Source organism: Pelodiscus sinensis, chromosome 30 (genome assembly GCF_049634645.1).
Source record: "Pelodiscus sinensis isolate JC-2024 chromosome 30, ASM4963464v1, whole genome shotgun sequence".
In the NCBI taxonomy this organism is placed as follows: domain Eukaryota; kingdom Metazoa; phylum Chordata; order Testudines; family Trionychidae; genus Pelodiscus; species Pelodiscus sinensis.
The window spans coordinates 8,296,127-8,437,970 of NC_134740.1; the positions used below are offsets into that span (position 1 = coordinate 8,296,127).

Genomic DNA, 141,844 nt, shown 5'->3' on the forward strand with positions numbered 1-141,844 from the left:
GAACTAGGAGGGTAGTGTAGACATACCCTGAGTAATCATCACTCCCATGCTCACCCCTCTCATGTCCCTGGACTCAGGCTGGGTTAACAGCAATGCCACACGGCACCCTCCTGTGCCTTTGGACTCAGTGGGCTGGATTAAACAGCACTTTTAACCTGCCATCCTCATATGTCCCCCAGTTCAACACCTCCCTATCCCCACTCTCACACCACAGTCATTTTCTGGTAAACCGCACAATGAGCAAACCCCACATGATTTTGGGCACTACAGGGATCTTTAGCTTGGGTAAAAGAAGCATTGTTACAGAATCAATGGGGAAGCCTAAACAACACCCCTTGAGGAAGAGTAAGTGAAAGAGAAAGAAAAAGAGAGAGAAGCAACCATCTTAGCAATTAAAGTTATTCATTTCTGGATAGTGAATATATATATATGGAGCCAAACACACAAAGCAGTTACAATATGAAATCTAACAGTTACAATATGAAATCTAAATTGAAACTGATTACAAATGTTAGGGCTAGCTAACCATATAACGCTTTACATAAGGCAAGGACAGGAGGCTATGCTAAAAGAGAGGTAGTTGGTAGGGGGCAGGAGAGAGAGAAAGAGAGAGAGTGAGCTCACCACTCTGTGGAGCTTGCACTGATCGGGGTTCCCAGATGGTGATGGGAGCCGGGGGGTCCAGAGGGCAGGAGACAAGCAGAGCACAGCCCCCAGCACGATCAGACAGGAGATGAAGAAGTCTCAATGGAACTGATGCAGTTTAGATCCAGGTATCAGAACAGTTTTTCTTGGGCAAGGGTAGGAGTTTTTACAGGGGTAGGACAATAGTTGGAGGAGGACACTGGATTTGTTTATAGGTAAACAGAAGCAAGACAATAGACTGATCACCCCTGGTTATGAGGGATGTTCCTTGAATGAGCTCACAGTGTAACTAGGCAGTTTCAGTATTTTGGATGTCAATAGGATCCATTACTAGAACTGGTCTGATCATGACTAATTTGGGGGTGAGCAGGTCTGGGTTCATCAGCATCTGGAGAGGAGGTTTCCTATCAGGCCGTGCTTCTCTGCTTTCAGTATCCTCTAGTTCAGTGCAGTTCCTGCTTTCAAAGAGTTGTTCTCCATTGTGTATGCTAATGGAGATGTCTCTCTGTTCTATCTTCAACGCAGATGAGGTTTCTTTATTTCTATCACCCTTGTCTGGAGGAGTTCAGGTGGGTCTTCTCCAGCCTTTTCATTGTTTTGTTTTGATTTAAGCAGAGGCCTGGGGGAGGGGGATGGTTTTCCATGAGTGTTACTCCCTGGCTCCCCAAGAGCACAGGGCTGGCAGATGCCCATGCTCTGGTTCCCCAAGAACACAGAGCTGGTAGGAAACATGGCGTTTTCAGGAAGATCACTGATGTTCTGTAGTTTCCTCAAGAAATCAGTGATGTCTCGATAACACAAAAAACATGCTTTGATAGAGGAGGTATCGATTTCCTTTGGAGTCAATTCACCACATCCCCATCTGTTATAAATCAGCTATAGCTCCACTAGTGTCAAAGGGTCAAATCTCCAGTTGACCTGTTTGATTCATATTCAAACAGCAACAGGTAGCTAGGACAGCTGGTAGCATATGGTCTTAGGAAAGAGTCAATATAACAGATAAACCTGCTGTAAGTGTGCCAATCCTTGAGATGATGGGTCATTTGGGATTTCCAGGTTTGTGTATCTGGGGTAGCAGATAGAAAACTCCTGGTCAGGGATTTGGGTGTCTTTGTGTCGATTTGGCCCTGAGTTGTAGCAGGAGTTTCATGAGCAGATGATTTAGGGGTCTTTTTTTGGTATTCTTTAGCGAGATCAGAGGAAAGAAGCCTGTAGAATCCAGTGTTGGTGAGATGTCTGGCAGCCTCCTGTTCGTAATCTGTTCTGTTCATGGCAACTACAGCGCCCTTTTGTCAGCCTCTTGGATGATGATGTTAGAATTGTTTTTGAGGCCGTGGATCGCATTGTGCTCCGCATGGCTGAGGTTATAGGTCATGTTATTGTTTGCTGACAATGGCAGCTCAGGTACGCTAGAGGAAGTAGTTGATGTAGAAGTCAAGGCTCTAATTACGACCATCAGAAGGGCTCCATATACATGCCATCCTCTTGTGGGATTGTTTTCAAGATTCATCATGCATCTCATTCCTCAGAGGCTTCAAACAACTTGGGCTCAGCAGCATCAGTTTCCTAATGTGAGCAGCCCTCACTTTTGTGTGTGGTAACTACAATGGGACACTGGCATTAGTGTAACTGTTCTTCTGCTTAAGATTGTATAATGTCTTTATCAATGCCCTGGATGAGGAGATGGATTGCACCCTCAGCAAGTTTGCAGATGACACTTAGCTAGAGGGAGAGGGAGATCTGTGGGAGGGCAGGGATAGGGTCCAGAGTGACCTAGACAGATTACAGGATTTGGCCAAAAGAGGTTCAACAAGGAGAAGTGCAGAGTCCTGCACTTGGGATGGTAGAATCCCAAGCATTGCTACAGGCTGGGAACTGAAGTTCGTCAGAAAAAGACCTGGGGATTCCAATGGATGAGAGAGGTTGGATATTAGGAAAAACTATTTCACTAGGAGGATGGTGAAGCACTGGGATGGGTTACCTAGGGAGGAGGTTAAATCTCCATCCCTAGAGGTTTTTAAGTCTCAGATTGACAAAGCCCTGGTTGGGATGATTGAGTTGGGGTTGGTCCAGTTTTGGGCAAGGGCTGGACTCAATGACTCCTGAGGTCTCTTCCAGACCTAGGGTTCTATAATTCTATGATTCTATGATACAAATGAAAGCAGAATTTGCCTTCTTTTGAGAAATCACATTTGATGACATGACATTAGAGTAACATTCTCAAAGGGAAATAAACCAAGGAGTCCAGATGCATCCTAAAGACAAACAGATTAATTATGACAAAAGCTTTTCTGAGTGGCACCTAATTTCATCATACACATGAAGTGAGAGAAAAGGAAACCGATAGTAGGATCGAGAGACGGGCATCTTACATCATCTAAAGCAGTGACACCATCATAGGACCAAACCACACCAGCCATGCCATCCAAGGCTCGTTCTCCTGCACATCTATGAATGTGATATATCCATCACATGATGATGAGGTTTAGAGAACAAGGGTATGTCTACACTACCCCGCTAGTTCGAACTAGCGGGGTAATGTATGCATACCGCACTTGCTAATGAAGCCCGGGATTTGAATTTCCCGGGCTTCATTAGCATAAGCGGGGAGCCGCCATTTTTAAATCCCCGCTGCTTCGAACCCCGTGTAGCGCGGCTACACGGGGCTCGAACTAGGTAGTTCGGACTAGGGTCCTATTCCGAACTACCGTTACTCCTCGTGAAACGAGGTGTACCGGTAGTTCGGAATAGGCACCCTAGTCCGAACTACCTAGTTCGAGCCCCGTGTAGCCGCCCTACACAGGGTTCGAAGCAGCGGGGATTTAAAAATGGCGGCTCCCCACTTATGCTAATGAAGCCCGGGAAATTCAAATCCCGGGCTTCATTAGCAAGTGCGGTATGCATACATTACCCTCCTAGTTCGAACTAGGATGGTAGTGTAGACATACCCTCTGGGAGTAAATAAAACAGAAGGGAGAAACCAGAAACAACTCTGATATCAAGAATGGTAACGCACAAGAGGCAGTGGGAGAACATTTTAACCTCCCTGGGCACACAGTTACCCAGTTGAAAGTTGCTATCCTCAACCAAAAAAAACAAAAAACAAAGAAACCCTCCAGAAACAGGCTACGACATGAAACAGATAAGCTAGAAATCCTATTGAAATTTGATACCGTCAAAATGGGTCTGAATAGGGACTGGGAATGGCTTGCTCATTAATATATGTAATTTTGCACTTTAGGTATTCTGACCTTCTTATCCACAGCTACACTGACTAAATTGACCCTGATGTACCACTGCCATCTCTGCCCCACTGCTCTCTGTTTCTTTTTCTTTCATTTCACGTATCTGATGAAGCAAGTTGCAACTCACAAAACCTGACACGGTTACCTCTGAAACCTGAAGAAAGAAAGAAAGAAAGAAAGAAAGAAAGAAAGAAAGAAAGAAAGAAAGAAAGAAAGAAAGAAAGAAAGATTCCTGTTAGAATGTTCATGGAGACAGAAAGAACATGTGCTGTTAGAGGAGAGATAGATTTCCTGACACTGGACCTGATCTGGCTCCTTTAGAGTCAATTTGCCACATCCCCATTTCTTACAGATCACTTGTAGCTCTACTGGTCTCAAAGAGTCATATCTGCAGCTGAGCTGCTTGATTCACATATAAGCAGAGACACCAGCTGCTGCCTGATGATAATTGGGCCCTGATGGTACGGAAATCGGTTCGCATTCTTTGATTCACACACATTTTTGGTTTGCCTCCCGTTCAGTGTCTCTTTTTGTCACCCCTATAGATGATCAATTCTGAGAGCCATTCTGCAGAGAACCAGACCATCTCTGATGTCTTCTTCCTGGATGGGTTTTCGCACCTTAACAAGCTGCAAAGCCTTCTGTTTGCAGTGGTTCTTATCACCTACCTGCTCACCCTGTTTGGGAACCTGCTCATTATCCTGCTGATAAAGCTAAGCCCCTCCCTCCACACCCCCATGTATTTCTTCCTGGTGAACCTGTCTGTCTTGGAAATCTGCTGCACCACCAGCGTGACCCCTCAGCTGCTGGTTCACCTCCTGGTGGAAGAAAAGACCATCTCCCTCTTGGGATGTGCTGCCCAGATGTACGTCTTCATTATTACGGGCCTGGCAACATGCTGTCTTCTAGGAGGCATGGCCTATGACCGCTATGTGGCCATATGTCACCCTTTGCACTACACCACCATCATGAGCAACCGGGTGTGTGTGCTGCTCGCAGGTGGTTCATGGGGCATCGGCATCTTGGTGGCCATGGCTCAGACTACGTGGCTCTTCAGCCAGCCCTTGTGTGGCTCCAACCGCATCCACCATTATTTCTGCTACACCGAGCCATTTCAGGAGATGCTCTGCACAGACTCATGGAAGAATGTGATCTTTGGCTTGTCTGTGCTGGTGCTCTTTGTAATAGGCCCCTTTTTACTGATAGTCCTGTCCTACATCCACATCATCTCCACCATCCTCAAGCTGCCATCAGCAGAGGGGAGGCGTAAAGCCTTCTCCACCTGCTCCTCCCATCTCACGGTGGTGACTTTGCTCTATGGAGCAGCCCTTTTGAGTGACCTGAAACTCAAGTCAAGCTCCACCCCCGAGAGTGATCAGTTGATTTCCCTCATACATACAGTTGTGACACCAATGTTGAATCCCATAATATACAGTCTGAGGAACAAAGAGATGAAGGGAGCCTTTCGAAACACTGTAGGGAAGGCCATCTCCTCATGCAGTGGGAGATATTAGAGAATGAAAAGTGTGAAAGAGGGAAATTCATTAGCTTTGGGTTGAAGCGTCTCATTTGTGAACTGAGGTTTGGATTTGCAAAAGGACGACCTTTGGTAAACCTGCCACAAAAATTAATGGGAAACATTTGCATGAAAAAAATCTAAATAAAAGTCAATTTCCATCACACTGTTCTTAGATTCTTTGAGAAATCAAATGAGCACATTTAGTGAACGTACACTCCTGACTTTATAACTTCTGAGCCCTGTTCAGATAAACATTTGTCTCTGCATCCGCATCCTCAAAAATAATCTATGGATAATCACATCCACATCTGCAGATGGGAGATACCTGCAGCTATCAAAAGGATATCCATGGATTTCCAGGACTATATCTACCTGTCCAAAAATCATAGAATCATACATTCATAAGGATGGAAGATCAAGGAATCATCAAGTCCAACCCTCTACCTAAAGCAGGACCAACTCCAACGCAATCATCCCAGCCAGGGCTTTGTCAAGCCAGGACTTCAACACCTCTAGGGATGGAGATTTCACCCATTCCCCAGAGAACCCATCCCAGTGCTTCCCCATCCTCCTTGGAAAATAGTTTTCCTAATATTCAACCTTCGCCTCTGAAGCTTGAGACTCATCGTTCTGCCATCTGCCACCATTAGAACAGCCTCTCTCCAGCCTCTCTTTGGAACCCCTCTTCAGGTAGTTCAAGGCTGCTCTCAAATCCCCTCTCACTCTTCCCCTCTGTAGACTGAATAATATGAATAATTATCAACTGAGTGAGTGAAATTAATGGAAATGTCAGAGGGAATAAACAAGTAGGTGAGGGGCTGGTGGGATGCGGCTAATTGGCTGCAGAAATGTGGGCTGGCCCTGAATGGATCCTTCATTCGAAGTGAAATGGAAAGTAAATATTAGCAGTGGATGGAGCAGTGGGAGGAGTCCCTGCCTATTCCTGCAGGGTGGGAATTCAAGGTGTATTTGCCCTGCTAGTCCTATGTGCTAACTAAGGCACTAACCCAGGAAGTTTCTGAGGGGAGGATAATTAATTAGTAATCAAAGCAATGTGGAGCCAGTGCTATAAGGTGAACAATGAACTCCAGAGGAGCACACTGCACTATTGAGTAGAAAACCCCACTGAACAGAGTGGTGTCAGCCGATGGCCTGGGCAGTGTGTGTGTGTGTATGTGTTGCGCCAGAGTTTTTAACTGCTGAGGCACAAGGTCCCGTCACAGCGGGCAGCCGGGGAGGCTGACAGGCGCCCCGAGAAGTTGAACGTTCATGTTTTTAACTGCTAGGACTGGGGTCCCATCTTGGCGGGCAGCCAATAGGCTGACAGACGCCCCAAAGTTTACAGGGAGAGCTTATTACATCTCAGATTTTGGTTGCTAGGATACATGATCCCTTCGCAGTGGGCAGCCTAGGGTAGACTGAGAGATGCCCCATGGGTCTGTTTTTTGGAAGTGACACGATCCAAACGCCCAAGCTTTTCCTATACCTGTTCCTTATGACCAGCTGGAGTTTTTTTTTTAAATTGTGCTTGGTTTTGTTACAGCAACTGAAGGAGTCAGGTTAAAGCTTAACCTGTTACAGGTTTATTAAAAAGGCTTATAAAGCATGTGGTTACAATGGCTATTGCTCTACTTTTTAACTGCTAGCAAATACAGAGGAAAAAGGAGGATAGAAAATAATGCTACCAAGTGACAGCTTAATTTTTAAAGAACTTTAACACTATGTATATACTTAAACAAAGGACACATACAGGTACAATTTTTACCCCCTTCTGTGTCTTTTGACTTTAGTGGGTCAGGCCAGGGTTGGTCCCTTAATTCCTCGGAAAGACGAATACGAGGTGGGCATCCCCATGGAACCTCGGGAGGTCAAACACCTAACCCGGCCAGAAGGTAGATGGTAGATTGACACTCAGAGTGAGTGTGCTGCTGGACCCATCTTTATACCCCTCGGGGCCCGTATTCTCTTTTTTATTTAAGATGCCGAATTGTACTGGTCCATTTTTGTGGCGCCAGTTCTTACAAGAGAGTTTCAAATAATTTACACTTGTAAGAGAGAGCGAACTAAATTAGGAGTACTGGACATGCTTTGCTGGGCGGGAGATTTCTTCCCCCCGGACAAGTGTGTGATCTCATCAATATGGGTTTCAGTCAAGGGCACTCCTCAGCAGCCTCTTGGTCAGCGATTAGTTCGACCACTCTCTTATCTCTGTTCAGGGTCACTGGGTGAGCTAGCATATTCGGGCCTCCTGTTTAAGGCTTTCAAAGACTATGCTGTTTTACTGCTCTGTGTGCCCTGTATGCTTTCAGGCAACCAAAGATGGATGTTACAAGGGAGTGCGTGTTTGGCTACATTCCACCCCCGATACGACACACCACGTCCCAGGATACAAGATGGAGGTGATGCCAGCACCTTTTGCCCACCTTGGGGGAATTTAAAAGTGCCTTTTGACTTTAGTGGGTCAGGTCAGGGTTGGTCCCTTAATTCCTCAGAAAGACGAATACGAGGTGGGCATCCCCATGGAACCTTGGGAGGTCAAACACCTAACCCGGCCAGCAGGTAGATGGCAGATCGACGCTCAGAGTGAGTGTGCTGCTGGACCCATCTTTATACCCCTCGGGGCCCGTATTCTCTTTTTTATTTAAGATGCCAAATTGTACTAGTCCATTTTTGTGGGGCCAGTTTTTACGAGAGTTTAAAATAAGGGTATGTCTATGCTACAGCGCTAATTCGAACTAGTTAATTCGAACTAAGCTAACTCGAACTAGCGCATCTAGACTTAAAAACTAGTTCGAATTAGCATGTTGCTAATTTGAACTAGCATGTCTACATTGAGTGGACCCTGAACCGAAGTTAAGGCTGGCCAGAACCAGCAGGGCATCAGGTTAGGACTTAGAGTGTGGCACTGCTGGCTTAGGCTAGCCGAGCGCTGTGCTTCAAGGGACCCAACTCCCACCCCAGACAGACAGTTCTCAGGGTTCCCCGCTTGCTTGTCTACCTTGATGAGGGACAGAAAAGCAGTCCTGGCTTGGAGTGCCCTGAGTCCCCTCACTCGACACATCACAGCGCTCGGCCATCAGCCTGGCTGCACTTGCCACAGGCTGCCATCTGGGAGGTCAATCGGGGGGCTGTCAGGATCCAGGAGGCCCTGCAGGTGAGCTTCCACCCCAAGGAGCCCGCAGAGCCACCCCAGTCCTCCCCATCAGGGGCTCGTGCCCCATTCCTCCCTCACCTCCTTCCACTCACCCATCCCTAGCCCCCCTTCCTGATGTAAACAATAAAGGACACGTGTTCAAAAATAGAAACTCTCTTTATTTAACAAAACTCTGGGGGGGGATTAACCTCTGGGGAGACTGGGAAAAGGAGGTGGGAGAGGGGAAAAGAGAGGGTGGGAGAGGGGAGGGAGAAACCTGGGAGGAGGGAGCTGGAAGGGGGAAGCCAGGGGAAGAAGGAGGTGGGAAAGTATCAAACTATGGTACACCATATCTTCAGTACTGTGTACAGATGTGATCTCCTCACCCCAGAAAACATATTTTGGCCTTGGAAAGGGTTCCAAAAAGTGCAACTAAAATGATCAGGGATTTGGAACAGGTCCCATATGAGGAGAGGCTAAAGTGACTGGGACTATTCAGTTTGGAAAAGAGGAGACTGAGGGGGGATATCCGTATAAAATCATAAGTGATGTGGAGAGGGTACATAAAGAAAAGTTCTTCATTAGTTCCCATAATAGAAGGACTAGAGGACACCAAATGAAATTAATGGGTAGCAGGCTTCAAAATAATAACAGAAAGTTCTTCTTCACAAAGCAAATAGTCAACCTGTGGAACTCCTTGCCAGAGGAGGCTGTGAAGGCTAGAACTATAACAGAGTTTAAAGAGAAGTTAGATAAAGTCATGGAGGTTGGGTCCATGGAGTGCTATTAGCCAGGGGGTAGAAATGGTGTCCCTGGCCTCTGTTTGTGGAAGGCTGGAGATGGATGGCACGAGACAAATGGCTTGGTCACTGTCTTCGGTCCATCCCCTCCAGGGTCCCTAGGGTTGGCCGCTGTCGGCAGACAGGCTACTGGGCTAGATGGACCTTTGGTCTGACCCAGTATGGCCGTTCTTATGTTCTTAGCTCAGGGCTCAGGGGTCTCATTGGACCAACTTGATTTTCATGCAAACCTGCTCCTGGGTTCGCATGTGGCCTGTAGTGGCCAGTCTGGCAGCTATCCTGCCCTAGACGGACACTTTCCTGTTCCTAGTGCGGAGATTGTGGACATTGGAGGCTCTCCCCCTAAACCTGGACGAAGTCCACGATCTCTGCACTAGACCAGGCGGGTGCCCGCCTCTTGCAGCCCCAGCTGGCTCCTGGGAGCCATCAGCCTGGGCCTTGGAAGAGGTGGAGGGCTGGGTGGCAGCGGGTGGCTGGCTCATGCTGTGCCAGGTGCAAGGTTTTCTGGCTGGGTGCTGGCAGGCTTGCAACTGGCACGGGCACTGTAGCCAGACCGTGGCCGTTTAAGGGCTCCGGGGCCGGGAGGGGGGCAGAAGAGTTTCCCTGACTTGGCCCAGAGTGGCCACCAGGGCAAGCTGGGAAGGGCTAGCCTCCAACTAGTTTGAATTAAGTGGCTACACACCCCTTAATTCGAACTACTTAATTCGAACTAAATGTTAGTCCTCGTAGAACGAGGTTTACCTAGTTTGAATTAAGCGCTCCGCTAGTTCGAATTAAGTTTGATCTAGCGATCTGTATGTGTAGCGCCTATGAAAGTTAATTCGAACTAATGGCTGTAGTGTAGACATACCCTAATTTACACTTGTAAGAGAGAGATAACTAAATTAGGAGTACTGGACATTTTTTGCTGGGAAGGAGATTTTTTTTCCCCCCGTATGAGTGTGTGATCGCATTAATATGGGTTTCGGTCAAGGGCACTCCTCGGCAGCCTCTTGGTTAGTGATTAGTTCAACCACCTTCTTATTTCTGCTTACAGTTGTTCAGGGTCACTGGGTGAGCTAGCATATGTGGGCCTCCTGTTTAAGGCTTTCAAAGACAGGGCACACACTGCTTTGTGTGCCCTGTATGCTTTCACACAAACAAAGATGGATGTTACAGGGGGGGTTCATGTTTGGCTACATTCCACCCCCTGATACGACACACCACGTCCCAGGATACAAGATGGCGGTGATGCCAGCACCTTTTGCCCACCTTGGGGGAATTTAAAAGTGCCTGATGGTCTGATTAGGGGGTTCAGGATCGAGGATTTGGCTGGGATCCTTTTCTAGTGCTATATATCAAGTGTGCACAGAAGAGATAGCTACATTGACTAGGCGTTTCACAATGCACAAGATTATGCAGGAAATGATTACCACAATTACAATAGTTAAAACAGTGGTTATAATGGCATGCAGGAAAGGAGTTAGGGAAAGTTCCAACTATTGGGCTAACCAATTTAGCCATGAGATTTTCCCATTCTTAGTTACAGCATGTAGCACTTTAACTGCATCTTTTATAGCAGACACATCTTGTTTAATTTGCCCTGAATGGTTCACATAGAAACAACAAGATTGATTAATCACAGCACATACTTCTTCTTGCTGGGCTAAAATTGCCTCTAAAGCTGATGGCTACATCTACACTGGAATGATTTTCCAGAAATGCTTTTAACAGAAAAGTTTTCCGTTAAAAGCATTTTCGGAAAAGCGCGTCTAGATTGGAAGGATGCTTTTCCGCAAAAGCACTTTTTGCGGAAAAGCTTCCATGGCCAATGTAGACACGCTTTTCCTCAAAAAAGCCCTGATCGCCATTTTCGTGATCGAGGCTTTTTTGCGGAAAACAAATCTCTGCTGTCTATACTGGCCCTTTTGCGCAAAAGTGTTTCGGAAAAAGACATTTGCCTGAACAGGAGCAGCATAGTATTTCCGCAAAAGCACTGACAATCTTACATGAGATTGTCAGTGCTTTTGTGGAAATTCAAGCAGCCAGTGTAGACAGGTGGCAAGTTTTTCCGGAAAAGCAACTGCTTTTCCGGAAAAAGTGGCCAGTCTAGACACAGCCAGTCTGTTTTGTGGGGCAAAGCGGGCCACTGATTGGATTTGTTCATTGAGTAGGCCCAGGGCATCTGCAGTGTGGTTGAAAGCTATTTTTAGTTGCCCTGACACATTTATTATGGCTTGTTTAAGTTTAGCTACTCCAAGTGCAAGAATGCACGGGTAAATTGATGGAAACCTGTGGGACGTCTCACAAGAGGGTTAATAGTAAATTTCCTCTTGGATTGGTGCAAGAAGCTTCCAAGGTTTGTGATACCTGGAGCTGTAATGTGTGGGTGCACCATTAATCTTCCAGGCACAGCATGTCCCAGAGAGCACCGTCCTGTCCAGCCTACTGGCAGGTATTTGTAGACCTTAGTCCCACAGATGAAAAATAATCCAGGCTCTTTGTTAAGGATAGGGGAATATAGTCCCGTATACCATTCCCTTCTTGTGTGTTTCTTCTTTGGGGCATGGTACACAGCACAGTAACTACTATTAGTAATAGAGCACTGGAGAGCGAACAGCAGATCTTGTAGGATCTGGTTTGGTGGCAAGAGGTCTGCCTTAGCACACTGGTCAGGGTTATATATGTATTCAGTGCAAGGGACTATAAAAAGGGAATTATTGTACTAGGCCCTGCTTTCCTAGTACTGGCTAAAATTCAAGGGGATAATGACAGCATTGCTAATGCCAAACAGGGGTCTGTGACCAAGGGAGACATTGAATACACTTCCCCCGCAATTTAGTGTTTCCTGAAGTGTGTCCTGGTTTGAATAAATATTACAGGCTCCTAGTTTTTTATTGAAGGTTGCAATGTGGGTACACTGGTGGTCCCCAAAGCTACCCAGCTGAGGTCTACTACCTTCCTTATTTTTAAAACAAATGGGGTACATTTCTGTGGAGTTTCCAGTTACTTATTTTACTGGCTTGCTCCATACCATCCATTGCCATGTCCAGTGCCACCCCCTTGATCTCCCCCCAGAGTTATTTTGAGGATTGCGGTAGTCGCTGTTATCAAACCATACCGGTCCCCATTGGAAGATATTGCTTTTGTTCCACCAGTCATTTGGGCTGAGAGGGACAAACTCAATCCCCAGTCCGGTAGAGGAATCCAGTAGGGTGCACATCCAGCAATCCGTGGCAGCAGCAGAAACAATGGTTTGAATAGCACCTTTGAGCGGGTGTTCTGGTGCAGCAGTAGCAGTTGGAATGAAAAGGAGAGCCACGGCAAGTGGGTGTGCCATGTCTCATTTCAATAGTCTATAACTGATGGTGATTGCAAACACCACAACAGCAAGCAGTGTAAAGCAAACAGTCTATAATGGTGTTCTGACTTCAAACAGGCGTTGGGAGGGCTGCATCCCACTGGAGCACTGTTCGGGGCCATTGCCTCAGTTTCCTGTAATAAAACATAAGGTTAGCCGGTCTTGGATACAATCCAAGCCTCAGTAATGGTTATTGGTGCTAGCCAAGTGTCTGCAGTGGTCCAGACTTTTTTCTCTTATAGGAGTGCAGTACGTGGGCTTGTGTCCCCAAACTGGGGTGTTTGATTACCACTGTGTTTCCAGGTGCATATTTAGAATCTTTGAGTGGAACAGTGGGGCTAGGAGAGGTTCTCCCTTTGGGAAGAATCCCTTACTGATCGGACTGCCCATAGGCGTCTGTCAATTGTTTAATCTTTGCACCACAGTATTCAATTTGTTTTTCCATTTGCCATCTGTGGGCCTCCAGTGGCCTTTCAGCAGTCCATTCCAGCGTTCGACCATGCCATTAGACTGAGGTCGGTACGGGAGGTGAAAGGTCCATTGGACTCCGTTGTGGAGGGCCCACTCATTTACTAGTTTGTTTTTAAAATGTGAGCCATTGTCAGACTGGATTTCCTGGGGTGTTGAGACAAGGGCTATTAAGCGGTTTAGTCCCGTGATCGTAGACAACCCTGTTGCCCATCAGGTTGGGTAAGCAAAACCAATTCCTGAAACAATTTTTACTCCAGTTAAAACATACTTCCGCCCTTGTTTACTGGGGTGTAGGGGACGAATATAAATTACTTGCCAGGTTGCCCATAATACTTTTCCATCTCTTAGCCTGGCAAACTGTTGTCCTTTTGTTATATGTTTCCTGAATTCAGCACAGAGGGTGCAAGCTCGTACCAAATCCCTGGCTGCTTGGTGAGTGATAGGCCACCCCCTGGCATGTGTCTGCCGCACCAGCTCATCGCTTCCTGTGTGTTCCAAGGTTTCATGTAGCCAAATGTACAGGCGTTCCCAATTTACCTGGGCAGTGAAAATCTGTGCTGCTGCATCTGCTAGATTATTCAGTTGTGCAGCTGGGATGTGGTTCTTTTGGTGAGCTGGCACATGACCTATGCTTAAGGCATCTTGAGTTGCATGCTGGTATATCCATTTCCAATATTCCAATCCCCAAACAGGCTTTCCCCCTATTTCCCAGTTAGTATTTTTCCAGTTAGTTATCCACTGGGTGGCTCCAGCCCATACAGCATAAGAGTCAGTGTAGATGGTACTGGCACCTGCCTCACAAGCTAGTTGATTGCTGCCAACTCTGCAAGCTGAGCTGACCGCTCTATGTTTACAGTCAGGGGTGCAGCGGATGTGTCTGCTGAGGCCGCCACAGCCTTCCCTGTCCATTTTCCTTTCACTAGCTCAGCGCTGCCATCTGTAAACCATACTCCTTTCGGTTGTGATGAGTTAAATGGAGCTGCATCCTTAATAGGAGACTGCTGTGGGGGCAGGTGGTACTCTTCAGGCATTCCCACCTTCCACAGGGATTTTTTAATCATGGTGGGGTTTTGTGCAGTGTCCGCCCCACCCACCCAGTGGTGTAAATAGAGTGCCCATCTTTGGACAGTTATTTTCTGGGCTACTCCCTGTGGCAACTCATTTCCCTCCAATATGGGCTTAATGATTGGGAGAGGAGTGTGAAGTGTTATGGTTTGAGCCTGAGTTAGCGTCTCTGTTTCCCTTAGTGCTCTGTAGTCTGCCAGACGCACCTTTTCATAAGGCATGTAATTTGACTGTGACCCCTGCCATGACTTCGAGCCAAACTGTATGGGGCGACGGGGTACAGCTTCTTCTTCTTGCCACAGAGCATAGGACATCCCTGTGTTTCCCACAATGAGGTACAAATGAAATGGGGCATTAGGGTGAATTGGACCCATGGACTGATAAATGTGTATTTCATTTATCAGCTGTCTCAGGGCTTCCTCGTGGGTGGGGGCCCATTCCCATTTAGCATGCTTTTTGAGCAAATTATACAGTGGTCGGGCTATGACCGCAAAACCAGGTACAGTAAAACTTCAATAGTCCGGCACTCCTGATAGTCCGGCATCAAAACGGCAAGAGCCAAGTGAGTGAGCTTCGGCAAAAAATGAGTCACAAGGTAGCAGCATCATCTGAACTGAACAAAAAGGGTGAAAAAGGCTTAAAAAACTAAAACATTACAGTATATTGTATACAGTATGTACAATTAAAAGGGTTAAGAACACATTATATACAGTATATAATGTATACAGTATATATATAACCTGCTTATTGTACCTCCTGATAGTCTGGCATATCAGATAATCCGGCACCACCTAAATCCCATAGGTTCCGGATTATTGGAAGTCTACCGTACATGTTTTCTCCAAAATCCCAAAACTCCAAGCAATTGTCTTAATTGTGCCTTATCCTCAGGGGATGGTGCTGAGTTTTTGTACTGTCTCGTTTGGCACCATCCTGCGGCCTCCCATCCAGACAGTGCCTAGAAATTTTACCTCATGAGAGGGGCCTTGGCATTTGTCCAGTGGTAAATTTAAACCAAGACTTTTTAATGCTGTTTTTACTTGATTTATAGCTGCCTGGACTTCTTCACAAGTATTTCCTCCGATTAGAATGTCATCTATATACTGCAAGGTTTGGACACTAGGTGGCAAGGTCAGGCCATCTAAGACCTTTGCCAGTGCCCCATGGCAAATTGTAGGGGAATGTTTATAGCCTTGCGGCATGTGGGTAAAGGTATACTGGACCCCTTTCCTGGTGAAAGCGAATTTTTCCTGATCTGCAAGTTGAAGGAGAACCATGAAGAACATATCCTTTACATCTAGTACAGCCAGCCATTGCTTGTTCCAAGTTTGTATACTGTTTACAATGTTAACCACGTTAGGGACTGCAACTGTTAAAGGTCCCGTATTGCTGTTTAGTCTCCAGTAATTTATGGTGAGTCTTCATTTTCCATTTGGTTTCTTTATTGGCAAGTTATATGGGGAATAGGTGCGAATTAAAATTCCCCATTTTTCCAAATTTTTAATTAGTTCAGAGACTGGAGCCATAGCTTCGGCTGGAATACTATATTGCTTCGTGTTGGTTACAGTGGAAGGCTGGAGAGTGGGGGCTTGAGCTAGCAAATTAATCTTATAGAGAGGGGTGTCTCTGTCATCCAAAATGGTCGTGCGTGGCTTAAAGCCAGCTCCAAAGGCCCATCTTTCTCCATTAATTACTTCCTTCTTCCCTCTTAAGATGTTCATGCCAAGTATATTGGCGTTTCCAAGGACTATCTCATGCTTTCGAGGCTGTCTGTGGGGTTTTAGGGGAATGTCCAATTTTACTTTAACCAGGGGGTAAGTTATAACAGTGCCATTTACTCCGGTAACTAATATTTGTTTTCGTCCAGAAGGTGGCGGGCTGTGAAAGTCCTCCTACTTAATCATAGATATTTGAGCTCCAGTATCTACTAGAAAAGATACTGTGTGTTTATCATTTACGATTATTTGGATCCAGGGGTCATTGTTGGGATCCTCCCCCACTTTGAGCTTGTTTATGTGGAGGGGAGGCTGACCCCCACCATTTAGTTTCCCTGGTCAAAACTGACCGGGGGAGGCGGCAGCTCATGTAAGTGCTGCCGCAGTGGCATGTAAAGGGTGTCCGTACTAGGCGGGGCGCTAGGAATTCCATCCGCCTTCTCCCAGTTAGCTTTCTTAAAGGTGGTTAGGAGCTTTAATCTTTCGGTTGGCAATTATATCTCTGGGGTAGCCTAAAGGTAAACACTGCTTCCAGAGTTTATTCTGGAGCTCCTTTTCTTCCGGGGTTACTTCACGCTTGGGCTTAAAGCCCTCAGATTTGCCTTGGGGATTTCTTCTCAGGTTTCGCACCTTAGCTTTAGCCAGCGGCGCTTCACTTTCCCCAAACTCCCGGAAATACCGTACCATAGCTGTCAATAGGCTTTCATAATTATCTTCAGGACGATTTTGGGCAATGTCTCGAAGTTTTAGGGAGATAGCCTTATGAAACAAAAGGCAAAAAACTATTATGTACATAGTTTAGTCCTATTCAGTGTCTACTCGGCGCTTCTTGGCTTGTCTCTTGTATTCACTAAATGGAGCATCTCTTGTCACTGTCCAGCAATAGTCTGCAAGCATTGATGGGCTCCATTTGATAGCGTTTCTCCATTGTTGTAATGTCCTGGTGAAATCGCTCGCCGTGCTCGTTGCTCAGTGCTCCGCAGTTCGGTGGAAAAAAATCTAGATGAGAGCGCAAAAAATGTATCTTTAGTGTCATGTTGCAACCAAGGCTTTTGTATGCCTTGAGGAGGTTTTCCACCAACAACCTGTAGTTGTCTGCCTTGTTGTTTCTGAGAAAATGTATTGCCACTAACTGGAAGGCTTTCCATGTTGTCTTTTCCTTGCCACGCAGTACATGTTCAAATGCATCATCTAGAACAAGTTCACGAATCTGAGGACCAACAAAGACACCTTCCTTTATCTTAGCTTCACTTAACCTAGGAAATTTTCCATGGAGGTACTTGAAAGCTGCTTGTGTTTTGTCCATGGCCTTGACAAAGTTCTTCATCAGACCCAGCTTGATTCAACAAGTGATGGATGCTGAACACTTTTCCTCCCAGGCTCCAATGACTGTCGGAGTGGCCAATCTATCTTGATGTAGTGGGAATCTCTAGCACGACTATCCCATTCGCAGAGAAAACAGCAGTGCTTTATGTATCCAGACTGCAGACCAAGCAAGAGAGCAACAACCTTCAAATCTCCACAAAGCTGCCACTGATGTTGGTCATAGCTTATGCACCTCAAAAGTTGTTTCATGTTGTTATAGGTTTCCTTCATATGGACTGGATGACCAACTGGAATTGATGGCAAAACATTGCCATTATGCAGCAAAACAGCTTTAAGACTCGTCTTCGATGAATCAATGAACAGTCTCCACTCATCTAGATCGTGAACGATGTTGAGGGCTACCATCACACCATCGATGTTGTTGCCGGCTACAAGAACACCTTCTATGAAGAAGAATGGGACAAGATCCTTTTGACGGTCACAGAACATGGAAACCCTAACATCACCTGCCAGGAGATTCCACTGCTGTAGTCTGGAGCCCAACAGCTCTGCCTTACTCTTGGGTAGTTCCAAATCCTTGACAAGGTCATTTAGTTCACCTTGTGTTATGAGGTGTGGTTCAGAGGAGGAAGATGGGAGAAAATGTGGGTCCTGTGACATTGATGGTTCAGGACCAGAAGTTTCATCCTCTACCTCTTCCTCGTCTGACTCAAGTGAGAATGATTCTGGTGCATCAGGAACCGGCATCCATGGGGTACTGGGAGTATAGCTGATGGAATGTTTGGATAATGCACAGTCCACTTTTTCTTCTTTGACACACCTTTCCCAACTGGAGGCACCATGCAGAAGTAACAATTGCTGGTATGATCTGTTGGCTCTCTCCAAATCATTGGCACTGCAGAAGGCATAGATTTCCTTTTCCTGTTCAACCACTGGTGAAGATTTGTTGCACAAGTGTTGCAGCATATGTGTGGGGCCCACCTCTTGTCCTGATCTCCAATTTTGCAGCCAAAATAAAGGTGATAGGCTTTCTTAACCATAGTGATTATACTGCGCTTTTGTGATGCAAAAGTCACTTCACCACAAACATAGCAGAAGTTATCTGCACTGTTCACACATCTCTGCTCACTTTGGCTAAACAGAAATGTGTCCCTTTGCAAAATCAAACACTGACAAATAAGAGAGTACGACACTGTATGATTTCTAAAGCTGATATAGGGCAATTTGTTCAGCAGAGTGATGTAAGCTTCGTTATGATTGCATCATCCATGACTTCTAGGAATAATATGATGCAATTCATATAATGGCTGTGTCTACACTGGCAAATTATTCCGGAAAATCAGCCGCTTTTCCGGAAAAACTTGCCAGCTGTCTACACTGGCCACTTGAATTTCCAGAAAAGCACTGATGATCTAATGTAAAATCATCAGTGCTTTTCTGGAAAAACTATGCTGCTCCCATTCGGGCAAAAGTCTTTTTCTGGAAAACTGTTCTAGAAAAGGGCCAGTGTAGACAGCACAGTAGTGTTTTCTGCAAAAAAGCCCCGATCGCTAAAATGACGATCAGGGCTTTTTTGTGGAAAAGCGCATCTAGATTGGCCACGGACGCTTTTCCAGAAAAAGTGCTTTTCCGGAAAAGCGTCCTGCCAATCTAGACGCGCTTTTCTGAAAATGCTTTTAACGGAAAACTTTTCCGTTAAAAGCATTTCCGGAAAATCATGCCAGTGTAGACGTAGCCATCATGTATGACGCAATGCCAGCTTCAGATTGCATCATTCATTGTTTTGCCTAAAAAGCAAGTACTGTCCAAACCCAGTCATAGATTTATTCATAGATCCAGTCAAAGATGTATTTTAGTCATTTCTGGTTTAAATTGAGATCCCTTCCCTTTATAACTCACTTATCCTCCGCCATTCGCAAGTCAAGGGTCATATATACTGACCCAATAGCATATCTTGAAAACTAGAGCCAATCAACAATTTTAAGCATCATTTTCGTTCTCCGTGACCCAGAGTTAGTAAAGTTTGACTACATTTATTTCAGAAGCATTTTGGCTGTAGAGCAGTGTAATTGGTTTGTGTTCTGGGGGTGCACTGAGTACAGAGTAAAACTGACTTTGCTCAATCCTGAAAAGTAGGAAAGGGGTGTGACTCAGTTTAGGGATCTTATATTAATTATACAAATTACTTAAGATTTTTCCAGTTTTCCATCTCTGGTTTGATAGGTTATTGTCCCAAGATCAGGCCCAATATTATCCAAATTACTATTGAGCTGGGAACATTGTTCCCCCTAATTTTTTCTGTCCATGTGCAGAATATATTTTCTTATGTGCACCAAGACATAGATGGGCATGCACCACAAGTAGAAACACTCTATTGCCACTGGTGGGGATTGCGGGAGCTCTGCTAATCTCTGAGTGGCTGCCCAAGTACCCTGTTTACACGGATCATAGAATCATAGAGCTGGAAGAGACCTCAGGAGGTCATCAAGTCCAGCCCTCTGCCCAAGGCAGGACCAAGCCCAACTAAATCAACCCTAGACAGGGCTTTGTCAAGCCGAGACTTAAAAACCTCTAGGGATGGAGATTCCACTATCTCCCTAGGTAACCCATTCCAATGCTTCACCACCCTCCTAGTGAAATAGTTTTTCCTAATTTCCAACCTAGATCTCACCCACAGTAACATAGCTCGATGTTCTGCCATTCATCACTACTGTGAACAGCCTTTCTCCGTCCTCTTTGGAACCTCCCTTCAGGAAGTTGAAGGCTGCTCTCAAATCCCCCCTCACTCTTCTCTTCTGCAGACTAAACAGACCCAACTCCCGCAGTCTCTTCTCATAGGTCATATGCTCCAGCCCCCTCATCATTTTGGTCACCCTCCGCTGGACCCTCTCTAATGCGCCCACATCTGTTCTATATTGGGTGACCCAGAACTGGACACAATACTCCAGATGTGGCCTCATCAAAGCCAAATAAAGGGGAATAATCACTTCTCTGGATCTGCTGGCAATGCTCCTCCAAATGCACCTAATATGCCATTAGCTCTCTTGGCTACAAGGGCACACTGTTGACTCACATCCAGCTTCTCATCCACTGTAACCCCCAGGTTCTTTTCTGCAGAACTGCTACTTAGCCATTCAGTCCCCAGCCTGTGACAATGTTTGGGATTTGTCCGTCCCAAGTTCAGAACTCTGCACTTGTCCTTGTTGAACCTCATCCAATTTCTTTTGGCCCAATACTCTAATCTGTCCAGGTCACTCTAGGCCCTATCTCTGCCCTTCAGTGTATCTACTTCTCCCCCTAGCTTAGTGTCATCTGCAAACTTGCAATCCATCCCCTCATCCAGGTCATTAATTAAGATTTTGAACAAAACTGGTCCTAGAACAAATCCTAAGGGCACTCCACTAGATACCGACCACTAACCTAATACCGAGCAGTTGATCACTGCCCGTTGAGCCCGACAGTTTAGCCACTTTCTATCCATGTTACAGTCCATGTATCCAATCCATATTCCCTTAACTTGCTAGCATGAATATTGTGGGAGACCGTATCAAAAGCTTTGCTAAAGTCAAGGTATATCACATCCACTGACTTTCCCATATCCACAGAGCCAGTCCAAAAATGCCAACTCCAGGACCTGTTGCATACCTTTGCAGAGGTATTGTCTGCCAAGCTGAGGCAGACGACTGTCACGAGTTACCACATAACCACTATCCTGGGGCAGAAGGTGTGGAACCCCCATCAACCCCTACCCAAAAAGATGTGGGAAGCAGTTAGGAAAGAGCTTGATGTGATGCTGGACATGGGGGTAATAGAGGAGTCTCATAGCGAATGGCAGAGTCCGATAGTGTTGGTTCTGAAGCATGACAGATTTGTGAATTTCTGTATAGACTTCTGAAAGATTAATGAGATTTCCTGATTTGATGCTTACCTGATGTCGCAGTGGAAGAACTCTTAGGGTATGTCTACACTAGCCCCCTAGTTCGAACTAGGGAGGCTAATGTAGGCATTCGAAGTTGCAAATGAAGCCCGGGATTTAAATATCCCAGGCTTTATTTGCATCTTCCCATCCATAGTCCGAACTAACTACATGCGGCGGTCAAACATTAACTCAAACTAAGGACTTAGTTGTACCTCATTCCACAAGGTATGACAGTTAACTCGAACTAAGGACTTAGTTCGAGTTAATGTTTTACTGCTGCGTGTAGCCGCTGGCAGTTAGTTTGGAGTAAGGGGATTTAAAAATGGCGCTGGGATGAGAAGATGCAAATAAAGCCTGGGATATTTAAATCCTGGGCTTCATTTGCAACTTTGAATGCCTCCATTAGCCTCCCTAATTTGAACTAGGGGGCTAGTGTAGACATACCCTTGGAGAGGTTGGGCAAAGCCACCTTTTGAACCACATTAGATCTCACTAAGGGGTAATGGCAAATCCCTCTGACTGTAACTTCCTGGGCAAAGACAGCCTTCCCAACCCTGTTTGGCTTGTATCAGTTTGTGACTATGCCCTTTGGACTCCATGGAGCCGCCACATTTCAAAGATTAATGGACCGAGTCCTACAGCCCCATGCTCAATTCACGGTGGCCTACATAGATGACATCGTAGTGTATAGCACTACCTGGGAAGATCACCTCAAGCACCTTTCCGAGGTCTTGCAAGCCTTGAAGGAAGCTGGGCTTACAGCGAACCCCACCAAATGCAACTTTGGGCAGGCTGCGGTCACCTACCTTGGCCATACCGTGGGAGGATGGACTGTGGGAGGGGGGCAGCTGAGACCACTAGTTAGTAAAGTAAAGTCTCAGCAGTTCTGGACCACTGGACAACTAAGAAGCAAGTGAGGCAATTTCTGGGACTGGCAGGCTACTACCGACGGTTCATACCGGATTTTGCAACCATGGTGAACCCCTTGACTGACCTGACCAGAAAATCCTTACCCCAGAAGGATTGTGAGACTGCTTTTGAGACTCTAAAAGAGCAGCTGGCTCAGGAACAAGTCCTAATTCACCCTAACTTCCAGAACCCCTTCCTCCTACAGGCTACGTCTAGACTGCAAGCCTCTTTCGAAAAAGGGCATCTAGACTACAACCAGTACTTTCAAAAAAAGCAAGCTGCTCTTTCAAAAGAGAGCACCCAGGCAGTCTGGATGCCCTCTTTCAAAAAAGCAGTTTGCATTACATAGCGCCTTTTTTCAAAAGAGCACTTTCAAAAGAAAGGCGTTATTCCTCGTAAAATGAGGTTTTCCGCGGCTGAAAAAATTGCCACGTTCTTTTGATTTACTTTCAAAAGAACACAGCAACAGTCTAGATGCAGGGGAAGTTTTTTCGAAAAAAAGGCCACTTTTTAAAAAAAAACTGTAGTCTAGACACACTCATAGTGCCTCCATGTATCTTTCTGCCTGAAAGATAATAACAGCTACGATTGGCCATGTAAAGGGGCCCGGGTTAGGACACTCTGGGGCACCTAGAAGTCAGTCCTTCTTCCACGCTGGTCATCACCTCCCTGGATTCAGTTGCATTCACCCTTTTCCAGTTGAGTGCATAAGCCATTTATACATATTGCCATTCTGTACTGCTAATTCCACCCCACCAAATTTTATCCAACCCATTATCCATAGCATTTTCCACTACATGTGCATTGCTCATGCTCGTGTGCTAATAACCCAAAGCCTACAATTTTTGTGCTGAATTTGTACTTCCCAGGACATATTGCCCTGGACTGCTCTGTTTCTCAAAGAAGAGGAATATTCGGTTTGTTTATCTTCACGTGTTTTTACTTCTTACTCACATTTTCCAAAACGACACTTTAGTCCTCTTGCCAAAAATATAATTTTAAATAAATCAGCAAACTGTATCACAGAGAAAGAATAAAAACCATCCCATGTTGCCAGCCAGCTCTTCACAGAAGCATTGTGTATTTTTAGCTTCCTAGGAATTAATTCTAGCGAAACTTCGGGCAAGGGGCCTTAAACATGTAACACAGGGGTGTTGAGACCACAGAGGGGAAGAGTTTAGGCTGCTCTAGAGCCTGAACTCAGAGCAACTTGGCTCTTTGAACGTGCAGTCAAGGTTCATGGGTTTTGCTCTTAACGTGTCGGGTTCAACTCTGTTTTCTGATGACCCGGGTTGTTTGGTATGGTGCATAGATAGAGTCATGAAAATGCTGGCTGGGGAGGGAGGTTTTGTATGGAAATTTATTATACATAGCCGGCCACATAGGTAGACACTCACAGCAAAATAAGGATAAAGTAAGTTATTTTGATGGTCTTGTTATCCATGTGTGTATCACATACACAGGCTTTTGGGGCAATAGTGTGAAACCTTGACAGCATCACTCATAACTATATGAATTTTTAACACGGCTCTAATTTATGTTTGTAATATGCAATATACACAGTGTTCGCCTGACTCCAGAACATCCAGGTGAAATTCTCTGGCCTTAATTAAGCAGGACATCAGAGTCGATGATCAAAATGGTCTCTTGAGCCTTGTAATCAATGAATCTGTGCTGTGCGCCATGGGGTACTCACGCAACCTGCCAGCACAGAGCTCTGCACCTGTCCGAGGGCAATAGAAGTGAGGAGCCATCTCCCAGCATCATTATGGGACCCGTTCAGGTCAGGCATTGGAAGATCCATCACAGTCTGGCCTAGGAAGTTGTTCAGAAGTGCTGAGGAATATTATTTAGAATTAGGCCACAGGGAGCCCTGGAGAAATGCATTTGCCAGCCAAACAAATCCCAACCCAACCCTCGCCAGAACCTCACATACTGCACGCAGCTGGCACAGCAGCAAAAGCAGAAACCCAAATGGACCTCTTGGTAGAGCAGTTTGGAATTTCTCCTGTATGAAAATTCTGGTGAAAATGGTTAAATTTGCCAAAAAAGAAGTAAATGTTTTATGAAATGTTTCTCATTTTCTTTTGACATTTCAAAATTTGAAATCTCAAGATCCCAGGAGATCCCTTTTACATCCATGAGTATCTACCATCCACTGATGTGAATGGAGGTATCTATGTTTATTCTTGAGGGGACGGATGCAGATTCAAATCAAGATAGTACTCTGACTAAATGTGCTCATTTGATTTTTCAAATAATCTAACAAAAGAGTGATAGAAATTGACTTTCTATTTAGATTTTTTTCTAACAAATGTTTCTCTTCCAATTTCCCTGTCAGGTTTAGAACAGGTCATCATTTTTCAAATGGCAAAATGTGAAAAAAATGAGGTTCATCAGGAGAAACCTCAACCAAACGTTAATAAATTTCCCTCTTTGACCCTGTTTCACTCAACTCTGCTTTTCATCCTCTAATATGTCCGGTCTCGTGAAAAGATGGCCTTCCCGACAGCGTCTCTAAAGGCTCCTTTAACCTCTTTGTTCCTCAGTGAGTATATTACAGGGTTCAACATGGGTGTCACAACTGTGTACATGAGGGAAATCAGTTGATCACCCTCTGGGTTGGAGCTGAACGTGGGTTTCAGGTAACCCAAAAGGCCTGTTCCATAGATCAAAGTCACCACCGTGAGATGGGAGGAGCAGGTGGAGAAGGCTTTACGCCTTTCTGCTGCTGACGGCAGCCTGAGGATGGTGAAGATGATGAGGATGTAGGACAGTGTTATCAGTAAGAAAGGGCCCATAACAAATAGCGCCAGCATGGACAAGCCCACGAGCACATTCTTCCCTGTGTCAGTGCATACCAATGTCTCTAACGGTTGGGCATAGCAGTAATAATGGTGGATGCGGTGGGAGTCACAGAAGGGCAGGCTGAAGAGCCACGTGGTCTGAGCTACTGCAACCAAGATGCCGATGACCCATGAAGTCCCCGCGAGCAGTGCACACACTCGGCCGCTCATGATGGTTGAGTAATGCAGAGGGTGACATATGGCCACGTAGCGGTCGTAGGCCATGGCTGCTAAAAGGCAACATTCTGCGAGGCCCATGATGGTGGAGACGTACATCTGGGCTGCACAGCCCACATGGGAGATGGTCTTTTCCTCCACCAAGAGGTGAACCAGCAGCTGAGGGATCACACTGGTGGTGAAGCAGATGTCCACAAAAGACAGATTCACCAGGAAGAAATACATGGGGGTGTGGAGGGAGGGGTTCACCTTTATCACGAGGGTAATGAGCAGGTTCCCTGCCAGGGTGAGCAGGTAAGTCAGAAGAAACACCATAAACAGAAGGATTTGCAGCTTGTTAAGGTAGGAAAACCCCACCAGGATGAACACTTTGTTGGTGGTCTGGTTCTCTCCAGAGTGGCTCTCAGAATTGCTCATCTGTTGGGGTGGGAAAAACAGACACTGAACGTGAGGCAAATAGAAAATGTGGGTGTGAATCAATCAATTCACGTTGGTTTCCTCAGCATCAGGATACTTGCGAGTAAAATCTGCTGCAATTTCGTATGTTAATATGTAACTAGGCCCAATCATCATCAGGCATCAGCTGGTGTCTCTGTTTGTATGGGAATCCAGCTATATCAGGGTAGGTCGGCTGGAGATTAGACCACGTGCACACCAGTAGAGCTACAGCTGATTTACAACGCATGGGGATGTGGTTGAATTGGCTTTCATATATCAGGTCCAATATCAGGAAATCTATTCTTTCCCTTTAAACACATTTTCTTTCTGTCTCCATGAAAATTCTAACAGGGAACTTTCATGCTTTCTTTCATGCTTTCTTTCTTGCTTTCTTTCTAGCTAACAGATTATAGGGATACAGAGATGGGAGTGTTACATCAGAGCTCCTCCAATCCGAGTGGCTGTGGATAAGAAGGCGAGAATACCTTACGTGCAAAATTACTTATAGGAATGAGCAGGCCATTTCCGGTCCCTGGTCTGCCCTATTCTGATGGTGTCAGTTTTGCACATGAATTCCAGCTCAGCTGTTGCTTTTTTCCCCCAGAGGGCGGTGTCCTGGGAAGTTAACATTTTATTCCACTGGATGTTGTGTGTTACCATTCTTGATGTCTGATTTGTGTCCACATATATCACATTAGAAGAAGTGCAGGCGAATGAGCTTTTTACGCCATGGCTGGTGTGGTTAGGTCCTATGATGGTGCCATTTGGGGTAGCTGATGTACTACTCCCATCTCTGCGTCTCTGCTACCTCTTTCCCTTTCTCTCACTTCATGCGTCTCATGAAGGAAGTTGCAATTTACAAAAGCTTATGCAATAATAAAACTGTTTATCTTTAAGGTGCCGCCTCATTTCTTTTTCTTTGGGAATGTTACCCTAGAGCCATATTCACGAAATGTGATTTCTCAAAGAAGGGCAGATTCTGAGCTCACTCATCTCGTAAGCACAAGAATAGTTACACTAGTGCCAGTGTTCCCACTGCAGCTACCACACACAAAGGCGGAGGCTGTTCACATGGGGAATGTCATGCTGCTGAGCCCAGCATGATGAAGGCCTCTGAAGAGTGAGACACTGGAAGAATCTTGAAACAATGTGGGATTTGGCCGGTTTTGATACTAGGAAAAGGGCATTCTTTCCCGTCTCTTTCATAGCACCTCCCTAAATGCATTGTCTTCTACCACCATAGAAATTCCTATTCCTTAGTTGGTGTAAATCTTAACAGCTCCATGGGGATGAAAAGAGCTACAGTGATTTACACCAGTTGTGGATCTTTTATATCCTGCCTATAAAGAATTTTTCAAGAAGGCTCCTATAATGTAAGAGTCAGTATCTACAATTTATTTTACTTCAAAGTTATTTGTTGAGAGGGAACTTCATTATTACAGGCATGACCATGACATGACAGAGATAAAATTAAAGTGAGTGATAACATATATTGTATTCTCCACACCCTTAGCACCTTCAGTATGTGACTCTCAAAGCAATGCTACTAAGCAGGAATCTAGGAATGCTAGAGAGATGAGACTGGGTTTACATAATAAGTCAGAAATGGAAACTGAGGTCTGCGGATACCTGGAACTATGCCATAAATAAAGGACCATTCTCCAGGAAATAAAACCCGGAGGCACTCACAAAACACACACACACACACACACACACACACACACACACACACACACACACACACACACACACTCAGAAGAAAGGGCTCATCCCTTGCCCTGAGAGGAACTGACACCCAAACAAACAAACTCAAAGGGAATCTCAGAGACTAAAATCAAACCAAAGCAAACTCTGGAGGGACACTCTGCAGTGGGCAGCGCACAGAGCAATTTACAAGAAATATTCTCAAACACAGAGGCCTGGAGAAGAGGAGGGAATTCTCCTGCCTCTCAGAAGAGTTACTTTGGGGAACATATTAACACTTGTGAGCACTTTCCTCAGCACAACCACTGCTGTAAATGCTGAGCTGAGGGGGAAATTGCATTTATCCCTCATGGGAAATCCACTGTTTAGATTCAGAGGATTCAATATGAACTTGAATGGAAAACTGAATACTGACATCAACATTAATTAATTTTCTCATGGAAAACACCAATAGGGATTTTGATTTATTTCATTTCCTATCTGACATTTGGACCCGCCCTCAGTAAAAGGAGAAATTTACTCACCATTAGGAATAAGGTCACTGTAGGTTCTTGTCACCAGCAGTGGAGGGATAGTTTCAGAGCTCTTCAAGGCATCCAGACACTGTTTATAAACAGGAGAACATGGAAGCGATGAAGGAACCAGATATTATGTGGAGAGAGTTGAGGTAAATTCAGCTGACAGAGCCCACGACTTAACTTTTGGGCCCAGGGGCAGAGAATGCGCCATGATGGGGTCATGGGAGGGGACTCTCTGGCCAGAACAGATCAGCATGAGCCCACCCAGCTGGCTGCAGCCGGACCCCAATACAAGACCCACCTTAACGACCAGCATTTCCACTCAGAGTCAGTGGATGATGCTGAGGGTTGGGGAACAGAGAAGAGGAAAGACGAGAGAGGAGAGAAGCCAGAAAGAACTCCACAGACACAGCAACAACACAGGCAATGAAGAGAATCATAGCGAGGGGATGGGCATGTCCGGTGCACGCCTGTCACTCTGGCGGGCATGAGACTTCACCTAGTATAATTAGCATAAAAGTGCTGAAGTCAAGCCCAGGACCTAGTGGATTTCTGACTGAGAGGCTCAGAGAGCAACAGGTTAATCGATACACTAACAGACGGACTGCCGGGTGGGTTTGACAGAATTGGAGCCTTAGCTAGCTAGCTAGATGCATGTGCACGCACACACAACCCATGTGCTCAGACACAAAGTCAGGCTCTATACATGCACGTATAATACACATGCAAAAATGAAGGGACATGATTTTGCTCTTATTGCAGATGGGGGCATAACGGCTATAGACTTTAGTGGGAGAATGGCTGGGCGCTGAAGTCACGGATTTTTGACCGACCTTGTGTAAGAAGAATCGAGCCATCTCCTAGGAGCAGGCACTGTACCTGTAGCAGGAATCGGAGGTGTTTTTATTTCATTCCCTGGCTTCTGGGACCAAATCCCTGGAGGAAATTTCTTGTCATATTCCTTGCAGGTGGAACAACACTGTCTCAAATGGCAACAAAACAAAATTCGCCAGGTCAGTCATGTCACAGGAACTTGCACCATCCTTGTCAACATCGATATCACGTGTAGTTTCTCTCCGACAATCGTGCTGGGATTCACTGACAGTGGTAAATGGTGGGACACTTTACTGTCTGGAAGGAGGAACGATCTGTCCAAGGTCACACAACATAAGGACTTGGGCAGAGGCAGGAACAACACTCGGCTCTGGGACTCTGGGCCCCACTTCTGCCTCAGAGCCGTGATTTGAAGCTAGGAGCACTGACTTCCAGCCCCACCTGCTCTAACCATTCCACCCCACTCCCCTGCCAGATGTGGGAACCCAGCCCCAGTGTCCTCACTCCCAGACCCCCCTGCCCTACCCACAGGGCCCCTTTCCCTCCTCGAGGGCCAGCCCCACAGCCCAGGGCAGTCAGGAGGTGGGTCCCTTTGGCTCCAGTCAGTTTGCACAGTTTGCAGACGGACCGGAAGGACCAGAGTCAGGACGAGCTTCCAGGGGCAGCAGAACAAACTCTCCCTGGGAGGAGGGAGAACCAGGGACACATGATTGCAGTGAGATGGGGGCCTGACACATCAGCCCACTTAGGTGTCTGCACTCTGTGGGCAGCAGTGTTACCGGCACCATCTGCACAGTCACTGACCCAGCAGGGTCCCCACCGCTGCCCCTCATGTCTAGCCTGGCACCGCAGGAATATCACCATGGCTTCTCCTCCCAGTCATTGGTCCCTTCCCCTCATGCCTCGGAGCCCGCTCCTCAGTGACTGACTATGGCTCTCGTGCGATCGCACGTCTGCTGCCGCCCCGCACTGACAGTATCGCACCCTGGCATCCGCCAGCCCCTCATGGCTCCCCGCCTGCTGCTTGCAACACGCCTGCCTGCGCCCACACAAGGCACAGAGCCTGGGATGGCTTGTGAGTGACGCTGACTCTTGCTGTGTGAACTTGTGTCAATTCAACTGCCCCTGTTCACGCTGCAAGGCCTCCTCCTGACACTGTCTGCTCAGCTGTGCCTGTCTGCAGGGTGCTGTAGCCGCCTGGGCCCTGGGCACTAGAGACAACGCGGGGGAGGGGAGATCTTTCCCTGCCCCGACTTCAGTCTCTCTCCCCACCACCAAAATAAAGCCCCTCCCCCGCCTGGTCTTCACAGATCATTTGTTAAGTCTGGGCCTGTCGGTCTCTCGTGTTTCTGCTGCCAGCTCCTCAGCCCAGGATCTGTTGTGTTTCATACAACTGGACCGACCGCATGGCTGTGCACTCCCACACATCCTACAGTGCACACAAGAGCTGCCTGTGCTTCAGTCCTGGGACGCAGAGAGCACCGAGGACATTTCTGTGTTCTGTTCAGGTTGTGGCAGGGCTAAGTTGTGCTGTGCCCCGGGGTCAGGAGAGCCGAGCCAATGGGAGATGGAGGAGGCCAGACTAGAGAAGCTAGTGGTCTCTTTTGTCCTGGAACACTACGACTCTCGCCAAGTTTACACACCACGGAGAGGTCACCAGAAGTGTTGGGGTGATGCGAGTGCAGAAACGGTGGAAGTGAATGTGAAAGACAAACAAACAGACTCCCCAGATGCTAAGTAGCCCCACTACACTGCAGTAGGGAAATTATGTTCCCAGACACCTACAGGCAGAGGCGTCAGCCTTGTTGCTCTATGTGAAATGGCCCTTCAGGAGCACAGCAGGGGAATTATTTGGGTCCCTTTTCTTCCAGATGCAGATTAAACACCTGGCTCTAAATTATGTAGAATTGGAGACATGTGTCTCCCCATAACATCACTGAGACCTCTGCCCCTTGGCAAATCAAGTCGGTTCTGAACAGTGAGGAGCAGAAAATTACAGGATGGTCCCCAGAGAAAATACAAGACAAAAATCTCAGAGGTCCTTATGGGGAATATTTGCTGTATCTCTAGCACATTGGGACAAGACAGGAGTCAGGAATTCCTCTGGGATTAATTAATGTTCTTTGCTGCTCAGAGGCTGGGGATTGCTTCTGACATAAGGTGAATTCACAGCTCTGAGTGAGCAAGAGACGCTGAAGCTGCAGGAAATGAAAAATCAAATCCCTGGACGTCATTTCTGACCAAGGTCTGAGCCTACAACATCCCTCTGGGTTTCATTCCCCTAGTGCCCATTATACAGTATAGCCGCCCCTTCCCCACCCACCCTCTGCTGCCCCTAGTGCCCATTATACAGTATAGCCGCCCCTTCCCCACCCACCCTCTGCTGCCCCCTAGTGCCCATTATACAGTATAGCCGCCCCTTCCCCACCCACCCTCTGCTACCCCTAGTGCCCATTATACAGTATAGCCGCCCCTTCCCCACTCACCCTCTGCTGCCCCTAGTGCCCATTATACAGTATAGCCGCCCCTTCCCCACCCACCCTCTGCTGCCCCTAGTGCCCATTATACAGTATAGCCGCCCCTTCCCCACCCACCCTCTGCTGCCCCTAGTGCCCATTATACAGTATAGCCGCCCCTTCCCCACCCACCCTCTGCTGCCCCCTAGTGCCCATTATACAGTATAGCCGCCCCTTCCCCACCCACCCTCTGCTGCCCTCCAGTGCCCATTATACAGTATAGCTGCACCTTCCCCACCCACCCTCTGCTGCCCCCTAGTGCCCATTATACAGTATAGCCGCCCCTTCCCACCCACCCTCTGCTGCCCCCTAGTGCCCATTATACAGTATAGCTGCCCCTTCCCCATCCACCCTCTGCTGCCCCCTAGTGCCCATTATACAGTATAGCCGCCCCTTCCCCATCCCACCCTCTGCTGCCCCCTAGTGCCCATTATACAGTATAGCCGCCCCTTCCCCACCCCTCCCTCTGCTGCCCCCTAGTGCCCATTATACAGTATAGCCGCCCCTTCCTCACCCCTCCCTCTGCTGCCCCCTAGTGCCCATTATACAGTATAGCCGCCCCTTCCCCACCCACCCTCTGCTGCCCCCCAGTGCCCATTATACAGTATAGCCGCCCCTTCCCCACCCACCCTCTGCTGCCCCCTAGTGCCCATTATACAGTATAGCCGCCCCTTCCCCACCCACCCTCTGTTGCCTCCTAGTGCCCATTATACAGTATAGCCGCCTCTTCCCCACCCACCCTCTGCTGCTTCTAGTGCCCATTATACAGTATAGCCGCCCCTTCCCCACCCACCCTCTGCTGCCCCCTAGTGCGCATTATACAGTATAGCCGCCCCTTCCCCATCCCACCCTCTGCTGCCCCCTAGTGCCCATTATACAGTATAGCCGCCCCTTCCCCACCCCTCCCTCTGCTGCCCCCTAGTGCCCATTATACAGTATAGCCGCCCCTTCCCCACCCACCCTCTGCTGCCCCCCAGTGCCCATTATACAGTATAGCCGCCCCTTCCCCACCCACCCTCTGCTGCCCCCTAGTGCCCATTATACAGTATAGCCGCCCCTTCCCCATCCCACCCTCTGCTGCCCCCTAGTGCCCATTATACAGTATAGCCGCCTCTTCCCCACCCACCCTCTGCTGCTTCTAGTGCCCATTATACAGTATAGCCGCCCCTTCCCCATCCCACCCTCTGCTGCCCCCTAGTGCCCATTATACAGTATAGCCGCCCCTTCCCCACCCCACTCTCTGCTGCCCCCTAGTGCCCATTATACAGTATAGCCGCTCCTTCCCCGCCCACCCTCTGCTGCCCCCTAGTGCCCATTATACAGTATAGCCGCCTCTTCCCCACCCACCCTCTGCTGCTTCTAGTGCCATAGGCATTGGGTGAAGTTGATGCTTTGTGTAAGGCAGGCATGTCCAAAGTCCGGCCCGCGGGCCAATTGCGGCCCGTGTTCTGGTTTAATACGGCCCCCCAGGTAATTTGGCAATATCTATCTTTTATGGCCCCCAACGAATCCATATGTATTGAGATGAATACATTGTAAAATCTCAGTTAATGTCAGTTGGTCTAAATCAGTTATAAATATATTTGGACACAACATGTATACTTGGTGTTATGTTCCTGTTCATATTTTTTTGAACTTAAAAGTTGACAGACAACCTTTATTACCAATAATATGTAATGTACTTTACAATGTTCCTGACATATATTTCAACTTCCTGGATTTTTTTTTTCATCTGGCCTTCAGATATGAAAGGCAGAGTGATTTAACACCTGTTTAGATTTGTCATCCCTGTGACGAAATGAAAAGTATGCCGTTTGCAATAAACTTTGCATAAAACAGTTAATTTGCATTTAATTTTAATGGTTCAAAGAATGTCAGGCAAAATGGTCGGCCCTCACGCATGTTCACTTCATCAAATATGGCCCTCTTTGAAAAAAGTTTGGACACCCCTGAAAGGGGACTATTATCCCCTTACTAAAACTCAGTGGCTGTTTTTGGTTGGCTAGCTCCCAGTACCAAAAGGGGAAGAGTGCATGAGAAACGAGGGTCCTGAAGAGTCTAACATTCCAGGTCAACCTGATTGACAGGCCAGATAGGCCAAGGAGGAAATTAGGAGCTGGGATTTTCTCGGTCTCTGAGACTAAGGGGGAGAGCTAAGAAGAGCAGCAAGGAGTGCAAGCTGTGCTGAGAAGCAGACCTGCAGAGACAGAGCCAGAGACCCACAGCCCACAGAGTGCAGATGTTGTCCTGAGAAGCAGGCCTGCAGTGACCACAGCCAGAGACCCACAGCCCACAGAGTGCAGATGTTGTCCTGAGAAGCAGACCTGCAGTGACCACAGCCAGAGACCCACAGCCCACAGAGTGCAGATCCTGTGCTGAGAAGCAGACCTGCAGTGACCAGAGCCAAAGGGGTCAGAGAAACAACGCAAGGAGCTGGAGGCTGGCAAAGCAGCATAGTCTGGAGCTGGGTGTGGTCAGCAGCTGGGACCAGCAAAAGAGGTGGGGAAGAGGCTCTAGTCAGGGAGACGCCACCAGCCAAGAGACCCTGCAGGCCAGACTTGGAGAGGGATTGTAACCCCACCTGGGAGAAGAGTCCTGCCACCTAGAGCCTGGAGTCGTGTGGCTGCTGCCAGAGCAAGCGTGTCCACCTGCAGCCCCTTGTAGCGCAGCCAGAGCCTAAGAGCCCTGCAACTTATGAGGAACAGTCTGTGAACTGTCCTTACACTCCGCAGACTGCTGTTTGTGATGTCCCCATCCACAGCGCGGGGCTGTGTGTTCTCATCTAACCTTTCTCATTTTTCCTTATTCTTTTCTTTTAATCAGTTGCTGTTTAATAAATTGTATGTGCTTTGAACTGTATGTAGTGATCAGTGGGTCAGGAAAGCATCCAGAAGAGAGCACCCTGGAGTGGGGACACCATAGCTCCTGCCCTAAGGTTGGGGATTCAGTCCCAGAAAATCTTGGCCCAGCCTTGTTGGGATTTCGAGGACTCTGCTACTCAGGAGAGTGGAAGGGGAGGCCTTTGGATAAAGGAAGTGGGGACTCAGATGCTCTTGCTGGCCCATTTCACTGGGGTGGTGTAGAAGCCAGGAAAGTTCCCTACAATAGCGGAACCATTCCCCCGCTTACATTTGGGAGGCAAGCTACCCAGCCTGCGGGCCCACCCATACTCCTGCCCTTTTCCTCCCAGGCCCCACCTCTTCCCACTGTCTCCCTCCTTTGTCTTCTCAACCCTTCCAGCCAAATCCATGAACCCAAATGTTATAAATTACATTGAGGGGAAAGCCCAATCTTCTTAAATTTCTTTCTCGGGGAAATGGAGCATGTTTTCCACTGCCTGCCAGTTTGTGAAGACTGGACATGCAACAGGCAGTTAAGTAAATCACTACATTTTGGAATAAGAAATGTCAGTCACAGGTTTTTGATATTTCCTAAAGTTTATCAGAAATTTGTTTTCTAAATTTTGTAGTGAGGGCAAGTCAGTTGTCTTGTTCCAACTTTAAATATTATGGAATATACGATTCAGCCCTTCTCTGTTTTACACGTGCTTCCTCAGTACTTGTGTGCTGATTTCACGTTTTAGTCTTCATAAAATAATCATTCCAGTTAAATACAAGGACCAGTCAGGACTAACAGAAAATAATAATATCTGTGTGTCCAGCTGTCAGCTGGTAACTTCGTAGTAGGCAGGTCTAAGGGCTCTGTCTTGAATGGTGACTAGAGCCTCTGGGTCAATGAATTTGAGGTCTACTAGAGATTGGTGGATCTTTGACACGTGTGTTCTGGTGTCCCTCCACGCAACAACCTCCCTTTGCACTCAATCAGGTAACAACCAGTCCAGACGCTGATCTGGCCCCCTGCTTTCAATCGAGTTTTCCAAGTGGGCCGCTGCCTTACAGAGACAGAGCCCAAGTGTACCGGCCTGATAGACTTACAGATTTTTTTTGTCCTTTCACCACCAACCTCTGCTTCCTCCTGGAATTCGATATTATGCTCACTGATAGATTACAGCTGTCCACAGTGTATGCTGGAGTATGCTGGTCAGTTTGTGTTGCGTCTCAGGAAGACTGACCAGGACATCTACAATGCTTTTAGGGTATGTCTACACTGCATCCCTAGTTCGAACTACGGATGCAAATGGAGACAATCGAAGTAGTTAATGAAGCGGGGATTTAAATATCCCGCGCTCCATTAACATGATCTCGCCGGCACGCTAGTTCGAATCACAGGTGATTCGAACCAGGAAGTGCACGCCGGGACACGTTAGTTCGGACTAAAGCCCTTAGTCCGAACTAATGTTACTCCTCAAAAAATGATGCAGTGTAGACATACCCTTAGAGAGTTCTTGGAAAAAAAGGAAGTTGTCTCCTGCCTTAGGAGGAGGGGTCATGAAGGTGTATTCCAGGGAAGAGGAGGATACGCGGGTTGCAGGACGGGAGGAAGCAGATGACTGCTTGTCCCTGGAGGCAATCTCCTCCTCCTCTTGGTAGAGCAACCCATCAAGTGATGGCAGGGATGTTGCCCAGGAAGTAGGGCTTGCACAGACCACTGGAGGGCGCTGCTACTATAAATCTCTGACTAGGCATGGAGCAGCGCCTCAAGACCTCCGGCCCTGGAGCCCTTAAAGGGGCACGGGCTGGCTACAGTGCTTGTGCCAGTTGCAAACCTGCCAGCACCCAGCCAGCAGACCCTGCACCTGGCACGGCATGAGCCAGCCACCCGCTGCCACCCAGGCCTCCACCTCTTCCCAGGACCAGGCTGGTGGCTCACAGGAGCCCACCTGGTCTAGTGTGGAGATCGTGGACCTCATTGAGGTCTGGGGGGAAGCCTCCAACATCCACAATCTCCTCACCAGACACAGGAACATGGCTTTCTACAGCCATATGGCGTGTAGCACTTTTGCCTCCTCTCACCCCCCATTTTCGCTGGGGCGGCCCATCCCCTCCTTGCAGCCGCCCTCCCCCCCGGCCCGGTGGCCGGTGAGTGCTGTACCTGCATGAGCACTGCTCCGACGGTGGAGCTCCCCACGCCGAACTGGTTCCTGACGGATCGGTAGCTGTCCGGTGTGGAGAGCTTCCACAGATGGCCACACACTTCTGGAGGGGGATTGCCAGCCTCATGCGAGCTCCAGGAAGGTGTCCTTCATCCTGAAGTTCTGGGTCCACTGTTGGTCTCCCCAGCACTCCAGGACGATGCGGTCCCACCAGTCGCTGTTGGTGTCCAGACACCAGATGCGGTAGGGCATGCTGGCATCTAGGTGCTGCTGCCACTCCTCCACGACCCCTGGGGAGGCCAGGGAGAGAGACAGGGGGCTAACATGCACCAGATGGTGCAAGGCAGCCTCCACCCATTGCTGGCAGGCTTGCAGCAGCAAGTCTAAAAACTGGAGCAGCATGCCCAGGGCGAGCTCTGGCTCCATGTTGCCAACTGCAGCGGTGGACCCAATGGGAAGTACCGACACAGGCAGGAACAGAGGAAAGCGCTTTGCTGTGCCTCGGCGAGGTTGGCAAGCAAGCGGAAAAGGTGAGAACCGGCTGTCCAGGAGGATCCTTTTAAGCACAAGCCTCAGATAGCAACTACTGACCTGATGCCCTGCCGGAACCGGTTTCAGCTGCCCTTAAATGTGACCCAGCATCCAATCAGTGTGGACACGTTAGTTTGAATTAGCAAAATGCTAATTCAAATTAGTTTTTAAGTCTAGATGCGCTAATTCGAATTAGCTAACTAAGTTAGTTCGAATTAGTGCTGTCGTGTAGACATTCCCACAGAGAGCAGAAGGGCACCCACTTGAGCAGGGAGAGGAAATTGAAAAAAGGAAGAGGTGAAAACGTTATCAAGTTTGTTAGCCCAGCCCGCTTGGGGAGTTGAGAGAGAGGAAATGCTGGGGAGATCCTTGGGTGATGGCCCCCGGTGATGCTGAGAATGGTGATGGTGAGGAGGAAGATGATGGATAATATTTCAGGTTTCTCTCTGTCACAGCTCACAAGTCGTGCCAACACTTGGCCCCTCGGCTCCTGGGCGGAACCTCCCTCTCCAGTGCGGCAGCCCCTTCTCGGGGATCCCACTCCCCTCCAGCGGCAGTGAGACGGCCCTTTCTCAGGGAGTCCACTCCAGCGCAGCGACCCTCTCTTGGGGGCCCACTCTCACCTGAGGGGTCCGCCCCTCCACCTCCGGGACGGTGCCACTCAGGGCCTTCAGCCACCTGCATCTGCCGCGAGCCCCCTTGGGGGGTCCCCTCCCTCTGGACCCCGGGGCCTCCACTCCCAAAGAGAACAGCGCCCCCCTGTTCTCCAGACCAGAGCGACTATCAGCCAGCACAAAACAGGAGGGTTTATTGAGCTTTGAACAGCAGCGGGTCTCTCAGGCCAGTAGGCCTGGCCCCTCAGCCCACACATCAGCCTCCCGCTGCAGCCAGCTGAGCTCTGCCTGCTCTGCCCTCAGTCCCCAAAACACAGCCCCCAGTCTCCCAGCAGAGCCTCCAATATCCCCAGCCACAGCCCCTCCCCGTCCATTGTCTTCTCCCCAGGTAAGAGGGTCACTTAGCCCCTCTCTTCTCTGCCTCCTCTCATCCCCTCACTGGGATCAGCTGGGCTGGTCTCTGGGGTCCCTCTCTGCAGCCCAATGTCATCAGGTCAGAACTGGCTCTGTCCTCCAAGCAGGGTCGGGGTCACCAGGGTGCCAGACACCACGGCTCCAACTCTGGGCTGTTCTCTGAAACAACCAACTCCCCCCCTTTGTCACATTAAACTGGTAACTCCTGGGCACTGAGTGCCCCCCTGTATGCAGCACCCCCCCTTTGAACCTCCAAGGGCCGGGTGAGTATCTGGATGTGCTGATGCATGTTCTGACTGGCCTCTCCCTCCCTGGCTGGGTTTGTGACTTTGCCAAATGGATGAACTGGTGCCATATGGAAGGGATCCTACAGTGTTGCAGCTGCGCACATCAGGGTTCCCCACCAGGATTCCTGCAAGTTGAGCACTCGCCATTACCCCCTTATCACAGACGTTATAATGAACAGAAATAGGAAGTGATTTATTTCTTGGCTGATAAATCTCCTAATGCCCGACATCACTGAGTCTGTACTTCCGGTGTTAACACAGAGATAATATTTATTTATCCCACAGACTCAACCCTGGTTCAATCATATTTTACACTTTTTACAATCTTGGGAAGCTGTTGCTGTCTGAGCACAGGCACTGTAACTAGTACCACAAACTCATTCTTGACAAGTTCAGTGCATAAGAAAATTCATGAATATTTAGTGATTTGACATTTCTGGATTCATGCTGTAGAGAAGGCACTGTGATCACAAACACTCGGGTAGCTGAGCCGGGCTGTATACACACACACCAGGGCTGTTCACACACACACCAGGGCTGTACACACACACCAGGGCTGTTCACACACACACCAGGGCTGTTCACACACACACACCAGGGCTGTTCACACACACCAGGGCTGTTCACACACACACCAGGGCTGTTCACACACACACCAGGGCTGTACACACACACACCAGAGCTGTTCATACACACACCAGGGCTGTACACACATACACCAGGGCTGTTCACACACACACCAGGGCTGTACACACACACACCAGAGCTGTTCATACACACACCAGGGCTGTACACACATACACCAGGGCTGTTCACACACACACCAGGGCTGTACACACACACACCAGAGCTGTTCACACACACACCAGGGCTGTTCACACACACACCAGGGCTGTACACACACACACCAGAGCTGTTCATACACACACCAGGGCTGTACACACATACACCAGGGCTGTTCACACACACACCAGGGCTGTACACACACACACCAGAGCTGTTCATACACACACCAGGGCTGTACACACATACACCAGGGCTGTTCACACACACACCAGGGCTGTACACACACACACCAGGGCTGTACACACACACACCAGCCTGGGCCTTGCCCTTTTATGGAGCTCAGTGTGGAGTCCCAGGCCCAAGCCTGGCTCACAGCGCATTCGGCCCAGCTTTGTCTGGGGAAGGGCTGGCTGGCGGGAGGCTGGATGCAGCGACTGCAGAATTTCTGACACTCCCTGGGCTGGGGATTTCAAACACACTTGTGGAGGGACCTAGAGCAGAGCTGGGATGCTCCTAGGGCAGCAGCGCCCTGCATAGCACCCAGGTCTGTGATGCCGAGCGGGTAAGGGCAGGGGAGAGAGCCAGGGCTGGGATGCAGCACCAGGCTGCATAATGTGACATTTCCTCACCTGAAGGGCCTAGGAGTCAAGGCAGCCCCTTCGGAAGGGCAGAAGCAATAAACTGTGAGCAAAGGAGCGGAGCATTGAGAAAGTGCACAGGAAGGGAACTTGCTTGCACAAGGAGCTGCAGCATGGAAGATGGAGACCACTAAATCATTTCTGAACCTCTCCAGTGCTGGACCCTCCATTACTGTGCTGGGCAGTTTTCTCCGTTTCCAGAGCCTGTTGTGTTAGCTCTCTAGGACATGTGTCTAATGCCTAGTGCGAATGTCTGTTCTTCTCCAGCCCATGTTGGATCCTATCTCAACAGGATGGACATTATAAAGGGAGCCCTGGACTCGTGGTAAGAAAAGAGTTTTGCATCACACACATTGAGGGGGTGGGCAGGGAGGAAGAGGAGTATTTGAGTCATGTAGCTAAGCCCAGAATGGCCCATAGGCCGACAGCTTCATAGATGGCTCTGCAGGCAGCTCTCAGTAGACAGCATCTTGTGTCTCCTTCTCACTTCCTGACGGTTGGGTGGTGGGACGTCTGGGTTCTTCTCAGAGCTCCTGCTCCTCAATGGTCCTTTCCTACTAAGAGGCCTGAAAGACTCAGGAGGCCACTCTGTTCAGTGGGGATTTCTACTCAATAGTGCAGTGCGCTCCTCTAGAGTTCATTGTTCTCCTTATAGCACTGGCTCCACCTTGCTTTGATTGCCAATGAATTATCCTTCCCCTTAGTGATAGAAATGTAGCCGTGTTAGTCTGGTGTAGCTGAAAGAAAATACAGGACTATGTAGCACTTTAAAGACTAACAAGATGGTTTATTAGATGATGAGCTTTCGTGGGCCAGACCCACTTCCTCAGATCAAATAGTGGAAGAAAATAGTCACAACCATATATACCAAAGGATACAATTTAAAAAATGAACACATATGAAAAGGACAAATCACATTGCAGAACAGAAGGGGAATGCGGGGGTGGGTGGGGGGAGGTAAATGTCTGTGAGCTAATGGTATTAGAGGTGATAATTGGGGAAGCTATCTTTGTAATGGGTAAGATCGTTAGGGTCTTTGTTGAGACCGACACGTAGAGTGCATCCTCCCCCTTAGGAACTCCCTGGCTTAGTGCCTTAGCTTACACATAGAACAGCAGAGCAAACACAACCAATGCTCCATCCACTGCTAATATTTTATTGTTTCCATTTCACTTGGGATGAAGGCTCCATTCAGGCCCAGCCCAGGTCTCCACAGCAAATTTGCCACTTCCCTCTTGCCCCCCACCTACTTGTTTATCCCCTCTGACCTTTCCACATATTTCACTCACTCCACTGGTCATTATTTATATAATTTAGTTTACAAAAGAGAAGAGTGAGGGGGAATTTTAGAGCAGCCTTCAGCTACCTGAAGAGGGATTCCAAAGAGGATCTGTTCTCAGTGGTGGCAGATGGCAGAACAAGGAGCAATGGTCTCAAGTTACAATGGGGGAGTTTGAGCTTGACTATTAGGACAAGCTATATCCCTAGGCGGGTGGTGAAGCACTGGGCTGGGTTCCCTAGGATATGGGATGGAATCTCCATCCCTAGAGGTGTTTAAGTCTCGGCTTGACAAAGCCCTGGCTGGGCTGATTGAGTTGGGGTTGGTCCTGCCTTGGGCAGGGGCTTGGACATAATGACTGCTGAGGTCTCTTCCAGCCTTATGACTGTATGATTTTATGATTTATTTCCTTTGCAGGTTCAGTAGTTGATGGTAGATATAGTCCTGGAGATCCATGGATAGCTCTTTAATATCTACAGGTATTTCCCATCTGCAGATGTGGATGTGGTTATCCATGGATTATTTTTGAGGATGCGGATGCAGAGACAGATCATTATCTGAACAGGGCTCAGAAGTTATAAAGTCAGGATTGTACTTTCACTAAATGTGCTCATTTGATTTCTCAAAGAATCTAAGAACAGTGTGATGGAAATTGACTTTTATTTAGATTTTTTTTCATGCAAATGTTTCCCATTAATTTTTGTGGCAGGTTTACCAAAGGTCATCCTTTTGCAAATGGCAAACCTCAGTTCACAAATGAGATGCTTCAACCCAATGCTAATGAATTTCCCTCTTTCACACTTTCCATTCTCTAATATCTCCTGCTGCATGAGGAGATGGCCTTCCCTACAGTGTTTCGAAAGGCTCCCTTCACCTCTTTGTTCCTCAGACTGTATATTATGGGATTCAACATTGGTGTCACAACTGTGTGCATGAGGGAAATCAACTGATCACTCTCTGGGGTGGAGCTTGACTTGAGTTTCAGGTCACTCAAAAGGGCTGCTCCATAGAGCAAAGTCACCACTGTGAGGTGGGAGGAGCAGGTGGAGAAGGCTTTACGCCTCCCCTCTGCTGACGGCAGCTTGAGGATGGTGGAGATGATGCGGATGTAGGACAGGACTATCAGTAAAAAGGGGCCTATTACAAAGAGCACCAGCACAGACAAGCCAAAGATCACATTCTTCCATGGGTCTGTACAGAGCATCTTCTGTAATGGCTCGGTGTAGCAGAAATAATGGGGGATGTATTTGGAGCCACAGAAGGGCAGGCTGAAGATCCACACGGTATGAACTATTGCCACTGAGATGCCGATGCCCCATGAAGCACCCGCGAGCAGCGCACACACCCGGCTGTTCATGATGGTTGTGTAGTGCAAGGGGTGGCATATGGCTACATAGCGGTCGTAAGCCATGCCTCCGAGAAGACAGCATGTTGCAAGGCCTGTGAGTACGAAGAAGTACAACTGGGCAGCACAGCCCAAGAGGGAGATGGTCTTTTCCTCCACCAGGAGGTGAACCAGCAGCTGAGGGGTCACGCTGGTGGTGCAGCAGATTTCCAAGACAGACAGGTTCACCAGGAAGAAATACATGGGGGTGTGGAGGGAGGGGTTGAGCTTTATCAGCAGGATAATGAGCAGGTTCCCAAACAGGGTGAGCAGGTAGGTGACAAGAACCACTGCAAACAGAAGGATTTGCAGCTTGTTTAGGTAGGAAATCCCTACCAAGAAGAAGACATCAGGGATGGTCTGGTTCTCTGCAGAGTAGCTCTCAAAATTGGTCATCTGTAGGGGTGACAAAAACAGACACTAAATGTGAGGCAAACCCAAAAAGTGTCTGTGAATCAAAGAATGCGAAATGGCTTAGTACCATCGGGGCCCAATTATCATCAGGGAGCAGCTGGTGTTGCTGTTTGCACCTGAATCAAGCAGCTCAGCTGGAAATATGACCCTTTGACACCAGTGGAGCTATAGCTGATCTGTAAGAAATGGGGATGTGGCAAATTGACTCTAAAGGAGCCAGACCACGGCCAGTGTCAGGAAATCTCTCTCTCCTCTAGCAGCACAAGTTGTTTCTGTCTCTCTAGACTGCAGGGGGTTTTTGTTTTTGTTTTTTGAAAAACATTTGTTTTTCCAAAAAATCTTCACTTATGTCAACACTGCTATTGCGTTCTTTCAAAAGAAAATTGAAAGAACAGAGGGGGTTTTCTGACATTGGTAAACCTCATGCTAGGAAGAAGAATGCCTTTTCCCAAAGAGCTCTTTCAGAAGAAGGCATGTGTATGGGGAAAAGGGATTTCTTTTGGAAGAGGAGGAAAGATGGGCCTTAATTCTTTGTAGAACAAGGTATACAGGGCTCCCCAAAAGAAAATGTCTGCTCTTCTGCAAAAAAAAAAAGTGGAAGAGCAAACATGTTCCCTGGACACGGCATGGTTTTTCCGAGATACCTCTGGTATCCTGGAAAATCCCCGCAGTCTAGACATACCCAGAATGACGGGTTTCAGAGAGATTCATGTCAACTCTTGTGAGTTGCAACTTTGTTCTTCAGATGCATGAAGTGAAAAAAAAAGAAACAGAGATCAGGGGTACAGAGATGGGAGTGGTACATCAGAGCCAATTCAGTCAGGCTATGTCTAACACTGTAGGATTCTTGTGCAAGAAGCCTTTTGCGCAAGAGTTTTTGCAAAAAAACTTGCACAAGAGCACGTCCACACCTCAAAGCACATTGCAAAAGGGATGTGCTCTTGTGCAAGACAGCGGCCACAGTGCATGCATGCTCTTGTTCAAGAAAGTTCAGATGGTCATTACCAGAATGGCAATCAGAGCACAAGAAACCCCTGCGAAGTGTCCACTCTTGCGCAAAAAGGTGTTATGCCTCGTAAAAGGAGGTATATCTACACTGCAAAAAGCCCTCTGTTCTGCCATTTTAGTGTTGATTTACTTGCGCAAAAGCACACTTGAGGCGTGGATGCTCTATAGATGTAGATGTAGCCTCAGACTGGCTGTGGATAAAAAAGTGAGAATACCTAAAGTGTAAAATTATATATAGTAATGAGTGAGCCATTCCCAGTTCCTATTCAGACCTATGGTGATGGCGTCAAATTTCAATAGGATTTCTAGCTGATCTGATTCTGATTCATGTTGCAGCCTGTTTCTGGAGGATTTTGTTTTATTTTTTTGGTTTTTTGATTGAGGTTGGCAACTTTCAGCTAAGTAACTGTGTACCTAGGGAGGTGAAAATGTTCTCCCACTGCTTCTTGTACATTACCATTCTTGGTGTCTGATTTGTTTCTGGTTTCTCCCTTCTCTTTTTTTTAACGCTTCTTTGTTCCCTAAACCTCATCATCATATGACAGGATATATCACATTTGGAGATGTGCAGGAGAACGAGCCTTGCATGGAATGGCTGGTGTGCTTCAGTCCTATGATGGTGTCACTGCTTTAGATGATGTAACATGCCCGTCTCTATTTCCTACTATCTGTTTCCTTTTCTCTCACTTCATGTGTCTGATGAAGTGAGGTGCAACTCAGAAAAGCTTCTGCCATAATGAAACTGTTAATCTTCATGGTGCAACCAGATTCCTTTTGTTCTTTTTGAGAATGTCACTGTAAAGGCGGGTTCACCACATGTGATTTCTCAATGAGGGCAAATCCTGATCTCACTTGTATCTCAACCACAAGAACAGTGACATGAAGGCCAGTGTTCCCGCTGGAATCACCACGCTCCAAGGCGAGGGCTGCGCACATCAGGAAACTGGTGCTGCTCAGTCCAACATGTTTGAAGCTTCTGAGGGATCAGACACATGGTGGATCTTAGAAACAATGTGGGATTTGGGTTTTTCATGTACTATGAAATGGTCCCCAAGTGTAACAGCACAATTTAAATTATTCTGCCATAAGAGGAGCACCCTCAATGCATTGTTTTCAAACAGGAACCCTCCCCCCCAAACATAAACAAAAGCACCCACCAAATCACACAAACACCTCCCCCCAAAAAACAAACAAAAAAAGCCACCCACCCACACACACACACACACACACACACACACACACACACACACACACACACAGCCTAGGGCCAATGAACATTTTTACAGCTCTGGAGGTGTGGAAAGAGCTACCATGATTTACACCATTTGTGAATTTGTATAATAACTTTTATAAGCAATATAGAATCCCAGGGCTGGAAGAGACCTCAGGAGTCACTGAATCCAGCCGCTGCCCAAAGCAGAACCAACCCCGAATCAACCATCCCAGCCAGGGCTTTGTCAAACCAGGATTTAAAAACCTCTCAGGATGGAAATTCTAACCCCTCCTTAGGTAACCCATCCCAGTGCTCCCCCACCATCCTAGAGAAATAGTTTTGCCTAATATCCAAACTAGACCTCACCCACTGTAACTTGAGCCCATTGCTCCTCATTCTGCCATCTGCCACCACTGAGAACAGCCTCTCTCCAGCCTCTTTGGAAACTCTCTTTCTGAAACTGAAGGCTGCTGTCAAATCTCCCCTCACTCTTTTCTTCTGCAGACTAAACAAACCCAAATCCTGCAGTCCTTCCATGTAGGTCATGTGCTCCAGCCCCTAATCATTTTGGTTGCCCTCTGCTGGACTCTCTCCAATGCATCCACATCCTTTCTGTAGTGGGGGGTCCAGAACGGGACACAATACTACAGATGTGGCCTCACCAGTGCCAAATAAAGGGGAATAATCACTTCTCTAGATATGCTGGCAATGCTCCTCCTAATGCACCTTAATATGCCATTAGCATTCTTGGCTACAAGGGCGCCCTGTTGACTCATCTCCAGCTTCTCATCCACTGTAACCCCCAGGTCCTATTCTGCAGAACTGCTACTTAGCCATTCAGTCCCCAGCCTGTAACAATGCTTGGGATTCTTCTGTCCCAAGCTCAGCTCTTGTCCTTGTGAAACCTCATCAGATTTCTTTTGGCCCAATCCTCTAATCTGTCTAGGTCACTCTGGACCCTATCCCTGTCCTCCAACGTATCTACCTCTCCCCCTAGTTTAGTGTCATCTGCAAACTTGCTGAGGGTGTAATCCATCCCCTCAGCCAGGGCATTAATAAAGATGTTGAACAAAATCATCCCTATAACCAATCATTGGGGTGCTCCGCTTGAAAACAACTTCCAACCTGACATCAAGTCATTGATCACTACCCGTTGGGCCCGATAGTCTAGCCAGATTTCTATCCACCTTACAATCCATTTATCCAATCCATACTTCCTTAACTTCCTGGCAAGAATATTGTGGGAGACCGTATCAAAAGCCTTGCTAAAGTCAAGGTATATCACATCCTCTGACTTTCCCATGTCCACAGAGCCAATTACCTCATCATAGAAGCTAATCAGATCGGTCAGGCGTGACTTGTTGTTGATGAATCCAAGCCAATTCCTCCTGATCACATCCCCTCTTCCAAGTGCTTCAAAATCCGGCCCCATGCATTTGTGTATGTCTAGCTTTTCTAAATAGTTCTTAACCTGTTCTTTCTCCACCAAGGGCTGTCCAGCCTAGTGCATTTGTCTGGGAGCTGACCTTGTCTGTGAAGACAGAGGCAAAAAAAGCATCGAGTCCTTCAGCTTTTGCCACATTATCTTTCACTAGGTTATCTCCCTCATCCAGAAAGGGCCCTATGCCCTCTCTGATCACCTTCTTAAGAAGTAAGATCCTATAATATGAAACATTTTCTACAATAATTTTTTACTTCAAGGTTATTTGTTGACAGGGAACCTCACTTCAAGGGTGTGTCTACACTACATGGCTCCATCAACGGAGCCTTGTAGATGAGTTTACTAGACATAGGAAATGAAGAGGTGATTTAAATAATCGCCGCTTCATTTACATTAAAATGGCTTCTGCACTGTACCGATCGGCTGTTTGGTGGCACAGCAGGGCAGTCTGGACACGCTACGGTCAACAAGGGAAGCCTTTGTCGACCGCTCCAGTATGCCTCGTGAAATGAGGTGGCCATTTTGATGTAAATGAAGCAGTGATTATTTAAATTGCCGCTTCATTTTCCTATGTCTAGTAAACTCATCTACATGGCTCCGTTGAGAGAGCCATGTAGTCTAGACATACCCTAAGAGACAAGACAATGAAGTGACAGAGTTAATATTACAATTAGCAATAACATATATATAATATTGTCCACACCACTAGCACCATCAATATGGGGATCTCAAAGCAATGCATAAAAGAACAGTGAGGGACTGTACAGGAACCTGAGGTTGACAAAGAGAAGAGATGGGGTTTACACCCTGAGTCAGCGTTTCCAGAAATAGTAACTGAGGTTTGCTGACCCCTGAAACTGTGCCATAACTGAAGCACCATTCACCTGGAAATTATATGCGCATGTACACAGACACACACAGACACGCACACCCATACACACACCCATACACACACACACATGCTGAAGAAAGGACGCATCCCCTGCAATGAGAGCAACTCACACACAAACACAGCAACTCAGAGGGAGTCTCGGAAACAGAATAAAATCAGACAACAGAAGCACAGTGCTGGTGCACTGTGAAAAGTGCAGGGCACAGATGTAGTGAAAAGAAAGGGGACTGATGTTCCAAAAATGGGGCCTTGGAGACGAGGAGGGGATTCTCCTGCCTCCCATAAGAGCTAATTTGGGGAACTGGAAGGGACCAGTGTGAGCGCTTTCCTCAATATGGCCACTGCAGGAAACATTCCCATGTTTGTCCCTCCCAAGCTCCTTGAAGCAATATGTATATGAGCTGTAGTGGAAAACCTAAATTCAATTCAGAGAATTCCATGTGAAATCCAATGGGAATCGGACACAGCATTCAACCAATTTTTTCTCATGGAAACGAGAAAATAGAGATGAAATACTGAAATACTGAATAGAGATGGAAGATTTTTTTCCAAAAAGGATGTCGATTTATTTCTTTGTTGCTTGGCCGACATTTGGACTGGCGCTAATTAAAACAGGGGTGGGAACCTCAGGTCCGGGGGCTGCTTGCCTGGCTCTGTTGCCCGAGGCTCAGGGCCCGCCTTGCACTGGGGAGCCTGTGCTGGCACTTCAGCCCCCTCTGCCCCACCACGGGGCTGGAGCACAGAAATTGATTAGCCTCACCATCCCTAGGCTCTGGGAGCAAGGGGAATGTGGGGAGCGTCTTTCTACTTCTCAGTCGGGTGCCACGTCAGTTTTGTGTGCAGCCCTCAATTCATTTTTCTGTGGGTCTGCAGCCCCCGACCCAATAAAAGGTTCCTCATCCCTGAATTAAAAGGAAACATTTACTCACCATTAAGCAGAGGGCCAGTGTAGATTCTTGTCCCTGGCACTGGAGTGAAAGCTTCAGAGCGCCTCAAGGTATCCAGACCCTGCGTTTGTAAACAGGAGAACATGGAAGCAATGGAGGAACCGGATATTATGTGGAGAGAGTTGAGGTAAATTCAGCTGAACGAGTCCACTGCGTAACTCTTGGGCCCAGGGGCAGAGACTGCGCCGTGATGGGATCATCGGAGGGGAATTTCTTGCTACAAAAGATCAGACTGAACCCACCCCGTGGGCTGTATCCAGACCCCAATACAAGACCCACACCGAGAATCAACATTTCCACTGAGCTTCAACGGATGAGGGGTGGGGAACAGAGGAGAGGAAAGACGAAGGAAGGGAGAAGCCAGAAACAACCCGACCCACATAGCAACAACACGGACACTGAAGAGAATCACGGCGAGGGGATCTCCGGTGCACGTCTGTCATTCTGGCAGGCACCATGGATCTATGCGACAAGGACTTCACCAAGTATCATTAGCATAAACACGCTGATGTCAAGCCCAGGACCTAGCCCATGAGTGTTAAATTAGTGAATTTCAGACTGAGAGGCTTGGAGAACAACAGGTTAATTGATACACTAATAGACAGACTGCTGGGTGCGTTTGACAGAGAGAGATGCACGTGCTCAGACACAAAATCGGGCTCTATGCATGTATGTAAATACACATGTAGAAACCAGGGACATGATTTTGCTCTGATTGCAGAGGGGGGCACAACGTCCCTGGCCTTGAGGTGGAGAATAACTGGGGGCGTAAGTCATGGATTTTTCACTGACCTTGTGTGAGAAGAATCGAGCCATCTCCTGGCCGCAGGCTCTGTGCGTGTAGCAGGAATCAGAGGGGTTTTTATTTCATTCCCTGGCTTCTGGGACCAAGTCCCTGGAGGAAATTTCTTGCCATATTCCTTGGAGGAAGAACAGCCCTGCCTCAGATGGCAACAAAACAACACTCACTAGGTCTCTCATTTTACAGGAAGTTGTATCATCCCCATGTGACATTCATGATGGGATTCACTGACAGTGGTAAATTGTGGGGCACTTTATTGTCTGGAAGGGGGATGATCTGTCTAAGGTCACACAACATAAGGACTCAGGGGCAGAGGCAGGAACAACACTCGGGGCTCATGACTCTGGTTCCCCAGATGTTCACACTCTGGCCCTCAGTCTTGTCACAGAGCCATGACTATAAATTAGCTCTGACTCCCAGAGCCACCTGTTCAAATCATTATACCCCACTGCCCTGCCTGAGGCTACGTCTAGACCGCAGACTTCTTTCAGAAGAAGCTTTTTTCGGAATAGATCTTCTGAAAAAAACTTCTTCCAAAAGAGAGCGTCCACACCGCCAAAGCGCATCGGAAGAGTGAGCTGCTTTTTCAAAAGAGAGTGTCCAGACTGAATGGACGCTCACTCGCATGTCAGCTATGATTGCTATGGACGGACTGGCCAGCAGGACACCTGCACTTTTTCCTCTTTCTGCTTATTCCGAAAAAACTCTCTCCTCCCCGTCCACACGTGCCTTTTGGTGAAAGAGTTCTTTTGGGACAAGGCTCCTACTGGCAGAATGAGGATTACCAATGCCGGAAAAGCCCCTCTGTTCTTTCCATTTTCTCGCAGAAGAACACAATTGCAGTGTTGTTGTTCCTGAAGCTTTGTCTGAAAAGCGGCCGATTTTCTGACAAAACTCTGCAGTGTAGATATACCCTGAGCTGGGAACAGAACCCCAGGGCCCTGACTGCCAGACCCCTCCCAGTGACAGGGGCCCAATTCCCTACTCAAGAGCCAGCCCCGCAGTGGTCAGGGGGCAGGTCCCTTTGGCTCCAGTCAGTTTGCAGCAGGACCAGAGTCAGGGCGAGCTCCCTGAGGCATCAGAACAAACTCTGTGTGGGAGGAGGGAGAGCCAGGGACACATGTGCAGGGAGATGGGGCCTGACACAGCAGCCCACGTACCACAGGCCTGGGGTGAGGCCTGAGGCCCAGGCCACGGTGGTTAGGACTTTGCCAATACAAAGTGCAATGAGGCTGAGCGAGGGGCAGGCCCTGCCCACAGACTCTGGCAAGAACCAGGCTAACGGGAACACACAGTAATTGGCACCAGGCCCAGGCTGGAAGCACATTTCAGAGCAGCTCGTGAGGAGACACATTCTTAGCTACCTGCAGACACCGGTTACCATGCTGTGTTTCCCTTAAACATGGCTGGTGCCTTTGATCCTGGGCTGATTCGTGGTCTTTGGGGCTCTCTCAGGCTGTCTAGACTGGCCAGATTTCCGGAAAATCAGCCGCTTTCCGGAAAAACTTACCAGCTGTTTACACTGGCCGCTTGAATTTCCGCAAAAGCACTGACTTCCTACTGTAAGAAATCAGTGCTTCTTGCGGAAATACTGTGCTGCTCCCGTTCGGGCAAAAGTCCCTTTTGCGCAAAAGTTTTAGATTTGTTTTGCACAAAAAAGCACCGATCACGAAAATGGCGATCGGGGCTTTTTTGCGCAAAAGCGCATCTAGATTGGCCACTGACACTTTTCCGCAAAAAGTACTTTTGCGGAAAAGCGTCCGTGCCAATCTAGACACTCTTTTCCGAAAATGCTTTTAACGGAAAACTTTTCTGTTAAAAGCATTTCCGGAAAATCATGCCAGTCTAGACATAGCCTCAGAGTCTGCTACGCGGGCTGCTGCCCGGGGCAATGTGACATAGAGAGGAGGGCTTGGGGAAAGGGGGACCCGGGCCCACCCTCTCCTCCGGGTCCCAGCCCAGGGCCCTTAGTGTGGGGTGCACTGCTCCCCTTGCATGGCGGATGGGGGTTATCCGCTTAACCCATCCGCCCACGGGTGCCAAAAGCACACCTCCCTGGGCCAACTCCTTTCCCCCTCCCGGATGGCTGCCCTCAGGGTACCCCCAGCGTTCCTGCCCTGTTTTGGACATCCTCCTGGTTGCTTGGGTGGTCCGACGGGGCGGGGATCCCTCGCAGTCCCCGCCAGCGCAGAGGCAGGTCCTTCCTCTTTGCCTCCCGCCACCTTTGCCTAGGCCGCTTTTCAAGCAGCTCGGGGACGGATGCCGAGCAACAGCATCCTGCCCCCTCCACGTCACTCCAGGCCGCCTCCCTGGTGGCACATTGGAGGCCCCGCCCCCGGCACTGTCTGGTGGCTGCCGGTTTGCCTGCCGGTTTGCCCGCTTCCCCAGTCTCATGCTAGGGGGCGGCGGTGTAATCCGGCACCGCCACTGGGGAGGGGAGGCTACGCTGCTCCCCCACGTGTCCCCAGTGGGGGGCCGTCCAGATCCGGAAAGAGCTTCCAGGTGGAGGAGGAGAACTGAACTCTCCCTGCATGCCCCATTGAGGCCTTCTTCCACCCTCCCCTTCTTCCCCTTTCCCCTCCCTAACCCCACTTCCTAATGTCAAATAATGACACCTGTTTTGAAAACAACAATCTCTTTTTATTTTACATAACTGGGGTGGGGAGAGGGAGGAATGATGGTGGGGGGAGGGAGGGGGAAACCTGGGAGGAGCTAAAAGGGGGAGGAAGGGGAGGAATAGAAGAGAAAGCTCAGGGTTGGGGGGCCTGCTGGCTCTCCTGTCTTGCAGCACTGCAGGTGCTGGGGAGTGGGTGTGGAGGGTGGGGCAGGAGGGACGGGGTGTGTGGAGGAAGCGGGAGGGGGAGCAAGGGTGGGAGGAGGAGCAAGAGCAGGGGCCCGAGCAGGAGGAGGCAAGAACCTGTCGACCAAGGTCTAGAGGTGGCCTCTGAGGGCACGGCCCTGCTCCTCCAGCACCTCCAAGCTCCGCTGCCACAGCCACAGGTCCTCCCGGACCCAGTGGTCCTGGGTGCAGAGCAGGTGCCGCCGGAGGTAGCCCTTGAGGTTGCGGGTGCGCCTGCTGGTCCAGGTGCTGCGGCGGTGGTGAAACAAGAGCAGTGGTCAGTTCTCCCTGGGGACAGGGTGGGTGAAACCCAGCCCCCCTCTGAAAGGTGAGGTCGGCATGTGGGGAACGGGCCAGGGACCCTCCATGACACCCAGCTGCTGCTCCATGGTGGGCAAGGCCCAGGTGCACGGTCCCTGGGCTCCCTCTCCCCCCACCCTCCCATACACATAAGGGGAGCATGATGTCACTCACATGTGGAGCCCTTCTTGGCCTCGGACGACACAACGGATGTGCTCTGTGAGATGCTCGGGGGTCCTGGGTCCTAGGCAGGCTCCCTGCCGGCTCCTGGCTCTTGGCGTCCTCCTCCTCTTTCTCGGTGTCAGGGATGGGTCCCTCTGACCCTGGGTCGATCACCATGGACGGCATGAGCCCCCAGGATGTGGTCCAGGGCCTCAAAGTGGGGGCAGGCCTCTGGGTCGGCCGCTGGCTGGGAGGCCCTAGAGTAGGCCTGCTGCAGGTCCTTGATTTTGCAGCAGACTTGCTCCCAGGTCCGCATGTGGCCTCTGGTGGTCAGGCTGGCAGCCATACGGCTGTAGATGGCCATGTTCCTGTGTCTGGTGAGGAGATAGTGGATGTTGGAGGCTTCCCTCCAAACCTCGATGAGGTCCATGATCTCCGCACTAGGTCAGGTGGGCACCTGCCTCTCGCGGCCCTGGGCAGGCTCCTGTGAGCCTCCAGCCTGGTCGTGGGAAGAGGGGGAGGGCTGGGTGGCAGAGGGTGGCTGGCTCATCTTGTGCCAGGTGCAGGGTCTGCTGGCTGGGTGCTGGCAGGCTTGCAACTGGCACAAGCACCGTAGCCAGCCCGTGCCCCTTTAAGGGCTCCAGGGCTGGGAGGGGGGCAGACGAGTTTCCCTGGCTTGGCCGAGAGTGGCCACCAGGGCAAGATGGGAAGGGCTAGCCTCCAACTACTTCCAATTAAGTTAATTCGAACTAGGCGTTAGTCCTCGTAGAATGAGGTTTTCCTAGTTCAAATTAAGTGCTCCATTAGTTTGATTTAAATTCAGACTTGCGGTTTGCATGTGTAGCGCCTATGAAAGTTAATTCGAATTAACTTTGTAGTATAAACATACCCTGAGATACTTGAAAGCTGCTCTCATGTCTCTTTTCAGTCTTCTCTTTTCCAAGGTAAACAAGCCCAATTCCTTCAGCCTTGCCTCATAGCTCATGTTCTCTAGACCTTTCATCATTTGTGTTGATCTTCTCTGGACTTTCTCCCGTTTCTCCACGTTTCCTGAAATGTGGCGCCCAGAACTGGACGTGATACTCCAGCTGGGGCCTAATGTAGATGGCTCATTCCCTGCCTAGGAATATGAGATTGGGATGGTTAATTTCCAATCCTCCTGTTTATTCTTTTCCTAAGCCAGGAGGGCACAGTAGTTCTGATGGGGGCTCTTCAGGAAGGCAGCCTGCACTGCCCCCTGCTTGAAACCTTGTGCAGGTGTTAAACAGCTGTCCAGCCCACCCTAGAGGTGACTGCATTTCAATGTGCCTGAAGCAACACAGCACCAGCAATGGACAGGAGAATGGCTCCCGGACATGGCTTGCTCATGACTGCTTCAGTCCCCTTGGATGGGCTTCAGCCTCTTTTCTTCCCCTCCCCCGCTTTTCAATGGGCTGTAGACTCTGGGGGGAGAGGGCTGGAGGCAGACAGGGGTGTCTCCCTGTAGCAGATGTCGACACATCTCTGTATTAATAATTCTCTCAGTGAAGTTTTTAGCTTGGTATTCAGTCCTTTTACGTGGAAACTTTGTCTTGCTAGAATAGTCCCTAGGAAAGTGAGGCAGAGACTATCCTGTGGGGTGAATGAGGCGGGAATGGATAAGGCGGAAGGTGAGCACTTCTGGGCAGTTGCAAAGGTTGGAGAGGGAATGGAAGCCAGATCCAAGATCAATGAGCCCTGGGAAGTGGGCCCATTGAAAGGAGACTGGACCTGTGGATGCCTTGGGGGTCAGCAACAAGGGCCTACTTTGGGAAGCCCCCTCTTTGGAGGTGAATGGGGCAGCATGGAGACACCACCCAGAAGCCGGCGCCACAGACACTAACTGCAGAGTCATGGGACGGCTCTCACAGATCTTGCACATGCATAAGATGATAGATCTGCGGGGGGGGGGGGGGGGGGGCTGTGGCATAGTGAGGGAGCCGCAGGGGATCAGTTGCTGCTGGGAAAAAAAAGTAATATAAAATTTAGTTAAAAATAGATGTCAAACGGTATTCCTTTTAAAAACATCTCTCCTGCCTTTTGTCTATTTTTGTCTCTTTAGGCCCCCAGCTAAAATTTTGAAAAGCACTTGAGTGACTAAAGTCATTTTTGAAAATTGGACTTGGAAATCTAAGCTCAGATTTTCAAAGGTAATTAAGCTCCTAAAGAGACAGTTGCCAACTCGGATCTTCAAAGATACCTATCTGATCTTTACGCACCTTTGAACATCTGGTCAGAAGTGTCCTAGTCAGTTCTGAATGTGAGATGTAGGAGCCCAGTCCTAATTCATAGAATCATTGAACCATAGAGCTGGAAGAGATCTCAGAAGGTAATCAAGTCCAGCCCCCTGCTCTAGGCAGGACCAATCCCAACTAAATCAACCCGGCCAGGGCCTTTTCAAGCCGAGACTTAAACACCTGTAGGGATGGAGAATCCACTACTTCCCTAAGTAACCCATTCCAGTGCTTCACCATCCTCCTAGGGAAATAGTTTTTCCTAATATCCAACCTGGACCTCTCCCACCACAACTTGACACCATTGCTCCTTGTTCTGCCACCTGCCCCCACTGAGAACAGCCTCTCTCCATCCTTTTTGGAAACTCCCTTCAGGAAGTTGAAGGCTGCTCTCAAATCCCCCCTCACTCTTCTCTTCTGCAGACTAAACAGACCCAACTCCCTCAGTCATAGGTCATATGCTCCAGACCCCTAATCATTTTTGTTGCCCTCCGCTGGACCCTCTCCAATGCGTCCACATCCTTTTTGTAGTGGGGGGCCCAGAACTGGACACAATTCTCTAGATTTGTCCTCACCAGAACTGAATAAAGAGGGATAATGACATCTCTGGATCTGCTGACAATGCTCCTCCTAATACAGCCTAATATGCCATTCGCCTTCTTGGCTACAAGGGCACACTGTTGACTCATATCTAGCTTCTCATCCACTGTAACCCCCAGGTCCTTTTCTGCAGAACTACTACTTAGCTGATTGGTCCCCAGCCTGTAACAATGCTTGAGAGTCTTCTGTCCCAAGTGCAGGACTCTGTACTTGTCCTTGTTGAACCTCATCAGATTTCTTGTGGCCCAATCCTTCAATTTGTCTAAGTCACTCTGGACCCTATCTCTGCCCTCTGGTGTATGTACCTCTCCCTCTAGCTTACTATCATCCGCAAACTTGCTGAGGGTGCAATCCATCCCCTCATCCAGGTCATTAATAAAGATATTGAACAAAACCGGTCCTAGAACCGAACCTTGGGGCACTCCACTAGAAATCGACCGCCTTCCCAACATCGAGCCGTTGATCACTACCCGCTGGGCCTGGCCTTCTAGCCAGCTTTCTATTCTTCTTACCATCCATTTATCCAATTCACATTCCCTTAACTTGTTGGCAAGAATATTGTGGGAGACCATATCAAAAGCCTTGCTAAAGTCAAGGTCTATCACATCCACTGACTTTCCCACATCCACAGAGCCAGTTACCTCATCATAGAAGCTAATCAGATTGCTCAGTGTTAGCCGACGGTCAGGGCTGTGTGTGTGTGTGTGTGTGTGTGTGTGTGTGTTTTCGAGAAAAGGTTTAACGTCCGTGTTTTTACTGCTAGGACCGGGGTCCCATCACAGAGGGTGGCCAGCAGGCCAACAGACGCCCCGTTATATAGGAAGAGCTTATTACACCTTAGATTTTAGCTGCTAGAACACAGGGTTCCTTCACAGCGGGCAGCCTGGGAAAGGCTGAAAGGTGCCCCAACGGATCTGTCACCTGGGAGTGACATAGATCCAAACGCCCAAGCTCTTCCTATGCCTGTTTCTTTATGACCGGCTGAAGTTTTTTTAAATTGTGCTTGGTTTTATTACAGCAACTGAAGGAGTTAGGTTAAAGCTTAAACAGTTACAGGTTTATTAAAGAAGCTTATAAAGTATATGGTTACAATGGTTATTGCTTTATTTTTTAAATGCTAGCAAATATATAAATTTTAAAAATGGTTACAAGAAAAAGGTAAAGATAGAAAATAGAAATAATGGTACCAAGTGACAGCTTAATCTTTAAAGAGCTCTAACACTATGTATATATATACTTAAACAAAGGACCACATCCAGGTACAATTTTTACCCTCTTCTGTGCCTCGACTCCAGCGTGTCAGGCCAGGGTCGGTCCCTCAATTCCTTGGAAAGACGAATACGAGGTGGGCGTCCCCTCTGGAACCTCAGGAGGTCAAACACCAAACCCGACCAGCAGATAGGTGGTAGATTGACACACAAAGTAAGTGTGCTGCTAAACTCATCTTTATACCCCTGGTGACCCGTATTCTCTTTCTTATTTTAAGATGCCGAATTATACTGGTCTGTTTGTGGCGCCAGTTTTTACAAGGGAGTTTCAAAATAATTTACACTTGTAAGAGAGGAAGACAGCTAAATTAGGAGTGCCGGATGTTCTTTGCTGGGCGGGAGATTCCTCCCCCCGCGGACGGCTGTGTGTTCGTATCAATATGGGTTAAGTCAAGGGCACTATGTGCAGCCTCTTGGTCAGCAATTAGTTTGACCACCCTCTTATCTTTGCTTACAGTTGTCCATGGTTACTGAGCCAGCATATCTGTACCTCCTGCTCCAAGGTTTTTAAAGATTATGCTGGGTTTTTTTGCTCTGTGTGTCCTGCATGCTTTTAAGCAAACAAAAATAAATGTTAAATAAGAAGGTTCATGTCTGGCTACAGTCAGGCATGACTTTGTGAATCCATGCTGACTATTCCTAATCACTTTCCTCTCTTCCAAGTGCCTCAAAATGGATTCCTTAAGGATCCCTTCCATGATTTTTCCAGGAACCGAGGTAAGAGGTGAAAGTAGGAATAAGGGATCTTCCGGAAAAGGGCTTATTTTCCGGAAAATCGTGTCTAGACTGGCGCTTTTCTCCGGCAGAAACCCCGAGCTGGAAAAAAGCGGAAGCCATGTAAATGCAAATGCCGTGGGGGATATTTAAATCCCCCGCGGATTTGCAATTCCAAGTGTCTCATTAGCATCCCTTTTCTGGAAATGGGTGCCAATGTAGACACAGCCCAAGGGCTGTCTATCTTCATCCCATCTTGTGTCACTTAGCGCATTAGTCCAGGAGCCCATCTTGTTTGTGAATACAGAGGCAAAGAAAGCATTGAGTACTTCCCCACATCATCTGTCACTAGGTTACCTCCTTCATCCAGTAGGGGCCGCACACCCTCTCTGATCACCTTCTTCTTGTTAACATGCCTGTAGAAACCTTTCTTGTTATCCTTCACATCCTTAGCCAGTCGCAATTTCATCTGCACTTTTGCCTTCCTGATAACCCCCTGACATTCTGGAGCTATACATTTAAACCCCTCCCTGGTCATTTGTCCAAGTTTCCACTCTTTGTAAGCTTCCTTTTTGTGCTTAAGTTCACCAAGTATTACCCCCGGTCTCCTACCATGTTTGCCGCTCTTGCTACGCATCGGGATGGTTTCTTTCTGTGCCTTCAATAAGGCTTCTTTAAAATACTGCCAGCTGTCCTGGACCCCTTTCCCCTTCATGTTAACATCCCAGGGGATTCTTTCCATCAGATCTCTGAGGGAGTCAAAATCTGCTTTTTTGAAGTCCAAGATGTGTATTTTACTACTCTCTTTTCTTCCTTTCGTCGGGATCCTGAAATCTGCCATATCATGATCACTGCTTCCCAGGTCGTCACCCACCTCCACTTCCCCTATTAGTTCCTCCCTGTTTGTGAGCAGAAGGTCAAGCTGTGGTAGCAGCAACTTGTGCACCAGCCGTGACTTCTCCAGTCGCTTTAGTACAGGGAGTTCTGCCCCCAGTGGCTGTGACATGCTGTAAATTGAGCTGGATTTCTCCACACAAAGTACCGTTTATTTACCACTGAGGGAATCAAGTGTGACATACCAGAGAACATGCCACAGCACTTACAGATCTGTCTCTGCAAAACTTTAGTAGCACAGAAATTTGGACTCATTATTCGTAAGAACATGAGACCATCCAAACAGCCAGACTGGGTAAGACCAAAGATCCATCTAGCCCAGTGTCTTGTTTGTTGGCAGTCACCAATGGCAGGTGTCTCAGAGGGAGGGATCACAACAGGGAATCCTCACGTGATTCCTCCCTGTCACCCACCTCCAGAAAAACAGGCTAGGGACACCATCCCTCCCCATCCTGGCTAATAGCCATTGATGGGCCTAACCTCTATGAATCTATCTAGCTCTTTTTTCAACCCTGTTAAAGTTCTAGCCCTCACTTCATGCTCTGGCAAGGAGTTCCACAGGTTGACTGTGGAGTGAAGGAAAACTTCCTTTTGTTTGTTTTAAACTTGCTACCCATTAATCATTTGGTGACCCCTAGTTCTTATATAGTGGGAATAAATAAATAACTTTTCCTTATTCACTTTTTCCAAACCAGTAATGATTTTATAGACCTCTATCTGACCCCCCCTTAGTCTCATCTTTTCTAAGCTGAAAAGTCCAAGTCTTTTAAATCTCTTTTCATATGGGACCCATTCCAAACCCCTCATCATTTTTGTTGCCCTTTTCTGAACCTTTTCCAATGCCAATATATCTTTTTTGAGATGTGGTGACCACATCTGTATGCAGTATTCAAGATATGGGGTACCATGGTTTTATATAGAGGCAATAAAATATTCTCTGTCTTATTCTCTATCCCTTTTTTAATGACTTCTAACATTCTTTTTGCTTTTTTCAACTGCTGCTGCACACTGAGTGGATATTTTCAGAGAACGCTCCACAATGACTCCAAGATCTCTCTCTTCAGTAAATTGTAGCCAAATTAGTCCCCATCATATTGTATGTATAGTTGAGGTTTTTTTTCCAATGTGCGTTTATTTACATTTATCAATGTTAAATTTCATTTGCTATTTTGTTGCCCAATCACTTAGCTTGGTGAGATCTTTTTGAAGCTCTTCACAGTCCGCTTTGGTCTGAACTGTCTTGAGCAGTTTGGTATAATCTGCAAATGTTGCCATCTCACAACATTTCTCTTGATCATTCATTTGTACATAAGGGCTGCGTCTAGACTGGTAAGTTTTTCTGCAAAAGCAGGTGCATTGCGGAGAAACTTGCCAGCTGTCTACACTGGCTGCTTGAATTTCCGCAAGAACACTGACTCCCTACTGTCTGAAATCAGTGCTTCTTGCAGAAATGCTATGCTGCTCCCTTTCAGGCAAAAGCTCTCTTGCGCAAATGCTTTTGTGCAAGAGAGCCAGTGTAGTTAACGCGGTATTGTTTTGTGCAAAAAAGCCCCAATCGCGAAAATGGTGATCGGGGCTTTCTTGCGCAAAACCGCATCTAGATTGGTACGGATGCTTTTCCGTAAAAAGTGCTTTTGTGGAAAAGTGTCCGTGCCAATCTAGACACTCTTTTCTGCAAATGCTTTTAACGGAAAAACTTTTAAAAAACGTTAAAAGCATTTGCAGAAAATCATGCCAGTCTAGACGTAGCCCCAAGTTGAAAAGTTTTGGTCCTACGACAGACCCTTGGGGGACCTCACTGTTTGTCTTTAGGAAACATTGCCATAACTTTCTCTGCCAAAACCACTTTCCATCATAGCAAGAACAATTGAGTATCTATCTATCTATCTATCTATCTATCTATCTATCTATCTATCTATCTATCTATCTATCTATCATCATTATAACACACATATATATGGTTCTATGTGTCCTTACACATAAATAACACAATAATAACCCATCAGCATTCAAATATTCATTTGAGCAAGAACCAAGCTACTAGATACCTGGACAAACTGTTTTACAATGCGTCATTAATGAAGAAAGCAAAACTTGAGGGCCCTTAGAAAAACCCATTCCAAAAATTGTGATGTTGACCTCTTGAATAGATGACAAAATAAACAGACATCACATTTAATCAAGTGTACTCCACCTTCTCAAGCTCCAAACCCCAAAGCCAAGTGGATCAAAAGAAGTCAACCCTAAATCAACAAAGCAGCTAGCTGTATTAAAAGACAGAAATTCCAGATGCATTCTTGCATTAGTTTAGTAACAAAAAATGATTTATTATCCAGACTCAGTTTGACTTTTGGTAACATTGCCATAGCTTTCTCTTCCAAAGGCTCTTTGCATCAAAGCATTTATTTGTGTACATAAATAACATTACAAATAAATAATCTATATAAATATGAATGGTTCAAAGTGCTCTAACGCATTGCAAATAACACAATAAAATCCTGTCAGCCTTAAAATATAATTTGAGCAATACTTCACCTAACCAGACACTTTCAGCAATAAGGACAGCAAAACTTGAGGTCCCTTAGAAAATCGCCTTAAAGAAATTATGACACTGATCCATTGAATGGGTGACAGAATGAATGGACCTCCAGTTTAATCCAGAACACTCCACTCTCCCAAACGCCCACCCCCTTAGCTAACTGGAACGAAAGAAAAAGTCAACCAAAGTGAAAGAAAGTTAAGGGGGAAAAAAACTAATAAAGAAGCAAAAACTCTCATATCCCATCCACAAATTTGATCCCATAAAAGTAGAAGTACCAAAAGCCTCATGAAGTACATTTGACTTACTACTGGCTCATGATATTCTATGCAACATGCTCAGATAGCGCAGTTACAGCAACAGTAGAAATCCTGAAGGCCAACAGATAGGTGTTTATGTAGCTCTATGGACAGATATTTAGATTCTGATGTCATACACACTGGGGTCACCCAAAACTAATTCATTTCACTCCAGTGCAGCTAGTGCAGAGTTTATAGCTTCCTAATCCCATTGCACGTCATGGTGGGAAATAGACCATTTTGCCAGCTGGTGATAACAGCTACACTCCGTCTCAGAATGCGATCAGAGCCGAGGAGCACTGATGGATATTTTAATTCTTGGGGAATAACCTCCACCCCAGCAGTTTCTTCAGGGCAGCTTTGATCTCTTTGTTCCTCGTGCTGTAGATGACCGGATTCATCATGGGGGGTACCACGGCATAGAGCACACCCACCGCCAGATCCAGAGCGGATGCAGAGCTAGAGGAGGGTTGCAGGTGGCTGAAGGTGCCAGTGCAAACAAACAAGGAGAACACAGCGAGGTGGGGGAGGCAGGTGGAGAAGGCTTTGTGCCGGCCCTGCTCCGAGGGGATTCTCAGCACCGCTCTGAAGATCTGCACGTAAGACACAATGATAAAAACAAAGCAGCTTAAGGCTAAAAATGCCCCCAGAGCAATAGCCACACCTTCACTGTGGTAGGAGTCAGAGCAGGCCAGCTGGAGGAGCTGGGGGATATCACAGAAGAACTGGTTGATGATATTGGACTGGCAGAAGGGTAAACTGAAGGTGCTCCCGGTGTGCAGGGCAGAGTAGGCAAAACCAGTGATCCAGGCGCAGGCAGCCATGTGGACACAGGCTCTCCTGTTCATCACTCGCTCGTAGTGCAGGGGCTGGCAGATGGCGACGTATCGGTCATAGGCCATGATGGTGAGTAAGGCAATTTCAGTTGCACCAAAGATGAAAAAGAGAAAGACTTGAGCAACACACCCAGCATAGGAAATCACCCTGGTGTCCATGAGGGAGTTGGCCATGGATTTGGGGACAATGACAGAGATGAAACCGAGGTCCAGGACTGACAGATTTGCCAGCAAGAAGTACATGGAGGTGTGAAGACGGTGGTCGAGGGCTACGGCTGAAATGATGAGAAGGTTCCCCACCAGGGCTGCCAGGTAAAGCACCAGAAACACCACAAAGTGCAGAATCTGCAGCTCCCGCACGTCAGCGAACCCCCGGAGCAGGAACTCTGTCACGGTGGTTTGGTTGGGCATGTCCTTCCTCAGCGTGTCATGTGGTGGCTGCGGAGGGAAGGAGAGACCAGGGTGCAATTCAGGAATGGCCTTGATTCCTCTCAGGACTGATCAAGATATAGGTGATGACACCTCTCGTTGCCCTTCCCCAGGGGTTCTTCCACTCACCTGCTCTGTGATCTTGGGCTGCTTATTTGCCCTCCCTGTGCCTTTTTCCACTCTACCGTTTCTCTGCCTTCTCTGCCAGGATGGTGAGCTCTAGGGGGCACAGGCTGTATCTGATTTCTATGCTCACAGAATTTGTGTTTAGCTGGCAGGAAAGCAGAAGAAAGCACACGGAGGTGATGTTAAATATCTGGGTTCTAATTCCATTCTCTGTCCTCAGTCAGGGATAAGAGAGACAAACCTTGGGGAGGGACTTCTATACCCACAGCACTAGGATGTTTAATGCCTGGGCTGCTTACTCAGCTTTACCATTTGGCAAATATCCCTCTGAAATAGAAATAAACACACTGCAATAGTGTGGCTGGGCTTGTATTTTAATACCTTGGATGATATCAGTGTTCCCACCCTCGTTTAATTCTCAGTTTCCCATGTGGCTATTGAAACATTTTCTCTTTCATTTACGGGTTGAACCTCTCTAGTTCAGGACTCTCAGGACCTGACCGGCACCAAACCAGAGAATTTGACAAACTAGGGAAGGGCAATACTGTCTACCAGCATTACCAGCACTTCCACTGCTTGCTAGGCTCTTAGAAGACATTTGGGGTAAATTAGAGCTAAATAACGGCACAGAACACTGAGAGCCAGGACTGGTTGCTGTAAAAAAACTTTATGGGACTGTGTGAAATTTGGCCACACCCTTGATAAGAGGACATCTGGCTGACAGAAATCATGCTGGACCATGGATGTTGCTGAACCTGAGAGTGACACCACAGAGATTCAACCTGTATTTCAAAAGAAAACACTTTTCCCTTGAAATAATTGAAACATCAAATGTTTGAATATTAAATACTTGATGTTAAATGGAATACATTTTCCAGGGAAGTCTCCACTATTCTTGAAAACATGACCTATTGTTTAGAAAATTCAGAAGTTATTTCTATTTCAGTGAAAATATTTCAGTTTTCAGCTATTAACTTCAAATTCTCTGGTTCTCAATGAACAAAAAGAATAACAAACACAGTTTGCGTTTTCACAATTTCTATGAAAACTCAACTGTTCTCTCCTGGAGAAAAGATCCTGAAAGATTCCAGTTGTAACTCTCAGTTGTAATATTAAATTTGCCTAGTACATTAACACCTACACATGTTTAACTCCAATAACACACTTACTGTGCCGGTGCCATTTCCAGCCGCTGGTGCAGGTGGCAATTCCCCACCAGGATTCTTCCATCAGTGACTGTCTGGGTGAATAATGCCCCCAACACTCTGTTCCCAGCAGCTATTTCCTGCCCCTCCACCAGATCCCCTGAGGTGCTGGGTCTCTGCAGTTCCCAGCAGCCAGAAACTCGCTCCACAGATGGGTGCTCACTGCTCCCCTCCTCAGGCAGGCTGGGCGGAGACGTGAACCACTCCCAACACTGAAACTGTTAGATCTTCTTGCTGTTAAGACAATATTTAAAATAAAATACTAATAGATAGATAGATAGATAGATAGATAGATAGATAGATAGATAGATAGATAGATAGATAGATAGATAGATAGATAGATAGATGGGGTGTATAGTGATAGATAGAGGGAAGAGGAGTATGGGGATAGGTTTAGGGTTTAAGGATAGGGTTAGGATTCAGGTTAGGGTTTGGGTTAGGAGTTAGGTTAGGGTTTAGGGTTAGGGTTAGAGTTATAGGTTGGGTTAGGGTTAGGGTTGTGTTAAGGGTAGGGTAGAGTTAGGGCTATGGGCTGTGTTAGGGTTAGGTTTGGTTTAGGGTAGGGTTTGGATTAGGTTTATGGTGGGTGGTTAAAGGTTAAGGTTACTGTTATGGCTTGGGTTAGGGTTAGGATTAAGGTAAGGGTTACAGGTTGTGTTAGGATTACGGTCAGAGTTAGGGTTAGGATTTAGGGACTGGGGGCTGACATGGAGGACCTGGGGAGATTGGGTGCAGTGGGGCTCTGGAAACAGGAGGCTGGCACTGGGGGTGTGTGGTGTTGAGGGGTCTCTAAGCTTTAAGGTGCGGCCTCCCCTAGGGTCCTTAATACCTTCTCTAAGTGGTATCATCTTTGGTGATACAATAATATCATCAATGTATGCCACTGCATACTCATCGTGGGGTGCCAAGACTTGATTCATCAGCCGCTGAAATGTGGCAGCGGCTCCATGTAGTCTGAAAGGCATCATCGTGAATTGGTAGAGCCCAAAAGGGGTTGGGAATGCTGTTTTGGCTTTCGTCATCGGTGTCAATGGGATCTGCCAATAGCCTTTAGTGAGATCAAGTGTCGAGATATATCTGGCCCTCCCCAGACGTTCCAGTAGCATGTCTACCCGGGGCATGGGGTAGGCATCGAACTGGGAGATGGCGTTCACCTTGCAGAAGTCGACGCAAAACCTCACTAAGCCATTGGGCTTGGGGACCAGCATGATGGGGCTCCTCCACTCGCTTCGGGATTCTTCCACCACCCCTAGAGCCAACATTTCCTTTAGTTCTTGGCGCACAGTGTCCCACATTTTCCTGGGTAGGGGTTGATGATTGTCCCGTACTTTCTGCCCTGGCGTTGTGGTGATGTGATGACTAATTAACGGGGTCCTTCCTGGTTTATCTGACAACACATGCGGGAACCGCACTATGAGTTCTTGCAGCTGTTGCTGTTGTCCCTTCTCCAGGTCTTGCCCAATGTCCACCTGGGGGCGCTCCATCGAGGCTCCCACTTGCGGCCCCAACTCGTCCTCCGGGGGAAATGGGGTGATCAGCATTGCCTCCCTCTCCTTCCAGCCCTTCAGGAGGTTCACATGGTACACTCGTAAGTCTTTCCGCCGCCCTGGTAACCTCACCTCATAGTCGACCGGCCCCATCTTCCGCACGACTTCAAATGGTCCTTGCCACTTCACTAGCATCTTGGACTCGGAAGAGGGCAACAAGAGCAACACCCGGTCCCTGGGTTGAAAAGTCCGCACCTTCGCCTTCTGGTTGTAGTGACACGCCTGTGTTTCCTGTGCCGTCCGCAGTTTCTCCTGTGCTAGCCGGCCTAATTCTTCTAGCCGCTCTCGCAATTGTAAAATATAGTGGATGGACCCCCGGGCGCGTCTTTCTTGTCCCTCCCAAGTCTCTCTCACTAGGTCCAGAATCCCCCACGGTCGCCGCCCATATAATAATTCAAAAGGAGAAAATCCCGTGGATGCGTGGGGAACCTCCCTTACAGCGAAGAGAAGAGCTGGAAGCCACCTGTCCCACTGCCGCGGGTCGTCTTCAACGAATTTGCGCAGCATCGACTTCAGCGTCCTGTTGAACCGTTCCACCAGTCCATCCGTCTGGGGGTGGTACACGGAGGTTCTCAAGGATTGGATGTTCAGTAGGCGACACAGTTCTGTTATCAGTTTGGACGTTACGTTAGTTCCCTGGTCTGTTAGGATCGTCTAAGGGAGGCCCACCTTGGCAAACACTTTTAAAAGTTCATCAGCAATAGCATGGGCGGTCGTGATCCTTAGGGGAATTGCCTCTGGGTATCGAGTGGTGTAGTCCACGATGACCAAAATGTATTTGTTCTTGTCGGTGCTTCACTCCAGCGGCCCGACCAGGTCCAGTCCTACCTGTTCAAAAGGCGTCCCTACCATGGGCAGTGGGACCAATGGGGCGCGGGGAACCCCACTGGGGTTAGCACGTTGGCATTCGGGGCACAATGCACAATAGTCCCTCACAGCGTGGTGTACCCCCGGCCAGAAGAACTGCTGGGCTAGTCTGCATAATGTTTTTTCCCAGCCTAGGTGGCCGCCCAAGACACGTCGTGGGCCAACCGCATCAACGCCATCCAAAACCGTTGGGGTACCAGCAGCTGACAGATCTCGGCTTGGGTTTGTGGATCTTGGGTCAGGCGGTACAACAGATCACCATGTACCTCGAACCGCGGGCCTTGGGGCCTCTCTTGGGGTGGCAGGTCTGTCGGCTCCGGTCCTCCTGCCTGCTCCCAAGCTCGGCTGAGGGTCGGATCATTCCTTTGTTCTTCTAGGAAGTCTTCGTCCAGGGCGATGTCGGCTGCTTGGGTGTCTATAGGGGGAGCGTCAATTCCAGGGGATCGTATGGCTCCCCTCCTGGCCCCCCTTGAGGTTCCTTCCCCGGGGTCTTCTTCCGTCGGCTGTCCGGTTAACGCCGCTTGTGGCTGTTCTGGGCCCCCCTCGCCGGGGTCCCCTCGCCTATGGCCCTGCAGTAGGGCCCAAAAGTAGGCCAATCTCACCCTAACACCATGGGGTAAACCAGTCGGGGGACTACCCCTACTCTGCACAGCTCTTCGTGTGACCCGATAGCTAACTTCACCTAAGCCGTGGGGTACGTCTTCACGTTCCCATGAATATACTGTATTCTCACTGGGGGCCCCCATTGCTCTGTGTCGCCAACTAGGCCTTCCTCTATCAGAGTCTTCCCACCCCCGCCGCTAGTACTTGCCCATAGCTACAGGCCCTGGGGGTGCCCCTATCTTTCCCGGGGCCTCCCTGTCAGCTCCCTGGGCGGCCGGCCCCCCTCAGGGCTCCTCCGCCAGCCCAGTGCCCTTTCAATGGGGCTACAGTCTGTCCCACAGTCTTGGGCCCCGTCGCCGGATCCACTCCCGGTCCTCCTTGGGCAAACTTCTCAGGAGCTGCCCCATGGCCTCTCTATTACCTTTCCGGGGGAACATCTTCCCCTAGGCCCCCTCGAGCACCCACCCGACTAAACCCCGCTTTTTTTTTCCGCTCTAAGCACCAAAAAAAAAAACCTCTCTGCGCCCCCTTTTAATCAGGGGGGAGATCGCCGTGCCTACATTCTCCACCAGCTGTGGCGGGGTCCTCCCCGCCCCTTTCCCTTCTCCCCGTGATTAAAGCGCTAGCCACCGGCCCGGAGGCCTAGTCTAGTAGCTGCAACGGGCCCGGAGGCCTAGTCCACAGTCCCAGCAGGCCCTGAGGCCTAGTCCACACCCTGAGGGGTTGGGGTAGGGGGGTCCGGGCCCTCCCTCTCCACCGGACCCCAACCCAGGGCCCTAATGGTGGTGGGTGGTTCCCACCACTGGCTCAGCGGGGGTGGGGGTCTTCCCCGAAATGTGCTGAGCCCACCGGGGCCTTCTCTGCCCCTTGCCCTGGGTTGCTTCCTACCCCAGCCTTGTGGCCAACGGAGGTCCCACCTGGCGATGCTGGGCTGGCGGCGGCAGCAACATCAGCTGGTCCCATCTCTGGGGCAGCAGCGCAGGGGGTGTCTCCTGCAGCGGGGCGGGCGGCCCCCCGGCGTCGGCGTTGGGGGCGTGCTCGCCCCAGGGATGGTAGTAGCAATAGCGGCGATCCCTCCGGCTATGAATCTGGCGGCAGGTCTGGCGGCGGGCCTGCAGCTTGGGCCGGAGCGCCTTCCTCCCCGGCGGTCTGCCCCAGCTGAGCAGCCCGGCAGTCTTTTATAGTGAGGCTGCACTTCGAGCATGCCCAGTAGGGCTGTGAGGGAGGGGCATGCTCTACCCAATAAACGGGCTCCTCTCCCTCCTGCTCAGTGCGGGGCAGATTAGCCCCGTCACACTCCTTATGTCCACATCAGGTCTATTCTGTGCTGAATCCTGGAGAAGCAATAAACCTCTCTAGTCTACTGGCTGGCAGAGTCTCATCTTACTGCTCTGGGGGTGCAGAATCAGCCTTTCGTTTTAGTGTTGTCTGCACAAAAACAGGACAGTCCTGCTCCAGAGGAACCCTCAGCACTGTTTGGTGACCAGCAACATGCTGAGCCCTAGTCACAGCTGGCCAGTGTCTTGCTGGTGTGGCTGTCCACATTTTAGCTCCCCCCTGCCAGCTCACTCGGGGTCCCTCTGCAGCATAGCTCTCCCACGTGTTCACTGCCCTCGGGGGAGTGTGGGTGTCATACCCCTCCTCTCTCTGCTCATTCCTGGCATTTCCTATTTTCCTGGAACAACCAAACTCTGACTGTGCTTTAAGTTAGGAGAAGAGGAAGCTGCATCCCAAATTTGGTGGCCCCAGCTCTTACTGTTTAGGAAGAGTTCTCAAACAAACGGACTTGCAGACAGACAGACAGATTTACAAATGCACAAACAAAAGACAGAACTATGTAGTTCCACGAGGTGTACCGGTAGTTCGGAATAGGAAGCCTAGTCCGAACTACCTAGTTCGAGCCCCGTGTAGCCGCGCTGCACGGGGTTCGAACCAGCGGGGTTTTAAAAATGGCGGCTCCCCTCTTATGCAAATGAAGCCCGGGAAATTCAAATCCCGGGCTTCATTTGCAAGTGCGGTATGCCTACATTACCCCGCTAGTTCGAACTAGCAGGGTAGTGTAGACATACCCTCAGTAAAAATAATATTTTGAAAAGGAACTCAATTATCCAGGCACCCAGTGAAACATTTTTTCCATCTTCATCAAAGGGGAGAGCAAAATTGATTAGGAAATTTTTATAAATGTGAAAGAAATCTCTCAGAAAACATCTTGAAAGAAACCTAGACCGTGGACACCTTGAATACATGACAAAACAATCTGATATCCCCATTCATCAAACATACTCCAAACTTTCCAAATATTACCCCAAAAAGAGATCAAGACTCTGGTAAAAAGAGGGCCTAAAACATTAACCCTTGTATAAAAGGCCTGGCATCAGGCCTCGGCTAAAGTAGGCAGAAACAAGCAAACACACAAATCAAACCTCTCATACTGCAAGCACAATTTTTACCTCAAAAGAAAAGATGAGCTGGAGAATTCATTTAATCTATCAGACATTTAGCTACAATAATAGATATTCTAGGCAAAATGCTCAGGCTGTGTCTATACTACAGGAAAAAGGTACGCAAATTGCGCTCTGTAATAGATAGATAGATAGATAGATAGATAGATAGATAGATAGATAGATAGATAGATAGATAGATAGATAGATAGAGGGGGTGTGTGGGGATAGATAGATAGATAGATAGATAGATAGATAGATAGATAGATAGATAGATAGATAGATAGATAGATAGATAGATAGATATTTTGATTCTCATCTTAGTCACAGCGCAGTATAGTCCTTCACCAATTCATGTGAACTAATCCAATTTTATGACTTCATAACTAGATTGCACCTTACGTTCTCAAGGAGACAATTTTCACATCAGCTGATACTATCCAGAATGAAATCACTGTAAGAATCAAAGACCTCACTAATCTCTGGTGACTAACCTGCGCCAGGTATTCAAAGCCACCAGTGCAAATTAATAAAGAGAACACAATGAGATGGGGGAGGCAGGTGGAGAAGGCTTTGCGTAGGCCCTGCTCCGAGGGGATTCTCAGCACTGCTCAGAAGATCTGCACATAAGACACATTGATAAAAACAAAACAGATGAAAATTACAAACACAAGAGGTGGCCATCTCCATCACCATTTCCAAAACCATGGCCAACTCCCTCATGAACACCAGGTCAATTTCCTATGCTGGATGCGTTGCCCAAGTCTTTCTCTTCGTCTACTTTGCTGCAGCCAATATTGCCTTACTCACTGTCATGGCCTACGACCGACACATCGCCATCTGCCAGCCCCTGCACTACGAGCGAGTGTCAGCCGATTGTCAGGGCAGTGAGTGGTGTGTGTATGTGCTGTTATACACCCAAGACTTCAACTGCTGAGACCGGGATCCCTTACAGCGGGCAACCTGGAGGAGGTTGACGGGCGCCCCAATAAGTTTACAGGGAGAGCTTATTACATCTCAGATTTTAGCTGCTAGAATGCAAGATTCCTTTGCAGCGGGCAGCCTTAGGGAAAGACTGAGAGATGCCCCAATGGATCTATCCCCTGGGAGTGACACAAATCCAAACGCCCAAGCTCTCCCTATACCTGTCCCTTATGACCAGCTGAAGTTCTTTTAAATTGTGCTTGGTTCTGTTACAGCAACTGAAGGAGTCAGGTTAAAGCTTAAACAGTTACAGGTTTATTGAGGAAGCTTATAAATCATATGGTTACAATGGCTATTGCTCTATTTCTTAATTACTAGAAAATATAGATCTTAAAAATGGTTACAAAGAAGATAAAGATAGAAAAATAGAAATAATGGTACCAAGTAACAGCGTACTCTTTCTATGGGTACACTTAAGACAGAGGACCACATCCAGGTACAATTTTTACCCCCTTCTGTGCCTCTCGACTCCAGCGTGTCAGGCCAGGGCCGGTCCCTCAATTCCTAGGAAAGACGAAAATACGAGGTGGGCGTCCCCATAGAACCTCAGGAGGTCAAACACCTAACCCGACTAGCAGGTAGAGGGTAGATTGACACTCAAAGTGAGTGTGCTGCTGGACCCATCTTTATATCCATGGGGTCACGTATTTCTCTTTCTTATCTGTGATGCCAAATAGTGCTGGTCTGCCTTTTGTGAGACCAGTTCTTACAAGGGAGTTGTGAACTTAATTTACACTTGTAAGAGAGAGAACTAAATTGGAAGTACTGGAGATTCTTTTCTCAGTGGGAAATTCCTCTCCCAGGGACTGTGTGTGATCGAATCAACATGGGTGCCAGCCGGGCACTTCTCGCAGCCTCGAGGCCAGCTTATTGCCTTAATCGCTCTCTCCTCATATCTATGTTTTCAGCTTCTCAGGATCAGATGAGCCAGCATAGACTATGCTGATTTTATTGCTCCTTCTCTGTCCTGTATGCTTCAGGAACCTCAGAGAGGCAAATAAGATGGATGAGATGGGGGTGGGGTCTGTCTAGCTACATTCCACCCCCTGATATGACACACCACATCCTGGGAATGCAAGATGGTGGCTTGCCAGCATCTCTTGTCCACCTTGGAGGAATCTAAAAGTTCCCAATGGCCTGATTAGAGGGTTCAGGATCTAGGAATTGGCTAGGGTTCTTTCCTAGTGCTTTATATCAAAGGTGCACACAAGAGATAGCTACATTAACTAGGCATTGCACAATACATAGGGTTATGCAGAAAAGGAGTACAACAATCAAAACAATTAAAACAGTGGTCAGAATAGAGTGTAGGAAAGGAGTTAGGGAAAGTTCTAGCTGTTGGGCTAACCAATTTAGCCATGAGTTGTTTACATTCTTAGTTACAGCATGTCTAACCCCTACCGTCCCTTGCAGTGGGCAATGCTGAGCTTCCAGAATGCTAAGATTTGTAAAATGTTACCAATACTTGTACAGGGCTACAGGGCTTTGTGCCCCGGGGTCACGACACCGGTCAGAGGACACCAGAAGTGTTCCTGGCTAAGCAAGCACAAATATGGTGGATCTCAAATATAAACAAACAGAATCCCCAGCCACAAAGCAGATGGCAAGGATCCCCAGGAGACTTGGAGTGACGATCAGCATGGGAACCATGTTCACAGACAGCTACAGGCAGCTGCATCATCCTTGTTCTCTGATGAAATGTCCCTTCAGCCCAGCAGGGGAAGGGTCTGCTCCCACAAGTGAACTGTGTCCTGTCTACCACAGAAAACACCTGGATCTAATTTACAGCAGGACTGGAGACCTGTGTCTCCCCCTGACCTCAGTGTGACCTCAACCCCTTGGCCAATCAGGACCATTCCACGTCTACACTGACCAATACAGGACAAAAGCTCAGACAAAGAAACGGCTTTTTTTTTTTTTTTTTGCATTGGCTGTAACAAATCGGGACACAACAGGAGTAATGAATTCCCCAGGCACTAATTAATCTTCTGGCATGCTCTGAGGATGGGGATTGCTTCTGACACAAGGGGAATTCACAGCTCTGAGTGAGCAAGAGAGTCTAAAAACTGCAGGAACTGGAAAATCGAAAAGCTTGATGATTTTTCTGACCAAAGGCTGGGCCCACCCCATCCCTTTGTTTTGACTTTCCATTGTACCTTCAAAGTACAGTTTCCCCTTCCCCAACCTTACCATCTGCTGCCCCTAGCGCCCATTATATACTATACGGATTCATTCCCCACCTCCATCCTCTGCTGCCCTAGTGCCCATTATACAGTATAGCCGCCCCTTCCCCACCCCCACCCTCTGCTGCCCTAGTGCCCATTCTACAGTATAGCCGCCCCTTCTCCCTCAGCTGTCCGCCCTGTTTCCTAGTTTCTCAGACAAAGGGAATATTGTCTCTGTTTATCATGAAATATTTTTGTTTCTTGAGTCTTCCAACACAGTTATCTTGTGAAATATGAATGTAAATGAATCCTCCTATTATATCAAAGAGAAATAATAAAATGATCCCATGCTGCCTCTCGGAGCCTCCGTGTATTTTTCATTTTCCTATGAGTGAATTCTGGGGAAGCTGAGGGAAGACAGGAAGAGGCGTGTAACCCAGAGGTGCTGAGATCACAGAGGGGCAGTGAAATCTGCTCTTTGCCTGAACTTACAGCCGATTTAGCTGCTAATATCCCCATTTCAGTTGTGCCTGCCGATGACCCGGGCCCTCGGCTTTCCCTGTCTAGGTTCATGAAAGAGCAGAGCCAGGGAGAAAAAGTTTTCAGTTGCAGTTTATTGTCGCTGGGCAACCATGGAGACAGACAAACATGCTGCACAGCGTTTCTCAAAATACAAATATAGGTTGGTATTTTTATGATAGCCTTACACAGTCCCACCCACAGAGGCATTCGGTGTCACGTTGGTAACATTGAGTGAACCTCTGACAGTTCTAGGAGTTTTGGACACAGGTGCAGGTTCCCGTGTAGAGTATGAAATGCAGACAGTGAGTGTCTCCCTCAGGAACAGTGGAGGGAAATTCCCTGGCCTTCCTAGAGCAGGCGTCAAGTTGGATACTCAGAATGGCCCCTTACAACCCCCCAATCAAGGAGTCTGTGCTGCGCAGCGTTGTGCTCCAATGCCACCCGCCTGCCCAGCCCTCTGGGCTTGTGCAAAAGGCAATGGAAGTGCAGGGCCATCTCCCGGAGCAGGTGTGTGACCCGGTCAGGTGGGGCATTGAAAGAGACATCACAGCCTGACCTAGGGAGTCTGACCAAGGGAGCCAGGAAGAATATTTATATTTAGGCCTCGGAGAACAGGGACGCATTCGATACACCCAGCTCAACCCAGGACAAAACCTGAAATGCTTGTCTGCATCAAAGGGAGAAACCCAAATGGACTTTCTGTAGACCAGGTTGGAAATTTTCACTTTTAAAAAGTTGGTGAAAATTTTTCTGAAAGTTTTCTGAGGAGAAAGTTTTCTGAACTATTTCTCATTTTGAGTTTTTCCCTCCTTTAGGATTTCAAGATTGGAAGGTATAAAATCAGGAAATAACTTTGATTAAATATTCTCTGCTGATGGTTCAGTAAATTTAGATTTCACTGTAACAGAGAGAGAAATTTTCCTTGTATTTACATTTACTTTTATGGTAACAATATTTTCTCTTCTAATGTGCCTGAATGGTTTGCAACAAGTCATAATTATGCAAGAGGCTAAATATCAGTTAAAAATGAGTGTCATCAGGAGAAATTCAGAAAATATTAATGATTTTCTTTTCCAACGTTTCAGGTAACTCTTCTTTTCATTCTCTAATTTCTCTAGTTGTGAGAAAAGATGGTCTTCTCTAGAGTTTTTCTGAAGGCTCCATGCACCTCTTTGTTCCTCAGTGTGTATATTAACGGATTTAACATGGGTGTCACAACTGTGTACAGGAGGGAAATCCAGTGATCACTCTCTGGGGTGTAGCTAGACTTGGGTTTCATATAAGTTATAATGCAAGTTCCATAGAACAAAGTCACCACCACGAGGTGGGAGGAGCAGGTGGAGAAGGCTTTACGCCTCCCCTCTGCCGATGGCAGCTTGATGATAGTGGAGATGATGAGGATGTAGGACAGGAGTATCAGTACAAAAGGGCCCATGATGAACAGCACCGACACAGTCAAGCCCAGGATCTCGTTCTTCCATGTATCGGCGCACACCATCTTCTCTATTGGCCGGATGTCGCAGAAGAAGTGGGGGATGCGGTTGGAGCCACAGAAGGGCAGGCTGAAGAACCACATGGTCTCAGCTGATTCCGCCAAGAGGCCAATGGTCCATGAAACACCCGCAAGCAGTGCACATGCCTGGCCACTCATGATGGTTGTGTAGTGCAAGGGGCGGCATATGGCCACATAGCGGTCGTAGGCCATGGCTGAGAGGAGGCAGCATTCCGTGAGGCCCAGCGTGGTGAAGACCAACATCTGGACCATACATCCCACAAAGGAGATGGACTTTTGCTCCACCAGGAGGTGAACCAGCAGCTGAGGGGTCACATTGGTGGTGTAGCAGATTTCTAGGAAGGACAGGTTCACCAGGAAGAAATACATGGGGGTGTGCAGGGAAGGATTTAGCTTTATCAGGAGGATAATGAGCAGGTTCCCCATCAAGGCAACTAGGTAGATGACCAGAAGCAGCAGGAAGAGAAGTATTTGCAGCTCGTTAAGGTAGGAAAAGCCCACAAGTATGAACCCATCAGAAATGGTCTGGTTCTCGCCAAGCTCGCTCACAGAATAGGTCATCTGCAGGGGTGAGAAAGGAAGAGACACTGGAGCTGAATCTGTGGAACACCAAACCTGTGGCCGTGAATTGAACAAGTCAGGCTAGGTCACCATCCTTTGGGACCCTCTGCAGTAAAACCAGCTGCAACTCAATATGGAAATGTGTTCTGAGGCGCTCTGAGCAACAGGACTAAACTGGAGTCTCTGTCACTCGGGCAGTCTAGATCAGCTAGAGATGTGACTAGATAGATGGAGTCACAGCTGATTTACAGTAGACATGGCTCTGATATTCAAACTCCAAAGGAAACTCATCAGTCTCCAACAGCGTTTGACCCCACTCTCCGGGGTCTATTCTTCCACTGCAGAGGAAACTGTTCTATCCTCATAGAAACTGAAAAGAAATGAGTCTTTCTATCTCTGGGGGTGTTATTCTGCTGTCACGTTTCAATGATAAGATTTTATCCTACGGGGCCAAATTCTCATCTCGCACATAGGAGCCGTGTTATGTTCATGCAAATATTCCCTCTGACTTCCTAACTCACATGAGGGGGGCGGCTCCCAGGAGTAAAGTGTAAGTAGGGAGACCAGCATAGTTAAAGCCCTCCGGAGAGTGAAAGAATGCCGGGCCAACTCCCATCTCTAATGGGCGAAAGCTGAAACCCAAGGAGGATCCCTGACATTTCTGGCACTCTCATTTTTCCCAAAATGGGAGAGGTGAATTCCGGTCAATTCTCTCATTCTCCGAGTGACATTGGACATGCATTGGCTTCTCTCAGTGTGGAACTGAAGGCCTCAGGCCAGATTCTCATCTGGAATCAATCTCACAGCCTGGGCTAGGGACACAGAGACTCAGTGATTTGCACCAATTGAGAATCTTTTCTCATTTAATGGATGTAAAGGGGCTGGAGGAGGCTAGATCCTCCCTACGCAAGATGCAATTTCCTTTATGCCAGATGATTTAATTTTCACAAGGGACGTCATAATAATGGGTAATGACATGAACTCCCACCAGAGTTGAAATAAACATGAGCATTTTGCATGTTTTTAGCACTTTCAATAACCAACCAAAAAAACATTAGGGGCGAACTGGGAATGAAAAAGTGAAGGGATCTGGTCTACTCAGAGAGTCGGCATTCCCAGAAATAGAAGTGGGGTGACACCAGATTTTGTGACACCACCATAAGACCAGTCTTTTGGAAATGCAACACACACGCACAAACACATGCACACACACACGCACAATCAAACACACACACGCACACACACAGACTCAATGTAATCAAACAGAGAAAATTAAATCAAGGGCATTCTCGGGGGTAGCACTGTACGACGGGCCCAGCACAGATCCAAAGGGAATGGAGATCTCTCAATAAGGAGTGAGAGAGAAGAGGTGGAAATACTTCTTCCTCTCGTTGGGGAACTTACATTGACATTTCTAAGAACAATCAGAAAAGTGACTACAAAGCTGGCTGGAAAATGGAAGGTCTGATGGAAATTCCAATATTCCAACACTCGTACTCACCCTGAATCGCTAGGGAACGTTGGAAGAGAGAAAACCTGAATTCTGCTGCAGAAGGGTCAATATAAAATCGCATGGAAAATACAAAGTGTCCTCAACATCAGTGTTTTCTCATGGAAAACATCAGTGCTGAGGAAACATTTATTGAGGTGGGATTTGTTTGATTGATGTGTTGGCTGGCAGTGGGAAAAGCTCTCCATAAATGGAGATGTTTACTCACCATGCAGAACAGGGTCTGTACAGGTTCTGGTCCCTAGGGGGTGAGTGATATTTTCATAGCTCTTCAGGGCATCTGGACACTCCATGGATAGTCAGGAGAACATGGAAGGAACTACAGAAACACATTAGCGGGAGAGAGGGATGAGATATATTAAACACCTCTTCACGCTGGCATAGCAGGCACAGGACATACTAAAAAAGGACTCTCTGAAAAGGGATCAGACCTTGCCCACTCACCCGACTATTCAATCCCAAGAAAGGACCCACATCAAGGAACAACATATCTCTTTGGGTTCAATGAAGAAGAAGGAGGAGGGTTGGGGAACAGAGGGGAGTAAGGATAAAAGGAGGAAAAACAATAAACAAACACTCCCACTACCACCACCCGCACCACAATTACAAGACCAAAGGAAACCTGAAGTAGACTCAAAAAATGGGGATGAACCTGTTTGCAGTTAGGTATCACTTTGCGGGGCACTTTATGGGGCCAAATCTTCATATGGTATAAATTAGCCTAACATCCCTGAAATATAGTTCACAACATGACATCTCATCCTATTATCTATCCCATAATAGATTTGGATCTACCGAAATTGAATAGAGAGACTGACAGATTCAGAGAACAATAGCTTAATTATCATTCTAATAAAAAGACTGTCAGGCGGAGTTGAATAGTGAGCTAGAGGAGGGTGTATGGGGATAGAGACAGAGAGAGACAAAGAGAAAGGGATGTGTGCATGGGGATAGATAGATAGATAGATAGATAGATAGATAGATAGATAGATAGATAGATAGATAGATAGATAGATAGAGAGCTGTGCTATATGGGGACAGGCAGACAGAGAGACGGGGAGTTGTATAGATCGATACATGCATAGAGCCTCTGCCCATGCATAGGACATTTAGATGAAGAAACCAGAGACAGGATGTTTCTCCCACTGCAGAGCAGGACACAACACCACTGCAGGTCACTGGGAGAAGGACAGCAGGTTCCATCCTTCATTCAGAGCCTACCATGGTTCAGAAGAGAAGTTCTGTCTCATGCAGAAAGGGCTAAATGCGTAGAAGGTAAAACCAGTGTTTTTATTTCACTCTCTGGCCTCGGGGATCTAGTCCCAGAAGTGATTGGTTTATAACATTCCTTGGAGGCAGAACAAGCCAGCCTCAGACTGTAACAGCACACAATTCCCCAGGTCCGTGAGTTCGGATGAACCGCCATCTTTAGCAACACAACGTGTTGTCTAGATGAGTGTCCTAAGGGCTTTACTACCTGTGGTGAAGGTTCTGTCTTTTTTTTTTTTGCAGAGACATGATGAGGAACACTGACTTGTCCAACACAACACACAGCGTCAGGGACACCCCCATTATACAGTATAGCCGCCCCTCGCCCACCCACCCTCTGCTGCCCCTAGTGCCCATTATACAGTATAGCCACCCCTTCCCCACCCCACCCTCTGCTGCCCCCTAGTGCCCATTATACAGTATAGCCGCCCCTCGCCCACCCACCCTCTGCTGCCCCTAGTGCCCATTATACAGTATAGCCGCCCCTTCCCCACCCCACCCCACCCTCTGCTGCCCCCTAGTGCCCATTATACAGTATAGCCGCCCCTCGCCCACCCACCCTCTGCTGCCCCTAGTGCCCATTATACAGTATAGCCGCCCCTCGCCCACCCACCCTCTGCTGCCCCTAGTGCCCATTATACAGTATAGCCGCCCCTTCCCCACCCCACCCTCTGCTGCCCCCTAGTGCCCATTATACAGTATAGCCACCCCTCGCCCACCCACCCTCTGCTGCCCCTAGTGCCCATTATACAGTATAGCCGCCCCTTCCCCACCCCACCCTCTGCTGCCCCTAGTGCCCATTATACAGTATAGCCGCCCCTTCCCCACCCTCCCTCTGCTGCCCCCTAGTGCCCATTATACAGTATAGCCGCCCCTTCCCCACCCTCCCTCTGCTGCCCCCTAGTGCCCATTATACAGTATAGCCGCCCCTTCCCCACCCTCCCTCTGCTGCCCCCTAGTTCCCATTATACAGTATAGCTGCCCCTTCCCTACCCCACCCTCTGCTGCCCCCTAGTGCCCATTATACAGTATAGCCGCCCCTTCCCCACCCCACCCTCTGCTGTCCTAGTGCACTGACAGAGACTGGGGTGGACGGTGTGTTCCTGTGATATCAGGGTCCCTGCTGCATTGAGGGCTTATTATATTTGGTACCCTGGTGAGACCCAGTGATTAGCGCTGCCCCTTCATCCTCTTCCCCAAGAGCAGCAGGATGCTGTGACCAGTAGGTCTCACTGCACAGAAGATGTATCTTATATCTCTGACCTCATCACATCTGCCCTGAGGTGTGTGTAGGTTCGGCAGCATTGTCATTCCAGGTATGGTGGTGACCCCACCACCTATCACCATGGGAACGCATCACAAAGCACTCTGGGGTGAAATCACACCGGGGCAATGAGGTCATGTGAGTGGTTGCCGTGGGCCCCCAATATAAATGGGTGGGCATCCCTAGTTCCATGCCTGTTGCCTTGGTGGAGTGGAGGGAGCAGCAGTTCCTGGGTTTCTCCAGACCAAGTGCTACGGTGTCCGTGTGTGTGGCTCAGAGGGACCTTCTCATAGTGCCCCTGTCAGGAGTTTCTGGGAAGGCCTGGGGATTGGCAGCTGTTGCCTGAGAGAGGCGGGCTCAGGGTCGGGTGGCAGGTTTGGGGACGTGCTGAAACAGAGGATGCAGGCAGGGTGGTGGCTGGCAGGCTGGATGAAGGCTCCTTGGGTCTAAGCAGTGTCTGTGGAGCAGAGAGCAGAAAGGAGTGGCTAGGGACAGATGTCTGGGAGCAAGAGAATGGGGCGAGGAAGCAGCCCAGAGTGGGACATGTAATTGACGTCCGCGGGCTGATGTATTTCGGCGGGAAGCCCCGTCAGCCAGACAGGACCATAGATAATCCTTGTCCTTAGGGCCCTGGGCTGGGGCCTGTGAGTAAGGGTGTGTACAGGCCCCCTTCTCCCCGTCACCCGAGGCAGGAGTGCACAATCAATAGTGCATTGCAACCGGAGTTGCCTGGACTGCTGTGAGAACTGGTAGGGGTGGCAAACCTAACGTGAGCCGGACTCGGGCTCTTAGAACGAGACGAAAGAAGGGCCAATAACACACTTGTAAACAGGAACAATAAAAGCACTTGTTAATAATATGTGTGGACAGAGCTGGCAGCAGAGTCTATTGCAGGGGGAGGTTCCTGGGTGAGTATGTCTGAGGTGTGATGTGTGGTTGCTGGAGGGAATTGGCTTCAGGTTGGGGGGCTGTCTATAGGCGAGGACTGGCCTGTCCCCCAAGGCCTGTGAGAGGGAGGAATCGTTTTCCAGGACAGGTTGTAGATTGTTAATGAGGGTTTAAGTTGGGGGCTAGCGGTGATGACTAGTGGTGTTCTGTTATTTTGCTTGTGGGGCTTATCTCGAAGAAGCCAATGTCTGGGTACTCATCTGACTCTGTTAATCTGTTTGCTGTACTTTCCCAGTTTTAAGACTGCTTGACAGAGACCATGAAAGTGTTTGTCTCTTTCTGTGGGATTGGAGCAAATCTGGTTGTATCTTAGAGCTTGACTGTAGACAATGAATCTTGTGATGTGTCCTGGACAGAAGCCAGAAGCACATAGGTAAGAATAGTGGTCGGTAGGTTACTAGCATAAGGTGATAGTAATGTGACAATCAGTTAAGTGCACTGTAGTATCAAGGAAGTAGATCTCTTGTGTGGACTGGTGCAGGCTAAAGTTGACAGTGGGATGGAAGTTGTTGAAATCCCTGTGGAATTCTTCAAGGATCTTCTTCTTGGGGGTCCATATGATGACAGTGGTGCCAGCGTAGCTTAAGTAGAGTAAGGATGCTAGGGGATGGGAGCTGAGGAAACGTTCAAGGTCAGCCATAAACATGTTGGCATACTGTGGGGCCATGCGGATGCCCATGGCTGTGTTACTGACTTGAAGATATTAATTGTCCCCAAATTGGAAATAGTTGTGCGTGAGGACAAAGTCATTCCCCTCAGCCACCAGGTGTGCAGGGCACCCTCAGGGATACTGTTCCTTACAGCTAATAATCCATCATTGTGTGGAAAGTCAGTGTAAGGAGCTTCTCCTTCCATGGGGGCCTGACTGGTGTGTTCAGGAAAATTCCGGATGCTCTGTAGTTCTTTCAGGAAGTCAATGGGGTCTGGAAGGTATCTTGGAGTCTCTGAGGAGAGATTTGAGATAACTAGATAATGCTGCTGTAAGGGGCTGGTGACTGAGATGATGGGAAGTCTGGGATTCCCAGGTTTCTGGCTCTTGGGTAGCAGATGGAACACTCCTGGTCGGGGCTGTGTGTGGGGGGGGAGGGGTTGTACAGATTTGGTTCCAATGTGTAGCAGGGAGTTTAATGAGCAGATGATTCAATGTCTTTTGCTGTTTGCAGTGGGATCAGAGGAAAGGGGCCTGTGGACTGTGGTACAGGTGAGTTGTTTGGCAGCCTCCTGCTTGTAATCTGGCCTGTCCGTGATACCCACAGCGCCCCTTTGTTGGCCTCTATGATCAGCATGTTAGAGTGTTTTATGAGGTGGCGCATGACATTGTGGGCTGCATGGCTGAGGTTGCATGTCCCATGTTGTCGTTTGTTTACAATGTCAGCCCGGGCACATTGGCGGGAGCAATTGGTGTAGAAGTCCAGACTCTTGTTATGACTGTGGGGGGCCCACATACAGGCCTTCCTCTTGTGGGGCTTCCAGATCCCCACAAACCTGACCCATATGTAAGGGCGGGGAAAGAGCACTCGAGACAGGGCTGGTTCCTGTGACGGGTAAGAGTGAGGTGGGGTAGATTGGCAATGGCATTAGGGGTGGAGGGTCCCGGAGCTGAAGTCTCCTGAGGTGTGTAGGCGTTTAGATTGTGTATTGTCCTTTTTATTCTGTAAGGAAGTGAGGTGAGCAAGTGAAGGTGGCTGGTGCGGTTCTGTAAATCTAGCCACGAGGAAGTTTGTGTGGGAGCTCGGTTTGTTATGAGAGTCTCTGCTGAGAGCTCCCCCTTGATTTTCTGCTCGGTGTTGGGTAGGGTGCTGACTAGGTGGCTCTGCAGTTTCTTTGGCCGTGGGGATGTAGAATGCAGGGGTTTCACCTTTAGTCCCTTGGGTCTCATGTTCCTCTCTTTGCACGTGGGAAGGAAGAGATGTCAGCTGGAATCTGTGTGCATTTCCTTGTGCAGCTGATGGATTTTCCCTCCCTATGGCTGAATGCAGGGCCTGGCACATGGTTACATGTCTCAGAGCACTGTTAATCTGTAACTTAAAAATAACATAAAAAACAAGTGGTCCTGTAGCACCTTAGAGTCTGCAAGAACATAAGAACATAGGAACGGCCGTACTGGGTCAGACCAACGGTCCGTCTAGCCCAGTAGCCTGTCTGCCGACAGTGGCCAGCACCAGGTGCCCCAGAGAGGGTGGACCGAAGACAATGATCAAGCGATTTGTCTTGTGCCATCCATCTCTAGCCTCTGACAAACAGAGGCCAGGGACACCATTTCTATCCCCTGGCTAATAGCCTTTTATGGACCTAACCTCCATGAAATTATCTAGCTTCTCTTTAAACTCTGTTATAGTCCTAGCCTTCACAGTCTCCTCTAGCAAGGAGTTCCACAGGTTGACTATGCACTATGAAGAAGAACTTTCTTTTATTCGTTTTAAACCTGCTACCCATTAACTTCATTTGGTGTCCTCTAGTTTTTCTATTATTGGAACTAATAAATAACATTTCTGTATTCACCCTCTCCACACCACTCATGATTTTATATACCTCTATCTTAACCCCCCTTCTGGTATGTCTACACTACAGTGCTATTTCAAATTAACTTAATTCAAAATAGTTAATTCAAATTAAGCTAATTTGAAATAACGCATCTAGACACAAAAACAATGTCAAAATAGCGTTTTGCTATTTCAAAATAGCACGTTCACACTTAGTGGACCCTGAACCGAAGTTAAGGCTGGTCGGAACCAGTGCTGGCAGGGCATCAGGTTAGGACTTAGTGTGTGGGGCTGCTGCCTGAGGCTAACTGAGCTCCGTGCTTAAAGGGACCCTAGTCCCACCCTGGACAGACAGTTCTCAGGGTTCCCTGCTTGCTTGTCTATTTCAATGAGGGACAGAAAAGAAGTCCTATCTTGGAGTGCCCTAAGCGCCCGCACTCAGGACACCACAGAACTTGGTCACATGGAGCCAGAGCTGCTCCTGGGCACACCGGTGCCTCTCGTGGGGTTGTTGCCATCAGCCCGGCTGCACTTGCTGCAGGCTGCCATCTGGGGGGGTCCATCGGGGGGCTGTCAGGATCCAGGAGGCCCCTGAGGGAGAGCATCCACCCCGAGAAACCCTCAGAACCTCCCCGGTCCTCCACATCGAGGGCTCGTGCCCCATTCCTCCCTCATGTCCTTCCACTTACCCCTCCCTAACCTCCCTTCCTGATGTCAAATAAAAGACCCCAGTTTTGCTGGGGTCACGTTTGGCTCACTTTGTGCCTTATTGATCAATAAAGCTTTTGTTAGCCGCCTAATCACAGAGAAGTTTTTTTGCTTCGACACAGACTTGCATCCCCGCCCCCCTCCAAGTTCAGGGGTTGTTCGGATCAAAAGGGCCTGACACTCATTCCATTATAAAAAAAAAAGAGAAATTGTGAAATCTAAATTCAGCTTCATATTTCAAACACAATTCTGTCCACACAGCTACACGAGCAACACCAGCACAGGCCTTAACCACATCAGCCACCACATTAGGGGCTCATACAACTGCACATCATCTAACGTGATACATGGCACAAAGCACCAGCAATGCCCCTCTGCCATGGACATCGGCCAAACTGGACAGTCTCTGCCACAAAGGATTAATGGACAGAAACTCAACATTCAAAATGGGGACACACAGAAACCTGTGGGCTACATTCTAACCTGGCTGAGCACGGATCCCAGGAGCCTGACAGGGGCCGGAGGAGGCGGGCGCCTTCCTGGTCCAGGGTGGAGATCATGGACCTTATTCAGGTTTGGGGGGGATGCCCCCAACATCCACGTTCTCCTCACTAGACAGAGGAATGCGGCCGTCTATGGTGGGATAGCTGCCAGCCTGGCCACCAAGGAGTAACAGTAGTTCGAACTAGGAAGCCTAGTTCGAACTACCTAGTTCATGCCGCGTGTAGCCGCGCTGCACGGGGTTCGAACCAGCCGGGATTTAAAAATGGCAGCACCCGGCTTATGCAAATGAAGCCCGGGAAATTCAAATCCCGGGCTTCATTTGCAATTGCGGTATGCCTACATTACCCCGCTAGTTCGAACTAGGAGGGTAGTGTAGACATACCCTGAGGGGTATGACTGGCCTGGGGAGCTGCAGGCTGGGCTGGCCCAGGCGAGTAGATTGTGCTTTGGCCCTGGTCTGTTACCTAGATACCTCCCCCCTCCCTGATCTTTCCCTGCTGCCCAGGGTGAAGCCAGCCTGCCATGGGCTCTGAAATGCTGCACCTGGTGTGGAACGTAGCAGTTCCTGGGAGTCACAGAGCAATTCCAGGGAGCATCCTATGCTGCTCCTTGGCGCCCAGGTTTGCTTACCTGACCTGTTAAAAGTTCCATGTGGGCCAGCCCTACCTCCAGAGAGTCTCAGCCATGCCCCCGGCTCCCAGCCTGCGCCCTCTTCCCAGCCCTCCTCCCTCCCCCCCCCCCCCCACTGGATTTCACAGGTTTCAGCACTGGTGGCAGTGCCAGACATGCAGCCGCTGCGAAGGAGGAGCGGGTGCTGTGCTTCCTTGCTCAGTGCACCTAATTAGCCCCACCTAATAGCTCTTGACCTGAATGGAGAAGGGACCTGGGTGTCTGCTGTCTGAGGTGCCAGGAGCCACTCTCCTCCCTGCAGAGCAGCTGTGCTCACTTGATCTGTAGCATAGTCGCACCTCTTAGTGCCAGCTTCATCCTCGGCAGAGAGCTAACCCTTTGCAATGTTTGTGATGTCCCCGCCCCCCTCCCCAGGCTGGTTCCTAAAAGGGAGAGATTGGTTTTGTCTGAGGAACACGAGAGGAGTAGAGGTCCCAGTAAACTCCCCCTCCATGAGGAGTGGCAGGAGGCAGATTATTATGGTAACTACAGCAGGGAGCTCTGACACCCTGTCTGATCCACTCACATCTCCTTTGCTTTTCTCTCTCCCCCGCTAACCACAGGCTCAGTCTCACACCCTCCCATTTTCCCCTCCTCCAACACGGTGTTCTGCACCAAATAGGTCTCGGCATGTTCTCTTCTCTAGCACCGTCTCCTAACCACAGACATGGCTATTGACATAACCAGCTTCCGGTCCACAGGGAAAGTCCAGAGACAACCCAGTGTGGGAAGGGCTCTTAGAACAAAGGAGGCTCAACCAGGGATACAGAGAACAAGTTGCTTCCTACAGGCAAGTGCTTATCACAGCCCAATTCTGACATTTAACAGCTGCAATAGCCTGTGGGGCTTCAATGTGCTTGGCAGACAGATAGGAGTGCAATACACTGGGCTGGCTGATTGTCATAAGAATTTTTAATGCAGCTGTAAATTATGTGTGTGATATAAAATATATACAGTCTTCATCTGACTCAGGAATAGCCACCTGAAATTCTTTGGCCTTTGTTAAGCAAGATGTCAGATCAGACAATCAAAATGGTAATCAGCAAAAAATGATGAGGGGGCTGGAGCACATGACCTATGAGGATTTGGGCTTGTTTAGTCCACTGAAAAGAAAAGTGAGAGAGCTGGGGTTTTGATAACAGCGGGGGAGGTCTAGGTTGAATACAAGGACAAACTAGTTCACTGGGAGGATAGGGAAGCACTAGAATGGGTTCCCTCAGGAAGGGATGGAGATTCCAGCCCTATAGGTTTTTAAGTCCCAGTTTGACGGGCAGCTATGTCTACACTGCAGATCTCCCACAAAAAAAACCATAAAAATCCCCCACACTGTCATGTGCTTTTGTGCAAGAGATGTGCTTTTGAAAAAGAGCATCCACACTGCCATGGATGCTCTTGTGCAAGGAAGCTCTGATGCCCATTCACAGAATATGGGTTTCTTGTGCAAGAAATCCCTGTTGCTGTCCACAGATGCCTTTTCGCAAAAGAGCTCTTGCACAAAAAGGCTTATTCCTCATAGAAAGAGGACTAACTCTTGCACAACAATCCCTGTCTTCTGATATTTACTGTACTTTTTCTTGCACAAAAATGCATTTGCAGTGTGGACTCTGTGAGTTTTTGCGCAAAAACAGCTGGTTTTGTGCAAAAACTCTGCAGTGTAAACATAACCAAAGCCCTGGCTGGGATGACTGAGTTGGGGTTGGTCCTTCTTTGGGCAGGGGTTGGACTCAATGACTCCTGAGGTCTCTTCAAGCCCTGTAGTTCTATGATTCTATGGATCTCTGCTGTGCACCATCATGTTCTAATGCAATCTGCCAGCATGGAACCTCTGCACTTCTTCAAAGGACAAAGGAAATGAAGATCCCTCTGCCAAAGTAGTTATATGTCCGGATCAGGTGAGGGATTGAACGAACAATCAGAATCTTGCCTTGGAAGCCCTTCGTAAGTACTGAGCAATATGATTTAGAATTAGACCACAGGAAGTCCTGGAGAAATGCATTTGAGAGCCAAATAAATAAAGAAAAGAAAAAAATCCCGAACCAAACCCAAACAGAAGGAGAAGACCAAATGGATTGGAATTTTATAGTATTAAAATTATGGTGAAAATTGTTAAATTTGCCCAAAAGAGGTGAAAGATTTTGAGTTATTTTTTCCTTTGGCATTTCAAAGTTTGAAGATATGTAGAGTCCTGTAGATTTACAAACATCTCCTTAATATTCACACGTATCCACCATCCGCACATGTGGATGCGGATAGCCATGGTTCATTTTTGAGAAGATGGATGCAGATACAATTATTTTATCTATGCACAGCTCTAAAGATATAAAATCAGGCTTGTACCTTGAATAAATATGCTCCTTGGGTTTTTCATAGACTCTCAGACTCATAGACTTTAAGGTCAGAAGGGACCATTATGATCATCTAGTCTGACCCCCTGCACAGTGCAGGCCACAGAATCTCACCCACCCCTCCTATAATAATCCTCTCACCTATATCTCAGATATTGAAGCCTTCAAATACTTTGAAGACCCCAAGATGCAGAGAATCCTCCAGCTGTGATCTGTACCCCATGCTACAGAGGAAGGCAAAAAACCTCCAGGACCTCTGCCAATCTACCCTGGAGGAAAATTCCTTCCCGACCCCAAATATGGCGATCAGCTAAACCCTGAGCATGTGGGCAAGACTCATCAGCCAGACACCCAGAAAGTTCTCTATAGTAACTCCTATCATCCCTCCATTGACCTATTTCCCACTGATAATGAATGGGCAATTAGTTACCAAGATCATGTTATCTCATCAAACCATCCCCTTCATAAACCCATCTAGTTTAATCTTGAAACCAGATAGATCTTTTGCCCCCACTACTTCCCTTGAAAGGCCGTTCCAGAACCTCACTCTTCTAATGGTTAGAAACCTTTGTCTAATCTCAAGTCTAAATTTCCTACTAGCCAGCTTATATCCATTTGTTCTTGTGTCCACATTGGTATTAAACTTAAGTAATTCCTCTCCCTCCCTGGTATTTATCCCTCTAATATATATGAAGAGTGCAATCATGTCCCCCCTCAGCCTTCTTTTGGTTAAGGTAAACAAGCCAAGCTCCTTGAGTCTCCTTTCATAAAACAGATTTTCCATTCCTCGGATCATCCTAGTAGCCCTTCTTTGTACCTGTTCCAGTTTGAATTCATCCTTCTTAAACATGGGAGACCAGAACTGCACACAGTATTCCAAATGGGGTCTCACCAATGCCTTGTATAATGGCTCTAACACCTCCTTATCCCTACTGGAAATACCTCGCCTAATACATCCCAAGATCGTATTAGCCTTTTTCACGACCATGTCACAATGGCGGCTCATAGTCATTCTATAATCAACCAGGACTCCGAGGTCCTTCTCTTCCTCCGTTACTTCCAACTGATGTGTCCCCAGCTTATAACTAAAATTCTTGTTATTAATCCCTAAATGCATAACCTTACACTTCTCGCTATTAAATTTCATCCTATTGCTATCACTCCAATTTACAAGATCATCCAGATCTTCCTGTATGATATCCCGATCCTTTTCTGAATTGGCAATAACTCCCAACTTTGTGTCATCCGCAAATTTTATTAGAACACTTCCACTTTTGGTGCCAAGATCAGCAATAAAAAGATTAAATAAAATTGGCCCCAAAACTGATCCCTGAGGAACTCCGCTAGTAACCTTCCTCCAACCTGACAGTTCACCTTTCAGTATGACCCGCTGTAGTCTCTCCTTTAACCAGTTACTTATCCACCTCTCAACTTTCATATTAATCCCTATCTTTTCCAATTTAACCAATAATTCCCCATGTGGTACTGTATCAAATGCCTTACTAAAGTTGAGGTAGATTAGATCCACTGCATTTCCTTTATCTAAAAAATCTGTTACTTTCTCAAAAAAGGAGATCAGGTTGGTTTGGCACGATCTACCTTTTGTAAAACCATGTTGTAATTTGTCCCAATTGCCATTAGCCTCAATGTCTCTAACTACTTTCTCCTTCAAAAATTTTTCCAGGATCTTACATACTACAGATGTCAAACTAACAGGCCTATAGTTACCCTGGTCGCTTTTTTTCCCTTTCTTAAAAATCAGAACTATATTAGCAATTCTCCAGTCAAATGGTACAACCGCTGAGTTTAGAGATTTATTAAAAAATTTTGCTAATGGACTTGCAAGTTCATGTGCCAGTTCCTTTAATATTCTTGGATGAAGATTATCTGCCCCTCCCCCCCCTCCCCCCGATTTACTCCCATTAAGCTGTTCAAGTTTGGCTTTTACCTCGGATATGGTAATATCTACCTCCTTATCTTTAGTCCCATTTGTTAACTTACCATTATCCCTAAGATCTTCATTAGCCTCATTAAAGACTGAAGCAAAGTATTTGTTCAAATATTGGGCCATTCCTAGATTATCCTTAACCTCCACTCCATCCTTAGTAATTAGCGGTCCTACTTCTTTTTTTGTTTTTTTCCTATTTATATGGCTATAAAACCTTTTACTATTGGTTTTAATTCCCTTCAAAGGATCTATCAATATAGTGCTGGAAATTTCAATTACATTTTCATTTTTTAACCAATGTTTCTTTTCTGATTTTCCTGACATGCTTAGAACTGGTTAGCATTTTGCAAAAGGTGAAATATCCGTTTAAAAAGTAAAAAAAAAAAAGTTAATAATTTTCCCTCTTACACACTGTTTCCATTAACTCTCTTTCTCTTCCTCTCATTTCTCTGGCTGTGGGAGAAGATGGCCTTCCCTACAGTGTTTCTAAAGGCTCCCTTCACCTCTTTGTTCCTCAGCGTGTATATTATGGGGTTCAACACGGGTGTCACAACTGTATACATGAGAGAAATAAGCTGATCACTCTCTGGGGTGGAGCTGGATGTGGGTTTCAGGTAGATGAACAGGCCTGTTCCGTAGAACAAAGTCACCACCGTGAGATGGGAGGAGCAGGTGGAGAAGGCTTTCCGTTTTCCGTCTGCTGATGGCAGCCTGAGGATGGTGGAGATTATGCGGATGTAGGACAAGAATATCAGTAAAAAAGGACCCAAGATGAAGAGCAGCAGCACTGGCAAGCCCACGATCACATTCTTCCACGTGTCAGCGCAGGCCATCTTCTCTAGCGGTCGGACGTCGCAGAAATAATGGTGGATGCGGTTGGAGCCGCAGAAGGGCAGGCTGAACAGCCACGTAGTTTCAGCTACTTCTGCCAAGATGCCGATGCCCCATGAAGCACCTGCGAGCCGGACACACAGCCGGATGCTCATGATGGTGGTGTAGTGCAAGGGGTGGCAAATGGCCACGTAGCGGTCGTAGGCCATGGCTGCGAGGAGGCAGCATTCCGTGAGGCCCGTGATGGTGAAGACGTACATCTGGGCTGCACAGGCCACAAGGGAGATGGTCTTTTCCTCCACTAGGAGGTGAACCAGCAGCTGAGGGACCACACTAGTGGTGAAGCAGATTTCCAAGACAGACAGGTTCACCAGGAAGAAATACATGGGGGTGTGGAGGGAGGGGCTTAGCTTTATCAGCAGGATAATGAGCAGGTTCCCCATCAGGGCGACTAGGTAGGTGAGCAGAAGCAGCAGAAACAGAAGGATTTGCAGCTCGCCAAGGTACGAAAACCCCACCAGGATGAAGACATCGGAGATGGTCTGGTTCTTGCCAGAGTGGCTCTCAGAACTGCTCATCTGCAGGGGACAGAAAGGCAGACACTGAATATGAGACAAACTCGAAATGTGGGTGTGAATCAAATAATGTGACTTGTTTTCTTACTATTAGGGTCCTTGAGAGTAAAGCCTACTGCAGTTCTGTGTGTAAATATGTAACTGGGCCCAATCATCATCAGGCATCAGCTGGTGTCGCTCTTTGTATGTGAATCAAGTGATGGCAATGTAGGTCAGCTGGAGATGTGACCCTTTGACACCAGTGGAGCTACAGCTGATCTACAATAGATGGGGCTGTGGCTGAATTGCCTCTAAAGGAGGTACATTAGGTCCTATATCGAAGGTTCTATAAGAACCTAAGAACAGAAGAATTGCCAGCTAGCCCAGTAGCCTGTCTGCCGACAGTGGCCAGTACCAGGTGAAACCCCAGTACCCCAGAAGAATTGCCGGCTAGCCCAGTAGCCTGTCTGCCGACAGTGGCCAGTACCAGGTGAAACCCCAGTACCCCAGACTAACACGGCTACATCTCTACCACTATTCCAGGTGACCCAGAGAGGCTGGACCGAAGACAATGATCAAGCGATTTGTCTCCTGCCATCCCTCTCCAGCCTCTGACAAACAGAGGCCAAGGACACCATTTTATCCCCTGGCTAATAGCCTTTTATGGACCTAACTTCCATGAAATTATCTAGCTTCTCTTTAAACTCTGTTATAGTCCTAGCCTTCACAGCCTCCTCTGGCAAGGAGTTCCACAGGTAGACTACATGCTGTGTGAAGAAGAACTTTCTTTACTTAGTTTTAAACCTGTTACCCATTAATTTCTTTTGGTGTTCTCTAGTTCTTCTATTATGGGAACAAATAAATAACTTTTCATTATTCACCCTCTCCTCACCACTTATGATTTTATATACCTTTATCATATCCCCCCTCAGTCTCCTCTTTTCTAAACTGAAACGTCCCAGTCTCTTTAGCCTCTCTTCAAGGCCAAAATATCTTTTTTGAGGTGAGGAGACTACATCTGTACACAGTATTCAAAATGTGGGCATACCATGGTTTTATACAGTGGCAGTAAAATATTCCGTGTCTTATTTTCTATCCTTTTCTTAATAATTCCTAACATCCTATTTGCCTTTTTGACCGTCACTGCATACTGTGTGGAAGTTTTCAAAGAACTATCCATGGTAACTCCAAGATCTCTTTCCTGATTTGTCGTAGCCAAATTAGCCCCCATCATACTGTACGTACAGTTGGGGTTACTTTTTCCAACGTGCATTACTTTACACTTATCCACATTAAATTTGGAATTTACCATTTTGTTGCCCAGTCACTCAGTTTGGTGAGATCTTTTTGAAATTCTTCACAGTCTGCTTCTATCATGACAATCTTAAACAGTTTATTATCATCCTCAAACTTTACCACCTCACTGCTTACCCCTTTCTCCAGATCATTTATGAATAAGTTGAACGATCTATCTTTGAACACATTTTCTTTTTGAGACAAAATTAAAATTCAAACAGTGACCTTTCTGTTCAGATGAACAAACCCATTTTCTTTCTTTCTTTCTTTCTTTCTTTCTTGTTCCAGAGCTAGTCGTGTTAATATTTTTCAGCAAAAACAAGGAGCACCTTAAAACTAATAATTTTATTATGGCAGAAACATTTGTGAGTTGCAACTCAGTTCATCAGATGCATGAAGTGAATGAAAGAGAAACAGAGAGCAGGTGTCAGAGATGGAAATGTTACAACAGAGCTAATTCAAACAGGGTGGCTGTGGCTAAAAAGCTGAGAAAAGTGGAAAATTACTTCTGGTAATGAGAGAACCATTCCTATTCTTCAATCAAACACATTCTGATGGTGTCAAATTTTCATATGAATTCCAGCCCTGCTGATTCACATTGCAGCTGGTTTTTGAAGATGTTTTGTGTGTGAAGAGGGCAACTTTCATTGCCATTATTGTGTGCCCAGAGAGGTTTGTCCGATGTACATGGCAGAGGGGCATTGCTGGCACATGATGGCATATATCACATTAGTGGATGTGCAGATGAAGGAGCCTTTGAGGGCATAGCTGATGTGGTTAGGTCTTAAGACTCTGTCACTAGGGCAGATGATGTAACACTCCCATCTCTGTAACCCTCTTACTATGTGTTTATTTTTTTCTCCCTTCACGTACCTGATGAAGTGAGTTGCAACTTATGCCACAAGAAAATTTTCAGAGGGGTAGCCGTGTTAGTCGGTAACTGGAAAAAGTTAAAAAAAGAACTTATTACCGTCTTGCAGCACCATAGAGACTAACAAAACATGTAGATGGTCTGATGAGCTTTCATGTTCACAGCCCACTTCTTCAGATGACTGGAGTTTTGTGCAGATGCAAAATAAATGGGCGGAGGAAGGGGGTCAAAAAAATGGAAAGGGGCAGGAAACAAAGAGCAGAGGTTATGAAAATATCAAAGGGAAACCCAAATAGGCAGAACTGGTAATCTAAATAGGCAGAACTGGCACCTAAAGATTGGATAGTTAAAAGAAGCAGATAAGGATCATAGGATAGCAATAGAGAGGAAGGGTACTAATCTAAGTATGGGGCACTTCCAGCCCACTCAATTAGCCTCATTAGCACCTGCACTACAACTGACAGGTACTTCCCCCTCCTTCTTTTTCTTTTACAGCATACCTTTGTAGAGCCCGCCTTTTTTCTTCACTCAAGCTCCTCTGAAAAAGTGGGTTTTGCCCACAAAAGTTCATGATACTATAAATCATTTTGTTAGTGTTTAAGGTGCCACAGGACTACTGGGTTTTATAGTTACAGGCTACCCCTCTGAGACTTTTAGAATAATTTTAATCCATTCTCATGCAAGCATGCTAAATGCATTATTTTCTACCAATATACCAAAAAAAATCTGCTTATAGCCATTTCCTTAGCTTTTATAAATCTTAACATCTCCATGGGTATGAAAAGAACTATAATGATTTACACCCGTTGTGGATCTTTTATGATTGTCCTTCAATAATTTTATGCAAAGCAAGATCCTACAATGTAAGAGAAGATTTTTTTCCCATTTTTTTTTACTCCAAGCTTATTTGTTGAGAGGGAACTTCAATATAATGAGGATCACATTGAAGTTACAGAATTAAAATGAGCAATAACAGATATGCTATTTTCCATTCTCTTCACAACTTCAGTATGAATTACTAAGCAGGAATTTGGGAATTATAGAGAGAAGAGACTGTGTTTGCACTATGAGTCAGCATTTCCAGAAATGGAAACTGAGGTCTGCTAATACCTGAAACTGCTCCATATCTAAAGGACCATTCTTTCTCCTGGAAACTACTCTCTCTCTCTCTCTCTCTCTCTCTCTGTCTCTCTCACACACACATACGGAATGCAGAGCTGACTGAGAAATATATTTTAATCTCATGTTTTCATCCTAACTCAATATGAAAAATGGAAATAACAACTAACCTAAATTAAGATGCCCAAGATTTAATCTGAAATTGAATGGAAAATTGAATACCATCAACATCAATTTCTTTTTTCTCATCAAAAACATCAATACCAATGAAACCATTTTTTCAGCAGGGATTTTGATTTTTTTGTTGGCTAACATTTTTACTAGCCCTAAATAAAAGGAGAAATCTACTCACTATTAAACATCTCTGGCAGTTGAGTGATATTTTCAAAGCAAGTCAAAGCATTCAGACCCTGCAAGAGAACATGAAAATGATGAAGGAGCCAGATCTTATGTGGAGAGTTGAGGTAAATTCAGCTGAAAGAGTCCAAAACTTAACCTTTGGGACCAGGGGCAGAGAATGCGCCGTGATGGGATAATGGGAGGGATTCTTTTGCTAGAAAAGATCAGACTGAGCCCACCCAGTTGGCTGCATCCGGACACCAATACAAGACCCACCCGAGAATCAACACTTCCACTGAGATTCAAAGGATGATAAGGAGGGTTGGGGAACAGAGGAGAGCAAAGACAGGAGAAGGGAGAAGCAAAAAAGAAACCACCACCACAAACAAAAAAACAACTAAAATAATGAATAGAATCATGGCATGGTGATGGGCATGACTGGTGCAGTGGGCACCATGGAATTATGGGACAAGAACTTCCCCTAGTCTTTAATTAGTGTAAAAGTAGTGAAGTCAAGCTCAGGACCTAACCCATGATTGTTAAATTAGTTGAATTCAGACAGAGAGATTCACAGAGCAATAGATTAATCAATTCACTAATAGATAGACTGAAGAGAGGATTTGACAAAATTAGATAGATAGATAGATAGATAGATAGATAGATAGATAGATAGATAGATAGATAGATAGATAGATAGATAGATGGGGTGTGTGGGGATAGAGAGAGAGAGAGAGAGAGTATCTGGGGATGGATAGATAAATAGAAGGATAGATGGGATGTATGGGGATAGCTAGCTAGACAGATAGATGCAATGTGTGGGGATAGATCCATGTGAACATAGGTACAACCTCTGTGCTCAGACACACACTACGTCTCTCTATGCACTTATGGAAAATTCAAATGCAGAAACGAATGACATGAGTTTCTCTAATGGCAGACGGGGGCACAATGCTGATGGACTTCAGAGGGAGAATGACTACGGGCGTAAGGCCTGGATGTTTAACCTACCCGGCTTAAGATGAGTCGTTCCATTTCCTAGCTGCAGGCTCTGTACATGTAGCAGGAATCAGAGGGGGTTTTATTTCATTCACGGGCTTTTGGGATCAAGTCCCTGAAGGAAATTTCTTGTGATTTTCCACCGAGGAAAAGCAGCTCTGCCCCAAACTGCAACAACACCAAATTCACCAGGGTTTGTCATTTCACGGGAAGTTTTTCCCCATCAATGTCAGCATCAACATCATGTGTGTTTTCCACATGGAATTTGTGATGGGATTTACTGACAGAGGTAAATAGCGGGACACTCTATTTGTCTAGAAGGAGGCATGATCTGCCCAAGGTCACACAACACAAAGAGTCGGTAGCAGAGGCAGGAACAAAACCCTGAACTCGTGGTAAAGGGTCTGTCACATTTTTGCTAGAAGAATTAGAGACTGACCTGTCCAACACCACACACAGCGTCAGGGACACACCCAGGGCTCATGGATCCTGGTCTCTGATGTTCAGACTCTGAGCCCCACACTTGTCTCAGAGCCAGGCTGAGACCCCAAGAGCTCTGACTCCCAGCCCCCCTGCTCTAACCATTATACCCCTCTCTCTTGCCAGGGCTGGGAACAGAACTCAGGAGTCCTCACTCCCAGACCCCCCTGCCCTGCCCACAAGGCCCATTTCCTTCCCCGAGAGCCAGCCCCACTGCCCAGAGCAGTCAGGGGACGGGTCCCTTTGGCACCAGTCAGTTTGCAGCAGCACCAGGACCACGACGAGCTCCCAGGGGCATCAGAACAAATTGTGAGTGGGAACAGAGGGGCTGGGCCCCCTCTGTGTGGGGCAGCAGGGAGTGCGCTGGGTGGCCCAGGAGGAAGCGCTCCCCTGTTGGGCTTGGTGCTGATCTACAGCGACCCACGGCATGTCCATGGTGACAACACCCAACGCGGAGCAGCTTACACTGGAATTATAGCAGATTTATTAGCACCGCTTGGAACGGCGCCAACCCGGAAGTCCGGCAAGGCAGGGAAGGAGCCTACAGAGGGAGCTGAGCATGGAAATACATTCACCAGCCCTTCCAAAACTCCCCTGAAAATTAGTGACCATCCTACTTCTCTTCCCCTCAGCACCAGCCCAGAGCCCAGGGCACGATTCTATCACGTGTTACCCCACGTCTGAGCCGGACTCCACAGAGCGTTCCCACTACGTCTCCTCCCCATTGTCCTATGGGAACAGCCTTCTCCCAGCGCCTCCTGCTGAGCCCATCCCCCAACTGACTGCCATAACATTCTCCTCCAGCAGCCCCCTAAGGTGTGTAGGGAGCAGGGGTGGCCTCTCACTGGCCCAGAGGGGGAAGAACCCTTCTCCCAGCATGGTAGGGCCGATGCCATCTTCCTCTTTAACCCCCCAGAAGGCAAGGGGCTGAACGAGTGGTATAAAAGACCAGCCCAGGAGCTCAGTAAGGCCCCAGGCACCAGAGGAGGCAGGGGCCTGCCACAGGCTCCCACACCGAGGAGGAGACCCTGGTAACCCAGCCGGAATATGCAGACCCTGATGACCCCAAATACGAGCAGGAGTAGCCCAGGGGAGCCGACCGCATTGTCCTGTGGCAGCCTTAGTCAGCAACACGCTGACACAGGACAATGCGGTCAAGCTTCTCCTCTTGACAAGACAGACACAAGCTGGTCCAGCCAGCTGACTGTCTCCCTAAGATCCTGGGCCCAGACGTTTACAAGAGCCCTTCACACTAGACCAGCTTCCACAGTAGCACCAGTGGAAGGCCCTGGGCTGGGATGCAGTGGAGCAGGGAGGGTATGTGTCCTCCCTGCCACCCCACTCCCTGGGAGCAGTCTCCCTCTCTCTTGCCTGTGTATTTGTGTGTCTGCCCCACCTTGCCCCAGGGCCTGGGCTTAAAGGGCTGAGCCACGTGTGGCTCAGGGCCCAGGGCTGAGCCATGTGGCTTACAGGACGAGACACAAATGGTTTGCAACACTTGGGAGTATGCCAGAAATGCACAGAACACTGCACTGGTTTGGGTCACGGTGCATTCACTTCCTTGTGCCCACCCATTGCGCCGTGGCTGGGGTCAGCAACGAGGCCTTCTACTGGCTCTACTGCGGAAGCTGGTCTCGTGTGCAGGGCTCCTGTAACTGTCTGGGCCCAGAGTACTAGGGAGACAGTCGGGTGGCTGGACCAGCTTGTGCCTCTCTTGTCAAGGGGAGAAGCTCTCACCTCAGCCACGTGGCCCTTCCAAAGAATTGTCATGAGTGTGGGCCTGTCGCTCCCTTCTGCTCTGGGTATCCTCTGGTACCACACAACGGTCATTGATGTACTGCTGTGTCCTCCCTGCATGGGCTACAGGTCTCTCTCCCTCTCTCGCTCTCTCTCACTCTCTCTCTCGCTCTCTCTCTCTCACACACACACACACATACACACAGAGAGTGTGTCTATTGATATACCATGGATTTAGCCCCTACTATTCCAGGTTCAGTTGTGCCTGCCGATGACCCAGGCCGTTGGCTTTCATGGCTAGGTTCATGTAAATGCAGAGCTAAAGATAAAGGTTTTAAATTGCAGTTTATTATAGATAGAAAGTCATGAAGACACACAAGAAAATTGAACAATATTTCTCAAAGTAAGAATATAGATTGATATTTTTATCATAGAGTTAGACAAATGCGTACAGATATACACAGAGACATTTGGTGCAGTTTTTGAGAGCTCTCATAGTTATGAGTTTCTTAAGAAAGCTGTTAGTTTACATGTATGGTATAAAATTTAAACAGTGATTATCTGACTCACGAATAGCAGGGTGAAATCTTCTGGCCTTTGTAAAGCAGTGTGTCGGTCTAGATAATCAAAATGGCCCTATAATGCCTTGTAATCAAGGAATCTATGCTATGCTGTTCTAAATCTATCTGCCAACACAGATCTCTGAGGCAATGGAAATCCAGGGTCATCTCCCAGAGTAGTTGTATGACTCAATCAGGCGAGGCATTGAGCGATCTCTCAGAGTCTGACATAGGAAGCCCTTCATAAGTGCTGGAGAATATTATTTAAATATAGGCCAAAGGGAACACTAGGGAAATGCATTCAACAGATAAAATACCCAGTCTAATCCAAGATGAAACCTTAAGTGCTGTAATGGGCCTTCAAAGGTGAAGCCCAAATGGACTTACTGTAGATCAGGTTGCAACTTTTCCACTTTTAAAATTTTTGAGAAACTTGTTAAATTGGTACAATGTGAGGTGAATGTTTTCATTTTTTTTATTTGGCATTTCAAATTTGGAAGATATAAAATCAGGAAAGTACTTTCATTAATATTCTCAGGTGATGGTTCAGTGAATTTAGACCTCATCGACAAAGTAGTGATAGAAATTTCCCTGTATATAGATTTACTTTTATGGTAACAAAATTATCTATTTGAATTTGCTGGAAGGATTTACAACAAGTCCAAGTTGCCAGAAACAAAATATCAGTTAAAAATGAATGTCATCAGAAGAAATTCAAGAAAATGTTAATGATTGTCCCTCTTTTCCACTGTTTAAGGTAACTCTCCTTTTCATTCTCTAGTTTCTCTGGTTGTGGGAACAGACACTCTTCTCCAGAGTTTTTCTGAAGGCTCTGTGCACCTCTTTGTTCCTCAGACTGTATATTATGGGGTTCAAAATGGGTGTCACAACTGTGTAAATGAGGGAAATCAAGTGATCACTCTCTGGTGTGTAGCTAGACATGGGTTTTAGATAAGTTGAAAGGCAAGTTCCGTAGAACAAAGTCACCACCATGAGGTGGGAGGAGCAGGTGGAGAAGGCTTTACGCCTCCCCTCCGCTGATGGCAGCTTGATGATGGTGGAGATGATGAGGATGTAGGACAGGATAATCAGTACAAAAGGGCCCATGATGAACAGCGTGGAAACAGTCAAGCCCAGGATCTCATTCTTCCATGTATCGGCGCACACCATCTTCTCTATTGGTCGGATGTCGCAGAAGAAGTGGTGGATGTGATTGGAGCCACAGAAGGGCAGGCTGAAAAGCCATGTGGTGTCAGCTGATTCCACCAAGAGCCCAATGGTCAAAGAAACACCCGAGAGCAGCGCACATGCTCGGCCATTCATGATGGTGGTGTAGTGCAAGGGGCGGCATATGGCCACATAGCGGTCGTAGGCCATGGCTGCGAGGAGGCAGCATTCTGCGAGAACCAAGGTGCTGAAGACCAACATCTGGACCATACAGCCCACAAAGGAGATGGTCTTTTGCTCCACCAGCAGGTGAACCAGCAGCTGAGGGGTCACATTGGTGGTGTAGCAGATTTCCAAGAGAGACAGGTTCACAAGGAAGAAATACATGGGGGTGTGGAGAGAGGAGTTTAGTATTATCAGGAGGATAACAAGTAGGTTCCCCACCAGCGCAATTGGATAGATGACCAGAAGCAGCAGAAACAGAAGGATTTGCAGCTCATTAAGGTAGGAAAAGCCCACCAGGATGAAGCCATCGGAGATGGTCTGGTTCTCGCCAGGCTCACTCACAGAATAGGTCATCTGCAGGGGTGAGAAAGGAAGAGACACTGGAGCTGAATCTGTGCAACACCAAACATGTGTCCGTGAACTGAACAAGTCAGGCTGGGTCACCATCCCTTGGGACTCTCCGCAGTCAAACCAGCTGCAGTTCAGTATGGAAATGTGTCCCGCGCTCTCTGCTGACCATGTGCAAACTGGTGTCACTGTTTTTATGTCAATTGAGATCAGCTCCAGTTGTGACCTTATTACTGCAGTGGAAGTACAACTCATTTACAGCAGGTGGGAGATCAGATGTATTGACTCCAAAGAAGCCTCAAAGGAAAGGAAATTTGCTATTTTCCTCTGCCCGACAATCTAGTCTGCCTCCTCAGACACAATTTTATATCTAAATGATTGCTCAAAAAAGGGATGAGTCTTCCCTTTCATTTCCTTCTCCCTCTGGGGGTGTTATTCTGCAGTCAGGTTTAAATTATAAGATTTCTTCCTACAGGGCCAATTTCTGATCTGACACATAGGGGTCTCATTATGGCCATGCAAATATTCCCACTGACTTCCTAACTCACATAAGGGGGGCGGCTCCCAGGAATAAAGTGTTAGTAGGGAGACCAGCATAGTTAAAGCCCTCCGGAGAGTGAAAGAATGCCGAGATGGCGAAAGCTGAAACACAGAGAGGGTCTCTGACATTTCTGGCACTGTCATTCTTCCCAAAATGGGAGCAGTGAATTTCAATCTTCTCATTCCAGAGTGACATCGGACATGACTGGCATCTCTAAGTGTGGGAAAGAAGAGTCCAGATTCTCATCTGATATCAGTCTCACAGCCCGGGTGAGGGACACAGAGCTCTAATGATTTGCAACTGTTAAGGATCTTTTCTCATTTCCTGGCTGCTAAAGGGCTGGAAGAGGAAAGATCCTGCAACACAATATGTGATTTCTTTTATACCAGATGTTTTAATTTTCACAAGGGTCGTCATAATCATGGGTAATGACTTGGAAACTCAACTCCCCCAGAGTTGAAATAAAAATGAGCAATAATATATTTGACCATTTTGCATGTTCTTAGCACTTTCAATATGCAACCAAGAATAACAAATTAGCCTGATGGAAACTGGGAATGGAAGAGTGCAGAGAGCTGGGCTACTCAGTGAGTCGGCATTCCCAGAAATAGAAGTTGGGTCTCGTGAAACCAGATTTTGTGCCATCACCATAAGACCAGTCTTTTGGAAATGCAACCCACAAACATCTGTGATGCACACACACAGAGACTCAATAGAATGAAACAGAGAAAATTGAATCAACCCACCAGGTCACTCTCGGGGGTAGCTCTGTACGACGGGCCCAGCATATAAGCAGAGGGAAGGGTGATCTCTCAGTAAGGAGCGCTGGAGAAGAGGTGGGAATTCTTCTGCCTCTCGTTGGAAACTTACATTGGCATTTCTGAGCAAAACCACAAGGTGACAAAAAAGAGCTTTCCGGAAAATGGAAGGTCTAATGGAAATTCCAATATTCCAACACTTGTGCTCACCCTGAATCACTAGGGAACCTTAGAAGAAAGACAACCTGAATTCTGCTGCAGAAGGATCACTATTAAATCGCATGGAAAATATAAAGTGTCCTCAACATCAGCGTTTTCTCATGGAAAACATCAGTGCTTAGGAAATCTTCATTCAGGTGGGATTTTGTTTGATTGATGGCTGGCAATGGGAAAAACTCTCCATAAATGAAGACATTTACTCACCATACGGAACAGTGTCTGTACAGGTTCTGGTCCCTATGGGCTGAGTGATATTTTCATAGCTCTTCAGGATGCCTGCATGCTCCATGGATAGTCAGGAGAACATGGAAGGAACTACGGAAACATATATTAGCTGGAGGGAGGGATGAAATATATTAAACACTTCTTCACTGAGTAGCAGTCGGCTCAGGGCATGCTAGAAAGGATCATACTTTGCCCACCCACCCGACCGTGTCAAAACCAAAGAGAGGACCCACATCAATGAATATCATTTCCCTTTGGATTCAATGAAGGAGGAAGAGGAGGACTGGGGAGTGGAGAGGAGTAAGGAAGAGAGGAGGAGAAACAAGAAACAAACCCCCCTGCCACTGCCACCCACACCACAGTAACACGATCAACACAAACCCTAATTACACTCAAGACACAGGGATGAACCTGTTTGTGGTTAGATATCATTTTGGGGGGCACGTAGGTAGTACGGGGCCAGATCTTCATATGGTATAAATTAGCCGAACACACCAGAGATCTAGTTCACAACATGACATCTCATCCTATTTTTTATTCCATAATAGAATTGGATCTATTGAGATTGAATAGGTCAACTGAGATTGAACAGAGAGACTGACGGATTCAGAGAACAATAGCTTAATTGACATTCTAATAAAGAGACTGCCAGAGGGATATGAATAGCGAGCTAGCTAGATAGTAGATAGAGGGGGTGTATGGACCTAGGGAGAGAGATAGAGAGACAGAGAGAGAGGGGTGTGTGTATAGGGATAGATAGATAGATAGATAGATAGATAGATAGATAGATAGATAGATAGATAGCTGTGCTATATGGGCACAGTCTGACAGAGAAACAGGGAGGTATATAGATCGTTACATGGATAGATCCTTTGTCTATGCACAGGACATTGATATGAAGAAACCAGGTACAGGATGTTTCTCCCACTGCAGAGAGGGGCACAACACCACTGCAGGTCACTGGGCGAAGGACAGCAGGTTCCGTCCTTCATTCAGACCCTACCATGGTTCAGGAGATAAATTCTGTCTTATGCAGAAAGAGCTAAATGCGTGGAAGGGAAAACCGGTGTTTTTATTTCACTCTCTGGCCTTGGGGATCTAGTCCCTGAAGCGATTGTTTTATAACATTCCTCGGAGGCAGAACAACCCGGCTTCAAACTGCAATAACACACAATTCCCCAGGTCTGCCGGTTCAGACAAACTTCCATCATCAGCAACACAACGTGTTGTCTAGATGAGAGTCGTAAGAGGCTTTACAACCCACAGGGAATGGCCTGACAATTTTTTTGCAGAGACATGATGAGGAAGACTGACTTGTCCAACACAGCACACAGCATCAGGGACACCCCCTGGGCTCATGGGTCCAGATCTCTGATGCTCAGACTCTGAGGGTATGTCTACACTACAGCGCTACTTCGAACTAAGTTAGTTCGAATTAGTTAATTCGAACTAGCACATCTAGACTTAAAAACTAATTCGAATAAGCGTTTTGCTAATTCGAACTAGCGTGTCCACACTGATTGGACTCAGGGGTGCATTTAAGGGCGGCTGAAACCGGTTCTGGCAGGGCATCAGGTCAGTAGTTGCTTTGTGTGGCTGCTGTCTGAGGCTATCTGAGGCTCGTGCTTAAAGGGACCACCTAGACAGCCGGTTCTCAGCTTTTCCACTTGCTTGCCAACCTCGCCGAGAGACAGCAAAGCGTTTTCATCTGCGCCTGTCTGTGTCGGTGCTCCCCATTGGGTACACCGCCGCAGGTGGCAACATGGAGCCAGAGCTTACCCTGCACTTTCTGGTGCAGTTTCTGGACTTGATGCTGCAAGCCTGCCAGCAATGGCTGGAGGCTGCCTGGCACCACCTGGTACACGTCAGCCCCCTACCTCTTCGCCTGGCCACCCTGGGGGCCATGGAGCAGCTGCGGCAGCGCCCGGGTGCCGGCGTGCCCCACCACATCTGGCGTCTGGACACCAGCAGTGACTGGTGGGACCGCATCGTCCTGGAGCGCTGTGGAGAACAACAGTGGACCCAGAACTTCAGGATGAAGAGGGACACCTTCCTGGAGCTCTGCGAGTGGCTCGCCCCTGCTCTGCGCAGAAGGGACACTCACATGAGGCCCGCCATCCCCCTCCAGAAGCGTGTGGCCATCGCCTTCTGGAAGCTCTCCACGCTGGACAGCTACCGATCCGTCGGGAACCATTTCGGCGTGGGGAGATCCACTGTCAGAGCAGTGCTCATGCAGGTATGGCACTCACCGGCCACTGGGTCACGGGGGTGGGGGGGCTGCAAGGAAGGGATGGGCCGCCCCAGGGAAAACAGGGGGAATGGGGGGGAGGAGGCAAAAGTGCCCCGCACCGGAGGGGCCGGTCTCTCCCGAACGTACTACACACCACCCGGGGGGGTTGCTTCCGGGAGTGGGGCGCAGGGCACTGCCAAGGCACAAACACTCCCAGCCACCCGGGCACCCCAGTGATTCGCGCTTTGCTGTGTCTCTCTGCAGGTGGTCAAGGCCATCAACCGGGTGCTGCTCCGCAGTGTGGTCCGCCTCGCCAACCCACATGCCATCATCTGGGGGTTCGGCGCCCTCAGCTTCCCCAACTGCGGGGGGGCCATTGACAGGACGCACATCCCCATCCGTGCCCCGGAACAGCAGGCCTCCCAGTACATCAACCGTAAGGGGTACTTCTCCGTGATCCTGCAGGCTGTGTGTGACCACTGGGGCCAGTTCACGGACATTAATGTGGGCTGGTCTGGCAAGGCACACGACGCCAGGGTGTACCGGAACTCCTCCGTGTGCCAGAGGCTGTAGGCCGGGACTTTCTTCCCTGACCACCACATCGGGGCGGGGACGTGGACATGCCCGTGTGCCTGGTGGGGAATGCAGCCTTCCCCCTACAGCCCTGGCTGATGAAGCCGTACACGGGGCACCTCAACCCCTCCCGCCAGGCCTTCAATACGAAGCTTACCAGGGCCCGCATTGTCATTGAGGGGACCTTCAGGCGACTGAAAGCCCGATTTAGATGCCTCCTCACCCATCTCGACCTCGCCGAGCACAACATCCCTCCCATGGTGGCAGCATGTTGCGTGCTGCACAATTTGTGTGAGCGAAAGGGGGAGGCTTTCCTGCCAGCCCGGATGGCTGAGGCTGACCGCATGGCTGGCCACTACGCTCAGCCCTGCACCGCCGTTGTCCGGGAAGCCCAGCGGGGGGCCGTCCAGATCCGGGAAGCCCTGCAGGACAGCTTCCAGGTAGAGGAGGAGGACTGAACTCTCCCTGCATGCCCCACTGGGGCCTTCTTCCACCCTCCCCCCTTCCCCTTTGCCCTCCCTAGCCCCCCTTCCTAATGTTAAATAAAGACACCTGTTTTGGCAAAAAAAACTAGATTAGCTATTTGTGCCTTTTGTCCTTCAGCTTTATGACTCTCTTCCAATGTGAGATACCCTGGTGAGATGTTATCACCAGCTCAGTAGGAAAATGATGGCCCCAGAGAACTCAAGGCAATTGCATCACCCTCGTTTCCTACATTCAATGTCCCTTCAGGTGTCTTTGGAGGGGGCATCTGAATTATTTTTGTCCTTATGCTCTAGGCACTGATCAAGCACCCGGGTCTAATTTATGGCAGCATTTGAGACCTGAATCGCCTACAGAAGTCAAGGAGTCCCCAGTACCTTTGCAAATCCAGCTCATTATGAATGGTGGCAAATAGAAAATGATCAAGGGCCATACCACGTCCAAGCCCAACTTCTGCCCTGAAATGATCACAGGCCACACTGAAATGCTCAGTGACAAATTCTAGGAATACAGCCCACTTCATTATCCTCATTAGCACTGGCCCTATAATTGTCAGGTAACTTTTACCCCCTTCTTCTCATGATACTAGGTACTTTTGTTAGGCTCAAATGTGCCAAAGGACGATTTGCTGGTTTTAAAGAGGTTTTTGCATTCGCTGTGACAAATAGCCACACTGAATGCCCTTGGGATTTATTAATTTTCCTCACACCTCTAAGACTGGGAATTGCTTCCAAAAAGGGAATACACGTTTCTGTGTGACCAAGAGAGTCTACAGCAGCAGGAGCTGAAAACTCAAAGTCCCTGACAATATTTCGGACCACCCCTTGACTCTCCCGCACCCCTCACTCTCTGCCCCCTCAATGCACGCTCCATGGTACAGCGCACAACCTAGTTTGCGTCCAGCCACAGAACAAGCCCTGGGATGATTCCCAGCCACGCCAGCCTTAGCCTTCTCTCCTGGCTGCGTCCCACTCACCTGGCCTTCTCACTAGCAGCATGAGGGCAGCTGGTGGGGTGTGTGTTTGCAGGAGTGTGATAGCTCCCCACTGCTCCCCTCAGTGCACTGCTGCCTCCCCGGCAGGGACAGTCCCCAGGGGGTTGGCCAGAATTTGGTGTCTCATCACAAACTGAGCATCCCTCAGCAGGCAGGCCCAGGAGACCGGCTTCCCGCTTTGCCTGTCCAGCACCAGCCCCTCCCCATGCTGCTTGAGTGGGAAGGTGCAGCTGGCAGTAGGATGTGGGTCTATCTCAGGGGGGCTATGAAGGGATGGGGTAAAGCAGAAGAGACAGGGCATCAGGCATAAAGAGTGGAGGTTGGGCAGCAAGTGCATCATGCCACCTCTCTACAGCCTTCAGCACTTCCTCCCCCCACCCCCTGCCATTCAGAAACCTGCTGCCGTGTGCACATGGGAGGGCGTGAGCACAGAGAAGTTCAAAGTGCTGATAAGGTGTGTGGATGTGAGGTGTCTGAAGATCACAGCTGCATTCCTCGGATCTATGGCCTGTCCCCTGCGGTTTACCCCAGTGCCTCGTACCCTCTCCCCTTCCCCAAATGAAGAGGGAGCTGTGTATAAAGTAAACCAAGACTGAGGGTATGACTACACTACCCTCCTAGTTCGAACTAGGAGGGTAATGTAGGCATACCGCACTTGCAAATGAAGCCCGGGATTTGAATTTCCCGGGCTTCATTTGCATAAGCAGGGAGCCGCCATTTTTAAATCCCCACTGGTTCGAACCCCGTGTAGCGCGGCTACACGGGGCTTGAACTAGGTAGTTCGGAATAGGAACCTAGTCCGAACTACCTAGTTCGAGCCCCGTGTAGCCGCGCTACACGGGGTTCGAACCAGCGGGGATTTAAAAATGGCGGCTCCCTGCTTATGCAAATGAAGCCCGGGAAATTCAAATCCCGGGCTTCATTTGCAAGTGCGGTATGCCTACATTACCCCGCTATTTTGAACTAGCGGGGTAGTGTAGACATACCCTGAGGTATTAGGGGATGGTACAAAATCAGGGAACTTGGGGCAGAGAGGTGCCAGCAAGCCAAACAACAAAGAAACTAGTGATGTCATGAGTCATTCAGTGGGCTTGAAGCCCAGGCCCACCTGGGTAAACCCTGGTTATGTCAGAGAAGTCAAGGCAGGAGACCCTGATACAAATATCTGATCTTGTGACTGATGGGGCCTGACGTTCGAAAGGGGCTCAGCAGTCCTTTGCTGTTATTTGCGGGGAGGAGAGAGCTGCAGGCAGAGCAGGGAGGCGGGTGAGTGGATGTGGCTGAGGGATGGCTAACGAGGAGGTGCCCTCTTTCCCCCACAGGGACGGGGGGGCGTGTCAGAGGGGACCCGGCTCTGGATGCCTCTGGGGCAGCGACTGGCCCCTCCCAGGCTGCTTGGCAGGAGCCCTGAGGGGAGCGGAACTCTCAGCAAGGCGGGAAAATCCGGTTGGAACCGGTTCCCAACGGTCGCTGAGCGCGTCATGGTGGGGAGGGGCAAAGCCCAAGATGGAGCCCAGGGGGCGAACGTGACCGACTCCATTTTGTTTTATATAAAATCACTATTTTAAAATTAAGATCATTAATATACAGCCATAAACACACAACACATTTATATATATTTGAAATTAACTACTATGACCCACACATCTCACTCACCCCAACACCTGGACCCCTCTGTCACACACAGGCTGCCTCTCCTCCTCCTGCCTTCCTGTCTTCCTGCCTCTGTGCCTGTCTGAGAGCACCCCTGTGGCCACCACTTGCAACATTCGCCTGGCAGCCTCACACAGGAGACTGCTGTGGTTGTGCCAGAGCCGGCTCTAGGTTTTTTGCTGCCCCAAGCAAAAAACATTTTGGCTTCCCCCCCACACTTTTTGTTGGCTTTTACACATATTTGCACTTTGCGGGCCCCCCCCCCTACAGTGCTGCCCTGTCCCGGGCGGGCTGTGGGGCCTGCTCTCTGCCTCTGGAGCCCGGCAGCGTCCTGCCTCCTTGCACTGTGGCACGTCCCTTGCAGCTCGCGGCGGGGCTCCAGCCTCCAGCCACGTTGTGCATTGCTAGCTCACTGGCGCGGGTGGGGGAGGTAACCCCCAGGCTTCAGTTTCAAGGGGGGCGGGGTCTGGCCTGAGCTGGAGTCACTTTTCCTTGAAATCCCTGACTATAAAATGGGCCTAAAGAGAAGCGGGAGCACAGCGGAGCTGCAAGGAGCCCGGCAGGCGGGCGTGTGTGGAAGGGGCGAGAGCCGGAGCCCAGCAGCCCTCACGATGCTCCACTCCCTCGGGGTTCACACCCTGCAACTGCTCACCCAGGCACTGCCTGCTTCCTTCTGCTGCCCCGCTTCCTGCTCCCCACGCTGATGCTCTGGCTCCTGGATTTTCTGTGCATCTGGAAGCAGCAGCAGATATAGGGCTTCAAGAGGCCCCACGTATGTGCCATGTCAAAAGGGGGGGGGGCATGAAATTGTGCTGCACTGGGCTCCGCAAAACCCTTATCCGCCCCTGTCCAGAAGAAGGTGCTGCTGATGGGCAGGGCGGAGGAGGCAGTCAGCCAGCCCTGGCCAGAAACTACCCTCTGACGACCTCCCGGTCTGCATGTCCGACTCCAACCGCATGTTTCCCCTGCAGTCCCTGAGAGCCGTGTGGCCCGGGCAGAAGCTGGACTCCTTCAAGTCGGCGAACGTGGGCTCCTCCGCACCCAGCTCCGAAGTCATCCAGCTGGACAGGCAAAAGCGACTCCGGATCCTTGACTATGCCCAAGGCAACAAAATCAATAAACTTTTCTGTCAGACCATTGGGATGCCTCTGAAGCACCAAAATATGGAGTTTTACATGGACGTGTTGATGGGGAAAAGTTGGAAATTAAGTCCCAGAAAAATCGGAGGGGTCAGGCCGGGGCATTGCCGGGGGCGGCTGCTTACCTGGAAACGCCGCCCTTGGAAATGTGCCACCCCAAGCACCTGCTTGATTTGCTGGTGCCTAGAGCCGGCCCTGCCATATTCCTTGGAGGAAGAAGAACCTGCCTCAAATGTCAACAAAGCAACAGTCACTGGGTCAGTCATGTCCGAGGACGTTGTATCATCAGGCCTGTTTCTCTCTGACATTCGTGATGGGATTTACTGACAGTGGCAAATTGTGGGACACTTTATTGTCTAGAAGGGGCATTCTAAGGTCACACAACATAAGGACTCAGGGACAGGAGCAAGAGAAACACTCAGGGCTCCTGATGTTCAGACTCTGGGCTCTACTCTTACCCTCAGAGCCACGATTTGAACCCAGGAGCTCTGACTCCCAGCCCCACCTTCTCTAACCATTACACACCACTCCCCTGCCAGGCCTGGGGACAGAACCCAGGAGTCCTCACTCCCAGAGCCCCTCTGCCCCACCCACAGGGCCCCTTTCCCTCCTCGAGGGCCAGCCCCACAGCCCAGAGCAGTCAGGGGGCAGGTCCCTTTGGCTCCAGTCAGTTAGCAGAAGGACCAGAGTCAGGGTGAACTCTCAGGAGTATCAGAACAAACTCTGTGTGGGAGGATGCAGAACCTCATGTGTGCACTCAGTCCACGTACCTCAGACTGGGCGTGAGACCTGAGGCCCAGGCCACAGCCGTCAGGACTTTGCACAGTGACAGTGAGCGAGAGGCAGGCCCTGCTCAGACTCCGGCAGCATCAGGCCTAACGGGGTCACACACTAATTGTCACCAGGCCCAGATTGGGAGCATGTTCCCGAGGGGCCAGGACAGAGCAGCTGGTGAGGAGACACCTTGGTACCAACACCCCTTCCTCCCAGGTCAGGGGTGAACCTGGCAGCAGGACAGATAGTGACCAAACCCTGGTGAGCGAGGGAATATTCCCCTCCCCACCGGCATCCCCACGCACAGGCGTCACCCCGGCCCCTCCCCCAGCACAGCGCCCAGGGGACAAGTGTACAATGTGCTAACCGGGTGCCCATGTGCCCAAGGCAGATCCAGCAGGGTCCCCACTGCCATCCCTCATGTCTTGCTCAGCACTGCAGGAATATCACGATAGCTTCTCCCCTAGTTCATTGGTCTCCTCCCCTCACGCCTCGGAGCACCCCCTTAGTGACTGACCATGGGGCTTATGCGATCGCACATCTGCTGCCACCCCGCACTGACAGTATCACACCCTGGCATCCTCCAGCCCCTCATGGCTCCCCACCTGCTGCTTGTAACACACCTGCCTGCGCCCACACAAGGCACAGAGCCTGGGATGGCTTGTGAGTGACACTCACTCTCGCTTTGTGTACTTGTGTCAATTCAACTGCCCCTGTTCATGCTGCAAGGCCTCCTCCTGACACTGTCTGCTCAGCTGTGCCTGCAGAGTGCTGTCACTGCCAGGTGTTCATGTCATGGGGAATCTGCTAACCCACCTGGCCATGGACTCTTGCTCTCATTAGTGTTCTTTGAGGGTGACTCCTTTGCCCAATGAATGCATGAAGCAGAGATCGGCATTTTTGTGAGATTGACCCTATTTAGTCACTTTGTGTCAGTGGCTGTTGGCAGTGTAGAGTGGGAAACTGAGTCACAACTCCATCGAATTTAGGTTTGATCAATTTTGCCTTTGTGAGTACAATTTGAGACAGAAAGACTCTCACTCAGAGTGTGTCTAGTCCACTTTTGTCGACAAAACTATACCTGCGTCTACACTGCTGCTGAGTTCTGTTGACATAACATCGACAGAACTCAGCAGTTTTGTCGATAACTGTAAACCTCATTCTTTGAGGAATAACGCCTTTTGTCAACAGAGTTCTGTCGACAGAAGGTGTTATTGCATCTACACTGTCCTTTGTGTCTACACTGTCATGTCGACAAAGCAGCTTGCTTTGTCGACAGAACTGGCTTTAGTCTAGACGCTCTGTCGACAGAAGCTTTGTCGACAGTATCTGTCGACAAAATGTCTGTCAACAAAAGCCTGTAGTCTAGATGTACCCTCAATGTGCCTTTCTGCCTGTCAAGTGATGAGTCATGACTGAACAGTTAAAGGGGCCAAAGTTACCACATCTGGGGCACAAGAAGTCAGCCCTTATTTTACAATTGTCGTCTCCTGCCTGGATCTAAGAACATAGGAATGGCCATATTTGGTCACACCAAAGATCCAGCTAGCCCAGTGTTCTGTCTTCCAACAATGGCCAATGGCAGGTGCCCCAGAGGTAGTGAACAGAACAGGGAATTATCAAGTGATAATCACCCATGTGATTAGAAGCCCTGTCACCCATTCCCAGCTTCTGACAAACAGAGGCTAAGAGACGCCATCTCTACCCATCCTGGCTATGAGTGTAGATTTCTTCCTACAGGGCCAAATGCTGATCTCACACATGCAAATGCAAATATTCCCACTAACTTCCTAACTCACATGAGGGGGGCTGCTCCCAGGAGTGTAAATAGGGAGACCAAAATAATTAAAGCCCTCCGAAGAGTGAAAGAATGTCGGGCCAACACCATCGCCAATGGATGAAAGCTGAAACCCAGGGAGGGTCACTGACATTTCTGGCATTGACATTCTTCCTGAAATGGGAGAGGTCAATTCCCGTCAATTCTCTCATTCCAGAGTGACATTGGACATGCATTGGCTTCTTTCAATGCAGGAAAGAAGAGGCCAATCTCACAGCCCGGGTTAGGGACACAGAGTTCTAGTGATTTGCACTTGTTTCATTTCCCAGCTGAAAAGGGGCTGGAAGAGGAAAGATCCTGTAATGCAAGATGCAATTTCTTTTATGTCAGATGTTTTAATTTTCACAAGGAACTCCATAATAATGGGTAATGACGTGAACCCTCCCCCCCCCCGAGTAGAAATAAAATGAGCAATAACAAATATGAACATTTTGCATGTTCTTAGCATTTTCAATATGCATCAAAGAATAACAAATTAGCCAGGTGGAAACTGGGAATGGAAGAATGCAGAGATCTGGTCTACGCTGTGAGTCGGCATTCCCCAAAAGAGTAGTGGGATTTCATGAAACCAGATTTTGTGCCAGCACCATAAGACCAGTCTTTTGGAAATTCAACACACACACACATGCCTGCGCATGCACAATCAAACACACACACATACACAGATTTAATGGAATCAAACCAAAAGGGCACGTTTGGGGGTAGCAATGTATGACAGGACCAGTACAGATCCAAAGGGAAGGGTGATCTCTCAGTAAGAACACAACAGGAGAAGTGGGAATTCTTCTGCCTTTCGTTGGGGAACTTACAGTGACATTTCTGAGCACAACCACAAAAGCATCGTCAGAGCTGGCTGGAAATGGAAGGTCATGCCAATTTTCTTCCACAATTTGATCTGAGGAAGTGGGTCTGGCCCACGAAATCTCATCACCTAATAAACCATCTTGTAAGTCTTTAAAGTGCTTCATAGTCCTGTCTTTTGTTTCAGCAAGATCAGATTAACATGGCTACATCTCTATTACTATTATCATACCAGAACAATAGGCACAGCCTTCTAGTGTTTTGTGACTGAAGCTCTTACTGATGTTAACTGATTGAGCAACTCATTGGGATATTTATGGTATAAGGCAGGGGTGGGCAGTAATTTTTGATGGGGCCCACTCTAGGCATTTGGAAAGTGGTCAAGGGCCGCACTCTTCCCTGATATTAAAGGAGGAGGTGCAGGGTCTGAGATGGAGGTAAATGCAGATGGGACCTTGGGATAATGGAGGGAGTTTGGGTGAGGAAGGCAGTTGTGTCTTGGAGCACTGGACTGGGGTGCAGGTGGTTGGATTGTGGCCTAGGTCAGGGAATTGGGGTATAGGAGGAGTGCAGGGGTTTGGGTTGTGAGCTAGGGCAGGAGGGGACTGTGATTTGCAGCAGGGGATTGGAGTGCTCGATCTGGGAGTGGGTATGGGTGCAGGAAGGAGGCAGAGGATTTGGGTTTGTGGAGTAGGGGGCAGAAGTGGGGGGCAGAGTATTGGGGAACAGAGGGGATTGGGTTCCAGAAACAGGTTTTGGCCAGTAAACTACTAGCCAGCAGGCAGTTCCTCAATCAGTCTCCCTGCCTGCCCTGCTGCCACACAAACTGCAGTCACGTGCTCTGTGAATCACTCTGAGCCCCTTGTGCTTCGTGGCTGCCCGTTATTGAAACAGGAAGCTCCCATTGGCCAGTTTCGGTCTAGAAGCCAGCCAATGGGATTGTGCTGGGGCGGGAGCAGTTCTCTAAGCTTTCCCTCCTCCCCACGTGGCTCAGTTTTTAAAGTGAATCTGCCTCGCAGTTGCATTTCTGAGCATTGTGCAGGTGTGGTGAGGCAGTTGGGGAGGGCAGCATCCGCAGGCTGGATCCGGTGACTTGGTCGGCCAAATCCGGCCTGCGGACAGTATTTTGCCCAGGCCTGGTATAAGGCCTTCGAACTGCTTAAGCTCTTTTATGTGGAGCTGTTGTAGCTATCTGAGTTACAGGCAAAGGTGAGCTCATATCTTCTCCTACACCAACTTTTGTTTGTCTCACCAACACTAAAATATATCATCTCCACCACCTTGTCTTTCTAGACAATTATTATGAGTCTAGGCCTGTAGGTCTCTTTCCATTATCCTTTCCATACCATCTAGCAATCATTACCAAAGCCTTGAATCATAGAATCATAGAACACTAGAACCAGCAGGGACCTCGAGAGGTTATCCAAGCCCAGTCATCATGGCAGGACCATTTATTTAGATCAGGCCTGGGCAAAATATGGCCCAGGGGCTGGATCTGGCCCTCCAAGCTACTGGATCTGGCCCGTGGATGCAGCAGGGAGCCCCAGGTAGGCTCCCTGATTTCCTCACCCCACCCGTATGCTGCTCAGAAAAGCTGCTGTTGGGTCATTTCTCTTTTAAAATTGTGAGCCAGAAGAGGAGGGGGGAAGACTTCATGAGCTGGCTCCAGCCCCCCACAATCCCATAAGAGGCTACCACAAAGCACCACGCCCCCTCCCCTTTGGCTTGTAGTCATTCACACATGCACATGGCCCTGCAGCCTGTGCAGAGGCGGGGTAGTCGGGCTAGGCAGGCAGACAGGAAGGCAGGTTTGCTGGCTGACCGAGAAATGTGCTGGGCTGCTGGCTGGGAGTCACTCAGGTAAGTCTCCTGGCCAGAGCTTGCCTTTTGGAGTGCCACCCCCCCATCTCTTGAAGCCCAGCTCTGGCAACATCTGCACTGCAGACTTACCTGAGTGACTCCCATCCAGCAGCCCAGCACGTGTCTCAGTCAGCCAGCAAACCTGCCTTCCTGTCTGCCTGCCTACCCCACCTCCAGAAAGGCTGCAGGCCCATGTCCGTGTGTGAATAACTACAAGCCGGAGGGGAGGGGCGTGGTGCTTTCTGGCAGCCTGTTATTCAAACAGGCAGTGCCCATTGGCTGTTTTCTGGACAAAAATGGGCCAACGGGATTGTGCTGAGGTTGGGGGCAGCTCATGAAGCCTTCCTCCCTCCTCTTCTGGCTTACTGTTTTGAAAAAGAAATGGTCCGACAGCCACTTTTCTGAGCAGCATGTGGGTGAGGGTAGGCAAGCAGGAAGCCTACCTGGGGCTCCCTGCTGTGCTTGCCAGCTGGATCCAGAGGCTTGAAAGGCTGGATCCAGCCCCCAGGTTGTATTTTGCCCAGGCCTGGTGTACATGGAGTCAGCTTACCTTAAGCCAACCTTCCTGGTCTAGTATAGCCTAGGCCTCTATGTGCGGCCCATCCCAACTCTCTCCTCAGCATGGTTCAGTCCACTCTCATCTATGTTCTGGAACAAGCCTGCAATGTTCCTACATGACATGTGCCTAGCACGACTTGGATATGTTTCTGCATCATCAACCCTTTTCCCGACAGAGTCTGATCATGGCCGACCTCTTCCTCACAGCTCAACTTTGCTTTATATTAGCCAAGTCTTGATAGCTTTTGCCAAGGCTGCAAGCTTCACTCCAGGCCTGTAGCACCTGGGCTTAGGTTTCAGGTCCTCTTCTCACTACACGTTTATCATCGGTTGAAGGGGGCCGCACGACAACGTACACTCTGCATGCAAGAGTGGCCTGAATTCAGAGCCCATCAGAGACATGTCTCTTTTCGGTTCGGTCTGGGGCAGGGCTGGAATGCTCTGTGGAACAGCATGACAAAAGCCAAGACAACAGGAGACAGAGGAAGTCAGGCTAGATTAGCTATTTGTGCCTTTTGTCCTTCAGCTTTATGACTCTCTGCCAATGTGAGATACCCTGGTGAGATGTTAATCACCAGCTCAGTAGGAAAACGATGGCCCCAGAGAACTCAAGGCAATTGCATTTAATGCATCCAAGAGTACTGAGGGAGTTGGCAAATGTCATTGCAGAGCCTTTGACCATTACCTTTGAAAACTCATGGAGATCGCGAGAGATCCTGGATGATTGGAAAATGGCAAATATAGTGCCCATATTTAAAAAAGGGAAAAAGAACTATCTAGGGGTACGTCTACACTACAGCGCTAGTTCGAACTAACTTAGTTCGAATTAGTTAATTCGAACTAAGCTAATTCGAACTAACGCGTCTAGAACTAAAAGCTAGTTCGAATTAGCGTTTTGCTAATTCGAACTAGCAAGTCCACATTGAGTGGACTCTGAACAGGGCTTAAGGATGGCCGGAAGCAGTGCCGGCAGGGCATCAGAGGAGGACTTAGAGCGTGGAGATGCTGTCTCAGGCTAGCCGACGGCTGTGCTTAAAGGGACCCGACCCCCACCCCGGACAGACAGTTCTCAGGGGTGCCCCGCTTGCAAAGCAGTCCTGGCTTGGAGTGCCTGGAGTGCCCACACTCGGCACATCACAGCACTCGGACATCAGCCCGGCTGCACTTGCCGCAGGCTGCCATCTGGGGAGAGGGGGCAATTGGGGGGCTGCAGGAGAGCTTCCACCCCCAGAAGCCCGCAGAGCCAGCCCAGTCCTTCCCATCGGGGGCTCGTACCCCATTCCTCCCTCACCTCCTTCCACTTACCCTTCCCTAGCCCCTCTTCTTATTGATGTACAAAATAAAGATAACGTTTCTTCCAACATTGACTCTGTCTTTATTGAACAAAACTGGGGGAGACTGGGAAAAGGAGGTGGGAGAGGGGAAGAGAAAGGCTGGGAGAGGGGAGGGCAACTAACATGATCAGGGGTTGGGAACGGGTCCCAGATGAAGAGAGGCTACAGAGACTGGGACTGTTCAGCTTAGAAAAGAGGAGACGGAGTGGGGACAGGATAGAGGTCTCTAAAAGCAGGGTTTGGGTGGAGAGGGTGCATTCAGAAAAGTTCTTCATTAGTTCCCATAAAGAAGGACTAGAGGACACCAAAGTAAAGGAATGGGTAGCAGGCTTGAAACTAGTAAGAGAAAGTTGTTGTTGTTGACAAAGCAAATAGTTAACCTGCGGAACTCCTTGCTGCAGGAGGCTGTGAAGGCTACAACTAGAACAGAGTTGAAAGGGAAGTGAGATCAAGTCATGGAGGTTGGGTCCATGGAGTAGTCTTAGCCAGGGGGTAGGAGTGGTGTCCCTGCCCAAGGTTTGTGGAAGGCTGGAGAGGGATGGCATGAGACAAATGGCTTGGTCACTGTCTTCGGTCCATCCCCTCCAGGGTCCCTAGGGTTGGCCGCTGTCGGCAGACAGGCTACTGGGCTAGATGGACCTTTGGTCTGACCCAGGACGGCCATTGTAAGCTCAGGGCTCAGGGTCGGGGGTCTCAGTGGACCCCCTTGATTTTCATGCACACCTGCTCCTTGGTGGCCAGGCTGGCAGCTCTCCTGCCCTAGACGGCCACTTTCCTGTGCCTAGTGCGGAGATCGTGGACGAGGTCCACGATGTCCGCACTAGCCCAGGAAGGTGCCCGCCTCTTGCGGTCCAGGGCAAGCTCCCAGGAGCCGCCAGCCTGGTCCCGGGAAGAGGGGGTGGGCTGGGGGACATCGGGTGGGTGGCTCTGTGCCGTGCCAGGTGCAGGGTCTGCTGGCTGGGTGCTGGCAGGCTTGCACCTGGCATGGGCACCGTAGCCAGCCCGTGCCCCTTTAAGGGGTCCGGGGCCGGGAGGGGGGCATAGAGTTTCCCTGGTGTTGGCCAGAGTGGCCACCAGGGAAACCTGGGGAGGGCTAGCCTCCCACTAGTTTGAATTAAGGGGCTACACAGCCCTTAATTCGAACTAGCTAGTTCGAACTAGGTTTAATCCTCATAAAATGAGGTTTACCTAGTTCGAACTAAGCGCTCCGCTAGTTCGATTCAAATTCGAACTAGCGGAGCACTAGTGTAGCGGCTATGAATGTTAGTTCGAACTAACGTCCGTTAGTTCGAACTAACATTGTAGTGTAGACATACCCTCTGGAACTACAAAGCAGTCAGCCTAACCTCAGTCCCTGGAAAAATCATGGAGAGGATCCTCAACAAATACATTTGGAAGCACTTGGAAGAGGAGAAAGCGATCAGGAATAGTCAACATGGATTCACCAAGGTCAAGTCATTCCTGATCAATCTGATTAGCTTCTATGATCAGGTTATGGGAAAGTCAGTGGATGTGATATATCTTGACTTAGGAAAGCTTTTGTTACGGTCTCCCACAATATTCTTGCCAGAAAGTTAAGGAAGTATGGATTGGATAAATGCACTGTAAGATGGATAGAAAGCTGGCTAGAGTGTCGGGCCCAAGGGGTGGTGATTAATGGCTCAATGTCAGGTTGGCGGTCGGTTTCTAGCAGAGTGCCCCAAGGATCGGTTCTAGGCCTGGTTTTGTTCAACATCTTTATTAATGACATGGATGAGGGGATGGATAGCACCCTTAGCAAGCTTGCAGATTACATTAAGCTTGGAGGAGAGGTAGATAAATTGGTGGGCAAGGGTCGGGTCCAGAGTGATCTAGACAAATTAGGAGATTGGGCCAAAAGAAATCTGATGAGGCTCAGCAAAGACAAGTGAAGAGTCCTGCACTTGGGATGGAAGAATCCCAAGGATTGTTACAGGCTGGGGACAGACTTGCTAAGTAGCAGTTCTTGAGAAAGGGACCCGTGGATTACAGTGGATGAGAAGCTGGATATGAGTCAATAATGTGCCCTAGAAGCCAGAAAGGCTAAAGGCATATTAGGGTAGTTTAGGAGGAGCATTGCCAGCAGATCTAGAGAAGTGATTAATCCCCTTTATTTGGCTCTGGTAAGGCTGCATCTGGAGTATTGTGTCCAGTTCTGGGCCCCCCACTACAGAAAGGATGTGGATGCATTGGCGAGAGTGCAGCAGCGGGCGACCAAAATGATGAGGGAGCTGGAGCACATGACCTGTGAGGAGAGGCTGAGGGATTTGGGCTTATTTAGTCTGCAGAAGAGAAGAGCCGGGGGGGATTTGATAACAGCCTGCAACTTTCTGAAGGAAGGTTCCAAAGAGGCTGGAGAGAGGCTGTTCTCAGTGGGGGCAGATGCAGAACGAGGAGCAATGGGCTCCAGTTGCAGTGGGGGAGTCTAGGTTGGATATTAGGAAAAACTCTTTCCCTAGGCGGGTGGGGAAGCACTGGGATGGGGTCCCTAGGGAGGGGGTGGAATCTCCATCCCTAGAGGTGTTTAAGTCCTGGCTTGAGAAAGCCCTGGCTGGGATGATCGAGTCAGTGTTGGTTCTGCCTTGGGCAGGGGGTTGGACTCGATGACTCCTGAAGTCTCTGCCAGCCCTGGGATTCTATGGTTCTCCGAGCTGAGCTGTCCCCCCACTCCCTGCTGCACCTGGCCCCCGGCTCCTCTGCTCCCACTCAGAATTTGTTCTAACACCCCTGGGACTTCGCCCTGACTCTGGTCCTGCTGCAAACTGACTGGTGCCAAAGGGACCCGCCCCCTGACTGCTCTGGGTAGGACAGGGGAGGTCTGGGAGTGAGGACTCCTGGGTTCTGTTCCCAGCCCTGTCAGGGGAGTGGGGTGTAATGGTTAAAGCAGGTGGGGCTGTGAGTCACAGCTCCTGGGGCCTCATTGTGGGTCTGCGACAAGAGTGGGGCCCAGAGTCTGAGCACCTGGAGCCATGAGCCCTGGGGTTTGTTCCTGCCCATGCCCCAACTGTCTCTGTTGTGTTGCCTGGGACAGACCATCCCCGCATCCAAACAAGTGTCCCAGCCTTCACCACAGGTAGACGATCCCAGGGCGATCGCTATCTAGAAATGACTCGTAGTGGTAACGATCATACAGCCTCCCATGAACTGATGGAGCTGGTGAGTTCTGCTTTGTTGCTGTTCCAGGCAGCACTGTTCTTCCTTTGAGGGACAGCAGGAGAAATTTTCTCCGGGGACTTGGTCCCAGAAGCCTGGGAATGGAATAAAAACACCTGCCTCCTTCCCCATGTTTCAGTGCCTCCAGTGAGGAGACGGATCTGCTGTTCTGATGCAAGGTAGGCTCAGAATAAAGGACGGATGCCCCCGTTAGTCTCCCATTGACGTTCCTGGGCACTGTGCTCTTATCTGGCCTGGCACGGCCATTTCACTGCTTTCTCGTTTGAATGTCACAAAGGTGGGCAGAGAACCATAGTGTGAGTCTGAGCACATGGGCTGTGTCTGTCTCTCTGTCTATCTATCTATCCCCATACACTCTATCTAGTCAATCCAGTTGATTGTCTACCTATTCATACTTCAATCAATCTCTTGATCTCAATCTGTCATTCTGAATTCTACTAATTTAACTCCCCCGGATGAGCCCGTGACCTGGGCTACAGGGTTGTTTTGTTAATTTTCATCATGGGAAGTTGTGATCCCATATCACACTAGTACCCACAAGTGAGAGAAGCAGCTGACATGCTCATCACCGTGCCTTGAGTCAATGTTTTATATTTGTTCTTGTAATGGTTGTGTTTCTTGGGGCTCCTTCCTCCTGTCCCTGCCTCCAGTGCAGTCCTTTCTCATATGTACAATACACAGCTGTGTAGAACACCGGAAAAGTTGGGGCACCCCTGGGTGTTAATGTCCACCCACCTACTTCTTCCTATCCCTGTTCAGTGGCTCTGCTTCCTCTGGAAAGGGTCTAGTTATCTTCAAAGTGAAAAGCCTGCCTATCCTATTACCAGCACACTGAACCTTTGAAAGAGCCATTCACGTGGTGATGAAGCCATTTAACAGGCCAACTCCAGATGCAATGGTCCTTCTAATCTTTTCCATCCATGTGCTAATTTTTCCATCGATGTGCACAATAAATTTTATGTTCACCGAGGTATGTGCGGATGTGCACCATGAGCAGAAACAAACAACCTCATTGTGGACAGCATTCGAGTCTCTGCTGTGCGGCTGCATAAGCACACAGATCACAGGGAACACTGCCAAGGGCTACACTGTCAGTTTCTGAATTTACTCTGTTAGTGCATAAGACCTTTGTTTAAGATTTGCTTTAGAAATAGTCCACCAGTGTGTGCTGGAGATTAGAAAATCACAGCTCTAGACAATTCCACCCCCGGGCTGCCCATGGGCGAAAGGGCACCGGTTGAATAGTGCTGTGTAGGGCCCTGTGAATGCGAAGGACAGCCCTGCTCCCCTGTATTGGGCAGCCCCCATGGACAGCCATTGAATCACTTACACACGTTGTTTGTGGAACTGAGACTTATCCTCAGATGTGAATAGAGTCGCTTGGGCGGGCAGAGTCTGTCCAGAGAATCCACCACTACCTCCATGGAACATGTTCTGCACCAGGTTCCCAAGAGTTAAGTTCGGGTCTCTTTTAGCCATATTTCCCCCAGTCCTCTCCCCACATAATGTAAGTGTCTTCCCTTGCTTTCACGTTCTCCTGAATGTCAGTGGAGTGTGCAGATGGCTTGAAGAACTATGACAAGATCACTCAGCTGCCAGTGACAAGAAGTGCTGCCAACTTTATGCACGATGGTGAGTAAATGTCTCCATTTATTTAGCGACAGTTCAAATGCTGCCAATAAAGAAAAGAAATCAAAACCCCTCCTGATAAAATGGGCTTTATAAAATATGGATGTTTTCCATGGGAAAGCGTTGATGATAGTCTCCTCTTTTCCAGGTTGAAATGTCCCAATCTCTTTACATGGGACCCATTCCAAACCCCTAATCATTAGCAAACTGAAAACTAGCGGGGGATATGATAGAGGTCTATAAAATCATGAGTGGTGTGGAGAAAGTGCATAAGGAAAAGTATTTCCTTGTTCCCATAATATAAGACCTAGGGGCCACCAAATGAAACTAATGGGCAGCAGGTTTAAAACAAATAAAAGCAAGTTCTTTTTCACACAGCGCATAGTCAATCTGTGGAACTCCTTTCCTGAGGAGGTTGTGAAGGCTAGGACTATAACAGAGTTTAAAAGAGAACTAAATAAATTCATGGAGGTTAAGTCCACAAATGGCTATTAGCCAGTATGGGTAAGGAATGGTGTCCCTGGCCTCTGTTTGTCAGAGGGTGGAGATGGATGGCAGGAGCGAGATCGCTTGATCATTACCTGTTCGATACACTCCCTCTGGGGCAGCTGGCATTGGCCACTGCTGGCAGACAGGTACTGGGCTGGATGGACCTTTGGTCTGACCCAGTATGGCCGTTCTTATGTTCTTATGTTTTCTTCTCCCTTTGTGAATGGGATTCTACACCACATTTCTCAAAGGCTACGTCTAAGCTGGGAAGGTTCGACAGCCAAAGCAGGACCCATCCCAACTCCATCATCCCAGCCAGGGCTTTGTTGAGCCAAGACTTAAACACCTCTAGGGATGGAGATTCCACCCCCTCCCTAGGGAACCCAGCCCAGCGCTTCCCCTCCCTCCTTGTCACTTGGTATTTTCTAATATCCAACCTAGACCTTCCCCAGTACACCTTAGCAATGCGTAGCTGATGTCAGCACAACTGCTGGTGTTTGCTGCACCAATGGCCATTCACATAAAGAATTACAGTGCGTTTTAGTATGACAGATCCAAACAGATGGCAAACTGTTGCTTAACTGACATCCACATGTTTGCTAGATCTCAGATTTATTTCCAGTGTCTTTCTCACTCCTGCAGATGGCCTCTTCGGAGAACCAGACCATCTCCGATGGGTTCATCCTGGTGGGCTTTTCCTACCTTAACAAGCTGCAAATCCTTCTGTTTCTGCTGCTTCTTGTTACCTACCTGCTCACCCTGATGGGGAACCTGCTCGTTAGCCTCCTGATAAAGCTGAACCCCTCCCTCCACACCCCCATGTATTTCCTCCTGGTCAACCTGTCTGTCTTGGAAATCTGCTGCACCACCAGTGTGACCCCTCAGCTGCTGGTTCACCTGCTGGTGGAGGAAAAGACCATCTCCTTTGTGGGTTGTGCAGTACAGATGTTTGTCTTCACCACCCTGGGTCTCACAGGTTCCTGTCTCCTCGCAGCCATGGCCTATGACCGCTACGTGGCCATATGCCACCCCTTGCACTATACGACCATCATGAGTGGCCGGTTTTGTGCAAAACTGGCAGGTGCTTCATGGACTATCTGCATCATGGTGGAAATCGTTCAAACCACCTGGATCTTCAGCCTGTCATTCTGTGGCCCCAACCGCATCCAGCATTACTTCTGCGACATCCCACCATTATTGAAGATGGCCTGCACCGACACATCCAGAAATGAGGTGGTGGTCTTCACTCTCTCAATTGTGTTCATCATGGGCCCTTTCCTGTTGATAGTCCTGTCCTACATCCGCATTCTCTCCACCATCCTCAAGCTGCCGTCAGCAGAGGGGAGGCGTAAAGCCTTCTCCACCTGCTCCTCCCATCTCACGGTGGTGACTTTGCTCTATGGAACAGCCCTTATCACCTACCTGAGGCCCAAGTCTACCTCCACCCAGGAAAATGATCAGCTGATTTCCCTCATGTACACAGTTGTGACACCTGTGTTGAACCCCATAATATACACACTGAGGAACAAAGAGGTGCACGGAGCCTTTAGAAAAACTCTAGAGAAGAGCATCTGTTCTCACAACTAGAGAAATTAGAGAGTGAAAAGGAGAGTTAATCAAAACAGGTTGGAAAGGGGAAATTCATAAGCATTTGCTTAAAATTCTTCTGATGCACCTCACTTTTTTAATTGGTTATTTTGCCAATTGAAAAATCTTCACCTTTCCTAAGTCACTCAGGAAAATGGGAAGAGAAATATTTTAATTAAATATGTAAATATCTACATTTTTGATGAACTTTTAAAAGTCAGATCCTTTGAACAAGATCAGAACTGAACTGAAAAATGAAATAAGATCAGTTAGTGGTCTGATGTTATAGCTTCAAAATTTTAAACTTTGAAGGAAAAAATAGTTCAAAATGAGAAACATTTCATCATCTGTCCACCTGCTGTTGTGCGAATGTTACAATCTTGTCTGGAATTTTTAACTGGAAAATATTCCAAACACATATGCAGACAAATCCATGGCGGGTTGTCCTTCTGCCCTTCAGTATGGTGCAACGTTTTAGGTTTTGAGTAAGGTTGATTTTTTAAACAAAATGTCCATTGTGTTTCCCCAGTGCTCCCTTTGGCTTACATTTAAACCGTATTTTCACAGCACTTGTGAACACCTTGCAATGTACGACACTTATTGGTCTTTCAATGCCAAACCGGATTGGGTCACACAACCGCTCTTGGAGATGGCTCTTCATAGACTCACAGAACACTAGAACGGGAAGGGACCTCGAGAGGGCATCAAAGCCAGTCCCCTGCCCTCTCGGCAGGACCAGGCACCACAGCCCTTAGCCCAGGTGCAGAGGTCTATGCCGGCAGACTGGATTGCAACACGTTGATGTATAGAATAAATTCTTTTAGAACAAGGTCACGAGGGACACTTTGATCCCCTAGTCTGACACCCTGCTTAGCACAGAACCAAGAATTTCACCTGGCTATTCCCAAGTCAGATAGGTACTGTTCATTTTTGAGATTACATGTGTAATATAATAGCTGTGTTAAAAAACTCACATAACTGGAAGAGGGTCCCTCAATGAGTACCACTGTCATACCAGAGAAACATGTACATGCTACATGTTTATTTAAAAATGCCTTTCTCTAGTCTGACGATGGAAAGACGATTCTCTTTGCCTCTCTACACAGAATGCTGTCTACGTGTAATAAATCGCTAATAATTCTCCTTACTCACGACTTTCACCTTGTTCCACTCAGCATCCCCAGAGCGCATTGATAGGAAGCTCTGCCTGCATTAAGACGCGGAGCTGTATTGTCTGGCGGGAGGAGATGCTTTGACATAATCTGCTGATTTGTTAAAACGAGATGCCTTATGCATGACTCAATTGCTAGAGCATTTAGCAGAGGTGTCAGCCGCCTCTGTCTATATTTAAGAGCAGGGGTCTCCTCCTACCACTTTAAGCACGAGATCAGTTTTTGAGTGTAAGTGCAATCCAGGATCGACTTCAAACCCAAATACCCTTGTCCTGCCTCCTTCATGCCCCTTCTCCAAGGCCCTGCCCCTGCTCACTCCATCCTCCCTCCCTTCCCCAGCCCCTCCCTTTCACCAGGCAGGGACAGAGGGTTGGGGCACATGCTCTGGTCTTGGGCCAAGGGATGTGAAGTGTGAGAGGGCTCTGAGCTGAGCCTGGAGCAGGAGGTTGGAGTGTCAGAGGGGGCTCAGGCTACAGGCTCCGGAAGGGAGTTTGGGTCCCGGGGCTCAAGGCTGGGTCAGGGACTAGGGTGCAGGAGGGGGTCATGACTGGGGCAGGGGTCTGGAGCTGGGTCCAGCTGGGCACTGTATACCTCAGGGGGCTCCTGGGTGGTGGGCAGGCTCACCCCTTTCCTGGCCCTGCTCTGCTCTCCAAAGCAGACAAAACTCCCTTCCAAGCCCTGTGCCCCTCCTCCGTTCTATGGAGATAGAATACAGGGTGGGAGGGGGCACCCTAACATCAGCGCCCTCCTTTCCCTCCCCTGCCCCAGGAGGCTCCCAGGGGCGGGGGGAGGGGAGGGAGGGTCCAAGGCAAAGCACAGGAGATGTACAATAGTCAGGGGAGGGGCAGCTGAAGTGCTGGCACCTGAGAGCCTCTTGCCCAAACCAGTCAGGGTCACCTGTCACAGGCTCCAAGACCCACCTGCAGATCCTGATCCACCGGCTGGTGGCCACTGGCGCAGAGTGAGACTGTCTGTCTGTCTGCGAGTCCGTCCGAGTGTCTTTGAGCCTGTTCAGACAAGAACCCCCCTAAGACGTAAGAGCTGGGAGCACCATGTTTGGGATGCAGCTTCCTCTTGCCCTAAGGTAACCCCAGGGCAGGTTTGGTTGTGGCTGGACAACAGGAAATGCCTGGAATCGGATGGGATCCAGAGCATGGCACAGGACACTGCAGAGCAACCCTGGGGGTAGTGACACTGCAGAGCAACCCTGGGGGCAGTAACACTGCAGAGTGACCCCTGGGGGCAGCGACACTGCAGAGTGACCCCTGGGCAGTGACACTGCAGAGCGACCCTGGGGGCAGTGACACTGCAGAGTGACCCCTGGGGGCAGTGACACTGCAGAGCGACCCCTGGGGGCAGTGACACTGCAGAGCGACCCTGGGGGCAGTGACACTGCAGAGTGACCCCTGGGGGCAGCGACACTGCAGAGTGTCCCTGGGCAGTGACACTGCAGAGCGACCCCTGGGGGCAGCGACACTGCAGAGTGACCCCTGGGGGCAGCGACGCTGCAGAGTGACCCCTGGGGGCAGCGACACTGCAGAGTGACCCCTGGGGGCAGTGACACTGCAGAGCAACCCTGGGGGCAGTGACACTGCAGAGTGACCCCTGGGGGCAGTGACACTGCAGAGCGACCCTGGGGGCAGCGACACTGCAGAGTGTCCCTGGGGGCAGCGACGCTGCAGAGCGACCCCTGGGGGCAGCGACACTGCAGAGCGACCCCTGGGGGCAGCGACACTGCAGACCGACCCCTGGGGGCAGCGACGCTGCAGAGTGTCCCCTGGGGGCAGTGACACTGCAGAGTGTCCCTGGGGGCAGTGACACTGCAGAGCGACCCCTGGGGGCAGCGACACTGCAGAGCGACCCCCGGGGGCAGCGACACTGCAGAGCGACCCCTGGGGGCAGTGACACTGCAGAGTGACCCCTGGGGGCAGCGACACTGGAGAGTGACCCCTGGGGGCAGCGACGCTGCAGAGTGACCCCTGGGGGCAGTGACACTGCAGAGTGACCCCTGGGGGCAGCGACACTGGAGAGTGACCCCTGGGGGCAGCGACGCTGCAGAGTGACCCCTGGGGGCAGTGACACTGCAGAGCAACCCTGGGGGCAGCGACACTGCAGAGTGACCCCTGGGGGCAGCGACACTGCAGAGTGTCCCCGGGGGCAGCGACGCTGCAGAGCGACCCCTGGGGGCAGCGACGCTGCAGAGCGACCCCTGGGGGCAGCGACGCTGCAGAGTGACCCCTGGGGGCAGTGACACTGCAGAGCAACCCTGGGGGCAGCGACACTGCAGAGTGACCCCTGGGGGCAGCGACGCTGCAGAGTGACCCCTGGGGGCAGCGACACTGCAGAGTGACCCCTGGGGGCAGCGACGCTGCAGAGCGACCCCTGGGGGCAGCGACGCTGCAGAGTGACCCCTGGGGGCAGTGACACTGCAGAGCAACCCTGGGGGCAGCGACACTGCAGAGTGTCCCTGGGGGCAGCGACACTGCAGAGTGACCCCTGGGGGCAGCGACGCTGCAGAGTGACCCCTGGGGGCAGCGACGCTGCAGAGCGAGCCCTGGGGGCAGCGACGCTGCAGAGTGACCCCTGGGGGCAGCGACACTGCAGAGTGACCCCTGGGGGCAGCGACACTGCAGAGTGTCCCTGGGCAGTGACACTGCAGAGCGACCCCTGGGGGCAGTGACACTGCAGAGCGACCCCTGCGGGCAGCGACGCTGCAGAGTGACCCCTGGGGGCAGCGACACTGCAGAGTGACCCCTGGGGGCAGCGACGCTGCAGAGTGACCCCTGGGGGCAGCGACACTGCAGAGCGACCCCTGGGGGCAGCGACGCTGCAGAGCGACCCCTGGGGGCAGCGACACTGCAGAGTGACCCCTGGGGGCAGTGACACTGCAGAGTGTCCCTGGGGGCAGCGACGCTGCAGAGTGACCCCTGGGGGCAGTGACACTGCAGAGCGACCCCTGGAGGCAGCGACACTGCAGAGCGACCTCTGGGGGCAGCGACGCTGCAGAGCGACCCCTGGGGGCAGTGACACTGCAGAGTGACCCCTGGGGGCAGTGACACTGCAGAGTGACCCCTGGGGGCAGCGACACTGCAGAGTGTCCCTGGGCAGTGACACTACAGAGTGACCCCTGGGGGCAGCGACGCTGCAGAGCGACCCCTGGGGGCAGCGACGCTGCAGAGCGACCCCTGGGGGCAGCTGCAGCAGGAGTGCAGGGGCCAGCAGGGGCAGGGCTCTGCACCCTGCCAGCAACCAAAGAGAAGTGCCCTCTGCCTAAACCCTTTTCGACAGCACTGGGCATCAGGATCCCTGCCATTCCCAGCGCCCCCTGCAGCCCTCCCAGGATTATCCCCCGCCACAGATGCCTGGGCCAGGATCCCCCCACACCTCAGTCCCAGGCTGGGGAAAGCATCGCGGCCCCGCTTCCCTCCCTCCACCTCAGGCCAAGGCAGGCGAAAGCAGCCCAGTGCTGCTCCTGCTCCCCCAGAGGAGAGGCGGTGGTGCTGGGAGCCACCCCCTGGCCCAGCATGCCCCCCGTAGGACAGGCGAGAGGGGGCCAGGCGCCTCAGCCCAGCATGCCCCCCGTAGGACAGGCGGGAGGGGGCCAGGCGCCTCGGCCCAGCATGCCCCCCGTAGGACAGGCGAGAGGGGACCAGGCGCCTCAGCCCAGCATGCCCCCCGTAGGACAGGCGAGAGGGGACCAGGCGCCTCGGCCCAGCATGCCCCCCGTAGGACAGGCGAGAGGGGACCAGGCGCCTCGGCCCAGCATGCCCCCCGTAGGACAGGCGAGAGGGGACCAGGCGCCTCAGCCCAGCATGCCCCCCGTAGGACAGGCGAGAGGGGGCCAGGCGCCTCAGCCCAGCATGCCCCCCGTAGGACAGGCGGGAGGGGACCAGGCGCCTCGGCCCAGCATGCCCCCCGTAGGACAGGCGAGAGGGGACCAGGCGCCTCAGCCCAGCATGCCCCCCGTAGGACAGGCGAGAGGGGACCAGGCGCCTCGGCCCAGCATGCCCCCCGTAGGACAGGCGGGAGGGGGCCAGGCGCCTCAGCCCAGCATGCCCCCCGTAGGACAGGCGGGAGGGGACCAGGCGCCTCAGCCCAGCATGCCCCCCGTAGGACAGGCGAGAGGGGACCAGGCGCCTCAGCCCAGCATGCCCCCCGTAGGACAGGCGAGAGGGGACCAGGCGCCTCAGCCCAGCATGCCCCCCGTAGGACAGGCGGGAGGGGGCCAGGCGCTTCAGCCCAGCATGCCCCCCGTAGGACAGGCAGGAGGGGACCAGGCGCCTCGGCCCAGCATGCCCCCCGTAGGACAGGCGGGAGGGGGCCAGGCGCCTCAGCCCAGCATGCCCCCCGTAGGACAGGCGGGAGGGGGCCAGGCGCCTCAGCCCAGCATGCCCCCCGTAGGACAGGCGGGAGGGGGCCAGGCGCCTCGGCCCAGCATGCCCCCCGTAGGACAGGCGGGAGGGGACCAGGCGCCTCGGCCCAGCATGCCCCCCGTAGGACAGGCGGGAGGGGGCCAAGCGCCTCAGCCCAGCATGCCCCCCGTAGGACAGGCGGGAGGGGGCCAGGCGCCTCAGCCCAGCATGCCCCCTGTAGGACAGGCGGGAGGGGGCCAGGCGCCTCGGCCCAGCATGCCCCCCGTAGGACAGGCGGGAGGGGGCCAGGCGCCTCGGCCCAGCATGCCCCCCGTAGGACAGGCGGGAGGGGACCAGGCACCTCGGCCCAGCATGCCCCCCGTAGGACAGGCGAGAGGGGGCCAGGCGCCTCGGCCCAGCATGCCCCCCGTAGGACAGGCGGGAGGGGACCAGGCGCCTCAGCCCAGCATGCCCCCCGTAGGACAGGCGGGAGGGGGCCAGGCGCTTCAGCCCAGCATGCCCCCCGTAGGACAGGCGGGAGGGGGCCAGGCGCCTCAGCCCAGCATGCCCCCCGTAGGACAGGCGGGAGGGGACCAGGCACCTCAGCCCAGCATGCCCCCCGTAGGACAGGCGGGAGGGGACCAGGCGCCTCAGCCCAGCATGCCCCCTGTAGGACAGGCGGGAGGGGACCAGGCACCTCAGCCCAGCATGCCCCCCGTAGGACAGGCGGGAGGGGACCAGGCGCCTCAGCCCAGCATGCCCCCCGTAGGACAGGCGGGAGGGGACCAGGCACCTCAGCCCAGCATGACCCCCGTAGGACAGGCGGGAGGCGGCCAGGCGCCTCGGCCCAGCATGCCCCCCGTAGGACAGGCGGGAGGGGACCAGGCGCCTCAGCCCAGCATGCCCCCCGTAGGACAGGCGGGAGGGGACCAGGGGCCTCGGCCCAGCATGCCCCCCGTAGGACAGGAGGGAGGGGACCAGGCGCCTCGGCCCAGCATGCCCCCCGTAGGACAGGCGGGAGGGGACCAGTCGCCTCAGCCCAGCATGCCCCCCGTAGGACAGGCGGGAGGGGACCAGGCGCCTCAGCCCAGCATGCCCCCCGTAGGACAGGCGGGAGGGGACCAGGGGCCTCGGCCCAGCATGCCCCCCGTAGGACAGGCGGGAGGGGACCAGGCGCCTCAGCCCAACATGCCCCCCGTAGGACAGGCGGGAGGGGACCAGGCGCCTCGGCCCAGCATGCCCCCCGTAGGACAGGCGGGAGGGGACCAGGCTCCTCAGCCCAGCATGCCCCCCGTAGGACAGGCGGGAGGGGCCAGTCTCCTCGGCCCAGCATGCCCCCCGTAGGACAGGCGGGAGGGGGCCAGGCGCCTCGGCCCAGCATGCCCCCCGTAGGACAGGCGGGAGGGGGCCAGGCGCCTCAGCCCACCATGCCCCCCGTAGGACAGGCGGGAGGGGGCCAGGCGCCTCGGCCCAGCATGCCCCCCGTAGGACAGGCGGGAGGGGGCCAGGCGCCTCGGCCCAGCATGCCCCCCGTAGGACAGGCGGGAGGGGGCCAGGCGCCTCAGCCCAGCATGCCCCCCGTAGGACAGGCGAGAGGGGGCCAGGCGCCTCGGCCCAGCATGCCCCCTGTAGGACAGGCGGGAGGGGACCAGGCGCCTCGGCCCAGCATGCCCCCCGTAGGACAGGCGGGAGGGGACCAGGCGCCTCGGCCCAGCATGCCCCCCGTAGGACAGGCGGGAGGGGACCAGGCACCTCAGCGCAGCATGCCCCCCGTAGGACAGGCGGGAGGGGGCCAGGCGCCTCAGCCCAGCATGCCCCCCGTAGGACAGGCGGGAGGGGGCCAGGCGCCTCAGCCCAGCATGCCCCACGTAGGACAGGCGGGAGGGGACCAGGCGCCTCAGCCCAGCATGCCCCCCGTAGGACAGGCGGGAGGGGACCAGGCGCCTCAGCCCAGCATGCCCCCCGTAGGACAGGCGGGAGGGGACCAGGCACCTCAGCGCAGCATGCCCCCCGTAGGACAGGCGGGAGGGGACCAGGCGCCTCGGCCCAGCATGCCCCCCGTAGGACAGGCGGGAGGGGACCAGGCGCCTCAGCCCAGCATGGCCCCCGTAGGACAGGCGGGAGGGGGCCAGTCGCCTCAGCCCAGCATGCCCCCCGTAGGACAGGCGGGAGGGGACCAGGCACCTCAGCGCAGCATGCCCCCCGTAGGACAGGCGGGAGGGGACCAGGTGCCTCGTCCCAGCATGCCCCCTGTAGGACAGGCGGGAGGGGGCCAGGCGCCTCAGCCCAGCATGCCCCCCGTAGGACAGGCGGGAGGGGACCAGGCGCCTCAGCCCAACATGCCCCCCGTAGGACAGGCGGGAGGGGACCAGGCGCCTCAGCCCAGCATGCCCCCCGTAGGACAGGCGGGAGGGGGCCAGGCGCCTCAGCCCAGCATGCCCCCCGTAGGACAGGCGGGAGGGGACCAGACGCTTCGGCCCAGCATGCCCCCCGTAGGACAGGCGGGAGGGGACCAGGCGCCTCAGCCCAGCATGCCCCCCGTAGGACAGGCGGGAGGGGGCCAGGCGCTTCGGCCCAGCATGCCCCCCGTAGGACAGGCGGGAGGGGACCAGGCGCCTCAGCCCAGCATGCCCCTCGTAGGACAGGCGGGAGGGGGCCAGGCGCCTCGGCCCAGCATGCCCCCCGTAGGACAGGCGGGAGGGGGCCAGGCGCCTCGGCCCAGCATGCCCCCCGTAGGACAGGCGAGAGGGGCCAGGCGCCTCGGCCCAGCATGCCCCCCGTAGGACAGGCGGGAGGGGACCAGGCGCCTCGGCCCAGCATGCCCCCCGTAGGACAGGCGGGAGGGGACCAGGCGCCTCAGCCCAGCATGCCCCCCGTAGGACAGGCGGGAGGGGACCAGGCGCCTCAGCCCAACATGCCCCCCGTAGGACAGGCGGGAGGGGCCAGTCGCCTCAGCCCAGCATGCCCCCCGTAGGACAGGCGGGAGGGGACCAGGCACCTCAGCCCAGCATGCCCCCCGTAGGACAGGCGGGAGGGGACCAGGCACCTCAGCCCAGCATGCCCCCCGTAGGACAGGCGGGAGGGGACCAGGCGCCTCAGCCCAGCATGCCCCCCGTAGGACAGGCGGGAGGGGACCAGGCGCCTCGGCCCAGCATGCCCCCCGTAGGACAGGCGGGAGGGGACCAGGCGCCTCAGCCCAGCATGCCCCCCGTAGGACAGGCGAGAGGGGACCAGGCGCCTCAGCCCAGCATGCCCCCCGTAGGACAGGCGGGAGGGGGCCAGGCGCCTCGGCCCAGCATGCCCCCCGTAGGACAGGCGGGAGGGGACCAGGCACCTCAGCCCAGCATGCCCCCCGTAGGACAGGCGGGAGGGGCCAGTCGCCTCGGCCCAGCATGCCCCCCGTAGGACAGGCGGGAGGGGCCAGTCGCCTCAGCCCAGCATGCCCCCCGTAGGACAGGCGGGAGGGGACCAGGCGTCTCAGCCCAGCATGCCCCCCGTAGGACAGGCGGGAGGGGACCAGGCGCCTCAGCCCAGCATGCCCCCCGTAGGACAGGCGGGAGGGGACCAGGCACCTCGGCCCAGCATGCCCCCCGTAGGACAGGCGGGAGGGGGCCAGGCGCCTCAGCCCAGCATGCCCCCCGTAGGACAGGCGGGAGGGGGCCAGGCGCCTCGGCCCAGCATGCCCCCCGTAGGACAGGCGGGAGGGGACCAGGCACCTCGGCCCAGCATGCCCCCCGTAGGACAGGCGGGAGGGGACCAGGCACCTCGGCCCAGCATGCCCCCCGTAGGACAGGCGGGAGGGGACCAGGCACCTCGGCCCAGCATGCCCCCCGTAGGACAGGCGAGAGGGGACCAGGCGCCTCGGCCCAGCATGCCCCCCGTAGGACAGGCGGGAGGGGACCAGGCGCCTCAGCCCAGCATGCCCCCCGTAGGACAGGCGGGAGGGGACCAGGCACCTCAGCCCAGCATGCCCCCCGTAGGACAGGCGAGAGGGGGCCAGGCGCCTCGGCCCAGCATTCCCCCCGTAGGACAGGCGCGAGGGGACCAGGCGCCTCAGCCCAGCATGCCCCCCGTAGGACAGGCGGGAGGGGACCAGTCGCCTCGGCCCAGCATGCCCCCCGTAGGACAGGCGGGAGGGGACCAGGCGCCTCAGCCCAGCATGCCCCCCGTAGGACAGGCGGGAGGGGACCAGGCGCCTCAGCCCAGCATGCCCCCCGTAGGACAGGCGGGAGGGGGCCAGGCGCCTCGGCCCAGCATGCCCCCCGTAGGACAGGCGGGAGGGGGCCAGGCGCCTCAGCCCAGCATGCCCCCCGTAGGACAGGCGGGAGGGGGCCAGGCGCCTCATCCCAGCATGCCCCCCGTAGGACAGGCGGGAGGGGGCCAGGCGCCTCGGCCCACCATGCCCCCCGTAGGACAGGCGGGAGGGGGCCAGGCGCCTCAGCCCAGCATGCCCCCCGTAGGACAGGCGGGAGGGGGCAAGGCGCCTCGGCCCAGCATGCCCCCCGTAGGACAGGCGGGAGGGGACCAGGCGCCTCAGCCCAGCATGCCCCCCGTAGGACAGGCGGGAGGGGGCCAGGCACCTCAGCCCAGCATGCCCCCCGTAGGACAGGTGGGAGGGGGCCAGGCGCCTCAGCCCACCATGCCCCCTGTAGGACAGGCGGGAGGGGGCCAGGCGCCTCAGCCCAGCATGCCCCCCGTAGGACAGGCGGGAGGGGGCCAGGCGCCTCAGCCCAGCATGCCCCCCGTAGGACAGGCGGGAGGGGGCCAGGCGCCTCGGCCCAGCATGCCCCCCGTAGGACAGGCGGGAGGGGGCCAGGCGCCTCAGCCCAGCATGCCCCCCGTAGGACAGGCGGGAGGGGGCCAGGCGCCTCAGCCCAGCATGCCCCCCGTAGGACAGGCGGGAGGGGGCCAGGCGCCTCAGCCCAGCATGCCCCCCGTAGGACAGGCGGGAGGGGGCCAGGCGCCTCAGCCCAGCATGCCCCCCGTAGGACAGGCGGGAGGGGGCCAGGCGCCTCAGCCCAGCATGCCCCCTGTAGGACAGGCGGGAGGGGGCCAGGCGCCTCAGCCCAGCATGCCCCCCGTAGGACAGGCGGGAGGGGGCCAGGCACCTCGGCCCAGCATGCCCCCCGTAGGACAGGCGGGAGGGGGCCAGGCGCCTCAGCCCAGCATGCCCCCTGTAGGACAGGCGGGAGGGGACCAGGCGCCTCAGCCCAGCATGCCCCCTGTAGGACAGGCGGGAGGGGACCAGGCGCCTCAGCCCAGCATGCCCCCCGTAGGACAGGCGAGAGGGGACCAGGCGCCTCAGCCCAGCATGCCCCCTGTAGGACAGGCGGGAGGGGACCAGGCGCCTCAGCCCAGCATGCCCCCCGTAGGACAGGCGGGAGGGGGCCAGGCGCCTAAGCCCAGCATGCCCCCCGTAGGACAGGCGAGAGGGGGCCAGGCGCCTCGGCCCAGCATTCCCCCCGTAGGACAGGCGCGAGGGGACCAGGCGCCTCAGCCCAGCATGCCCCCCGTAGGACAGGCGGGAGGGGACCAGGCGCCTCGGCCCAGCATGCCCCCCGTAGGACAGGCGGGAGGGGACCAGGCGCCTCAGCCCAGCATGCCCCCCGTAGGACAGGCGGGAGGGGACCAGGCGCCTCAGCCCAGCATGCCCCCCGTAGGACAGGCGAGAGGGGGCCAGGCGCCTCGGCCCAGCATGCCCCCCGTAGGACAGGCGGGAGGGGGCCAGGCGCCTCAGCCCAGCATGCCCCCCGTAGGACAGGCGGGAGGGGGCCAGGCACCTCAGCCCAGCATGCCCCCCGTAGGACAGGCGGGAGGGGGCCAGGCGCCTCAGCCCAGCATGCCCCCCGTAGGACAGGCGGGAGGGGGCCAGGCGCCTCAGCCCAGCATGCCCCCCGTAGGACAGGCGGGAGGGGGCCAGGCGCCTCAGCCCACCATGCCCCCCGTAGGACAGGCGGGAGGGGACCAGGCGCCTCAGCCCAGCATGCCCCCCATAGGACAGGCGGGAGGGGACCAGGCGCCTCAGCCCAACATGCCCCCCGTAGGACAGGCGGGAGGGGGCCAGGCGCCTCGGCCCAGCATGCCCCCCGTAGGACAGGCGGGAGGGGGCCAGGCGCCTCAGCCCAGCATGCCCCCCGTAGGACAGGCGAGAGGGGACCAGGCGCCTCAGCCCAGCATGCCCCCCGTAGGACAGGCGGGAGGGGGCCAGGCGCCTCAGCCCAACATGCCCCCCGTAGGACAGGCGGGAGGGGGCCAGTCGCCTCGGCCCAGCATGCCCCCCATAGGACAGGCGGGAGGGGACCAGGCGCCTCAGCCCAACATGCCCCCCGTAGGACAGGCGGGAGGGGACCAGGCACCTCGGCCCAGCATGCCCCCCGTAGGACAGGCGGGAGGGGACCAGGCGCCTCAGCCCAGCATGCCCCCCGTAGGACAGGCGGGAGGGGACCAGGCGCCTCAGCCCAGCATGCCCCCCGTAGGACAGGCGGGAGGGGGCCAGGCGCCTCGGCCCAGCATGCCCCCCGTAGGACAGGCGGGAGGGGCCAGTCGCCTCGGCCTAGCATGCCCCCCGTAGGACAGGCGGGAGGGGACCAGGCGCCTCGGCCCAGCATGCCCCCCGTAGGACAGGCGAGAGGGGCCAGGCGCCTCGGCCCAGCATGCCCCCCGTAGGACAGGCGGGAGGGGACCAGGCGCCTCGGCCCAGCATGCCCCCCGTAGGACAGGCGGGAGGGGGCCAGGCGCCTCAGCCCAGCATGCCCCCCGTAGGACAGGCGGGAGGGGGCCAGGCGCCTCAGCCCAGCATGCCCCCCGTAGGACAGGCGGGAGGGGGCCAGGCGCCTCATCCCAGCATGCCCCCCGTAGGACAGGCGGGAGGGGGCCAGGCGCCTCGGCCCACCATGCCCCCCGTAGGACAGGCGGGAGGGGGCCAGGCGCCTCAGCCCAGCATGCCCCCCGTAGGACAGGCGGGAGGGGGCCAGGCGCCTCAGCCCAGCATGCCCCCTGTAGGACAGGCGGGAGGGGGCCAGGCGCCTCGGCCCAGCATGCCCCCCGTAGGACAGGCGGGAGGGGGCCAGGCGCCTCAGCCCAGCATGCCCCCCGTAGGACAGGCGGGAGGGGGCCAGGCGCCTCGGCCCACCATGCCCCCCGTAGGACAGGCGGGAGGGGGCCAGGCGCCTCAGCCCAGCATGCCCCCCGTAGGACAGGCGGGAGGGGGCCAGGCACCTCGGCCCAGCATGCCCCCCGTAGGACAGGCGGGAGGGGGCCAGGCGCCTCAGCCCAGCATGCCCCCTGTAGGACAGGCGGGAGGGGACCAGGCGCCTCAGCCCAGCATGCCCCCCGTAGGACAGGCGGGAGGGGGCCAGGCGCCTCAGCCCAGCATGCCCCCCGTAGGACAGGCGGGAGGGGGCCAGTCGCCTCAGCCCAGCATGCCCCCCGTAGGACAGGCGGGAGGGGGCCAGGCGCCTCAGCCCAGCATGCCCCCTGTAGGACAGGCGGGAGGGGGCCAGGCGCCTCAGCCCAGCATGCCCCCCGTAGGACAGGCGGGAGGGGGCCAGGCGCCTCAGCCCAGCATGCCCCCCATAGGACAGGCGGGAGGGGACCAGGCGCCTCAGCCCAACATGCCCCCCGTAGGACAGGCGGGAGGGGGCCAGGCGCCTCGGCCCAGCATGCCCCCCGTAGGACAGGCGGGAGGGGGCCAGGCGCCTCAGCCCAGCATGCCCCCCGTAGGACAGGCGAGAGGGGACCAGGCGCCTCAGCCCAGCATGCCCCCCGTAGGACAGGCGGGAGGGGGCCAGGCGCCTCAGCCCAACATGCCCCCCGTAGGACAGGCGGGAGGGGGCCAGTCGCCTCGGCCCAGCATGCCCCCCATAGGACAGGCGGGAGGGGACCAGGCGCCTCAGCCCAACATGCCCCCCGTAGGACAGGCGGGAGGGGACCAGGCACCTCGGCCCAGCATGCCCCCCGTAGGACAGGCGGGAGGGGACCAGGCGCCTCAGCCCAGCATGCCCCCCGTAGGACAGGCGGGAGGGGACCAGGCGCCTCAGCCCAGCATGCCCCCCGTAGGACAGGCGGGAGGGGGCCAGGCGCCTCGGCCCAGCATGCCCCCCGTAGGACAGGCGGGAGGGGCCAGTCGCCTCGGCCTAGCATGCCCCCCGTAGGACAGGCGGGAGGGGACCAGGCGCCTCGGCCCAGCATGCCCCCCGTAGGACAGGCGAGAGGGGCCAGGCGCCTCGGCCCAGCATGCCCCCCGTAGGACAGGCGGGAGGGGACCAGGCGCCTCGGCCCAGCATGCCCCCCGTAGGACAGGCGGGAGGGGGCCAGGCGCCTCAGCCCAGCATGCCCCCCGTAGGACAGGCGGGAGGGGGCCAGGCGCCTCAGCCCAGCATGCCCCCCGTAGGACAGGCGGGAGGGGGCCAGGCGCCTCATCCCAGCATGCCCCCCGTAGGACAGGCGGGAGGGGGCCAGGCGCCTCGGCCCACCATGCCCCCCGTAGGACAGGCGGGAGGGGGCCAGGCGCCTCAGCCCAGCATGCCCCCCGTAGGACAGGCGGGAGGGGGCCAGGCGCCTCAGCCCAGCATGCCCCCTGTAGGACAGGCGGGAGGGGGCCAGGCGCCTCGGCCCAGCATGCCCCCCGTAGGACAGGCGGGAGGGGGCCAGGCGCCTCAGCCCAGCATGCCCCCCGTAGGACAGGCGGGAGGGGGCCAGGCGCCTCGGCCCACCATGCCCCCCGTAGGACAGGCGGGAGGGGGCCAGGCGCCTCAGCCCAGCATGCCCCCCGTAGGACAGGCGGGAGGGGGCCAGGCACCTCGGCCCAGCATGCCCCCCGTAGGACAGGCGGGAGGGGGCCAGGCGCCTCAGCCCAGCATGCCCCCTGTAGGACAGGCGGGAGGGGACCAGGCGCCTCAGCCCAGCATGCCCCCCGTAGGACAGGCGGGAGGGGGCCAGGCGCCTCAGCCCAGCATGCCCCCCGTAGGACAGGCGGGAGGGGGCCAGTCGCCTCAGCCCAGCATGCCCCCCGTAGGACAGGCGGGAGGGGGCCAGGCGCCTCAGCCCAGCATGCCCCCTGTAGGACAGGCGGGAGGGGGCCAGGCGCCTCAGCCCAGCATGCCCCCCGTAGGACAGGCGGGAGGGGGCCAGGCGCCTCAGCCCAGCATGCCCCCCGTAGGACAGGCGGGAGGGGACCAGGCGCCTCAGCCCACCATGCCCCCCGTAGGACAGGCGGGAGGGGACCAGGCGCCTCAGCCCAGCATGCCCCCTGTAGGACAGGCGGGAGGGGGCCAGGCGCCTCAGCCCAGCATGCCCCCCGTAGGACAGGCGGGAGGGGGCCAGGCGCCTCAGCCCAGCATGCCCCCCGTAGGACAGGCGGGAGGGGACCAGGCGCCTCAGCCCAGCATGCCCCCCGTAGGACAGGCGGGAGGGGGCCAGGCGCCTCAGCCCAGCATGCCCCCCGTAGGACAGGCGGGAGGGGGCCAGGCGCCTCAGCCCAGCATGCCCCCCGTAGGACAGGCGGGAGGGGGCCAGTCGCCTCAGCCCAGCATGCCCCCCGTAGGACAGGCGGGAGGGGGCCAGGCGCCTCAGCCCAGCATGCCCCCCGTAGGACAGGCGGGAGGGGACCAGGCGCCTCAGCCCAGCATGCCCCCTGTAGGACAGGCGGGAGGGGGCCAGGTGCCTCAGCCCAGCATGCCCCCCGTAGGACAGGCGGGAGGGGGCCAGGCGCCTCAGCCCAGCATGCCCCCTGTAGGACAGGCGGGAGGGGGCCAGGCGCCTCAGCCCAGCATGCCCCCCGTAGGACAGGCGGGAGGGGGCCAGGCGCCTCAGCCCACCATGCCCCCTGTAGGACAGGCGGGAGGGGACCAGGCGCCTCAGCCCAGCATGCCCCCCGTAGGACAGGCGGGAGGGGACCAGGCGCCTCAGCCCAGCATGCCCCCTGTAGGACAGGCGGGAGGGGGCCAGGCGCCTCAGCCCAGCATGCCCCCCGTAGGACAGGTGGGAGGGGGCCAGGCGCCTCAGCCCAGCATGCCCCCCGTAGGACAGGCGGGAGGGGGCCAGGCGCCTCAGCCCAGCATGCCCCCCGTAGGACAGGCGGGAGGGGGCCAGGCGCCTCAGCCCAGCATGCCCCCCGTAGGACAGGCGGGAGGGGGCCAGGCGCCTCAGCCCAGCATGCCCCCCGTAGGACAGGCGGGAGGGGGCCAGGCGCCTCAGCCCAGCATGCCCCCCGTAGGACAGGCGGGAGGGGACCAGGCGCCTAAGCCCAGCATGCCCCCTGTAGGACAGGCGGGAGGGGACCAGGCACCTCAGCCCAGCATGCCCCCCGTAGGACAGGCGGGAGGGGACCAGCCGCCTCAGCCCAGCATGCCCCCCGTAGGACAGGCGGGAGGGGGCCAGGAGCCTCAGCCCAGCATGCCCCCCGTAGGACAGGCGGGAGGGGACCAGGCACCTCAGCCCAGCATGCCCCCCGTAGGACAGGCGGGAGGGGGCCAGGCGCCTCGGCCCAGCATGCCCCCCGTAGGACAGGCGGGAGGGGGCCAGGCGCCTCAGCCCAGCATGCCCCCTGTAGGACAGGCGGGAGGGGACCAGGGGCCTCAGCCCAGCATGCCCCCCGTAGGACAGGCGGGAGGGGGCCAGGCACCTCAGCCCAGCATGCCCCCCGTAGGACAGGCGGGAGGGGGCCAGGCGCCTCAGCCCAGCATGCCCCCCGTAGGACAGGCGGGAGGGGGCCAGGCGCCTCAGCCCAGCATGCCCCCTGTAGGACAGGCGGGAGGGGACCAGGGGCCTCAGCCCAGCATGCCCCCCGTAGGACAGGCGGGAGGGGGCCAGGCGCCTCAGCCCACCATGCCCCCTGTAGGACAGGCGGGAGGGGACCAGGGGCCTCAGCCCACCATGCCCCCTGTAGGACAGGCGGGAGGGGGCCAGGCGCCTCAGCCCAGCATGCCCCCCGTAGGACAGGCGGGAGGGGGCCAGGCGCCTCAGCCCAGCATGCCCCCCGTAGGACAGGCGGGAGGGGACCAGGCGCCTCAGCCCAGCATGCCCCCCGTAGGACAGGCGGGAGGGGGCCAGGCACCTCAGCCCAGCATGCCCCCCGTAGGACAGGCGGGAGGGGGCCAGGCGCCTCAGCCCAGCATGCCCCCCGTAGGACAGGCGGGAGGGGACCAGGGGCCTCAGCCCACCATGCCCCCTGTAGGACAGGCGGGAGGGGGCCAGGCGCCTCAGCCCAGCATGCCCCCCGTAGGACAGGCGGGAGGGGGCCAGGCGCCTCAGCCCACCATGCCCCCCGTAGGACAGGCGGGAGGGGCCAGTCGCCTCAGCCCAGCATGCCCCCCGTAGGACAGGCGAGAGGGGACCAGGCGCCTCAGCCCAGCATTCCCCCCGTAGGACAGGCGGGAGGGGGCCAGGCGCCTCAGCCCACCATGCCCCCCGTAGGACAGGCGGGAGGGGCCAGGCGCCTCGGCCCAGCATGCCCCCCGTAGGACAGGCGGGAGGGGACCAGGCACCTCAGCCCAGCATGCCCCCCGTAGGACAGGCGGGAGGGGGCCAGGCGCCTCAGCCCAGCATGCCCCCCGTAGGACAGGCGGGAGGGGGCCAGGCGCCTCAGCCCAGCATGCCCCACGTAGGACAGGCGGGAGGGGACCAGGCGCCTCAGCCCAGCATGCCCCCCGTAGGACAGGCGGGAGGGGGCCAGGCGCCTCAGCCCAGCATGCCCCCCGTAGGACAGGCGGGAGGGGGCCAGGCGCCTCAGCCCAGCATGCCCCACGTAGGACAGGCGGGAGGGGACCAGGCGCCTCAGCCCAGCATGCCCCCCGTAGGACAGGCGGGAGGGGACCAGGCGCCTCAGCCCAGCATGCCCCCCGTAGGACAGGCGGGAGGGGACCAGGCACCTCAGCGCAGCATGCCCCCCGTAGGACAGGCGGGAGGGGACCAGGCGCCTCGGCCCAGCATGCCCCCCGTAGGACAGGCGGGAGGGGACCAGGCGCCTCAGCCCAGCATGGCCCCCGTAGGACAGGCGGGAGGGGGCCAGTCGCCTCAGCCCAGCATGCCCCCCGTAGGACAGGCGGGAGGGGACCAGGCACCTCAGCGCAGCATGCCCCCCGTAGGACAGGCGGGAGGGGACCAGGTGCCTCGTCCCAGCATGCCCCCTGTAGGACAGGCGGGAGGGGGCCAGGCGCCTCAGCCCAGCATGCCCCCCGTAGGACAGGCGGGAGGGGACCAGGCGCCTCAGCCCAACATGCCCCCCGTAGGACAGGCGGGAGGGGACCAGGCGCCTCAGCCCAGCATGCCCCCCGTAGGACAGGCGGGAGGGGGCCAGGCGCCTCAGCCCAGCATGCCCCCCGTAGGACAGGCGGGAGGGGACCAGACGCTTCGGCCCAGCATGCCCCCCGTAGGACAGGCGGGAGGGGACCAGGCGCCTCAGCCCAGCATGCCCCCCGTAGGACAGGCGAGAGGGGACCAGGCGCCTCAGCCCAGCATGCCCCCCGTAGGACAGGCGGGAGGGGGCCAGGCGCCTCAGCCCAGCATGCCCCCCGTAGGACAGGCGGGAGGGGACCAGGCGCCTCAGCCCAGCATGCCCCCCGTAGGACAGGCGGGAGGGGGCCAGGCGCCTCGGCCCAGCATGCCCCCCGTAGGACAGGCGGGAGGGGACCAGGCGCCTCAGCCCAGCATGCCCCCCGTAGGACAGGCGGGAGGGGACCAGGCGCCTCAGCCCAGCATGCCCCCCGTAGGACAGGCGGGAGGGGGCCAGGCACCTCGGCCCAGCATGCCCCCCGTAGGACAGGCGGGAGGGGACCAGGCGCCTCAGCCCAGCATGCCCCCCGTAGGACAGGCGGGAGGGGACCAGGCGCCTCAGCCCAGCATGCCCCCCGTAGGACAGGCGGGAGGGGGCCAGGCGCCTCGGCCCAGCATGCCCCCCGTAGGACAGGCGGGAGGGGCCAGTCGCCTCGGCCTAGCATGCCCCCCGTAGGACAGGCGGGAGGGGACCAGGCGCCTCGGCCCAGCATGCCCCCCGTAGGACAGGCGAGAGGGGCCAGGCGCCTCGGCCCAGCATGCCCCCCGTAGGACCGGCGGGACGGGACCAGGCGCCTCGGCCCAGCATGCCCCCCGTAGGACAGGCGGGAGGGGGCCAGGCGCCTCAGCCCAGCATGCCCCCCGTAGGACAGGCGGGAGGGGGCCAGGCGCCTCAGCCCAGCATGCCCCCCGTAGGACAGGCGGGAGGGGGCCAGGCGCCTCATCCCAGCATGCCCCCCGTAGGACAGGCGGGAGGGGGCCAGGCGCCTCGGCCCACCATGCCCCCCGTAGGACAGGCGGGAGGGGGCCAGGCGCCTCAGCCCAGCATGCCCCCCGTAGGACAGGCGGGAGGGGGCCAGGCGCCTCAGCCCAGCATGCCCCCTGTAGGACAGGCGGGAGGGGGCCAGGCGCCTCAGCCCAGCATGCCCCCCGTAGGACAGGCGGGAGGGGGCCAGGCACCTCGGCCCAGCATGCCCCCCGTAGGACAGGCGGGAGGGGGCCAGGCGCCTCAGCCCAGCATGCCCCCTGTAGGACAGGCGGGAGGGGACCAGGCGCCTCAGCCCAGCATGCCCCCCGTAGGACAGGCGGGAGGGGGCCAGGCGCCTCAGCCCAGCATGCCCCCCGTAGGACAGGCGGGAGGGGGCCAGTCGCCTCAGCCCAGCATGCCCCCCGTAGGACAGGCGGGAGGGGGCCAGGCGCCTCAGCCCAGCATGCCCCCTGTAGGACAGGCGGGAGGGGGCCAGGCGCCTCAGCCCAGCATGCCCCCCGTAGGACAGGCGGGAGGGGGCCAGGCGCCTCAGCCCAGCATGCCCCCCGTAGGACAGGCGGGAGGGGACCAGGCGCCTCAGCCCACCATGCCCCCCGTAGGACAGGCGGGAGGGGACCAGGCGCCTCAGCCCAGCATGCCCCCTGTAGGACAGGCGGGAGGGGGCCAGGCGCCTCAGCCCAGCATGCCCCCCGTAGGACAGGCGGGAGGGGGCCAGGCGCCTCAGCCCAGCATGCCCCCCGTAGGACAGGCGGGAGGGGACCAGGCGCCTCAGCCCAGCATGCCCCCCGTAGGACAGGCGGGAGGGGGCCAGGCGCCTCAGCCCAGCATGCCCCCCGTAGGACAGGCGGGAGGGGGCCAGGCGCCTCAGCCCAGCATGCCCCCCGTAGGACAGGCGGAGGGGGCCAGTCGCCTCAGCCCAGCATGCCCCCCGTAGGACAGGCGGGAGGGGGCCAGGCGCCTCAGCCCAGCATGCCCCCCGTAGGACAGGCGGGAGGGGGCCAGGCGCCTCAGCCCAGCATGCCCCCTGTAGGACAGGCGGGAGGGGGCCAGGTGCCTCAGCCCAGCATGCCCCCCGTAGGACAGGCGGGAGGGGGCCAGGCGCCTCAGCCCAGCATGCCCCCTGTAGGACAGGCGGGAGGGGGCCAGGCGCCTCAGCCCAGCATGCCCCCCGTAGGACAGGCGGGAGGGGGCCAGGCGCCTCAGCCCACCATGCCCCCTGTAGGACAGGCGGGAGGGGACCAGGCGCCTCAGCCCAGCATGCCCCCCGTAGGACAGGCGGGAGGGGACCAGGCGCCTCAGCCCAGCATGCCCCCTGTAGGACAGGCGGGAGGGGGCCAGGCGCCTCAGCCCAGCATGCCCCCCGTAGGACAGGTGGGAGGGGGCCAGGCGCCTCAGCCCACCATGCCCCCTGTAGGACAGGCGGGAGGGGACCAGGCGCCTCAGCCCAGCATGCCCCCCGTAGGACAGGCGGGAGGGGGCCAGGCGCCTCAGCCCAGCATGCCCCCCGTAGGACAGGCGGGAGGGGGCCAGGCGCCTCAGCCCAGCATGCCCCCCGTAGGACAGGCGGGAGGGGGCCAGGCGCC

The 141,844-nt window shown here is 51.8% G+C and overlaps 8 protein-coding genes across 8 annotated transcripts; 2 read left to right on the forward strand and 6 right to left on the reverse strand.

Moving 5' to 3' along the window:
- Nucleotides 1-4,435: 4,435 nt before the first annotated feature.
- Nucleotides 4,436-5,404, forward strand: LOC102448915 (olfactory receptor 10A4-like). The gene has a single exon (XM_075912110.1). The coding sequence runs from the start codon at nt 4,436-4,438 to the stop codon at nt 5,402-5,404; it is 969 nt and encodes a 322-aa protein (XP_075768225.1).
- Nucleotides 5,405-24,558: 19,154 nt separating this feature from the next.
- LOC102448669 (olfactory receptor 10A4-like) lies at nt 24,559-25,527 on the reverse strand. The gene has a single exon (XM_006132139.2). It carries the CDS (start codon nt 25,525-25,527, stop codon nt 24,559-24,561), a length of 969 nt encoding a protein of 322 aa, XP_006132201.2.
- Nucleotides 25,528-41,473: 15,946 nt separating this feature from the next.
- Nucleotides 41,474-42,442, reverse strand: LOC102448433 (olfactory receptor 10A4-like). The gene has a single exon (XM_006132138.3). The coding sequence runs from the start codon at nt 42,440-42,442 to the stop codon at nt 41,474-41,476; it is 969 nt and encodes a 322-aa protein (XP_006132200.2).
- Nucleotides 42,443-60,561: 18,119 nt separating this feature from the next.
- LOC102448201 (olfactory receptor 14C36-like) lies at nt 60,562-61,902 on the reverse strand. The gene has a single exon (XM_025189220.2). The coding sequence runs from the start codon at nt 61,875-61,877 to the stop codon at nt 60,942-60,944; it is 936 nt and encodes a 311-aa protein (XP_025045005.2). The 5' UTR covers nt 61,878-61,902; the 3' UTR covers nt 60,562-60,941.
- Nucleotides 61,903-72,015: 10,113 nt separating this feature from the next.
- On the reverse strand, nt 72,016-77,590 carry LOC102447697 (olfactory receptor 10A4-like). The gene is made up of 3 exons (XM_006132136.3): nt 77,161-77,590; nt 76,148-76,258; nt 72,016-74,429 (listed from the first exon to the last, which is right to left on the reverse strand). The coding sequence occupies exons 2-3, from the start codon at nt 76,148-76,150 to the stop codon at nt 73,470-73,472; spliced, it is 963 nt and encodes a 320-aa protein (XP_006132198.3). The 5' UTR covers nt 76,151-76,258; nt 77,161-77,590; the 3' UTR covers nt 72,016-73,469.
- A 9,947-nt stretch (nt 77,591-87,537) lies between these two features.
- Nucleotides 87,538-93,235, reverse strand: LOC142818201 (olfactory receptor 10A4-like). Its single transcript, XM_075912264.1, has 2 exons — nt 93,101-93,235; nt 87,538-89,486 (listed from the first exon to the last, which is right to left on the reverse strand). The coding sequence occupies exon 2, from the start codon at nt 89,484-89,486 to the stop codon at nt 88,482-88,484; it is 1,005 nt and encodes a 334-aa protein (XP_075768379.1). The 5' UTR covers nt 93,101-93,235; the 3' UTR covers nt 87,538-88,481.
- Nucleotides 93,236-96,974: 3,739 nt separating this feature from the next.
- On the reverse strand, nt 96,975-98,692 carry LOC102447448 (olfactory receptor 10A4-like). Its single transcript, XM_006132134.3, has one exon. The coding sequence runs from the start codon at nt 98,604-98,606 to the stop codon at nt 97,638-97,640; it is 969 nt and encodes a 322-aa protein (XP_006132196.3). The 5' UTR covers nt 98,607-98,692; the 3' UTR covers nt 96,975-97,637.
- Nucleotides 98,693-120,531: 21,839 nt separating this feature from the next.
- On the forward strand, nt 120,532-121,476 carry LOC102447202 (olfactory receptor 10A4-like). Its single transcript, XM_006132133.2, has one exon. The coding sequence runs from the start codon at nt 120,532-120,534 to the stop codon at nt 121,474-121,476; it is 945 nt and encodes a 314-aa protein (XP_006132195.1).
- The last annotated feature ends 20,368 nt before the right edge of the window (nt 121,477-141,844 follow it).

Coding starts and splice junctions, on each gene's coding strand:
- LOC102448915 (XM_075912110.1), top strand. CDS start 4,436: ATGATCAATTCTGAGAGCCATTCTGCAGAGAACCAGACCATCTCTGAT.
- LOC102448669 (XM_006132139.2), bottom strand. CDS start 25,527: ATGAGCAATTCTGAGAGCCACTCTGGAGAGAACCAGACCACCAACAAA.
- LOC102448433 (XM_006132138.3), bottom strand. CDS start 42,442: ATGACCAATTTTGAGAGCTACTCTGCAGAGAACCAGACCATCCCTGAT.
- LOC102448201 (XM_025189220.2), bottom strand. CDS start 61,877: ATGCCCAACCAAACCACCGTGACAGAGTTCCTGCTCCGGGGGTTCGCT.
- LOC142818201 (XM_075912264.1), bottom strand. CDS start 89,486: ATGAGCAGTTCTGAGAGCCACTCTGGCAAGAACCAGACCATCTCCGAT.
- LOC102447448 (XM_006132134.3), bottom strand. CDS start 98,606: ATGACCTATTCTGTGAGTGAGCCTGGCGAGAACCAGACCATCTCCGAT.
- LOC102447202 (XM_006132133.2), top strand. CDS start 120,532: ATGGCCTCTTCGGAGAACCAGACCATCTCCGATGGGTTCATCCTGGTG.